Raw genomic sequence first — 102,065 nt, forward strand, 5'->3', positions numbered from 1 at the left:
CCACCAACCTCCACAATGAACCCAACAAAACTCAAGAAGCAGAGTTGAAATTAACCATCACTTTAAAAAATAATAGAAAAAAATGGAGCAAAGCTTCTTCATCATGGAGAATTCACCCATTTTCGTCTTGGGGTGTTAAAAGAAAGAGATTTGTCTATGAAAACCTTTCTCACCGCCGCGCTTCTTCATCTCTGCCTTCGTCGCCACCGCTGCCGCTTGGCTGCTTCAGTGATGGCAGAGTGTGATTTTCGGCGAAGAAATTTACATTTTGTTGGCAAACCTAGTAATGAAAGGAGAAGGCAACCTTTGCTTCAGTGATGACGGAGGAATTGCGTGGAAGGTTGCCGCTTGGCTGGTTATGTTAGAGTTTGCACAGAATGTTTCTGTTTTTAATTGAAGAACGAAAGAGAAGATCGTATTTGTCAAAAACAAAAAGCATAAAAATTTAAAACAAAAAAAAGAAAATCTAAATCTCTAAAATAAAATTTAACACCGTATTTGTCTAATTAATTTGGGTGATTCCGTTTTCCCTCTAATTGACTCGAAATCTAAATCATTTTCTTCGGTCCAAGTCCAACCATGTAGTGAGCTGTCGCATGTCTAAGCCTAATTCTTCAACCTTTTGTGTTGGGCTAATTACTGCATCAGCAGACTATATCACTATCTTCTAAACTCTGTTAGCTTATTAGCCCAATATAAGTACATAACAGTATGACCCTACCCATAATTTTTCCAAATAAATATTTTAAAATACATTTACAATTTATATTTACTAACGGTTAATTAAAGTATAAATTTACTATTAATTTATTAACGGTGTACTACTGGTTTACTTTAAAAATCAATTGAAATTAGTTTTTTTAACTATAAAATATTAAAGTAAATTATTACTTACCTTACTATTATTATTATAAAACATGTACTGAATTAATTTCAATTTTTTTATTTTACTGTAAAAATAAATTTACTATAAGTACTAAAAAATAAATTTATTGTTAGTTTACTATCAGATTTATAAAAAAATTTATTAATTCAAACCAAATTGAATAAATACCTCAAATTTCAAATCAAAATAATTATAAATTTGCTTTTTCTTATTTTTTTTGTGGAAGTTGCTTTTTTTCTCTTATTGTTAGCTATTGTGTCTCCCACGGTTGTCGAATATAGAGTTGCTTTGATCGGTGGGAATGGTGAATTTTTGGGTGTTGGGATTTGAAGATAAATGAACGAAATCGGAGGTTGAGAGCCATTGGAGTCGGTATCGGAGAAAAGATTATCGCGGCCATTAAATCAAAGAAAAAATAATAATCTGCTAAATGAGTTTTGGATAAGAAAAACAAATTCTAAGAAAAATAAAATAAAATAAAAGATCATAATTCAAAAAGTGAAATTAAATGGTAACAAGAAAAAAGAAAAAAGAAACAATTCAACACCCTTTCAACTCTTATAAGGAAAATGACCGCGTTGTATAATTGGAAATAAAATAGGTTTTTCTTGTGTCTCGACTAATTTTCTCAAATTTATATGCTATGGGAAAAAAAACATGTAGGTCGTTACATATATATACACATGGGATATAACAGTTCTTTTAAATCTAAAATCGACTATAAGAGTCTCAAATCCAGTCACGACATTAGAGCGGATAACATAAAAAAAAATATTTTGATTATCTAAAGTGCTATCCAAAACTATCAATGACATAAAATAAAATAAAAAAACTAAATCTAAAAATAGATCTACATAAATTGGTATAATTTATAGAGTAATCAAATTTTTTTTGCCATAAATAGAGTACGACTCTTAGTGTCTCAATTTGCTAGTTGTTAATTACGGAGGTAGGGATCGAACCCATGACCTCTTCATGCACTTATAGACGCCTTAAACATCCAATCTAGGCCCATACTGTCACATATTTCAAATTCATAAGATAATCTTCAAAATGAAGTGCGAGAAATTTTAAATTTGTTTATCCACCAATTTAGACGATTTCTGATAGAAGCTTCTTATTTGAAAGAGAACAAACCCATAGAAAAACCAGATTAAAAAACTGAAAAACAACACTAAAATACCATTCATTTAGTGTGGAATGAGAAAATTTGGAGGGTGAAGAGACAATTTTAATTAAAAATGACCTTAATTAAAGAAACTTTCTAGACTAATCAGGCATTAGGTTACGCTAGTCCCCAATTCATTATTGGCCATATAATTCAACAATTATTTTTAGAACAGTAAGGTTTCAACCAAAAAATAATTGGATTGGCATTATAATTTCTCTGTAAAACGAGACATGAACCAGAAAAAGAAATGCATACAAAAACTAGTACAGTACATAAAAACCATGATGTATTACTACAATAAAAATATAAAATCACCTAAATAGAAATGTAATCATTTAATATACAAATCAAGACAAACATTTTTCATTACCATTTTAATGTAAAGTCATGAAAACAGAAAAAATAAGCCAAACTAATTATACGTCAACATCTATATACCAAAAGCAACACAAATGTTAGATACGATTTGCAATAGTAAGTCTAACAAATAATAATAATGAATCTGACTTTATTTGCTGGCTTTCATATTAATTTGCTACGTACAGATGCTATAAAAAAAAGCCCTACTATAAACCAGCTTGAGTCGCATTCAGCGCCGTTCAGTTCAGGCGTAGGAGCGGACAGGTACGGTTTTATTTCTTACAGTACTCAAACAGGACAGAACTGGTTTGAATCGGATTGGTAGTGAAAATAAAGTAAATGAAGAAGAAGAAGGAACTGAATATCTACTGCTGCCAGCTCTGCTCTGGTGCTGTTTGTCTGTAGTGAAAGGTGAAAGGAAAGCTTCACTGCTGGTTTTCTTATTAACCTGCTTTTGTTTTTAATCTTTTTACTGTGGACCCTATTAATTGTACTTTTAATCTATGCATGGTTTTATTGATGGAGGAGGTGGGCATGTGAAACTAATTGTATTTCACCGAACATGGAAATTAACATCTCATAATAAAACCATCAAACATACTATTAAAATTAGGAAAATGTTAAATCTTAGTATTAAAATTAGGAATATGTCATTTGGTCATTTTTATGTACCGCAATGTTGGGACAATCCTTCATTTGATTAAATTTCCTTTAAAAAAGTAGCTCAAACAAAATATTCCTCCATTTTTTATTTTCATGCTAGGTAGCAAAATAAAAACAAATATAAAAAATGAATTAAACAACAACACTATTAAATTTAAGATATTTATTGGTATACAATAAGAAATGAAAAAAGTTAATCTCAACGTTTTTACTTGTACATACAATTAAAATAGTGTTAAAAATATATTGTTTTTATTTTAAATTTTAAATTGAAATCTAGTATAACCTTATTAGTTAATAATATTGTGCAAATTAAACTACGAAGTCATTTATTAGAATGAAATTATAGATGTAAGCGAATCGACCTGCTCACCCACAGCTTTCGGCTTGATAAGAGTTTAGTTCATGTTCGCTTGTATCATAAACGAACTTAGTTCAAATTTGATTTTTTGTTCGTTTATTTAAACAAGCCGAACATGAATATAGTGGTGTTTGACCTGTATTCAAGAACAACTCGTATATGATATTATTTGATTGTTCGTGAACAAAGTCATATATAAGCTTGATTAAGTTTTTGTGAATTGGTTTGTATATGAACTCGATAAAAAATTTCACGAACTTACTTGTATAAATGCTCAATTAAGGATTCTCAAACTAACCTATATTTAATTAATATAAAATATTCTATAAATTTATTAAAACTACCGTCTTAAATAACTACTTCATACATAATAAAAACTACGTAGTCTTAAATATAAAAATGTCTAATTGTTTGTGTTTGTTCGTATGTCCGTTAAACATACAAGCTTGCAAATGAGATCGTTTTATGCATCCGCGAATTTATTTGTTATCAATTAAATGAACGAACATGAACTAAACAAGAGTACCATACAATTTAATGAACAAACACATAAAGACTTCCTTTAAAGCTGGAACAAATATAAACTGAACATGAACCTCGTTTATGTAACTAAACGGACATGTACGTGTCTAAGCTGAGTTCGGCTCAATTCATTTACAATCATAGGAAGGAGTATATGTTAATTTTAATAAATATATTGGATGAATGAATTATAAATTTTAGAAATAATGTGGTTTCATTTGTATAGGCAAGTGAAAGATGTTTTTGTAAAATGCCATAATTGCTGCAATTATAGGGAGTGTCTTTAGTGTGGTAGGTAGGGCTGTTCTATTGTAATAGTAATATTGAACTTGCACATCAATCGATTTTCTTTATCAATAAACAAAGATTAGTACCATGCTAATCAGGTTTAAAAGAAAAATGCTACTCTACTATTATGGTAATCATTTTTTATTACCTATGGTGTTTAAAGCTCTTCAGACTATTTTATTAGTTAAATAAATGTTAGACAGTCCGTTGAAGTAGTATTGATTCACTTAAGTTATAAGTCAAACTATTAATTTCATTTTTTTGCTCCAATTTAGAGTTCAATTTTGAAAACCAATAATTTTATTTAAAAAATGATAATAATAAATACATTAATATTGAGAAATTAAAAATATGTGAAAAAATGGGATCCGTGAATTGGGTGAGATGCACGTGATAGTATTCTCTGTTGCTCCAATCTCCATTCATAACGTATCTCACCGCGCGTAACCAAACACAAGAAAGGGCCACACACCACAGGTCCACAGGTACAGTAAACTCAAACCAACTAACTAAAACTGTCCATTAATTCAAAATGACGAAACCACCCTCTAGCTAGGCTCAGTCTCCCATACACCACCCCACACCCCCCTCGCTCTGCTGCAAAAACTCTGCACCAAAAAAGAACAAGAATTTCTGAGACTATCATAATTATTTATCCCAAAACTAAAACAATGGCTCTTCATTTATTATCACCCTCTCTCATTCATCACATTTACAACATTGCCACTGCCTTCATCTTTATTACTTCTATCTATATCTCCATCACTGTAAGCTAGTACATTCTTCTTCTTCTTCTTCTTGTTCTGTTTGCTTTCGAGACGCGAGCTATTTCTTAGGTTTGCAGTTTTATTTTTTAATGTCTTCCCGCTTTCTACGCTAGCTGACATTTATTTTTCAAAATTTTCGTTAATTTCGAAGCTGCAATATTTACGTGCAGGTATTTTCTATTTTGCAGGTTTTATGGTCTTTTCTTCTTTGTCGTTTCGTTTTTATTTTTGTTCTTATTTGTGGTTTTATTTTTTTAGTATTTTTTGTGTTTGAATTAAATTCTTGGATTCCCTATCGGTTTTATTTTATTGAGGTGTTCTCTGCTTGGAGTGAGGAGAAATGCGAGTGATTTTAGGAGTCTTTGGCTCTTTGTGTTTGTTTATCCGTATTTTCTTTTAGTGTTTTTTTTTTGTTCAATTCTTGTTCCCTCAGTTTGTTGTTGAGCACATTGTAAAAATAATGTGGTGTGTATATATTAATGTGACTTAAGTCTACATGTGATGATTTATTTGTTTCCCTTACCTGCAAAGCTTGTTTGGATTGTTATTGTTTCAGGTTGGGGAATGCAGCTCTCTTATAATGGTGGATTCTGAAGTTTGATTTAGCATTGTGAAAAAGGGCAGACCTTTGGATTAAGATGACGGATGGCCGGCGGCACTCGGTTGACATTCCCATCTCAAGGGCTCTTATTGCTCTTAGGAGAGTGAGGTCTTTGCGGGACCCGTCGACAAATTCTATGAGCAAGTTCTCTACTTTACTAGAAAATGTGAATTGGGAAACTAATTCCACTAATGAGATTTCTCTGCAGTTTATGGGTGGCTGTCAACCAGAAGATTCTGATCATAATGGTCTTAAGAGGGATGAAGAAGTTGATGATTTTGATCCCCAATGTGATTTGGAAAAAACAAAGCATGAGTTCAATTTGGGCAGAGTAGAAAATGATGATGATCATTGGAAAAAGTCCATGAGTGAAAGATATTACACCAATCATAGGGACAAAGGATTGGAATTAACATGTATCACACCTTCAAGTAAATATTTAGAAGATGAGGATTTGAATAATGAAGTGATAGAAAGATCACCAAAAGCAGAATGCTTTTACCAGTCTAGGCCAAGAAGGAAATCCCAATGCAAGACTCAGGCTAAATCATCTTGTATGGTGGGTGATATTTTAAGTCGTGTAGGTAGTCCATGTTTATCTGCAAGTGATGCTTTTTCAAGCCATAGTGTGTCACTCCTTGCAAATGAAGAGACTGATTTCATGGTCCAAAGTGACCGGGGCTGTGGCATAAGCCGATGCTGGACGAGAACCCCTCGATTTCGTGAAACGAATTCGTATGCTGATGGAGAAGGTCGCCCCTTGTTGTTCAAGGATTCAGCTGAGGTAACATCTCATGGGCAGAGGAACTGGAAGCTTAGTACTAATGAAAGTCCTAAGAGTTTCAGTCAGAAGTTCCGGCCAAAATCTTTCGAGGAATTGGTTGGACAAGATGTGGTCGCAAAGTCTCTTTTGAGTGCCATTTCGATAGGGAGGATATCCTCCTTATATCTCTTTCACGGCCCCCGTGGCACAGGTAAAACCTCGGCCTCGACAATCTTTGCTGCTGCGTTAAATTGTCTCTCACTTGAGGAGTATAAACCGTGTGGTCTTTGTCGAGAATGTGTTATGTTCTTTTCTGGAAGGAGCAGAGATGTGAAAGAAGTGGATTCGGTCAGAATTAATCGAGCAGATAGGATTAGATCCCTTGTTAAGAATGCAGCAATTCCGCCAGTTTCATCACGGTTCAAGATTTTCATTGTTGATGAGTGTCACTTGTTGCACGAAGAGACGTGGGCAACTGTTCTTAACAGTCTAGAGACTCTTTCCTATCATGTGGTCTTTGTGATGATCACACCTGATTTGGATAAGTTGCCAAGAAGTGCAGTAACTCGGTCACAAAGATATCATTTTCCAAAGATAAAAAATGCTGATATAGCAACCAGATTAGGAAATATATGTAGTGAGGAGGGAATTGAATTTGATCAGGCTGCTATAGACTTCATTTCTGCTAAATCAAATGGTTCACTTCGAGACGCAGAAATTATGCTCGATCAATTGAGTTTAATTGGTAAAAAGATTACAATGTCCTTGGCTTATGAGCTTGTGAGTGCTTGGTTGTTTTTTAGAAATGTTTCTTACTGTGCTTGTCGTCTCATCTAGATGCTGATGCTTGTCTTATTAATTTGCAGATAGGAGTTGTTTCTGATGATGAATTGCTTGATTTGCTTGATCTGGCATTGTCATCTGACACTTCAAATACAGTTATAAAGGCTAGGGAGTTGATGAGATCCAGGATTGATCCTATGCAGCTTGTGTCACAGTTGGCAAATCTCATAATGGACATACTTGCTGGTAAATGCCAAGAAGACGGTTCCGAAGTTAGAAGAAAATTTTCAAGCAGGCATGGCAGTGAGTAACATTTACCCAACTTTATAGTGGTTTTTATAGTTGGAGAATGATTACCAGTGTTGTTATCTTATCATAATAACTACATTCTTTGGAATCAATTATCAAACTTGATTTGTATAATTCAGTAGAATTTTGATAAGAATAACCACAAGCACATAGTATTTATAAGTTGACTCTTTGTTTAGCTTCATTCCCAATGGAGGTTGTTTAACAATGCTAATGGATGTTTAGAGGTATAAAAAGCATCTTGCCAAATCAAATTGCTTGGCACCAGTTAATCTGACCTGTCTATCGTGCAGAAAACTTGGGCATACGTGCTATTAGAGTCTGCATTTATATGTTTGCTGCTTGATGATATAACAATTCTTTATTTAAACTTCTTGTTCTCCGAGATGTACATATTCACCTCGAGTTTCTCTTTGAATCATCACTGTGTTATGCCGGCGATTCTAAGTTTGTTCTTTGCAGCTGAGGTGGACATGCAGAGGCTGAGTCATGCATTGAAAATACTTTCTGAAACTGAGAAGCAACTTAGAATGTGCAAAAGCCAAAGCACGTGGCTTACTGTTGCTCTTCTACAGTTGAGCTCTCTTGAATCTCCTGGTTTGGATGCCAATGATCTAAAGCCTTTGAGAAATGTGCATGACAAAGGTTAGGATATTGATTGTTACAGCAAATTTTTATGCATAAATCTGCTCTTTGGACTTTGGAGTATACTTTCTTTCTTTTGTTTTTTATTTTTTATGTCAATTTTTTGTAATAAGTTCCAATTCCATGGTATGCAGATGGTGAATTTTGCAGTCCATCTTCAACAGGGGAGAGCTTAAAACTTGCTCTTCCTTGTTCATGTAAAGACTGTAAGTCACATAAACTGGGGAAGCAAGGGGATTATGAAGCCACACTGGAATCTATATGGAGCAATGCTACAAAATTATGCCAATCAACTTCGCTCAGGAAGTTTCTAAGGAAACAAGGGAAGCTGTCTTCTCTTCGTGTAAATCAAGGTACAGCCAACTTATGATTATGTTGATAATTTTTTCATTACACATTTTGTATATAAGGTAGTAGTTTTTAATTACAATAGACATAACATTGTGAATTCTTAAACAACATTTGAACAGAATAATCAGAACCCAGATTTGTATTGTGTTGATAGTGTTAAGTGTTCTCCTTTCATCACCTTAAAATTGGAAGATTTTATGTTTATGGAATATGCATCTCTGTTTTAGGAGTAATGAGTTAGCAAGAACTAAACTTTGCAGATATGGCTGTGGCTGAATTGGAATTCCACCATCCCGACTATGTTTCCAAGGCTGAGAAATCTTGGAAGATTATAGCTAGTTTGCTGCAGTATGTGTTGGGGCGAAATGTAGAAATTAGAATTAATCTTGTACTTAGTACTCCTGTCTCGAAGTGTAAGAAACTGCGGAAGCTATCTTTTAGCTTGTTTAGTTGTTCTCGCAGAGTGCCACAAAAGTCACAATTACCAGCGGAGTGTGGAAATGACTCGGACTATTCTTATCACATCTCTGAAAAGTGTATGACGAGGGACAGCAATGTTATTTTAACTTGTTCTTCTCCTAGTAAATCCCAAGTGCCGCCTAACTACTTTTCCAGCGTAGATGCGGTAAGGGCTTTGAGGAATAGTGAAGGGAATGTATTGAGCACAAGAAAAACTTCATCCCACGGGTCACTGCAAGATGATACGTCTAAAATCTCAGGATATGGAAACGATTCATCAAAAGAAGATCGAAGCAGCCTTGAATGCGAAACATTCTCTAGTCGGGAGACTGAAGACCAGCCAAACTGTTTTTCTAGAACCCTCAGACTCCAAAAGAGGCTACCTTCGTCAAACCATTCTCGAGTAATATGTATGGGTAACCAAGAAGTAAACAAGCTTGCACTTCCTTTTCCTGAGAAATCCATTGAACCATGCGATGACGCCAATGATTCTTATGTCTTCAGTAGCAACAAGGACACCAACAACTCCAGAAGTGAAGATGGGTAAAACTTCAATCCTTTTCATCTTATACATTATTTACTAGCCAAATTATTTGGGATGCATACAATAATACAATTCTTGAGCATTATTTTCATAGAGACTTGAACTCGGGATCTTCCACACACAAAATAAGAATACCAATCAGACCACTTATCAATGTGCTTGTATCCCATGTCTTTATTAGATATTTCTTGAAGTACTTTTGTTCTCGTGAACACCCTGTTTGAAATACTTGATGAAACTAAACTCTACATGCTATTTTTTGGCAGGTCGACAGAGAACTCGCCTTCTCTTTGTTGGAGGACACCAACATTTCCACAGAGCAAGGTGACACTCTAAAACTCTAAAAAAATAGTTATTCTAAAAGGCATCTCCTGTTTTTGTGCTGCTAGTTTCTTTTATCAAACTCTTTATGGAGTTATCCTTATTTCTTCATTGGTAAAATTCATTAGTAACAATTACATGATGCGTACACCATGAACAGGCTACTTAAAGTGTTTTATATGTTGCAGACTTGGCAGTTGACATGCCGCAGACGGAGGTTACCCTTGGTTAAGTGGACTCTTCCTTGTGCCTCTGCAAAATAGCTCTGCGCAGGCAGCAAGGGGATATCAGTAATTTGCTGTCTAGTTGTCTGCATGGAAATAACAAAGATACTTTTTTTTTGTATGTAAATGCATATGTTGCAGAACTTTGTTCACATTGAATGGTCCATTTGAGTCCTTAAAGAATACAATATAGTAGTTCATGAGTATAAGTTATTATTAATGGCAAATGATATATGCATTTGTTTGGTAGTTTTCTTTAGGCCTAACGCCTTAAAAAAGTCCCGACTTTTTAGCTCTTTTTCAATCCTACTTAATTTTACACTATTTTACATTTTCTTGTTTTTGTGCAAAACTAACATGTACTATTAACTGGTTCGTAGGCTGCAACTTGTTCACAATATTATTATTCGTGCAATCTTCATTTAAATCAATTAATTTAAAAGGAGAAAATTTATGCTTAGAATAAATTAGATGTTTATTAATTTACATCATACTTTAGCATAAAGATTATTTTAATTGTTAATCAAAGAATTTTATGGATTGTATAAGTAATCACATTTAATCAAGCTGTATCAACTTTTTTCTATCAAAATATATTAATTAAAGAAACATTTATAAAATAAACAATAAATTTATTTGTAATTTTAACACAATTTTCAAATTTGATAATTTAAAATAGGCCAAATTCATATAGGGCTCCCTGTACTTTATTTTTTTCCGGAGGTCCTTATACTTTAATTTTGTATTACTTGATCCCTGTACTTATCTATTTTTCGATTTTTATGTCCTTTTGTGTAACTTGAGGAAAAAAAATTATAAATAGAGGGACCGGAAAAAATTTAAAAAGAATATGAAAATTGAAAAATAGGTAAGTAGAGGGACCAAGTAATACAATCAAAGTACAAGGACCTCCGGAAAAAAAGTTTAAAGTACAAAGACCTCCAGATGGGTTTAGCCTTTAAAATACAAACTATAATTTCTTTTGTAATCATAAATAATTAATATATTTTCGTATTTTTTTTATATTTTTGATAAAACTTAATTGTGTTAACATATAATACTCAAACGCATAATTTTTTTTAAAAGATTAAATTATTGAAGTGTCATTTAGTATTTCTGTCAACCAATGACTATATAATGAACAATTGATAAATTTATTTGTTATAGTGAATATTATAATTAATAGTAATTTATTTGCTCACAATTAAGTAATAAAAATAATCTATAAAATGTCAATTATCTAAATTTTAATATTCTAACATTTTCGATTCTCATGTTAGAATAATAAAGTCAAAATTATTTATAATTTACTAAATTTTCATGGATTGATCAATGTTACAAGCTTCGCGCCAAAGACATAACACAATACTACAAGTTTATACAAATTGACATAAATTTCATAAAAAAATAAAATTGACATAAATATTTTAGTATTGTTTAGTTAAAATTTAGGGCTTTGGCGAAAAAATAATAATTAAAATTTAGGGATTTAAAACAAGAAAAACTGAACGGGGTCTTCTTTAGCACAAAAAACGAGCTGAAGAAATGATCGCCGATAACTCAACCGTAACACTTCTATGCTCTAAGTTACTCATCACAAGAACAGAGGCCGGCCTCCGATGGCTAATCGGATCGCCGTTCTTCCCCAAATTCACAGTCATCTCCACTTTCAGATGCATCCACCACACGTCCAATGCCGCTCTCTCTCCAGATTACCTCAAAGAATCAGGTAACTAACTAATTACCTAACTCTCTGCTTATTTCACCGTCCTAACCAGTAAAACTCATTTATTATTATTGTAATCGAGCAGAAGATATTCGAGCATTATTATTGAAAGGATTCCACGTGATTGGAGCGTTAATAGTTACTAAAACCTCTGATTTGGAGCAAACCGCTCGTGAAGCGATTAACAGAGCTTGTGAATTGAGGAAATTACTCTCTGATGAGACGGAAGCAGGAGTGGAGAAGGAAGCTGTGATTGGAGCGGTTGCTGATTTGGATAGTGATGATGTTAAATTTTTCGCCTCGACGAGCTCGAATTCAGCCGGCATTGAGTCTATTAATTCTGTTGTTTATGAAGATAATCCTGATAAGTTCATCTGGGAGAGAGGCTGTTTGATTCGGTGTCGGCTTCCGATTAAATTACCGTTATGTGTTCCTGTAGATAATCCGCCTGGTAAGTTACTGGTTGGTTAATTTTGATAATCGGAGATGATTGGTAATAGATTCTTAATTCATTAAACACTCTTAATGTGTAGACTGTAGTCACTTTATGGTTTAACTTTGCATTTTTTTTTTGAGTATAATGTTGATTTATTTGAACATTTATTTTCTGCCGCTTAATTTGGTAGATTTTGTTGAATTTCTCTCTTTCACGGCGGTGATATGCAGACATTTGTCAATTTTTAGAGGATGTATATATGTGTGTAACATATTGGAAAATACTATGGTATTGTGTCTCAGATGCAGAGAAGATGTTTTTGCGTGCCAATGAAGCAGTCATTGCCCAACTCAAAGATCCACGGGCTGTGTATATGGTAGAAAGTTGTAATCGAGATTCTTCAGAAGCTTCTGCACCTTCCATTCTTCGCGGTACCGAACTGGATTTTAACGTAATTCTCTCAGATATCAAGCTTGTGCATAATGACGCTCCTCAAGATTCTAGTGCAAAAACAATAACGTGCAGTGACTTTTGTTTGAAAGGAAAATCTGCATCAAAGGTGATTTCCGCTGAGGTAATAGAAATTATATCATTCATTATTTTGCTCATCTAGAAGTTTGAATTGCTCTCTTGTTTTAGTTTTCAGTTTGTCTTGCATTGCTTATATTGTCAACTCCTATACATTGCCATATTGGTTAAAAGTTTTTCTGCTTAGAATGCAGATACGATCCAAGTGAGTGTTCTGCTTAATAGGTCACAGAAATCCCTGAAGCCCGCAGCACCCGTTGCAGAATATTTTCCAGGTCCGACTTTAATGTTAAATGAATAATTATTTTGCATGTTCAGTGAACTTGGAATGATTTTTGGTATTTACAATTATCAGTGAACATCAATCTGTTTACTCATTCTTTTGTAATTTGACTTTTGATTTCAGCTTTGGATAAAGCTAAATTTGTTGTCCTGGACTTTGAGCTAGATGTGCTGTGCTACGCAGACAAGGATCTGTCACTAATATATGCTGTTTCAAAGTTAATAATCCCTGGGTTAATCAATCAGATATATACAATGAAGAAAGCAATCTCACCCTATCTCCTAGCACAACATCCACAGGTAAGGAAAACCCATTAGCATAATTGTATCCTATTGTATTGTCTTACTATCACCTGGCTTTTAACTTGAAATTTCAGAGGTGCAAAATGCAAATATAGCTATTACAGATGTTATTTATTATTATTTTTCTTCCATGACTCCAGCTTCCATGTTCTTTGCCTTAGGAACCTCTATGGTCAACCTTCAAATTTTACATTGTGAACATGAAACCCAATACTTCACATTAGAGCTTTATTGAAGCCCTTAGCCAAGCAACTTCCTTAATTTACATCTTTATTCATAATCCATGTAAATACTGGGCATTTGCATTTGATATGTAAATGTTATTTCAGTCAGTGCACCATATGCTTTTAGGGGAAGTTTGGACAAAGCGACATGTCATTCCATAGAATCAATTACATTAGAACTACCCTAGCAAAGTTAATGGTAACCCCTCTTTTCGTAGAAAAGTAGATAGGCTGGATCCAGATTGTGTAGTTCGTGTTATAGTAAATTTGAAAGCCTTGGCACTTGATAGAACAATTATACAAATAATTAAACTTAAATCTTTTATATATGTTGAGACACGGTGCCAAAAATATCAATACGATGAAATAAAAAAAATAAATAATGGTTGTATGCGTTTGCCACATCAAAATTCATATGTACATGTGCTTGTGGTTGTTACATTTCAGTTTAGTAGATATACTGCTCAAAGTAATCTCATCTATTGTGTATGTTGTACAAAGGTTTTATGCAACCCTATTCCTACAGTATTATAGTTTTTAGCATATACATATTATGCATCTTCTTTATTTTACCGATGCAAAAAAGCACTAACCTCCCTTTTTTTGCAGCTACATTCATACCATTTTAATCCACCTGGACTTTTGCATCCAATAACTGTTGTCTATGAACTCAATTATGGGGAGACAGAACTGAAGCAAGGTGAGCTCTAAGGAGTTAAAAACTTGTCTTGTCATCTGCGGCTGTGTGTGGGAGTATTCATGCAGAATGTGCTTGTTATGAATTGGAAAACTAAAGCATTTTAGCCTTGTAAGGAAAATTTACCAGTAGGATGTAGACTATTCAGTTCTTAGCTCTCTTAAAGTAGCACATCTGAATTCTGAACCACCAAAACAACTGATTATACCGCCGAGCAATTGGAGCACACTTTCCTTTTTGACCTCTTGTTTAATAATATGTCAAAACAAAGAACCTGTAATAATTTTAAATGCCAATTTTTGTCTACATATCTTTCAATGTCTACAGTTGAAGTCAGACGATCCTTACACTTAAGGCTAGGGCTCCCTTATGATCGTCCTCTTCTAAGAGTTGCTAATGCACTTGATTTCTCTATGGTGAAGGATAGCTCGGTGGTCAAATCAAGAAGAAAAGGTAAATATTCAGATTGTAACAGGGAATGATACGTTTATATAGTTTGGGGAAGAATTTAAACATATCTTTTGGACTAAATTTGCACCTTTTTTGTGGTATTTTCAGGTTCTTTTTTGCTGAAAGATGTGCATATTGGCATCCCAAGCAGTGGCGGTTAGTCGTTACTGCTTATTTCAATTTGTTTATCTTTTTTCCTTGTGCTTTGCAGTTAATTAGCACCATTCTCATTAAAACATTTTCTTCATGCAGTCTCGGGAGGAGTTGTCTCTCTAGTTCAAGGCTCTTATGACTACCATCACTATCTTCAAGACGGTTTTGATGACTCGGTAATGCAACTATTCTTCCTGTCAAAATATGTTGCGACATTGGGAAAGTGGATAGATCAGTTTCACATTTTTTTCAATCACGAGCAAATATTCTCCTAAAGAATAACAGCTTATTATAACAATTACATTTAGTTTGAAGGTCAACTTATTGCAACTGAATTACTTAGGCATCAATCTTCTTTAAATTTCTCAGTTCTGATAAAGATGTTACTATATATGTCATTTTAGGGCTGGGGTTGTGCTTACCGCTCTCTGCAAACTATCATTTCATGGTTTAGACTTCAGCACTATACTGCCATCGAAGTTCCTTCTCACAGGTATGGAAAATTCACCTCAGGGAATGTGATAGATATTGTGAGATTGTTATTATGTGCTGTCTAAAACCAGCGATATATTGATTAAGTTAGTGGAAGTCCTTGTTTTTAGCTTTAAGATTGTTTGCTTAACCTAGCGCAATCCTTAGGGAAATACAGCAATCACTTGTGGAGATTGGAGATAAAGAGCCATCATTTATTGGATCGCGGGATTGGATTGGTGCTATTGAGTTGAGCTTTGTTTTGGATAAGCTTTTGGGTGTGAGTATACCCTTTGTTTTTTTAGCATCCTTGTTGATGAATTTGCTAGTCCACATTACTCATGCAGAGCTAAATACAATCAGATGATTAAATATCAAGTTTTTGTGAATGGATTTGATAGGTAACTAGCAAAATTATGAATGTGAGATCAGGAGCTGAACTTCCTGAAAAATGTCGAGAATTGGCTTTGCACTTTGAGACTCAAGGAACACCAATTATGATTGGTAAGTATATATTTACTTCTTTTTTCCATTTGCATTCTTACTCCTTTGAATCAACTGATATTGTAGTATTCTTAGGGTGTGCATTCTATTTGATTCTAACCAAAATATTTTTTTCAACACCGAACCTAACCAAGCCAAACTATTAGGGTGTAGAGTTTTTCAAACTGAACCGGAAAAAAAATTACATTGTCAAACAAAGGAATTTGTCAGCTCGGTTATTCAATTTGGTTCGGTTTTTCAGACCCTTAGGTAGCATACCAGATCCTAGTGTCCTGGTTAGCCAACGAACAGATTGTTTTGCGTTTTACTACAACATGCCTCCGGATGTATATGATATAATCTAGCGAAAAGGACTAATGAGAAGCCGAATAGACTATAACATGTCTCTGTTTTTAATTTCGGCATGAACACAGGTGGCGGTGTTCTTGCATATACATTATTGGGAGTTGAGTACAATGAGGGCAGCGGAGATTGTGCATTTCTAATTCTAGATCCTCACTATACCGGTAACGATGAACACAAGAAAATTATTAACGGTGGATGGTGCGGATGGAAGAAAGCTGTTGATAGCAAAGGGAAGAATTTCTTCTTGCAAGACAAGTTTTATAATCTTCTCCTGCCACAAAGGCCCAACATGGTATAATACAAAGTTACGTTTCTACCGAACTGACGCACAAACAGAAGTTTTGCTTGCAGTGAGAACGATCAAAATGTAGTTACCAAGCCATGGTAACGATCTAGCTATTTCTTCTTTAAAATTGCTCCTCTAGGTAGTATGGAGAGTTCTACTGTGGATGTAGTGAGGTGCTTCAAATAGAGTATGTAGCTTTAATTTTTATAGAGTGCTTAAATAGAACTATCTCATGGCTTTGAAATCGGAATATTTTTACCTGTATTAATAAGGGATAATTACTGTTACTCATCTTGCATTAGATCTTAACTATTTGATGTTTACCCATGACATTATATGGTAATTACTAGTTTTCTATATCTTCGAAAAATGATAAATATGTTACAATTTATTATTTAAATATAAACTATTTTAAAAAAATTATTTGAGTTATTTTATGAATTTATGACTTTGTTGAAAGAAAAATAAGCTTAGAGGCCACAAGTAAATTTTTTTGAACAAAGGGTCAACGCGCCCCCTAAACTTGTAACACGGGGTCATCTAACCCAATTTACACTTTTTTGAACAACTAACCCCAAAACTCTTCAATTTTGGGTCAAATAACCCATAATTATATTTTTAAAATGTGTAAAATATAAATCGGAGGCGATGGATGCAAAAAGATAATTAGATATTTCTCTAATTGTTGCGATATAATTATTCTAAATCCATTTTTTAAAATAAAAATATAAATTATGGGTTATTTGACCCTAAAATGAAGAGTTTTGGGGTTAGTTGCTAAAAAAAGTATAAATTGGGTTAGATGACCCCGTGTCACAAGTTCAGGGAGCGCGTTGACCCTTTGTTCAAATTTTTTTTGTGACGCTTTAACTTATAAAAGGGGGGATTAGTTAATTTTGATCAAATGCCGGGCGAGAACATTTGATTTTTTAAAGTTCATGGAGACTAGTAATAATAAATTTTAGGGTGATTAAAAAAATATTATAATTAAATTATAAAATTCTTACTATTTTAAAGATTCTTATTAATAATATTTTTCTGTCAAAAAAAATTTACCACTAATTTATCATTTGAAATTGATAACTTTTCTGTCAAAAAAAATTTACAGAATAATTTTTTTTTTCTGTACAAATAAATAATAATATTTTTCTGTCAAAAAAAATTTACAAAATAAAAAATTTACCGCTAATTTATCATTTGAAGTTGAAGGGTGAAATGCAATTGACCCGAATTAGAATAAAAATTTTCAACCAAAAAAGTCAGCTAAATAAGAACCCTAAAAATTTATAAACCGGTTAACTCGGCGCCTGGTGGAAGCAAAAGACAGGCAATATCCCTAACCAGGCACGCCACGTGGAGATAAATAGCGATAAAATACCGAAAAAGCCCTCATTACGTGTACCCGAAACCGTAGCCTCCCTATAAATAGTGTTTTATAATTTCTCCCCCATTTTTCATTCTCATCCATTTCTCTCTCTCTTCTACCATAAACAGATAAAGACAGGCACCATTAAAATACAAACTTCATTCTTCTTTTATATTATCCATTTGATCTAGGGTTTTACATTCATTCCTTTTCATTTATACTCTTATTTCTCGTTTTGGATCGGAACGCCGCCGTTTTGGTGAGATCCGATTGCTTCTTTTGCCTTGGCTCGAGATCCGGGCCAAGCACTGAAGTGTCGGATTCGGAGCTTCTAATTCCATCCTCCTTCAGGTTCTTTCTCTTGTTTTCTTTTTTATTATCGGTAATGGCGGCGTTTATATAGTGTTTGTTTGGCTGCTTAGAAACGGAGGGAAAATACAATTTTAAAATTCCTAGGTTTTACTTTTTTTAATTGTTTTCTGCAAGATTCTGATTGTTTTTTTATTTTATTTTGTTTTTAAATCTTTAATTTAGATATAGCGACTGTGGAAAGAAAAGGATTAAACAATGGCGACGAGTGAAGCATTTTTAACGGAGGAGCAGAGAGAAATAATGAAACTAGCGACTCAAAATGTGGAGATATTGTCATCGTCACCGAAATCTCCGTCCTCTTTGCTGGCTGAGCATCATTTACGAGTTCCGGCTGCTTCTGGTAAAGCTCCGAATGCTGGGAATGCTGGGAGGCATGTGCGTAGGTCACACTCTGGCAAGTGTATCCGTGTCAAGAAGGGTATGTTTTTCTATTTCTTTCTTTAATATATACATTTGTTCAGATTTAATGACTGTATGTATTTGTGTTTAATATTTGGTGTATGAACGTTTTATTATTTTAGTTGTATTTTGTTTGATAATATGAATTATATTGGCATTTTTTTATTGAACAACTTTGTGATTTGATGCAATTGACTTATTCAGCGAGTGCTAGTTATGTTTCTATGTGAAAAGAAAGTGTTTATTTAGGTTAGCCTGGCTGTTTGTGTGTTGTATTTTTGTTTTGCCTTTCAACTTTGAAGCGAGTCAGAGGACAACTGTATATCAGATATGCGGAAACTGTTCACTCGATGGCGTTGAATGCAGTTTGATAATTATGCAAATAGCTGATTTACTTTGCTGATTAAAGGAATCACCCAAAGCATAAATGACAAACAAATTGCTTTGTTTTTAAATAAATGGAAAAGTAGCATTAAGTAACTCAGAGCAGTCTGTATCTATGTTATTCGTAGACTTAATGCAGGTGGCTTGTGGTTTTGCAGACTGCTGGAGTTGGTAATTCTTCTATGACTCTTCTTGTTGTAGATTTGTTTTGTGTTTGGTTATAATTGAGGTTATGTTTTCTTGGCATCAATTGATCTAGATGTCAAACTTCATTCTGAGAATTGGTTATCCTGTTTAATTTTTGGTGTCAGATGGTGGTGGCGGTAAGGGTACATGGGGCAAACTGCTTGATACTGATGGTGATTCCCATATTGATAGGAATGATCCCAACTATGACAGTGGTGAGGTAATTGCTGTTCATTGCAATTTTAGTTCTTGGTGTTACGCTGTTACATCTTAGCCATTGGAAAGCCTTCATGCTAACAGCTTACTTCTATACCGGGTGTCCCTGCCTTTTTTTACCCATTTACATCTTTGCTTTATTTTTTTGGCAGTGACACAGCCTACAATTCATTTTGTTAACTGTCATCTTCTTTTTAATAGGAGCCTTATGAGCTTGTTGAGGCTACCATCTCAAATCCTTTAGATGATTACAAGAAGGCTGTTACTTCTATAATAGAGGAATACTTCAGTACAGGTGATGTCGAAGTGGCAGCATCTGACCTCAGGGAACTTGGCTCAAGCCAATATCATCCATTTGTCATTAAGCGGCTCGTTTCCATGGCCATGGACAGACATGATAAGGAGAAGGAAATGGCTTCTGTTTTACTATCTACACTGTATGCGGATGTCATCAGTCCATCCCACATTAAGGATGGATTTGTCATACTTCTTGAGGCAGCTGATGATCTTGCTGTGGATATTCTGGATGCAGTTGATATCCTTGCTTTGTTTTTAGCTCGCGCTGTGGTAGATGATATCCTTCCTCCAGTTTTTCTCACTAGAGCGAAGAAGACCCTTGTGGATTCCTCAAAGGGATTTCAGGTTATTCAAACTGCTGAGAAGAGCTATCTCTCGGCTCCACACCATGCAGAACTTGTGGAAAGGAGGTGGGGTGGTAGCACTCATATCACTGTTGAGGAAGTAAAGAAAAAGATTGCTGATCTCTTGAGGGAATATGTGGAGAATGGGGATGCTTTTGAGGCATGCAGGTGCATAAGAGAATTGGGCGTTTCATTCTTTCATCACGAGGTCGTTAAGAGGGCTTTAATTCTTTCCATGGAGAGTCGAAGTGCTGAACCGTTTATGCTAAAGCTGCTGAAGGAAGCTTCTGAGGAAGGCCTGATAAGTTCCAGTCAAATGACTAAGGGTTTTGCTCGGTTAGCTGAAAGCCTCGATGACCTTGCTCTTGACATTCCTTCTGCAAAAAAACTGTTCCAATCACTTGTTCCGAAGGCTATATCTGAGGGTTGGCTGGATGCATCGTTCATGAAGTCATCCAGTGAAGATGGACAAGGACAAACTGAAGATATAAAGTTGAGGAAATACAAGGGAGAAATTGTCACAATAATTCATGAGTATTTTTTGTCAGATGACATTCCTGAACTAATTCGAAGTCTTGAAGATCTTGGCATGCCCGAGTATAATCCAATTTTCTTGAAAAAGCTCATAACTCTTGCTATGGATAGAAAGAACAGGGAGAAAGAAATGGCATCTGTCCTGCTTTCAGCATTGCACGTTGAGATTTTCTCGACAGATGACATAGTTAGTGGCTTTGTCATGCTCCTGGAATCCGCTGAGGATACAGCATTGGACATATTGGATGCTTCAAATGAACTTGCTCTTTTTCTGGCTAGGGCTGTGATTGATGATGTCTTGGTTCCGCTGAATCTAGAGGAAATAGGCAGCAAATTGACTCCAAATTGCAGTGGGAGCGAGACTGTCTCAATGGCTCGATCACTTGTTGCTGCCCGTCATGCAGGTGAGAGGATCCTGAGGTGCTGGGGAGGTGGAACTGGCTGGGCTGTTGAGGATGCAAAGGACAAGATAATGAAGCTACTTGAGGAATTTGAAAGTGGGGGGGTCGTGAATGAGGCTTGCCAATGCATCCGTGACCTCGGAATGCCATTCTTCAACCATGAAGTGGTGAAAAAGGCATTGGTTATGGCTATGGAAAAGAAGAACGACAGGATGCTGGATCTGTTACAAGCTTGTTTCAACGAGGGTCTGATTACTACCAATCAGATGACCAAAGGCTTGGCACGCATCAAGGAGGGGCTCGATGATCTGGCTCTCGATATTCCAAATGCGGAGGAGAAATTCAGTTTCTATGTTGAGTATGCTCAGAAGAAGGGTTGGCTCCAATCGTCTTTTGGGTCATCACTGGCTGCAACTGCTTGAGTTGAATTTACATTTGTGTGTAGTCTGGCTCATGTTTGTTGTTGCCTGTTGCTTTTAAAATGTCCCTGTGCTTCAAAGGTGGATAGCTAGATACGGAATTTGAGGTTTCTGTTTTCCTTTTGTTATCCCTTTGTGGTCATTTGATGGAGATTCTGTTGGATCCGGGTCATTGTATAAATTTGGTTCTTTGGTATTACTATTGACATAGATTTAGGAGTACGTTCTCTTATCAAGCTTTTTGGTTCTTTGCTGTTACTATTAACGTAGATTTGGGAGTATTATGCTGAGGGAATGTGAGATATTGCACTGCTAGGAGTCCCCCTACAGTGCCAACAAACCTGCCAAATTTTTAAAAGAGAGAGCTCTCTAGAATTTAGATTATTGATTTTTTTTAAATCATTTGTTCCTTTTTAGGTTATTTGCATCGAAAAGCCTTATCTTTATCTATTTAAGTGCTTTATGCCTGTGTATAAAATTTGTTAAATAATTGTATAATTTTTTTATATATTTTAACAATTTCTGAGCCAACGCTTTGTATTGGTTTTGTTTTGTTTATTATTAAATTGCCAAAACAACATCGCTTGGTGGCGGAAAATTACTTTTGGACCTGAAATTATCAAAATTAAAATAAAATAGAAGATTTGATTGTTATTTTTATCTAGCAAATATCGATTTGTGGAGTGTAAAGAAGTAAAACTGTTGAGATATTCAAAATAAAAATACAATTATAGAATTGAATCTAAAGTTTGTCAAATTTGACGAATAATCTCAAAACCAATATAAAATTATACTATGATTATTGTAGTATAAATTGTAGGAAATCAAAACAGATATAGAATTAGTATTATAAAATTGTAGAAAAATACCAAATATAGAAATAATAGAAAAAGAAAAGCAAAAATAATATAATATTTTTGCTGAAAATCAAAATAAAACTGCAATTCTGAAAGAAAAAAAACTGTAAAAATAAAAAATTATAAAAAAATAAAATTACTTCAAAATCTTAAAAATAACTCAAGACCTAACAAAAATAAATTAAATCAATAATATTATATAAGTAGAAAATTTTAAAATAATGAAAACACAAGAAAATAATGTTACGAAACTATGCAATTATTCCTAATAGAAACCTAGAAAACGAACCAAAAACCTGGTTCAAGTCATCTTCCTCCGGTTCTCTCCAGAACATCAGCAAATACCTGAACCGGAGCTCCAATTAGCAGCTACTACTACAAAATCAGAAGTCAATAACTCTGTGACTACATACATGTCAATGGAAGTGGACGCCTCAACACCGTCTCAGCCTCCAAAATTTGGGATGCTAGCTGACCTTAACGCCGATCCTCCGGAGACCGACGCTAACGATTCTTCTGTTCACCTCACTAGGTTGTATCTTCATTTCAATTGTTAATTATAATTTTTAGTAGCTCAGCTTAGCGTTTTATATTCTGTTTTGTTTTCTGTTTGCTTGTTTAGGCTATAATTTTTTATAATGAACTGTTGTTTAGGTTTACAAGTGATGAAATTGCTCAAGATAAAACATGTAATACAGCAGTGGAAATTGAAAGTAAAAGATTCAACAAATTAGGGAAATGTCGTTCCAGAAATAGTAATAATAGTAGTAAATTATTAGATGCTGGTTCTCTTGATTATGGACCTGATGCTGATGCCGATCAGTTCGGTCAGTCGTCTATCTCGTCTCGTGAAGAAAAAGTCAGCACTCTTAAAACTGTCAGTATTCGTCTTCCTATTTGTTACTTGATTGCTTTGTTTTGTTTTTCTTACAAATGGTTGTATGTTCCGTTTGATTGATGTACTTTAATATGTATCCTAGGGTTTGGTGCATGTTGCGAGGAAGATGCCGAAAAATGCTCATGCTCATTTTATTCTCGGTCTTATGTATCAACGTCTGGGCCAACCTCAGAAGGTGAATCTTTTGAATTTTATTTATTATTTGTTGAATATTTGATTGATATGCTTGTTTGATGTCTGTTAAATTTCTTTAGGCAGTGTTTGCCTATGAGAAGGCAGAAGAGATTTTGATGCGCTCTGAGGCTGAGGTTGCTAGGCCGGAGTTGCTTTCACTCGTTCAAATTCACCATGCTCAGGTGAACTAGCTCTTTGTTCTGCATTTTTACTTGGGATTTAAGGGAGTCGTTAAATGCTAACATTTTATGTGTCATTAACTGTCCAGTGCATTCTTCTTGAAAGTTCAGCTGATGGCAGTTTGGAGAAAGAACTTGGAGCTAAAGAGCTTGAAGAAATCCTCTCTCGATTAAAAGAGTCTATGCAATCAGACAGAAGACAAGCAGCTGTCTGGAACACACTGGGCTTGATACTTATGAAATCTGGGCGTGTGCAGGTATTGGAAGAACAACGCTATATATATTTATTTGTTATTATGTTTTCATAATTTTCTACTGACATAGAGTTTTCTTCTTCTACTTTTTCCTAGAGTGCCATTTCAGTTTGGTTATCATTATTGGCCATTGATGCTAACAACTATGATTGCCATGGAAACCTGGGGATCGCATACTTTCAGAGGTAAGATAGTTGTCTTTATTATGCTATCATCCATTGTAGATGCTGTCTTAATTAGAGAAATACTATGAGGGGCAGAAATATTAATGTGATTGAAAAACAAATAGATTGGAGAGGAAGAACTTGAAGTTCTTATATGGTGTCAATTAAAGCGGGAACTAGTATCCAGTATGCACTATGCAGTGTGTAATTCACATGATTAGCTGCAACATTTGGCACAATTTTAAATCTTGAAACTGCATATATCAAGAATAATAATGACTATTTCATTAACAACCTTGATGATTAACATTTGTAACATTGATATGGCTAGTCCTCTGTTTTTGCTGTATGTAAAATAGTGTTTTATGTCATTCATTATTTATATGGGATGTTTGGATCAAGTATTTCAGCTTGTACAATAATGAATTTGTATCATTGTTGTGGTTTCAAGTATATTTTCTTGGATTACCACTGCTAAAACATAAGTATTGATCTTACAGTGGAAATTTGGAGCTATCAGCAAAATGTTTTCAAGAGTTGGTCCTTAAAGATCAGAACCATCCCGCTGCCTTTGTCAACTATGCTGCCCTTATTCTTTGCAAATATGGTTCAGTTGTTGCAGGTATGATTTTGGTGAAATTTGGCACCAGGAGTCTTGAGCTCTATTGACCTCTCCTCACGTTCCAGACTTGATGAGTCACTTGTAAGTTATATTGTTGTAGGGAATTTTCACGAGACTCTTTTCTAAATTACTAGGTGCTGGGGCAAATGCGGGTGAAGGTGCTATTGCTGATCATGCTGAAGCTCTCAATGTGGCAAAAGAGTGTCTACTTGCAGCATTGAAAGTGGACCCTAAAGCAGCACATATATGGGCCAATCTTGCAAATGCATATTACTTGACCGGTGACTACAGAAGTTCCAGCAAGTGCTTGGAGAAGGTGCTCTTGACTCCTTGCTACATTCATCTATTGCTTCTTTGTTGAGGTTGTTCATTGGTTTCCTTGATATCTGCTAGGAAAGATCTCTTTGCTTTTTCGGCAATGAACAATTGGGGATGTTCTTTTACTTCCATATCTGCTATTGAAGTGTGCTTTCTTCTTTCAGCCTTTCTCTCGCATGTTTGTGTTAAAGCCGGAGTTGTCTTTTACTTATTTACTGTGTCTTTTGCTTTTCAGTCAGCGAAATTAGAGCCCAACTGTATGTCTACTAGATATGCTGTTGCATTCCATCGAATAAAGGATGCAGAAAGGTCTCAAGATCCTAGTGAACAACTTTTTTGGGCTGGAAATGAGATGGCTTCCATATTGAGAGAAGGAGAACCTGTTCCAATTGAAATTCCCATTGCATGGGCAGGACTTTCCATGGTACACAAAGCTCACCATGAGATTGCAGCAGCATTTGAAACTGAACGAAATGAGCTAGTGGATGTAGAAGAGCGTGCTCTGTATAGTTTAAAGCAGGTAACTTTTGGACAATGGGGGGAGTTAAATTTGGCCGTTGAATGTGATTTTAATTTTTCTTTAAAAAAATGATTTCAAATTATTGTGTAGTTCAAGAATCTCAAAATATATCTGTTATAGTTACAGTTCAGTTAGAATTTTGAATCTTATATCACTTTATGCAAGTGAGAAAAGCATCATGTGAAATCTAGTGTAACTATTAAATGTTGAGGAAACCTCTTATTGTATTAGGAGGAGACGAAACAAATACTTTCCAATTATTAGGTGGGTCAAATGTGCTATGTTTTTACCATGGTGCACAGTTTATTTGTTTTTAACATCCAGTTACTGAGTTATGTGATATCCAAAATATTTAATCTGCAACTTTTCTTGCTCTTTTTATTATGTATGTGCATATGAAACAGGCAATAGCTGAGGACCCCAATGATGGCATGCAGTGGCACCAGCTAGGCCTGCATTGTCTCTGTTCCCGACAATTTGAAACAGCACAAAAGTATCTTAAGGTCGCAGTCACTCGGTTTGGAGAGTGCAGCTCTGCATGGTCGAATCTTGGTAGTTTCAAGTTTTAACTGACCTTACATCTTTCTTACGCATTTTGGCTATTTATCTCTCAGGATTCTTCTTAAAGTCTGTTATACTATATAGGTATCTCAGTTCAATTATCAGAGGAACCATCACAGGCTGAAGATGTTTATAAACAGGCTTTGGCTTGGGCAACACCTGAACAGGCACATACTATGTTTTCCAATCTCGGGAATCTCTATCGGCAGCAAAAGCAATATGAACGTGCCAAGGCAATGTTTACGAAGTCTCTGGAGCTCCAACCAGGCTATGCTCCTGCATATAACAATCTTGGTCTCGTGTTTGTAGCTGAAAGTCGATGGGAGGAGGCCAGGTTCTGTTTTGACGAAGCTCTTAAGGCAGACCCATTGTTGGATGCAGCCAAATCCAACATGATCAAGGCAATGGCCATGTTGAGATTAAACACTGCTTAAGCCTGGTGTCTTTTTGAAGTTTACTATCTGCTAAAAGCTGAATTTGAGGTAGGTCACTTACTTCCTAGAAATGAGGGTCATGAATTTTGTATATAATCCTGCTAAGAAAACCGCTCGTCTTTGTCTGGTCCTTGTCCTATAATAATGTTTAATTTTTGAAATGTGCCAAAATTCTGAGAGTAGTATACTACAGGGGTCTTCTTGTAAATCTACATGATAAAACCCCAATGAGGCAAGGAGGAGCATGCAAAAACCCCAATGCCTGGCTTCACCTGCCAAGGTTTTAGAAGACTCGCTTCTATTTTCTAGCAAAGGACCTAACTGGAAGCTTCATCATATTGAAACCTTGCGAAAAGGTTGAGTCTAACGACTTTGTTGGAGAAAATGGCAATTGCTAGTTCTGCATTTTCTATGTTTACTTTTGATTCTGCTATGACTGCAACCGATGGCAGATATTGCAGAAGCATTGGTTGCTTCAAACTACTTGTTTCTCCGTGAGCCTCTGCAAGTTAGTCACGATGAATGGAGCTTCAAGATTTCGAGTGATACTAGGGCCTTGCTTTTGTTAATTATGATCTTTTTCCTTATTCTTTATGTTTACTCATTTGGCAGTTCTTGTGGTTCTTCAAACAAGAAAAATGAGTATCTATTCTGAATTAAGTGTATGGATTTATCCGCTGCTATCAATGAGGAGAATCCCTCTAGTTTCAAGAGTCCTGTCAGGGAATTTGCAAGGCAGCACCAAGAGTGCCGTTATGGTCAAGGCAGCCTAAACAATTGAGCCAATTTGAAGGGAAGTACCGAAGAACAGCGTCTTATAATGGATAAGAAAAACAAGAGAGAAGTAGTGAGTACTTTGTTAAGTGATATGTGTCTTAAGTTTTAGAAAATGTATTTACAAATTACAATTGAATCTTGAAAGAAACAAGAATATGAAAGAAGATTTGGGTTGAGAACAACACTAATTGTTATAGGGTTCTCAAATTACAGGTTGGTTAATTTTATAAAATTTTTTTGGGTGTTTTTGTAAACATTCCAACAAAATTTGGGTTGCACTAGATAAATTCTAAGGCATTAAATTGTCAAATAAAATACATTAGTTGGTTCAATTTTTTAAACTGACCATCTCAAAACCAAACCGACTGCCATTACACTTTAATTGAAATTCAACCAGCTGAAAAAAAAAAGAATCAAAATTAAATTAAAAAAGGGCAATTTTTTTGGAATATCGGTAGATTCGGTTAAAAACGACAAGAATAAACAGAGAAATTATATATATAAAAAATCAAATTTTTGGTTATCTAGTGGGTTCGGTTAATTTATTGTCCAAAGTAAAAACTGAAATTAAACCAAAATAACAAATCAAAATTAAAATTGAACCGACTTCACTTATCACCAAACCAAACCGATAAAACATTATCGGTTCAGTCGGTTAAACCAGGCGGTTGGGAATTTTGCTCAACCCTAATTACTATTCCATTACTTGTGAATAAAACTTTGGGTGACGATATTGTCAGAGCAACAATTGATAAGGTCAGAATAAAAAAGTTTATTTTGACAAAATCACCCTTCAATTGATAAGAAGAAAGTAATACAGATGATAATTTCGTCAAAATAAACTTTTTTGCTCTGACCTTATCAATTATTGCTCTGACAATAGTGCCACTCTAACACTTTTTATAGAGAGATAGTATATGCCATGCCATGGCACTATTTCCCAATTACTCCCACAATTTATCAAAAGCATTAAACATCATTTGCTTAATAAGTGGCATTAGCATGCGTGCTAAACCTTTGGGTTACAAAGCTTTTTCCATTATTTTATATGATGTTTGCATTAACGTAGCTGGTAGATCTGCCCCTTGCACTATCATTATGCTCAGGCACCACACTTTTCCTGAATGCCTTATATAGGTTTGGGCGTTTGGCTGCTATTTTTTGCGAATAAAAGCTTAGTAAGATGTGCATATAATTCATTTTTGTGCCATTTTGCTCCACTTTTTTGTACTATATAGCTTGCCAAGTATTGGTAATATCTTGTGCAAAGAGAGTTGAGACTTGAGAGATTCGTACCTTTACCGGGTGAATGAGAGAGTTCATGCATAATCTTAATTAATCAAATTTTTAAAATACATAAAAATACACAAAGATATGTAAATATTTTTATTTTTTAAATTGGTTAGATATTGCATATTTATGAATATGATCTAGATAAGGGAGTTCCGTACTTATTTTATATGCTTAGATAGAGAAATTCTTAGGTAGACTTAGTTCACCACGTCATCCGTAGAATAAACCTATCACATTATGACACGTCATTAAAATAAGGGGTATTTCTATTAAATAGCACCACCTTTAGCGTTTTTTGCGATTTAAGCCACTACTACAAATTGTCTCAATTATTAGCCCAAACTTTCCAATCTTTTTAATTATTAGCCCAGGTCCCAATTCCGGCATCTGAAATCCCACGTGGCTCGCCGGATTGCCTTGTCAGCGCCAGCGTGGCCTCTTTATGCGACGTCGTTTTGGATTATTTCTACCAAATAACACGAACTACCATTTTATCTCAAATATTAGCACAACCTTTTAAATATTTTTAAATTTTAGCCTAAAATCTGTTTTCGGCTATTGGAATCACAACTAACCCTACGTCACAGTTATAAATTTACAATCCTAAAATCACAACCATAAAGTCACAAACTCTAAATGCTATGTATGCTATGTTACTATCAACTGTTACAGAATGCTATGTATGTTATCAATTGTTATTCACAGCTACTGAATGCTATGTATGTTATCAACTGTCAAGCCATATAAGTACAATAAATTAGTAGCTGAGTTAATAGCATCTACTTCATCTTAATAATGGGTCATATAAGTGCAACAAATTAGTTTAATTGGTATAAATATATTTACGGGTTATATAAATGTCGCTCTCATGCAAACAATTACTATTTAAAAATGAATATTATATTTTGATATTTTAATTAATTTTAATTGTAAATGAAAATAATTTATTTAAAAACAAAGTATTATATTTGATATTTTGATTAATTTTAAAGTTAAATAACGGCTCATGTAAATATCTTAATTAACATTAATACATATAACGAGACATAAAAATGTCGCTCATGTGCGTAACATGTGATAATAATAAATTAATATTATATATAAGGGGTCTTATTAATTAATATCACAAACGTGGCATAGTTTATATTTAAATAAAAATAATTATAATAATTTATTTACAAATAAAATATTATATATAATATTTTAATTAATTTAAAATTTAAATAACGGATCATGTAAGTGTCGCTCACATTTGTAACACGTGGCGAAACGCTAATACTATGTATAAAACCACGGGGGAGGGGGGAGGGACAGGCACATTTACGTTATTATCTTCTTCACTTTATAAAATATAATTATTAATTAAAAATTATTGAGATAATTATTAGAAAAGTACTAATTAAATTAAACTACTATATTAAGATAATTGTTTAGAGTACTAATTAAAATAAACTATTATAAATATTTAACAATTACTATTTTAATTATATGTAAATCATATAAAATTCTAAATAAGGAAAACTACTTTCAAAAAATTAATATTTTAATTATTATTTGATTTTTTTATTTAAATTCTTTATATATGATTATAAAATTTTATTATCAATTTAAAATGTTAAACTATTAAATTAATCATCCAAAGTATTATATAAGATAAATTATTCCTAATTAACTATTATTTTAAATATTATTTAATAATTTGACGAGTCACACTGCGAGCCAAATGTGAAACACATGAAACGACATTAGTTATTCTTAAATGTGCACATTGGATTCCAATAGCCGAAAACAGATTTTAGGCTAAAATTTAAAAATATTTAAAAGATTGTGCTAATATTTGAGACAAAATGGTAGTTCGTGTTATTTGGTAGAAATAATCCAAAACGACGTCGCATAAAGAGGCCACGCTGGCGCTGACAAGGCAATCCGGCGAGCCACGTGGGATTTCAGATGCCGGAATTGGGACCTGGGCTAATAATTAAAAAGATTGGAAAGTTTGGGCTAATAATTGAGACAATTTGTAGTAGTGGCTTAAATCGCAAAAAACGCTAAAGGTGGTGCTATTTAATAGAAATACCCCTTAAAATAATGGCACTATCGTAATATTACTATCCAAAAGTGTAAATAAGTAATAAATAAAATTACGATAGTGCCACTATTTCAATGACGTGTCATAATATGATAGGTTAGTCTACAGATGACGTGGTAGACCGAGTCTACCTAAGAATCTCTCTAATTAGATGATATAATTATACTACTCTTTCTAAGGAAAATGAATTTAATTGCTGGAGAATTTTAATACAATCTATAACCTACTTTTAAAGAAATTCTTAGATAGATACCTCTTTATGAGAAATTATTTGGTAGACTCGGTCCACCACGTCATCTATGGACTAAATCTATTACTCTCTCCGTTCCAATAGAGTTGTCCACTTTGCCTTTATCACACAGTTTAAGAAAAACAATTATTGTTTATGGGTTTTGTAAAAAATTTCTTACTTTTCTTGTCATACACCTATTTAATATAGGGTCCACTTGTAATTTATTTTTAATTTACTTATTAGTGGATTTTAAATAAGGATAATATAGGAAAATTGAGTGTAACAGTTAATTATTTTTTAAAAGTGGACAAGAGTTTTGGGACAAAAAAAATTCTCAAAGTGGACAACTTTATTGGGACGGAGGGAGTACATTATAACACGTCATTAAAATAATGGTACTATAATAATATTACTATTCAAAAGTGTAAAAAAGTACTTCCTCCGTCACATTTAAGAAGTCTCACTAAGAAAATATTTATTATTTTTGTCTTTTCATGTTTGCCCCTATTAATTATAGTGGAATATATCAAATTGTTTTTTTAAAATGACTAAAAAAGGGTAAAATATGGTATTTAATGGAAAAAATTCCAAAAATAGTAATGAGACTTTTTAAATGGGACATCCGAAAATAGAATATGAGATTTCTTAAACGGGACGGAGGGAGTAATAAATAAATTACGATAGTGTCACGATTTTAATGATGTGTCATAATGTGACTGGCTAGTACATGGATAAATTTACCTAATAATCTCTCCCTATTTATTTATGAATAAAATTTTACCTATCAATCTATCATGCACTTTAAAAAAATGAGCCAAGCCGTATAATTGAATCGAACCAGATCGAACTGAAGGTGGATTGATCTAAGTATGGCCTGATTGGTTTAAATCTTATGATGAAAATTTCAGTTTTTAGTTATTTGTTTTATTCACCAAACTGACCGAAAATGATGTCATTTGATTATATGTATATTCATAAATAAATTAAAATATTAAATTTATTATCCATAGCTCCTTAATTTATTGAAATATAATATTAATTATAAATCATCACTAATAATTATTATATTTAATTAAAGAAATCTCAAAAAGACGATTAAAATATTTTTAAAATTTATAATAATAATAATGGTGGATTTATGTTATTTTTTGTTTTGTTTTCTAAAACAGTAAACCGACTAAACTATACCATAATTAACTATCAACTGAAATAGCCATAAACCAAATCAGTGAAGTTTGGTTTGATTTTTATAAAATATTTGATTCGATTTCGATCTTCCGCAAATCAAACCGAACCGTACTCATCTCCACTCGCCAGCAGTTAAATTTAAATACTTCACAAATCAAAGACCAATAGCTAAGAGTATCATTCACATTCCAAACAAAACCAAACGAAAAAACAAAACCTTCAAAAAAAAAGATCACTCTATAAAATTCTGAAACATAGTCACGAGGAGAAACACACACCACCTCTACAAAAACCTGTCAACCCACGAAACTTGTTTTTTCTTACAAAAAGCATTTGCATGTCAACTTCTATGATCATAAAAAAAATCAGATGCAGTTCAATTTAATGTAGCAATGGTGATGAACACGCCCATCTCAAAGCTCCCATTCATCCTCAAACCATTTTTACTTTCTCTAATCCTCTCCATTTCCGCCTTCATTTTCATAGCCTCATTAGCTCCCCACCACCGGAAAACCCTACCCTCCGTCGCCAACTCCACCTCCTCCGGTGGTTTACGCATCCGCCCCGGTTACTCCTCCTACAATGCATACATCCAACACCAGCTCAACAAAACCCTTAACCCTAAACTCCGTCAGCTTTGGAAAACTCGCGACTGGGACCGTAAAGTTAACGTGTTCGCCCAGTTTTTTGATTCATTAAAGCAACGTAGCCTCTTGTCCAATTCTTCTAAGGCTTTATCCATTGGCGCTCGTGTCGGCCAAGAAGTGGCGGCTCTCCGCCGTGTGGGAGTCTCCGACTCCATCGGAATAGACTTGGTGCCGTCGCCGCCACTTGTTGTTAAGGGAGACTTCCATGCACAGCCGTTTGAGAATGAGACGTTTGATTTTGAATTCTCTAACGTGTTTGATCATGCTTTGTATCCGTCGAAATTTGTTGGGGAGATCGAACGGACGTTGAAGGGTGGCGGGGTTTGTGTTATACACGTGGCGTTATCTAGACGGGCGGATAAGTATTCGGCTAATGATTTGTATAGTGTGGGGCCGTTAGTGGAGCTTTTTAAGGAATCGGAGCTGGTTGAAGTTAAAACAGTTGATGGTTTTGGGCTTGATACGGAGGTTGTCTTTAAGAAAAAGAGTAAGACTAATTTAAGGTTTTGATTGTATTTTTGTACCTATTTTTCTATTAATTTAATTATTCTATTTGATTTTATAGTGTCAATTAGCTCAGTAATTTCAATAAAAATTATTGGCTTATAAAATATAACGCATATATCATCACTGCACTATCACCTTTTTAATGATCAGGTCCATATATTTAAAAACATTCACATTGAGTCTCTACACTATCAATTACAAATATAGCGAATCCTCTTATTTTATTTTTGCCCATTTCCGTTAGAAATGAACTTAATGTGTTTACTTTAACGAAACTGGACGGAAGGGCTTCATTTGGATGAAAATTGATAATATAAAAATACAATGCATGTATTTTTTTAATACAAGGACTCGATTGTTAAAAATGTGATAATGCATATATTCACACATACGTTAAATTTAAACTGATCATGTAATTTGGGGTTAGATACATACTTATTTATGTTTATTTAAAATAAATTTATTATAAACTTATCTTATACAGATTTTATCTTTTTTTTTATAAAAAAAATAAAATTTATTTATGCTAGAAAGATTGATGTTAGCTCCGATTTAAAAACAAGTCTAGACGATTTCAACGTCACTTTCCTGATAAGTAGCCGTTGGGTAAAAACAAATCAGAAGAAAGTTGTGTAATGAGGAAGTATTATTCTACAATTTTGGCAGCATAATAGGATGCAGATAACAATTTTACGTATATGGCTACAAATAGGATAAGCAATAGTTCATCAATGGAATGCCACGAATCTTGTAAGAACTCAAATTTTACACTTCCAGAAATCACAAGTATTAAGCATTTGTAAAATGTAGCATTATTCACAAAGTTAACTCCATTTTTTCCCAGTTTTTTTTATAGAAACATGTCCTCTAAGTTGCTCTCATTTAGTCTTATAAACTCTAGTAACAGAAAAATCTCCGATTTACAGTTAGAAAGTTGGTATGTTTTAATGGGCAAAACATGTGGAAACCAAGAAAAGGACTAGTCCTGTGTTTGCTTCTAGGTAAGGGAAATTTCCTTGAATTGCATCCAAATTATGTTATCTTTATAGCTGTTTGTGCCGATTGCTTGCGTATGGACCATACCTTCATCATTTGGCTAGAGCTTTAATGGTCAAAATTACCATGCATGAGCTAGCTAGCTAGCTACCTCCTCCATATATGCTCAATCTTTAAATGCACTGCTCGTTTCTATGTTTCCTCATCTAAATTGCAAGGACCACCACCGCCAACATTTTGCATATGGTGTGCTAATTTATTCGGCTATTTCCCAACTTATTGGGGAGTTTCAGAATTTTGCATTAAGTGTGATATCAAATGAAAATTGGCGTAAAAAAATGAGATATTCATTAAGTAATACTGGTTCGGTGCAATCCAAACTTCATGCATTTGTACAAGAAATTAAGCATCGGATTATGGCATTCTAGCAGCTTCCATCGTTTACTTTCTGCTTATTTTGCATGCAACACACCGCGTTAGCTTAAGTAAGACCAACATTTTTTACTTAAAGGTGCAGTTGGTCACAAATAAAGGCAATAAAAAGAATGATATACAGAAACCTGAACAATTGAGGCATAGTTAAGATTATTGCTTTTCAAGAAGGCTACCACAGAATGCCAAGTCAAAACGCTCTTCAGGAGGATCTCCGATGCAATCAAATACTGCATCTGCATTTAAAAAGTCTTCATCCGCCGTGTAACTGTAAACCAGGATTCATTCTGATGTTAATTAAAATACCACAGAATCATACTGACAACTCAAATCATGACCAACTTACCCACTCTTTGTTACTATACACTTCATTCCGGCAGCTTTGGCGGCAGCAAGACCGATTGCGCTGTCCTCTACCACTACGCAACTACACCAATCCAGATATGCATTCCGGTTAATACACAAAATTTATTGAACTATTACTTATAAGTATATAGCATAAATGTTTTAGATTGGGACTAATGTATACTGAAAATATGTTGAGAGGCTAACTGATTTTTTTAGTTAACCTCTTCTATGAAATCAACTTTTAACTGTGAGCACTACAACTAACCTGTGCAGTATGTAAATGAAAACACTAAAATAGAAAAGGCTCAAACAGAGTTCCAAAATTGTTTTCAAAATAGGAACGAATGATGAAGCATAGAACTTAATAAGTTTCGATACATAGCAACTGAATTAGGATGATTTTGATATTTGATCATGCGGGGGACTAAACTGATGACCAAACTCTTTTATTTTGTTTCTACAATGTGATTATCATGGATCATGGGGTACCTGGAAGGATCAACACCCAGAGTGCTGGCTGCTAATGTGTAAATGGCCTGTTAGGACAAGGGAAACAGCTCTATGGTTAGCTGCATAGGAAGCCATGGTCATTCACAGAAGAGACGATCTTAGTGTATTGGTTTAAAGAAATACCGGATCAGGCTTTTTACGTGGAACAACATCTCCTGCAAATATCTTGATTTTCTCTGCTCTTTCAGGTCCTAGCAAACAAGAAACTATTGCAGACACCTGAAATCATAACATAGAGTTCAATCACCAAAGTAAAATGTATTAGTATAAGCTAGCAGTCCCCTAAATTCATAGCATCAAGATTCTTTTAGAGTTCAGAGTCTATGAATCTGGAAAGCGATCAAGCTAACGTATAGAAATGCTTTGCATGGAAAATTATCAAGTTCTACATTTCAGCATTCCCATTTTCGTGCTACACATTGATTATCTAACAATTTCAGACATTATGCCTTTGACCACTAAAAATCATTACAATAGCCGAAAACAGATTTTAGGCTAAAATTTAAAAATATTTAAAAGATTGTGCTAATATTTGAGACAAAATGGTAGTTCGTGTTATTTGGTAGAAATAATCCAAAACGACGTCGCATAAAGAGGCCACGCTGGCGCTGACAAGGCAATCCGGCGAGCCACGTGGGATTTCAGATGCCGGAATTGGGACCTGGGCTAATAATTAAAAAGATTGGAAAGTTTGGGCTAATAATTGAGACAATTTGTAGTAGTGGCTTAAATCGCAAAAAACGCTAAAGGTGGTGCTATTTAATAGAAATACCCCTTAAAATAATGGCACTATCGTAATATTACTATCCAAAAGTGTAAATAAGTAATAAATAAAATTACGATAGTGCCACTATTTCAATGACGTGTCATAATATGATAGGTTAGTCTACAGATGACGTGGTAGACCGAGTCTACCTAAGAATCTCTCTAATTAGATGATATAATTATACTACTCTTTCTAAGGAAAATGAATTTAATTGCTGGAGAATTTTAATACAATCTATAACCTACTTTTAGAGAAATTCTTAGATAGATACCTCTTTATGAGAAATTATTTGGTAGACTCGGTCCACCACGTCATCTATGGACTAAATCTATTACTCTCTCCGTTCCAATAGAGTTGTCCACTTTGCCTTTATCACACAGTTTAAGAAAAACAATTATTGTTTATGGGTTTTGTAAAAAATTTCTTACTTTTCTTGTCATACACCTATTTAATATAGGGTCCACTTGTAATTTATTTTTAATTTACTTATTAGTGGATTTTAAATAAGGATAATATAGGAAAATTGAGTGTAACAGTTAATTATTTTTTAAAAGTGGACAAGAGTTTTGGGACAAAAAAAATTCTCAAAGTGGACAACTTTATTGGGACGGAGGGAGTACATTATAACACGTCATTAAAATAATGGTACTATAATAATATTACTATTCAAAAGTGTAAAAAAGTACTTCCTCCGTCACATTTAAGAAGTCTCACTAAGAAAATATTTATTATTTTTGTCTTTTCATGTTTGCCCCTATTAATTATAGTGGAATATATCAAATTGTTTTTTTAAAATGACTAAAAAAGGGTAAAATATGGTATTTAATGGAAAAAATTCCAAAAATAGTAATGAGACTTTTTAAATGGGACATCCGAAAATAGAATATGAGATTTCTTAAACGGGACGGAGGGAGTAATAAATAAATTACGATAGTGTCACGATTTTAATGATGTGTCATAATGTGACTGGCTAGTACATGGATAAATTTACCTAATAATCTCTCCCTATTTATTTATGAATAAAATTTTACCTATCAATCTATCATGCACTTTAAAAAAATGAGCCAAGCCGTATAATTGAATCGAACCAGATCGAACTGAAGGTGGATTGATCTAAGTATGGCCTGATTGGTTTAAATCTTATGATGAAAATTTCAGTTTTTAGTTATTTGTTTTATTCACCAAACTGACCGAAAATGATGTCATTTGATTATATGTATATTCATAAATAAATTAAAATATTAAATTTATTATCCATAGCTCCTTAATTTATTGAAATATAATATTAATTATAAATCATCACTAATAATTATTATATTTAATTAAAGAAATCTCAAAAAGACGATTAAAATATTTTTAAAATTTATAATAATAATAATGGTGGATTTATGTTATTTTTTGTTTTGTTTTCTAAAACAGTAAACCGACTAAACTATACCATAATTAACTATCAACTGAAATAGCCATAAACCAAATCAGTGAAGTTTGGTTTGATTTTTATAAAATATTTGATTCGATTTCGATCTTCCGCAAATCAAACCGAACCGTACTCATCTCCACTCGCCAGCAGTTAAATTTAAATACTTCACAAATCAAAGACCAATAGCTAAGAGTATCATTCACATTCCAAACAAAACCAAACGAAAAAACAAAACCTTCAAAAAAAAAGATCACTCTATAAAATTCTGAAACATAGTCACGAGGAGAAACACACACCACCTCTACAAAAACCTGTCAACCCACGAAACTTGTTTTTTCTTACAAAAAGCATTTGCATGTCAACTTCTATGATCATAAAAAAAATCAGATGCAGTTCAATTTAATGTAGCAATGGTGATGAACACGCCCATCTCAAAGCTCCCATTCATCCTCAAACCATTTTTACTTTCTCTAATCCTCTCCATTTCCGCCTTCATTTTCATAGCCTCATTAGCTCCCCACCACCGGAAAACCCTACCCTCCGTCGCCAACTCCACCTCCTCCGGTGGTTTACGCATCCGCCCCGGTTACTCCTCCTACAATGCATACATCCAACACCAGCTCAACAAAACCCTTAACCCTAAACTCCGTCAGCTTTGGAAAACTCGCGACTGGGACCGTAAAGTTAACGTGTTCGCCCAGTTTTTTGATTCATTAAAGCAACGTAGCCTCTTGTCCAATTCTTCTAAGGCTTTATCCATTGGCGCTCGTGTCGGCCAAGAAGTGGCGGCTCTCCGCCGTGTGGGAGTCTCCGACTCCATCGGAATAGACTTGGTGCCGTCGCCGCCACTTGTTGTTAAGGGAGACTTCCATGCACAGCCGTTTGAGAATGAGACGTTTGATTTTGAATTCTCTAACGTGTTTGATCATGCTTTGTATCCGTCGAAATTTGTTGGGGAGATCGAACGGACGTTGAAGGGTGGCGGGGTTTGTGTTATACACGTGGCGTTATCTAGACGGGCGGATAAGTATTCGGCTAATGATTTGTATAGTGTGGGGCCGTTAGTGGAGCTTTTTAAGGAATCGGAGCTGGTTGAAGTTAAAACAGTTGATGGTTTTGGGCTTGATACGGAGGTTGTCTTTAAGAAAAAGAGTAAGACTAATTTAAGGTTTTGATTGTATTTTTGTACCTATTTTTCTATTAATTTAATTATTCTATTTGATTTTATAGTGTCAATTAGCTCAGTAATTTCAATAAAAATTATTGGCTTATAAAATATAACGCATATATCATCACTGCACTATCACCTTTTTAATGATCAGGTCCATATATTTAAAAACATTCACATTGAGTCTCTACACTATCAATTACAAATATAGCGAATCCTCTTATTTTATTTTTGCCCATTTCCGTTAGAAATGAACTTAATGTGTTTACTTTAACGAAACTGGACGGAAGGGCTTCATTTGGATGAAAATTGATAATATAAAAATACAATGCATGTATTTTTTTAATACAAGGACTCGATTGTTAAAAATGTGATAATGCATATATTCACACATACGTTAAATTTAAACTGATCATGTAATTTGGGGTTAGATACATACTTATTTATGTTTATTTAAAATAAATTTATTATAAACTTATCTTATACAGATTTTATCTTTTTTTTTATAAAAAAAATAAAATTTATTTATGCTAGAAAGATTGATGTTAGCTCCGATTTAAAAACAAGTCTAGACGATTTCAACGTCACTTTCCTGATAAGTAGCCGTTGGGTAAAAACAAATCAGAAGAAAGTTGTGTAATGAGGAAGTATTATTCTACAATTTTGGCAGCATAATAGGATGCAGATAACAATTTTACGTATATGGCTACAAATAGGATAAGCAATAGTTCATCAATGGAATGCCACGAATCTTGTAAGAACTCAAATTTTACACTTCCAGAAATCACAAGTATTAAGCATTTGTAAAATGTAGCATTATTCACAAAGTTAACTCCATTTTTTCCCAGTTTTTTTTATAGAAACATGTCCTCTAAGTTGCTCTCATTTAGTCTTATAAACTCTAGTAACAGAAAAATCTCCGATTTACAGTTAGAAAGTTGGTATGTTTTAATGGGCAAAACATGTGGAAACCAAGAAAAGGACTAGTCCTGTGTTTGCTTCTAGGTAAGGGAAATTTCCTTGAATTGCATCCAAATTATGTTATCTTTATAGCTGTTTGTGCCGATTGCTTGCGTATGGACCATACCTTCATCATTTGGCTAGAGCTTTAATGGTCAAAATTACCATGCATGAGCTAGCTAGCTAGCTACCTCCTCCATATATGCTCAATCTTTAAATGCACTGCTCGTTTCTATGTTTCCTCATCTAAATTGCAAGGACCACCACCGCCAACATTTTGCATATGGTGTGCTAATTTATTCGGCTATTTCCCAACTTATTGGGGAGTTTCAGAATTTTGCATTAAGTGTGATATCAAATGAAAATTGGCGTAAAAAAATGAGATATTCATTAAGTAATACTGGTTCGGTGCAATCCAAACTTCATGCATTTGTACAAGAAATTAAGCATCGGATTATGGCATTCTAGCAGCTTCCATCGTTTACTTTCTGCTTATTTTGCATGCAACACACCGCGTTAGCTTAAGTAAGACCAACATTTTTTACTTAAAGGTGCAGTTGGTCACAAATAAAGGCAATAAAAAGAATGATATACAGAAACCTGAACAATTGAGGCATAGTTAAGATTATTGCTTTTCAAGAAGGCTACCACAGAATGCCAAGTCAAAACGCTCTTCAGGAGGATCTCCGATGCAATCAAATACTGCATCTGCATTTAAAAAGTCTTCATCCGCCGTGTAACTGTAAACCAGGATTCATTCTGATGTTAATTAAAATACCACAGAATCATACTGACAACTCAAATCATGACCAACTTACCCACTCTTTGTTACTATACACTTCATTCCGGCAGCTTTGGCGGCAGCAAGACCGATTGCGCTGTCCTCTACCACTACGCAACTACACCAATCCAGATATGCATTCCGGTTAATACACAAAATTTATTGAACTATTACTTATAAGTATATAGCATAAATGTTTTAGATTGGGACTAATGTATACTGAAAATATGTTGAGAGGCTAACTGATTTTTTTAGTTAACCTCTTCTATGAAATCAACTTTTAACTGTGAGCACTACAACTAACCTGTGCAGTATGTAAATGAAAACACTAAAATAGAAAAGGCTCAAACAGAGTTCCAAAATTGTTTTCAAAATAGGAACGAATGATGAAGCATAGAACTTAATAAGTTTCGATACATAGCAACTGAATTAGGATGATTTTGATATTTGATCATGCGGGGGACTAAACTGATGACCAAACTCTTTTATTTTGTTTCTACAATGTGATTATCATGGATCATGGGGTACCTGGAAGGATCAACACCCAGAGTGCTGGCTGCTAATGTGTAAATGGCCTGTTAGGACAAGGGAAACAGCTCTATGGTTAGCTGCATAGGAAGCCATGGTCATTCACAGAAGAGACGATCTTAGTGTATTGGTTTAAAGAAATACCGGATCAGGCTTTTTACGTGGAACAACATCTCCTGCAAATATCTTGATTTTCTCTGCTCTTTCAGGTCCTAGCAAACAAGAAACTATTGCAGACACCTGAAATCATAACATAGAGTTCAATCACCAAAGTAAAATGTATTAGTATAAGCTAGCAGTCCCCTAAATTCATAGCATCAAGATTCTTTTAGAGTTCAGAGTCTATGAATCTGGAAAGCGATCAAGCTAACGTATAGAAATGCTTTGCATGGAAAATTATCAAGTTCTACATTTCAGCATTCCCATTTTCGTGCTACACATTGATTATCTAACAATTTCAGACATTATGCCTTTGACCACTAAAAATCATTACAAATCATGTTTGACAAATTGTAGAACCTGGTTGTGCATACCGCCTTCTCATTTGAAGTACTGCAGACTGCAACTTTGACGTCTTTCCCTAAAGCTTGATCAACGAGCCTGTCAAATTTAATAATCTAGTTTTAATCATGATCACTAATAGCATAATAATAGATACACTGAAAGTTAAAACATCAAAGCAAAAGATCACTTTGCAACGCCTGGCCGAAGAGGTAACAATTTCTTCTCAATAAGGACCATAAATAATTCTGTCTTTCTCTTATGAAGTGAAGCTATGAATTCTTTCCGTTCTTCTTCACTCTTCGGAGCATTTTCCGGCCATCCAGTTTTGTTAAAGTAGGCTGTCATCCTACAAAATACAACAATCAACTACTAATATAGCCAATTCACTCCGAATTCCGGCTTCAAATTTTTACATTACTAATACTAATACTAACACTACCTTTCCTTTCCACCTCCAATTTTGAGCAATTCACCATACAAATCGACATCCCATGTCACTCCCAATTCTCTCTGCAGAATCAATCACCAGCAGTAATGCTCATCAGGGCACAAACAAGACACAACTAGAGATAAATAAATGAAAAATCAAGCACCACATAATTCACCAAAACCCACTAGCGAAAAACTCAAATTTGAGGACCAATTTGAAAGTAAATCAGACAATACAAATCAAGAACAGAAATAAACAAAAAAAACACGAAAAGGGAACATAATTACTTCGTTGAAAGTGTCGTTGAAAGATATCCTATGGCCATCTTTCTCAGTGTCGACAAGAACACCGTCGCAGTCGAATAAAAGAGCTGACGGAAGAACAGAAGCTAAGCAAGTGAATCCACCGCTACCAGTTCTTGTCTTGTAACCAATAGTTCTTCTTCTTCTTGCTGTCTTATCCGGACATAGTTTTGTACCGAACAATGTAGATGAAGTTAAGTGTCTGGTTTTATGGGGTTTAAGATTGAAAATCGAAGTGTTGTTTTGACAAGAAACTGAAATTGTAGCCAAGGAAACAGAGATTGTCGTTAATGATGCCATCAGAAAGTTTTTCGGTTCCTTCTTTCCTTTCCTTTTTAACGGTTTTGAGTAACCAACTTATCCTACTGAACCATGGCCGCAGCATATCGGCACAAAAACGGTGTCGTATTCATACGGCTGGATGTAAATTGGAGAAAAGGACCAACCCGACCCTCGAAATTGTATCTCGGGATCAATTAAGTTAATTTTAATCTTTATAGTCAATTAAATTTCAAGAATTGTGTTTCGGAATCGAACAAGTCACTTTTTTAATTTTTTTGTTAGTTAATTAGATCTCAAATTTTGTGCTCGTGATCAAATAAGTTACTTATTTGAGGCTAAATAGTATAAACACCTCGCTCAATAACGTTTTCTATTTCATAAATGTGTCAGACACTTGGCGTTTCAGACACAAAATTTTAAATTTAATATAAAAAAACCTTAAACTAAGGTTGTTTTCCCGCGTTTATGTTTCGTTTTTGTGTGTCCGTATACTTGCTACTTAGATTTAAGGTATAAAAATCAAGCTTCATTTAATTTAGATTAAAAAAGTTTGAAATCTAATTATATACAAAATTTAAAGTGACTTATCTAATTTTTATAGACAAATTTTGAAATTTAATTGATTAAAAAAAGTAAATGTAAATTTATTTAATCCGGGACAGAATTGACCATTTGCTCATTTAAATAGGGTTTTAATGCGCTGAGCTGTGTAACTAATGGTAGTTTTATTGTAGGTTAATGTGCCCTAGTTCTACATTAACCATTTTAATTTACAAATTAGTAAAAATCTCAAGGAACGGTATTATTTTTCAACAAATAGCCAATAAATCATTGAAATCAGACGGGTTAACTGATTATAGTATCAGAATTACTTCACCGGTGATCAGTCATGGAGAAAAAAGTAAATTTCCTTTTCCGAATTTGCGCGACTTTAATTTTATGTAAATTTCATTAAATAATACTCTTATCATATTTGATTGTTTTTCCGATTGACCAGCGACCGATAATTACTCCGGCGGATGACATCAGCCGGTTACCGGACGACATTCTCGCGTTAATTTTATCGCAACTATCAATCAAAGAGGCGGCACTGACCAGCACTCTTTCAAAAAGATGGGAACCTATTTGGAAATTAATTAGCATCTTAAACTTTGATGAACACTCTAATAATGGAGTTAGGCATGATTTTATTAGTAAATTATTAGATATGCATTGTGGACATATATATTCTTTTAGACTTCAATATCATCATTATTATAGATTTAATCATTACATTGATAAATGGCTTGAGATAGTATTTAGGAAGAGAATTCAAGTAATTGAGTTAGATTTTCATACTATGGTTCCTCAAGTTTATAGTTTCCCTCGTTATAGCGATTATAAATGCTTAACCGTCCTTCGTTTACGACATCTGAAAGTAACTACAGATGATGTGGATCATATTATTGCTGCTAGTCCTTTACTTGAGGTGCTGTCTATTAGGAATGCTAGTGAGCTACTTAGTTTTAGAATTGCTGGTCCGTCGATCAAATTGAAGGCGTTGGAGCTTTATTATTGCTTTTATTTGCAGAGTGTTGAGATTTCGGATTGTAGCCATTTGGTTTCTTTTAAATATCAAGGACCGAGAGTCATTAAGTGTTTAAATAATGTTCCTTTGCTTAGTCGATTAGATTTGGAAGCTTATAGAGGGTCTCTTTGCTATGCTCTTAGCGCGTTTATAATCTTTTTCCCTCGGCTGAAGGATCTCACATTGAGAGAGGCCCAGAAGGTCAGTATATGCTTCTTTACTTGTTGAAATTGCGGGATGCATTTATGAGCTTTTGCATCGCAATGTTGTTATTTCTTGTTACTAGTTTCGAATTATAATGACTATATGAAAATTGTTCTTGTAGAGTGTAGAGATATTGGAGACATCTCCGTATATACCTTTTGTGCTTACTAATCTCAGGCGGCTAGTGTTAGAAGTTGGTGTACTAAGAGATCTTTGTCTTCTTAAGTACACTAGTTTGATCAAGAAATCTCCTTTTCTACGTGAATTCGTCCTTCGGGTTAGAACTTTAATCACTTGCATGTTATTAGCTAGCAATATCATACTCCTTCCGTTCCTAATTAATTGACGTTTCAGATAGTTTTTTTTGTTCCAAATTATACGACGCTTTCATTTACCAATGCATTTAACTAACTTTTTATCCATTTTACCCTTATTTATGCACACTACTTTCGGTAATATACAAAGCTAAGAAATGATTGTAGGATTTATTATAAGGGAAAATACAATACCTTGCATATGCACTAATTACATTTCTAAACTACATATGCTTAAACCTAAACGTCAATTATTAAGGAATGGAGGAAGTAGTACTTATATTAGTATATATCTACATTTTCGCTCTTCAACATCTGTTTTTGCTTTTTCTTATTATAGCAACTAAATTTTCATCTAGTTCTTCGAAACAAAAGGATCATTTTTTAGTTATGTCTCGAAACAGAATCGATCATTTTTTAGTTATATTCTGAAACAGAATGATCATATATTTGTTTTGTTATGTTGCAGTTATTTTATGAACATGAACCGGTTGATAGGAAATGCACGAAGGCTGCTAATAGTCCACATGAGCATCTGAAGAGAGTAGAAATTGTTGGATATTGTGGGTGTGCAATCGAACATGAACTTGCAAGATATCTTGTTGAGAATGCTGTTAAGCTTGAGAAAATTATTATCAGTCCTTGTTCTGAAAGGAAAGTGGAAGCCACAATCAAAGCCAAGAAGCTTGAGAAAAGATTATCTCAGGGAGCTGAGCTGGTAATTCATTAGGATTTCTTGGATTAATTCGATTTGCCATCATTCACCAATACATTATTTTTGTTTTTAGATAGATGTGTGTAATTTTGGTAAGCTATTTTTTTTTGGAAGTTTGAATTCCTATTTAGACCATCTCGCTACAAGGTAGCATTCTATAATTTACGATAACTATTAACTACAGACTACAATTAACTTGTCGTCTTGTAATTGCATCGCTTTAACGATACACGTCATTTTGACGGAATGATGTTTGCATTTGACGTGCAATCCAAAGCTTTCTCTGTTCTTTGTAGTGTTTTGTCTTCAATTTTCCAAGTGTTTAGCCTCACATCTTTGGTAATTCCTTAAATCTCCAGTTCTCCACTTCATGCCCAAGATGGGACTTGAACCCAAAACTTCAAGGATTTAGTATGTTGTTTATATAATATTTTATGAATTTTATAAACTTTAGTATATTAAGACCACAATTACTATTTTCATCTTCAACAGTGGTTTCATTATCTCATTTCAGATTAAAAATTCAATTAACTTTTCAATTTTTCGTGTTTTGGAGGTAGAAATCAAAAATTACACTACATCTATAAAAAAAAATAACAACAAAAAAGTATATAACAAATTAATATGAACATTTAAAATAATAATTTAGATTCATTTGTAAAAAAACTAAAACAAATGAGATTTATATAAAAAAAATATGTGTACAATCAAACATAATAAATAACTAAAATTCATAATTATTCAAATAGAAAATAAATATATTGTCTCTTTTTCTTTCTGAACTCTTTAATATCATCATAGTTTAGTTTATTATTCTGGAAAAAAATGTATCAAAAATATCACTATTTATAACGTTTTATTTATATATCTATAATCCAGTGAGGAAGAATATTAAAAAGAAAACCATAAAAAAAACATTTATTTTTTGGGAAAAATAAACAAAAATCAAAACGCAGCGTTTCCATTCTATAGCTGCAGTTCCGAACTGGCTGGCACTCTGCGGGCTGCGCCATATCTTCCTCTTCCCTTTTGTTTGATGGCAATGGCATAATTAAAATTGGTCATAAACTTAAAAAAAAACGATTTTGTATGCATTTGAGTTCGAGACAATGAAGCGATTTTTCAAGCCAATAGAAAAAGAAGGGTTTGCAAAGAAACCAACACTTACGCACGAAGACACTGAAAAGAGCCCAGAAGAAAAGAACGGTGAAAACAAGCAGAAGAGGGAGCCGTTAAAGTTTATTACGTGGAACGCTAACAGCTTACTTATTCGGGTCAAGAATGACTGGCCCGAGCTCACCAAGTTTGTCACTACAATTGATCCTGATGTCATTGTCATTCAGGTTCCTCTTTTACATTCACCCTTAATTCTTCACTTAAATTTGATCAGTTTGGTAAAATATGTGTGTTAAAGTGGGTGTTTTAGGATTAGGGCTTTGGATTTTGTTTTGTGATATTGTGAGGGCTTTGAAATTTGTTTGTATTAGGAAGTTTTAGTGAGAATGTAGGGCAGAATAGAGCTGACAGTGTGAGTGTATTGATGTAGGAAGTAAGGATGCCTGCTGCTGGCTCAAAGGGTGGGCCGAAAAACCCTGGAGAGTTGAAAGATGACACGAGCTCTTCCCGTGAGGAAAAGCAGGTAACATTTATATACGGGATAACTGTGAATATTATAACATTCAATGCGAACTGGATTTTAGAATTTATGCAACTGTGTAGTTTCTGAATAGTTTAATTTCTGTGAACTGTAATATGAATTGTGACTTGGATTTGTAACTAGAAAATTATGCAATTTTTGCGATTCGCATTCTTGTAGAATTTGTATCTTGTTTTAACTAGCATGAGGAGGAAGTTCTTTAGAAAATTAAAATCTCAAAGTAATCTAACTTTTATATACTATCTAATTATTCCAAAGTCACATTAGTGTTAATGAAGTTTTAGAACAAACATAGATAAAAAAGGCGATCTCTATAGTAACATTAATATTCTAGAAATTATACGTATATCATAGGTTGTTAGGAAGGTGCATGAACGTCAAATTTCTGGTGTTTTACTCATAACGTATTCTAGTTCTTGTCTAATTATGCAGATATTGATGCGTGCTCTTTCTAGTCCACCATTTGGAAATTTCAGAATTTGGTGGTCTCTAGCAGATTCAAAGTATGCAGGGACTGCATTGTTAGTTAAGAAATGTTGTCAGCCTTTAAAGGTCTCTTTCTCTCTAGACAGATCAGGTAGTTCGGTTCTAATCTGCTGTTCAAGCTCTCATTTGGGAATAAAAAACTGAGTCACAATTTGGGTCAAATTTTTTATGTGATGGAAATTATCTCTCTTTTTCTTCTATTTTTTTGCATATTAAGTAATTCTCACTTGTGCATTTTCTTTGTGATTAGCTTCAAAGCATGAACCGGATGGACGGGTTATTTTAGCTGAATTTGAGTCGTTTCGTTTATTGAATACATATTCCCCAAACAATGGGTGGAAAGAGGAGGAGAACTCATTTCAGAGGAGAAGAAAATGGGACAAAAGGATTTTGGAGTTTGTTGTGCAATCATCAGATAAACCTCTTATATGGTGTGGTGATCTAAATGTTAGGTTAGTATTTCCTTTTATCAATATTTTTGTGATGGAAGTGCCACTGTAACGTGTCTCATTCAATTTTGTGTAGGATGTTCTGTTTCCTTTTGGCCTTGTTTTAATTTAATTATGCAGAAAATCACAAGCGATTCTCGATCTATGATATCATTCAAACTCCTACTATTGAATTAGGGGACATTAGTAGATGATTTAATCCTTCACATATTTTCGAGTTCCAAAAAACTGAAGGCAGACTTTGATAACTGAAAAGAAAAGGTGTTACATTGACTTTTGCGCAAGTGATTCCTCAAAAGTGATGAATCAATAATTGGCATTTTTATGATTAGGCTACTTGACCTTTAAGAGAACTGTTCTTGGCTTCTTAAGAAAGTGTTCTTGCAATTAGATCATCTCCATGTGTCTAAATTTTGCAGGAATTAGTATTATTATCAGTGATTTTATACTTAAAAGCTGTGATTTCTAAAGTGCAGCCATGAGGAGATCGATGTGAGCCATCCTGATTTTTTCAGTGCAGCAAAGCAAAATGGTTATGTTCCTCCAAACCAAGAGGTGTTAGTATTTGTCTGAACATATTTTGATAATTTTAGTGTCAAGTCCAGTTTTGGCGTTGCATGATCAATTAAGTTGCCTCTGGCATCAGAAAGTCTATGATGAGCTACTAGACAACACAGATTTTCTTTGGGTCATGTAAAGTTTTTACATCAAGTGGAATTTATTGGGCCATGTGTATAGAATTGTTTGATATGCCGAGAAATTGTTCTGCATATAAAATTTTATTTGGCATGGATGCTTATTAATTTCACGAACAAATTTATTTAATTAATATTTTGCAGCATGCTCTGCCGTGTCTAAACAATTCCCATGGCCTTTGCTTTCTACTGTTGCAGGATTGTGGGCAGCCTGGCTTTACCTTGAACGAGAGGAAGCGCTTTGGTTCCATTCTAAGAGAGTGAGTGCCTCCACTAAATATGCACCATTGTGATTAATTTAGCTATTAGGAATCATAAACAAAACCCTTATGAGACTCTAATATAGATTGATTTAAATGTTTGAACGTGATGAAATACTTCAGGGGAAAGCTGATAGATGCATATAGAGTTTTGCACAAGGAGAAAGATATGGAGCGCGGCTTTTCATGGTCTGGAAACCCAATTGGAAAGTATGAAATTATTACTGTATGGATCAGCTATTAATCACACACCTATGATTGATTTTCTGTTGATCACTTATGTTTGAATATGATCTTCACAATGAAATTTTCTCTCGTCCGTTATCAGTTCAGTATTTAAGTTGAATGTAGAGGAAGTGATAAATGTTTTAGTTCCTAATAATTGATTTTGTCATAGATACCGAGGGAAAAGGATGCGAATTGATTATTTCATAGTTTCGGAGAAACTCAAAGATAGGATTGTATCATGTGAGATTCATGGGCAAGGAGTTGAATTGCAAGGTATTGTTTTCTTTATCCTTTTTTGTTGCTCCAAGCAATATGTTTCTATCAGTGAAGTTCCACACAAGGTGTTTGTACCAGTTCTTATGTTGGGAAGTCTATTTATTATCCACTTGAGAGATAGATATGTTTATGTGGTTCCACTGTCTTGGGGTGTTCAAGTTCAACACATATTGGGGATGTAAATCTTAATGCAGTAGCACTAATAAGTTTTCTTTCTGATTGAAACAGTTAAGCCAACTTCAATCCTTTTGTCAGTGGGTAAACAAATTTGAAATTGGCATTGTATTAGTCTTCACTCCTTTAATTTCTCTTTACTGCCCAAGTATAATCTTTTAGTATAGTCCTTGATAGAACCATGTATACTCATTTTAGGCTTTTCGCTACTAATTTTCACCTTCCAATGCAAGAAAGCTAAAGAAATGTGAATAATATCCTTCTTTCATGAATGATTGCTATTGGTTTCTCTCTCTTTAAAAAAACTCTATTTTTTTCTGCTGTAGAGAAGCTTTATTTTCTCATTCAACCTTGGCATTTTGGCAGGTTTCTACGGAAGTGACCACTCCCCAGTTTCTTTTGAACTTTCACCGCCTTCCGAGGAGAGTTAATATTCATGCATGTTCGTTTTCTGATTATGCAGGTATTCTAATTTGTAGATGTATTAGATGGAACTCTTCATTAAGCCAATTCCATGGTTTTTTTCTAGTGCTTTAAGTACCAATCACGGATCCAACCATTAACTACAACTAGTGGCATAAAAGAGCATTTTGAGCTCTGGATTGTCCAAGTTAGGCGGAATTTAATGTAAAAAAGTATATTTTGAGAATTTGTTTAAGAAAGATAAGTATATAAATTTGATGAAATATGTTCAACCACTTCCCATATGGCAGGTATCTGCCTTAAAGGTGTTTCTTCTCCCCTCTTTCTCTCATTATTTCTCTACAAGAGTATATTAACTTTTGAGATTGCTTATGTATTATGGTTTTATGATGTGACAAAATATTTTTCTAAACGGGTCCGACTTATAATGGTTTATTTGTTTTTTGTTTACAAAGTACATTTTTAGTGGGGACCAAGTTCATGGACTGGTAAAAGAAAGGGTATTTTGCTCATGATTGGGGGTTATGTGGGGTTGTAATGGAATCTAAAGATTACAATTTTTGCTTTGGAAGTTTTGGTTTGATTATGGCGCATCACATGCATATGTTGATTGTATATTTCTTATTGCCTAGTGACTGGTGTTATAGTTCATAAAGCTGTAAGCTTATCTCGAATAATGGTCGTGAAATGTGAAACACTTATCATAGGCTGATGATATCTTGTGAATTTACAAACTGAGTATTAATTCATTGTTTGAACTTTATACGATGGTTTCCAATGGCGAAAGCATTTTGCGGAGCCGACTCTGTGAGTTGAAAGCTAGGGGTCTTGTTATAATTTCATTGAAGATTAGAGCAGTCCCTCTTACTCTATGGCTTGGCTGCCCATCACCAAGTTTAATTGTAGTGGAGGTATGGAAGTAGATAGGGGTTGGGACCTCAAATTTTTAGTTTCTAGTGCAAGAATATGAATGTTACAGCAAGTTAAGTTGAGACTGTAGGAGGAGGTGGGTTTTTTTGACATACATTTCTCCTTTTTTTCTTTTCTTTCAATTAAAAAGTTACAGCCGTCTATTTAAAATATTAGAATATTAATTGTGTTTTTTTAATTGTGTGAAAATAGCCAAGGAAATAATTATCTTAAAAAACAAAGAGACTAGTAGTTATATTTTATTTTTATTTTTTATAAGCTATCTGCAAACAATGCTATATAAATAATAATATATATATTTTTAAGCATTTTGTTGTGTGTTAAATTATTAGTACATATATATTCTATTAAAGAAAAAGCTAGCAGTCTATGGATTGGAAATTGAATTTTTTTTACATAAACTCAGTTCAGTATGTTTTCATGGACTAAACCAATCACAACACGTCATTAAAATGATGATATTAATATAATTTCGTTTGTTATTTTTTTACACATTTTAATAGTAATATTATAATATTATCTTTATTTTAATGATATATTGGAATATCAATGGCTCAATTCGGATGACGTGGCAGATTGACTCTACTATGTCGGGCGGTACAGCAGTCGGGAATGTGCAATAACTAAATCAGATTAAATTATTGAATCAAACCGAAATAATTGTTCGTAGCTGTTGCTGATAGCTGTCTATGTTTTTCAATTATATGGAGCTGTGTAAAAATCAAATCGGACCGATCCCGAATTTTAGAACCGCATCAGCTCATAGCCTTTTTTCCGATTGCAGCGTTGGGTACAACACTCTTCCCCTACAATGCGCCAATTACAATGCTTAGCTAGCTTCTGTTGTTTCCCTAGACGGGCCCTGCGGCCCACCTTTGCTTAATATTACCTTCCAACCATATTATTACACGTGGACTTATCTTCCTTCCTGCGGCTGTTGACATTAAATTGACATGTCATACTTGTTGTAGACTCCGCTTGACCCATGGTCATGGTCCAAGTCAAATCCAGATAGTTAAAATTAAACAGTAAAATATAAGCAAGTTAGAGGTAAATTTTATTTGTTTACAAAATTCATTGATTAATCAATTTTATGGATAAGTAATTAATTAATTAACTCAATTATATAGTGTAGATTAGTAGTTCATTTAATAATCTTATCCTGTCATGGTTGCATGTGACATTTTGATCTAATCATCAAAGCAGAAACCTTGTTTTTTTTTTTTGACAATCGAATAATCTTTCATTAATAATGAAGAGCAGTTACAGGTGTAAGATTTCAGAAAAGGTATAACCGTTTCTAATGATCTGACATGAAACAAGATATAAACCTTGATTCGCAGATCGCCTTACAAAACAAAATCAAAATTACATAACCGCTCTAACACAATAAGATCCAATCCTTTTCTGTCTAACAGAAGACTCACAAACTCTTCATAAAAAACAACAATTTTTTCATATAGAAAGAACAACAAAACTTTCAAAAAAGAAAGACAATCGCTGTAAAATAGTTATAAAAAAACTAATATAACCTATAACGATTTCATCTTCAATCTTGAAAGGGCTTGATCCATCTCTGATTTTTTATTTGTATATCTATTAAAATTGATGCGCCTCGTCGATAGATTTACCAACCAAAATGAAAAAGATGAAAAGGAGTCGATCATTTATTTTATTCTAAAGCAATAAAAAAGAAATGGCTACCGCTAACGGTAAAAATAAACTATTGACGGCAGCCGAAGCGAAAAACAAAGAAGAAACGCTTGACGGCTAGGGTTTTCTATTTGAGAGAGAGGAAAGAGGAAAAAAAGTTTTTTTAGCAGAAACCTTGTTTATTGATAAGAGTTTGCATTTAAAAAAATGTTTTATTTCATGTCAAATTATTAAGAATTGCTTAGTCTTTTCTTCTAATTTTACCAGTGAAATATGCATAACAATATTAAACTTTGACCTTGCACCAAAGGAAAATTGTTTGTTAGTTATTCTGAAGGAAAAACACCACATTGAAAATTTTGAGGACTTTTTTGTTCGTAAATAGGGGTATGATAAAAAATAAAAATTCAAATTTCAATTTTTGTGATAAAAGTAATCAGCTACATGTAAAAAAATAATTTAATAAAAGTTTATTTTTTCATTTCAACTGGACATAAAATTAAAAAAAAATCAAATTTATAATTATAAATAAAAATAACTTATAGCTTATCAATTTTAGATCAGTTTACATTTGATATAATATTATTTCGATGATTAAAAGTGTAAGCTGGTCTAAAATCGACAATTTATAATTACTTTTGCCAGCATTAAATATTTATTCGCAGTTTAGTTTTCTGTGTCATGTTAAAGAGGTAAATATTTTTATATTACTATTAATATAAAAATATGAATAATCCATAAAACTATAAATAATATAAAAAAATGATGTCATTTTTTGAAATATAATAAAACCCCCTCACATGTTGTTTACAACTGCTCACTCTGCATCCATACTCTGCTCTCCATTTTCACCACTCTGTAATTAAAACAGAGCAAAACCCCAAAATCACACTCAATTTTCAAAAGCAAAAAACCCAACAAACAAACAAATACATATAAAAAAAACTCACAAAAATAATAAAAAATCCCATGTAGAACATATAATAATAACACCAAAAAAAGAAATAGAAAAAGAGAAGAATCTGATCATCTCTTTCTTCTTCTTCTTCTTTTCTCATTTCCTCTGTTTTTCTCTCTCTCTTTCAAGTCCAAATCAATGGACTTTGTTTGAGAAACCAAAAAACAAAAACAAACCCACAAATCCAAACACTCAAGCTAAAAAAACCCACTTGTAAATTTTAAATCTTTTAAATTTTTAATGGCAGCTTCAAGTGGGTTTGGGTTAGTGACTGAACCAACAACAATTTCACAGCAGTCACAAGAAGTTTTTCAATGGCTTAAAAACCTACCATTAGCACCAGAGTACCACCCAACTCTATCAGAGTTTCAAGATCCGATTGCTTACATTTTCAAAATTGAAAAAGAAGCTTCCAACTTTGGTATTTGCAAAATAGTCCCTCCTGTTCTTCCTGCTCCTAAAAAAACTGCAATTACCAACTTTAACAGGTCCTTAGCTGCTCGTGCTGTTTCTAGTTCTAAATCTTCACCACCAACATTCACTACCCGTCAGCAACAGATCGGGTTTTGCCCCAGAAAGTCTAGACCCGTGAAGAAACCCGTTTGGCAGAGTGGGGAGAATTATACTTTTCAAGAATTTGAAGCTAAAGCCAAATCTTTTGAAAGAATTTACTTCAAGAAATGCTCGCCCAAGAAAACTAATTTTTCTCCTTTGGAAGTTGAAACCCTTTACTGGAAAGCTACTGTGGATAAGCCTTTCTCTGTGGAGTATGCGAATGACATGCCGGGTTCGGCTTTTTCGGTGAAGAAGGAGGGTGGAGGGAAGGAGATTAATGAAGGGGTGACTGTTGGTGAGACTGAGTGGAATATGAGAGGTGTGTCGAGGGCGAAAGGGTCGTTGTTGAGGTTTATGAAGGAGGAGATACCTGGGGTTACTTCTCCTATGGTGTATGTTGCTATGATGTTTAGTTGGTTTGCTTGGCATGTTGAGGATCATGATTTGCATAGCTTGAATTACATGCATATGGGGGCTGGGAAGACTTGGTATGGTGTGCCTAGAGAGGCTGCTGTTGCTTTTGAGGAAGTTGTTAGAGATCACGGGTATGGTGGGGAGATTAATCCACTTGGTAAGTTGTTGTTGTTGTTGACCTGCATTGCTACTGAATTGTTTGTTATCCGTGTTCTTGATATACTAATGTGAATGTGGTAATATGGTAGACATTTTTTAGATGTAGCAGCTGATAACAATAGTTAGTTTGTATGGTGTTTTGACTGTTGAGAGTGTTTTGCACTTTTGACTAACCAACTTAAGTCCATAGAATGGACTACTGATGTGTAGATTTGAGAAGTGTACCACTTGATTCTTCTTACTCAAAATGTAACAGGGTTTTGTTATGTGTGTCTAATATAAGAATACTGAAGTTTCTTGTTGATTATTTATTGACTTTGAATGTAATGCCAGTGTTAAGCTATTACAATTTGTTAGTTTGGATGGGTGGATATGGATAAGAGTATTCGCTTATGCTCTTATTGTCTTCTTGAATGAGAAGCTGCTTTAGTTTGACTTTTTCTATGTGTACAAATAACACAGGCATTTCCATGGACCCTGAATCATATTTTTGATTTAGCAGAGATGAGGCTCTTGAGGTTTCTGTGGCTTCTAAATGCTTAATGAGACTATTAGTGTGTGTTTTTCTTTTTATTTATCTGAAAATGAACTTGATTTGCCATAAGGGATTGATAAATCAATATATGTTTATAGATACATCTCTATTAACTGACTACATTTTCATTTGCCTACTCTCAGTGACATTTTCAGTTCTTGGGGAAAAGACCACAGTTATGTCACCTGAAGTATTTATTAGTGCAGGAGTACCATGCTGCAGGTACCCATTTCATTTCTGCCTATTCTGAACCTTTTATTTTAATTTCTATGCTTGCTCATGTATCACTTTCTATAGGAAACTGTTTATGATTATCATTGGTGTTCTTAAACTATGTGCTTACTACCACTTTGATTCTTTACTGATAATGGTTCAAAGTCTGATTGATGATAATGCACAATGATGGGCAGAAAGAGAAAGAAGAGCCGTGTTACTTTTTTTCCCCTTTTCACCTCTCCACAAAAAGGAGATTATGAACAAAACTTTGAAATAATCTGTTAGAATGGTCAAAATTTTATACCAATGTTTTCGATCTATCCTGAGTTTCTCTGTGTATGTTGTAACTTTTCAATTACTCTGGATCAGGTTAGTGCAAAATGCTGGGGAGTTTGTTGTCACTTTTCCAAGAGCCTATCATTCGGGGTTCAGTCATGGTATGAAAGCTCCATATTTCAGTTCAAAATATATTATGAAAAAACGATTAAAGATTAAATCATGAATAATAATAAGATTATTATTTCTTCTCCTTGCTGTTTAAAGTCATAATTTTTTCACATTCAGGGTTTAATTGTGGAGAGGCAGCCAATATTGCAACTCCTGAGTGGTTGAGGGTTGCTAAAGATGCTGCTATTCGAAGAGCTTCAATTAATTATCCTCCAATGGTGTCTCATTTCCAGTTACTTTATGATCTTGCTCTAGAATTATGTACCAGGTTTGTCTTACCGACTAGTAACTTTCTTTTGACCGCTAGAACAGTGATCTCATTGTTTTTAGTAACTTAATTCTACATTCTCCGCATGTTTTTGCTTTTTCAACTTAGACTATCCCAGAGTTTAAAAAAAAATATTAGAGTTCTTAGTATATTCAGCCACTCTTGATTTGTTTGTTACAAATCAAATGTTGGAAATTTAATTGAATATTCAGTCATGAGCTGCTGGGAAGACATTCATAGATTAACTCAGTTCTAGCATTAGGGGAAAGTCTTCTGTTGGTGCAATAAGAAAATTGTCCTTTTAATGTTCCCTTTTATGAGCTTTCATTTCTAGTAATGTCCAGTTAATTCTGCTAAATGCATAACTTAACTAACAGACTTTTCTGGTAAAAACTTTCACCGACTGATTCTAGATGCTATGCTATGATGGTATGAGCACAATGTAGTTTACATACACTGTTGTATTTTTAACCTGTCTCATTTCCTATTCTACTTTCAGAATGCCTGTGAACATCAATCTTAAACCACGGAGCTCTAGACTAAAAGATAAGCAAAAGGGTGAAGGAGACACACTGGTTAAAGACCAATTTGTAAAGAATATGATTCACAACAACGAGCTGCTTCATATTCTTGGAAAAGGATCTTCAGTTGTGCTTCTTCCTCGAAGTTCTTCAGACATATCTGTTTGTTCAAATTTACGTGTTGGATCACAGTTAAGAGCGAACCTCTCTCTTGGGTCATGCAGTAACAAGGGGATTATGAATTCCTCAAAAAAAGTAGTTCCTGATGAAAATATTCTGGACAGGAACCACCGAATTAATCAATTAAAAGGCGTTCTTTCAGTGAAAGAAAAGTTTGCTTCTTTGTGCGAACAAAATAGGTTTTCCTCATTGAATGGAAAACATAATAAGAATACTACATACACAAGCATTGAACATGATATTCATGGGGAGAAGCTGTCTGATCAGAGACTGTTTTCATGCGTCACGTGTGGAATTTTGAGCTTCGATTGCATTGCTGTCATTCAACCGACAGAAAAAGCTGCTAGATACCTCATGTCTGCTGATTGTAGTTTCTTTAATGATTGGATTGTTGGGTCTGGAGTAACTAATGATGGATTGATCACTGCTGATAGAGAGACAAATTCTTCTGAGCAGGATCAGCCAACAGGTTTGTTTAAACAAATGGTGTGCTGCCTATATTACATGATATAACATAGTCAAAGTCGAATAAGCTGTAGTTTTGTATTCTGTCAACAGCCACGTTGACATGAACCATGCATACTGAATCCCATGCATACATTTTGTGGGGTGGTAATACATTTCTTCCATTAGTTGACATGGACCCTTAAAAACAGTGTGCTAAACCTTAGATAACTGATATTGAAGCTTTGTCTAGATCGGTTAGAGACTGACTTCATATTTCTTCCTTAACTTTTCACCCCTTTGTAAATAACGAAGCTGCTTCATAGGTTACAATCTTTTATACTTCTATATTATGCGCATAGTAGTAAGTGGTAGGTAAACCTGACTAAATTCAAGCAGCATACTGTATAGTCATCAAAATGGCCAAAGCTTGTTCTATTTCATATTATCAAATTTATTCTTCTTTATCTGAGTAGGCTCGTTTCATGAAATGGTTTCTTATTCAAAAACGTAGTTTGAATACTTTTTATTTTCTCAAAATCACAGGATTGGTGGAAAACAATGTTGTGGATGGTTTATATGATGTTCCTGTTCAGTCTGTGAATTGTGAGCTTGAAAACATAGATCAAAATATAGTGAGTTCCGATGCTAAAACACAAAAGGAATCGTCTGCTCTTGGCCTGTTGGCTTTGAACTATGGAAATTCATCTGACTCGGAGGAAGACCAGGATGAAATAGATGCATCACACCATGCTGATGAAATGCCAACCTGCTCATCAGAAAGTAAATTTAAGTATCAGAATTCTGCGTTGCCTTTGTTCAAGCAAGAGTCCCTTCGTGGTGAAACTATGAGTCATACTCCATCTTCATCAAGGCTTGGTTGTAAGGATAAATTTTCTCTTCAAACTCATGATTGTCCTGCAGAACATGGACATAGACCAGGCAGTTTAAAGGATGGAAATGATGGAACTCTTGATTGCTCTGTCGAGTTTGAAACTGATAATCTTGCTAATATGGAATCAAATGGTTTCGACCGTACATTTAGGGATTCAGCATCAATATCATGTGTAAGTTCAAATTGTTCTCCAGATGTCTATCATGGTGAAAAAAAGAAGTTTAGCAAAGTTGCGGCAAGAGGGGATGGGAATGCATCATTTGCCCAACGATCTGATGAAGATTCTTCTCGTATGCATGTTTTCTGTCTTGAGCATGCCATAGAAGTTGAACAGCAGTTACGTACAATCGGGGGAGTGTATATATTGCTTCTCTGTCATCCAGGTAAGTAGTGATATTCTTCCCCATGAATTTTTCATTCAAATGGCACTTTCTTTCCTTGTTTTTTCATGTTCATTTTTCAGTGACCCTTTTGAACTTCTACGGTGGAAATATTGGAATATGATCTTAGTTGACATTATTGAATATAGTTAATTTAAATGGATGAAGTGATCCCGATTGCAATAGATCTGTGTAGATCTGGTTGATTTAAATGGATGAAGTGATCCCAATGTCTGTAGATCTGTGTAGCCATGCTCGTGTTTTTTGCAGTTTTAAAATGTTATGTTTTATCTGCAAGCTCGTAATTTCTATAAAAATATTTGCAGAGTATCCCAGGCTAGAAGGCGAGGCAAAGTTAGTATCTGAAGAATTGGGAATTGATTATCTCTGGAATGAAATTGCTTTCAGGGATGCCGCCAAAAATGACGAGGAGAATATCCAGTCAGCTTTGGATAGTGAGGAAGCAATTCCAGGGAATGGTGATTGGGCTGTAAAGTTGGGGATAAACCTTTTCTACAGTGCCAATCTCAGCCGGTCTTCTCTTTATAGTAAGCAGATGCCATACAATTCCGTCGTATACAAAGCTTTTGGTCGTATATCTCCAGCTAGCTCTCCCACAAAGTTAATCAAATACGGAAGGAGGTCTGTCAGGCAGAGAAAGGTTGTAGGGAGATGGTGTGGAAAAGTTTGGATGTCAAATCAAGTTCATCCTTTCTTATCAAAGAAGGATTCCGAGGATCGAGATCAGGAACAAGAGGAAGGTGGTTTTCGCGGTTGGATAATGCCAGATGAGAAAACTGAGAGAAAGCCTCAAAGTTTGCACAAGACTGAAATTACCTCGACAGGTAGAAAATCTGCAAGGAAGAGAAAAATGACAGTAGCAAGTAGACCAATGAAGAAAGTCAAATCTCCGGACCCCAAGGATGTAGCTTCAGATGATTTAGAAGAGGATATTTCTCATAAGCGGCCTACGAAAGTTTATAGTAGGAAGCAAACTAAACATATCGAGAAAGAGTTTTCATATGATTCATTGGATTATTCTCATCAGCAGCATGAGAGATCTCGCAGAAGCAAGCAGGCTAAATCTATTGAGAGAGAAGAGGCGGATACTTACAATTCATGGGGACGTAACTCTCATCAGCAAGATAGAAGACTTCCGAGGAGTAAGCAGGTCAAATCTATCGAGGGTGAAAATGATGTCTCTGATGCTTTAGCTGGAAGCAATTCCCAAAAGCAACATAATAGAATTCATAGAACGAGAAGTAAGCAAGTCAAATGTGCTCAGAGGAAAAGTGAAATGTCAAATTATTCTGAAGAGGCTGATATTCGTGAGCAGCGTGGGAGGGTTCCTAGAAGTTCATCACAAGTCGAGTTTTATGAGAGAGAAGAAGCAGTTTCAGATGATTCGCTTGAGGATACTTCTGATCAGCCAATAGAGACACCTCACAGACATGAAGATGCAATTTCAGATGATTCCTTGGAAAATAATTATCTTCACCGTAATAGAATGATTTCTAGAGGCAGCCAAGCTAAGTATTTTGAGAAGGAAGATGAAGTTTCAGAGGATTTGCCGGAGGAAAGTTCTTACAAGCAGCACAGAGGATCTCACACAAGCAGGAAAAACGAATTTACTGACAGAGAGGATGATATTTCTGATGACCTACTGGATGACAACAGTCCGCAGGAGGGCATGAGGGATTTCAGAAGCAAGCAAGCTAGATTTGTTGAGAGGGAAGATGAAGTTTCAGATGATTCGCTGGAGGGAAATTTTCTTCAGCAGCAGCAGCAAAGGATCCCTACAAGCAAAAGGGCCAAATATGTCGTGAGTGAACATGCTGTTTCAGATGATATGGAGGATGAAACTCATCTTAAGCATTGGAGAACTCCAAGAAGCAAGAAGGCTAAACTGACGGACAGCGAAGATTTCTCAGATGATGATGCACATGAGGATGATGGCCCGTGGAAGTCAAGGAAGACTCCTAGAGGCAAGCCGGCCAAGGTCATCGAGAGGGAGGCTGTATCAGATGATATGGAAGAAACTCACTGGCAGCAAAGAAAAACATGTAGACAGAAGCAGGCGACTTCTTTTGAGAGCGAAGATGTTTCTGATGATCTACAAGAGGAAGGTACCCATTGGAAGCCAAATAGAGGCAAGCAAACTAAATTTTCCGACAAGGAATATATTTCTGATGATCTGCTAGACGATGATGATACCCACTGGCAGCCGATTAAGACTCCCCCTAGAGGCAAGCAAGCAAAATTTATTGAGCCTGAAGATGCAGTTTCTGATGAATTGGTGGATGATAATTCAACGAAGCAGAAAATGATGAATCTTAGAAGAAAGCACAAACCCGGAACGCTTCGCAAAATGAAACAAGCGATGTCTCAAGTGAGAAAGAAAGAAAATCCAAAGTCAGTTAAACAAGAGAAACAAATGAAGCTCGAGACTCCTCGTCTTCGCAATGGTAAAACTGAGTTAGAAGGTGGACCTAGCACTCGCCTTAGGACGAGGCTCTCTAAACCTCCAAAAGAATTGGAAACTAAGCTAAAAGAGAAGCTACAAACCAATAAGAAAAATACAAAAGGCGCGTCAGCAGTAAAGCCTCTGGCCTGCAAGAAAAACGGGAAAACTAAGGACGACGATGCAGAATATCAGTGTGAGATTGAGGGGTGCACCATGAGTTTTGGCTCAAAACAAGAGCTAGCATTGCACAAAAAAAACATATGTCCAGTCAAGGGATGCGGTAAGACTTTCTTCTCGCACAAATATTTGGTGCAACACCGTCGTGTTCATCTAGATGACCGCCCGCTCAAGTGCCCCTGGAAGGGCTGCAAGATGACATTCAAATGGGCATGGGCAAGAACCGAACACATTCGGGTTCACACAGGTGCTCGTCCTTATGTCTGCGGGGAAGAAGGTTGCGGGCAGACATTCAGATTTGTCTCGGATTTCAGTCGCCACAAAAGGAAGACTGGTCATTCAATAAAGAAAAGCAAGAAGTAACTTAGAGAAATGTGATTTCTTTTTTGGGAAATTGCCAATGCAATTGTTGCTCAATTGACAGGGTTAGAAGTAGGTTTGAGGATAGGTTAGATTTTGCCTGTAATTTTCATTCATATTTAACATTATTGGGGGTCTTAAATTTGCCCATTTATTAACTGCAATCTGACCAATTGCTTGAATCTTTAAACAGATTTATCTCTAATGAATCTCACTTTGTTTCAAGCTGGGATTTTGGAAGTTGATGGTAATTTCAGTTTTCTGTTTGGACTGGCATGTTTGATAGTATTTTCTTGAGTCCATAATATTTGTTGTTTTGGAGAAATATTTTTGTGAACTATAATACTTGTTGTCACTCACTTTATTAATTCCCTCTAAAAGAAACACTTGTCACAACAAAGATAATTTTTAATTTACATCTGAACTAAGTCATGAAGCACTTACATAATTACATTTGCAAAATTGTACCATCTATAAAAAAGTATATGCAACTTTTTTGTTATTTTAATCGTTGTTATATTTATATTGGTACATATAGAGAGAGAGAGAGAAAAAAATACCGTATAAATTAATAACAATTAGTTTTAACCTTTCAATTTAAAATAAAAGATAAAATATTAAGTTTGTAGTTTTAAAAATAAAACTCATCAACTTGTCAATTTTGGATTAGTTAAGATATTAGTTTGATTGAGAAAAGGGCAACCGATTCAAAGTTAATAAATTTTCTTTTTAAATTAATAAATTTATTTCTTTTAACTTTTTGTCGAAACAAACCTTAATTGTCTTATAAATACACCATTAACAGTTTCATATCTATATCTATCTATAATTTTATAAAATTTAGGAGGGGAAGAGAACATGCACACATTAACAACAATATTTTTAATAATTATTTAATATTTAATTTTAATAAAATTTAACTTCATCCTAATTCGACTAAAATATTAATTTTTCTATACTATATATAACTCTATGTAATAATCAAAAATCCAAACTTTTTTAAACTATTACTCTCTTTGTTCTGAAGTTGTAGCAATTTTATAGTACATGGACGATGGTTTCATAAGACATTTTCTATTCCAACAAAAACTCTCACTAATTTGACATTGATTATTATTTTAATATATATTTAGTATAAATATAACAAATCTAATTAATATAACATTATACTTACTACTACTTTAATTGTTACTATAGTTAATCAATATAGTTAATAGTCTTAATCCAACTAATATAGATATTTCATAACCGAACAAAAACTATAACTAATTAAATATTTATTATATATAAAAAACATTGGAAAATTATAATAAATATAATAAATTATAAATAAATATTATTAACATTAATTAATTTTAAAAATTAAGAAACGGAAGTATTATATTTATTTATAATGAAAATTCTAGCTAATTTAATATCAATTAAATGATGTATAAATTAATGAGTCAAGAGCATGAATTTATCTACACCATTTAAAAACTTTGAGATTTTAAGTGATAAAAACAAAAGTAAAGTAATTTATATGTTCTTTTTAAATAATTTAAAGAGTTTTTTAATAACTTTAACCTAAAAAGAGTAGTTTCATTATATTTCCACTACCTCTCTCCAGTTTTTCTATTTATTCGATTCCGAAAATACCATTCTATTTCTTTACCATACACCCCCACTCCAAATTTCACATCAGCTCCTGCAAAATTAGGGTTTCCGTAAATCGGAATGTGAAAGAACAGTACAATGGAACACACCGAGGAATCAAATTCAGCTACTTTAGCGTTACAATCGCCAAACACCGTCACCAATGACACCGATCACACACTACAAGAAATCGAACAACAGCTAAAAAATCAGCTCAATTTCAAACAACACCAAAATCACGACGAACAAGAAGAAAAAATAGGCGAAGTTAAAGTATCTGAAGAACAAGACGAAGAGCACAAAGCTGATAATAATTATGATCAGGTGGAAAAAAATTCGACTGCGTGGCATCAAGATGATGGCTGGGGAGAGAGCAATGGCGGCCATGAAGGGCAAAAAGGTAATTATAATTATGATGAGGAGGGGAATGGTTCGATTGGGTGGAATCAAGATGATGATGGGTGGGGAGATAGCAATGGCGGTGGCCGCGAAGAGGTTAAATATGATTATAGTGATAATAATAATAATGGTTATGAGGAGAAGTTAGGTGATGGGTATGGTGATTTGGAGAGAAAAGATGAGAGATTTAATGGTTTTGATAGAAGGAATAGTTATAATAATGGTAATCAGTATCAGTACCCAGTTAGACCTGAAGCTGAAGATTGTTCCTTTTACATGAAAACTGGCTCTTGCAAATTTGGATCTAATTGCAAGTTTAATCACCCTGCTAAACGAAAAAGCCAGGTACTTTATTAGTGGGTTTAGTTTTTCTTATACTTGAATATTTTTGTTTTTAAAGGGCTTAGTTGACTTTGGAAGTAAAATAATTATGAAAGTTTGGGCTTTTATTTGTGTTTAATTAATATGTTTACATTTTTTCAGTGCTAATTGTACTTATTTGTGTTGCTGGTTGTAATCAGCATGGTTTAACTTTTATACTGGTATGATTATTGGCAATGCATTAAGGGTTAGAAAAAAATTTTGTTTCTGTGTTATACATTGGGAAGTTTTGATTGTTCATTGCTCTAAGATCAATATATGTAGCAGTGTCGTTGAGTTATTATGCTAACTTATGGGTTTTGTTTTTGAAATTTGATAACTTTAAAGGTCCCCAGGGAGAGGGTTAAGGAAAGGGAAGAACTGACGGACAGGCCAGGGCAGACAGAATGCAAGGTTGTATTTAGATCTCTTATGTGCTTAATTTATGGACCCAAAACAATGAAAAGGAAACAAAAGGAATGGTTTTTGGAGATAAAATTGCATGAATGTTTATATCCTTTTCAGCGGTCTTTTTGAATCATTGGTGATATTTGATCTCTTTACTATTCTGCTTCATAATTGCACGAAAAGAACTCTCATTTCTTGTTGTGCTATTTATGTGATGGTGAAATACTGCCATAATTAGGTTAAGATATCATGACGTATGAGAAGTAAGATCATTAGGAGGTTTACTCATTCTATCTCGTTCAATTTCTTTTGTGCAAGCATACTTCAACTTTTTATCATCAGCCTTCATACTGTTCCTTAAAGTTGCCATCTCATTGTGTTTCCAAGCTATGATTTTGACACTGATTTCATATAACTTAATATGCAGAAATCCCAGATCTGTTGATTTTATGAATATTTTGTGCAATCCATTCAGTAGTTTTTAAGATGGTCATATTAGATCATGACTAATTTACATTTTATGAAGAGTGTACATTTAACAGGTGCTTTTAGAAGATGTTGACATACTTTGTTAGCTCAATATGACATATTTGGCTAGCAAATAACAGTTTTTGCTGTGTTTTCATTCTTTCTTGAGTTCACTGCAGTATTACTTAAGGACAGGGGGATGTAAGTATGGCAAAGCTTGTAGATATAATCACTCAAAAGCAGGATCTCCAGTGCTCCCAGCAAAAACTACGGTGGTTCCTGCTTTAGACATTAACTTCCTGGGTCTGCCAATCCGTCCGGTATACGTTCTCATATTTTGAAGTTTCTTTACAGATCTTTTCGCGTTCTTGCGAAGACGACCTAACATTTATTGGAAATTTTAACATATATCATGAAACATAGGGAGAGAGAGAGTGCCCGTATTATATGCGCAACGGCACCTGCAAGTATGGAGCTACCTGCCACTTCAATCATCCTGATCCCACTGCTGTGGTAGGAAGTGACCCTTCAGCATTAAGTAATGGTGGATCTGTTCCTTTACAAAATTCTTCTCAATCAAGTGCAGCCTCTTGGTCTTCACCAAGAGGACTAAATGGGAATCCTCCTTTTATGCCGGTTCTTTTTCCACCAACTCCAGTGGCTTCTTCGCAGAATCCTGAATGGAATAAATATCAGGTATAATGTTTTTCTCTTATGGCTCTACCTCAAGAATCTTAGTTGTTTACAACAAATAGTAAATTGTCCTTATTTCTTTGCAAATTCTAATTTCTTCTTCATGTCACCCTTATATGTGCAACATGTCTTTCCATCTATATAAAACCTTATGGCATGCAGAAGAGTTTTCTGAATGTTGGGTGAGTACTTGTTAGTTGTTAATGTTGTTTTCAGTTTGTGGCTGAATTTAATGTTAGACTCTTAGTAATGTAAAGTAGGGAAGGGAGAACATATAGGATATATTAAATTAAATGTATAGGATATGTGGAATTAAAGAATTTGACATAACCCTCTATCAGTTTTGGGTATGATTTATTTGTTTCAACTCCCTGTGGTTACGAAGGATTTAGTATATTTTACCATGCCCTATTCTCCTTCATATATGAGCTGGGTCACTATCTCTTAGTACCCATGACTTGCATGTGCTCACACATGAATGGGCACTTTATTAAGATCCTTATAATTAATGCATTAGATGTAGAATTGGATGGGCTCAATACTTGTCCGTATAAAAGCTCTATGATTAGGGGGTTCCAGTTTTGTGGGCTCAGTTGCATGTATTTCTGGCCCCAAAACTTTTCTAACAGTTGCTTGTGTTTGGAGAATTCTGGAACGAGATCAGCACTGAAGGAAATTGTGTTCCTTGTAAGCAAAATATTTTGATAAGTATCATTTTACAATTTTGGATATAGCAGTAAACTGGAGTTAATATGAATGGAAGTTGTGCTTCAAACTATTGTTTATTCACTCAAAAGCTGAGCACAAAAATTTGTTATTAAAGCCGTTTTCACCAGTTATTTGCTTTTGTTGCTTTTAAAGGTTCCTATATACCCAGTGGAAAGAGCTATACATCAACCTGCAGCATATGTCATGAGCAATCAAGCTACTGGTAGCAATGTCTATAAACATCAGCAACAGATTCTAGTTGATGAATTCCCAGAACGACCTGGTCAGCCAGAGTGCAGTTTTTATATGAAAACTGGGGACTGTAAATTTAAGTCCAACTGCAAATACCATCATCCAAGAAACCATTCCTCAAAGTCACCTCCTTGTACTCTTAGTGACAAGGGCCTGCCACTGAGACCTGTAAGTGGATTCCTTCTATTGGCATGCTCTTGTGAAGGGTAATTAAAGCTTTAGAACTAATTTTTCAAAAACTATATAATCTTCATATATGGAACAGAATGGGATAACAGCGATCAAATAGTATAAGCTTTCCCAGAATCTCATAAAATAAGCTTTTGAATATATTCATTTGATGCAAAAGTAATGTCTTAAATAACATCTGTATCATACAAGTGCTCACCTAAGTTTATATTGACCCTGTAGTGCTTCGCCTCATAATTCATGCATTGAGAAACTTGATGGGAAAATTTCCAGGATACAGTTTATGCTGTTAGAAGATTAACCTCCACTCATTTGCTATATTTGGGTAGAAATTCACATGAGCTGATGGAATTTATATATTAGGATTCTGCCTGGCAAAGTATTAATATACTGAGCAGTTGTGTTTTTCAGTGATTTCACATCTAGTTTTCATGGTCAACGTATCTTTGAAATGCAGGGTCAAAGCATATGTTCATACTACAGCCGATACGGTTTATGCAAGTTTGGGCCTGCTTGCAAATTTGACCATCCAATACAACCAGCTTCAACAGATTCTGCTGATGATCTGGATCAGCCCTTTGCCGACACTCTTGTCGTAGATGAGTCTAGATTGGGTGAAAGTGGAAATGAAAGCGATACTGCAATTCAGCAGTCAATGTAGAAATTTTTGCGTCAATTAATCTAGCTGTTAGGATCACATCATACTGAGAAATTTCAAGATTTCTCAGTGAAACGTGGATCTTTTGTTTAACTTGCACTCTTTGGTGCACTCTTTGGAGCCACACGCTTTTGAAACAGTGGCATTATATATTTATGTGATGTGTTGTTACAGACCCATAAGCGGTCTTGGATGTGTAAAGTGTCGGTTTCATGTTACTACCGTCCTTATTTATTTACTTGACATGTCAATTACCAACTCATGAGTTACAGATGGCCATGGATTGGCTCTGGTAATCAACATGGTTTACCCTTGAATGTCCCAACTTATCCTCTTCAATATATTGATTTTCTGATCTACTATATGTGTGTATATATATGTAGGCTGATGTCTTGAAGTCTGTCTGATTCGGGTTTATTTAGACTCACAAGTCGGTTTAAGTGGTTAGTGATGCTCATAGATTGGTGATAATTTTGACATGGTCCAAAGATAGAGCAACAATGAATCAAGGATCTGAAATATGAAAAAGAATATGAGAAAGAATGAGTTCAATATGTTTTGTTTGGATATAGATGACAGGAGTCGCTAAGGTTATCCTGAATTTTGACTCAAGATGATTGCTGGGAATCTATGATGCATTGAAACAAGGCTTCCTATATATATATGCCTTTTACATGAATAGTAGTAAATGTAAGGTACCTATTTTCTGAAAATTAACGGAGGAATTAAAAATTGAGAAAACAATTTTTAGCTAGCAACAAATTGTATTATTCAAGTTGCTCATAATTCTCAAACAAAAACTCTTTAAAAAAAACGATTTCTATTATCTATTTTAGTATTTAGTAGAAACTTTAATTTTGATGAATCTCAAATAATTTGTTTTATTAATTATCACAGATACAAAATAATTTATTTGCATAAACATAATTTTGATAAATAAATTTTTATATCAATGTTTTTATAATATTTAACTCCACAGTTTTGTTATTTACACCTTTATTACATGTTTTCACTTTTTATATTAAAAGAATCCATTTCCCTGTTTCTGAGCAACATAATTCGGTATTATAATATTACAACTCAGTTTCTTACTAGTTATAAGTCCCATCACTTAAAACGCCCATTTAAAATATGTGAATAATAATAGAAGTACCTGCATTTGATTTATTTAGTTCCATTTCTTGATGAGTTTGTATTAATGTTCAGCTTAGGATCACGACAAGAATGAGCAATCTGAATTCTGTATTATTGCAAGGCTTGGCACATTTTCTACTAGATATTGAAATAGTTAAAGAGACTAAAAGCAGTCGAGAGATACTTCAACAGAGCCACCCAACTCATCGCTATCATAAATCTCAGGTAAACAAAATAATACAATACATAAGCTGGCCTTGCCATACTAAATGAACTTCTAATGTACAACTACATTTATGCTTCGTACAATCTATACAGCTAAGTTATCCTATCAAAAATAATAATGAGAACGCACACACAACTACTACGTTTCAGCCAAAATCAATTAATGGTATACAGAAGCTAAGAGGTAATGATCAGACGTCAACATTAGCTTTGTTTCCCGCAAGGATAAGAGAGATCTCCAGCCCACGGCTGAATGCTTGGTTAAATAGAAGGCGAGACTGAAACGTAGAGATGAACGGGAACCATGACAAGAAAGCTATTGGGGCAAAAATAATCATACCCATCCCGGCGTCATACATTCTCGCAAATTCCCGCACTGAATCCCACAAACCTAAACTCCAAACAACCTTCTTCCAAGTGATTGCTAACTGTTGAAATTAAATTAAAAAAGATGAACTAGTCAGCACATATTATCATTAAACAATATTTAAGTCGTCGGAAAAAAGTAGGTTCTCATTGCAATACAACTCAAAAGTTAGTCCCAAGATATATTAAAATAGGTTTCTAAATTAAACACACAGTTCCTATATTTTGTATTTTCTCCCCCTTGCATGGCAGGATGTGTTTATTAAGACCCAATTTCCTCTCGCCAAAAACAGCCAAACGAAGAAGAGCCAGAAAATAATGTCCGAGCATCATGCAAGAGTGATACCACTGATATAATATTTCACTTATCATTTGATTGATCTAAGAAAGAATATCCTAATCTATAATCTATTTTTAACTCATTCTCAAACAGGCAATCTATCTATTCATTGTTGCTACTTTTCAAGTTCCTCTTAAGTAACTTCTGAAAGAAGGAATTTATTCATGCAATCAAGTCGTTGTGTTAATCAAAAAAATGTATAGAGCAATATCAACTTACGCATATTATGGCCCATCCCGTAGGGATAAATGCCAGGATGCTAGCAAATAGATCTGTGATTGACAGATCAGTGAAAGCAACAACAAGACAAAGTGCAGCAACTAGTGCTATGGACGAGACTCCTTGCACGAATCGTATGAACAGCTGCAAGTTGGTCGATTTCTTAGGGCTGTAGGTAAATATCTGCAGGATGCGAACATAGAACACAAGATAGTATCAGCAGAAAATTAAGCATGTGACGAGATGATGTTTCCCAGGATTGAAAGTGATACAAACCTTAAAAATCATGACGATAGCAATCAATACAATCCAGGAAAAGCCATAAATCTAGACACAAGAAACAAAATGTCAAGGACAAGAAGCTAGAAAGTCACACAGATTCCATAGCATACAAGCAACGAAATAAATTCTTCTGTTTTGCCCTCCTACATTTTACTTGTTAATTGCTTAATTTGAGAAAGAGGATAAGGGGCTTCACATTTCCAGTTTAAGTTCCAAGCACAGTAAGTGGATCATCACAAAGTTACAAGAATAAGAGAAGTTCTGTTTGTTAAATGAGAAACTCTCAAATTAAAATTCTCTTTATCAATTCAATAAGTTATTGACAACTAAAAGAGCAAAAGAGGATGATGAAAATATTACCGCGAGAGATGTGTCCTTTCCTGTGAGATTGAGTTTGTAAACAACGCCATACTGAAACACGAAGAATCGCAGGCTTAATATAGTTTCCAATATGCGACCTCTCAAAGTTTGGATATGCATCTGAAAAGCCAACAGATTAAGCAACCACAAAAAGCATTATCAGAAGATGAAACAAAACAGCATCATACTATAAAATTAAGGATGAAAAAAATGAAAGAATCATAAGAGAAATAACACCTGCTCTTCGTTCCACCACGATTCCCAGCTATCATCTCCTTTTATACCAACCCCACCTTTATACAGAAGCCAGCAGGTCCAATCATCAAAATCTTCGACCGTCCTGTTTACAGACCATTATACCATCACTTAGAAGGCAGTCTAATCTTACCAAAAAAAAGAACGCTTTAAAAAGATGCAATATGCTGAACTCTGCCAAGCTCGAAAAGCACAATGTAGAAAAATAAACTTACTTCTGCCATTCAAATCCTGAGGGATTGAATATGTATGGAGCAAAAAGCCATGAGATGACAAGGAACCAGCTGCTAAGTGTCAATAAAACAAAAGACACGGCACCGCCATCTGTGTACCCATAGGCAATGTAAACTATGAGAAGCAGTGCTACTTCAAGCCTGTGAGGGAAAATTGGAGCAATTCAAGAAATGTGGCATTTGATTTAAATAAATCTTTTACATTAAAAAAAACACAATTTAAGAGGCTGATATTGGGAAACCTTATTTGTTTTCTGAAAAAATAAAAACTAGACACCACTTACGCTTTAACAAAATGACTTCTAGAGTAAAGTCTGTAATTATCAGCAAATTTGATGTGACGGACCACAAATCCCCTACCAGTTGCTCTGTACTGTTGGTACGTATTTAAAAAGGTATGTTAGAGAGAGAAAGAGTAAAAGAAAAATGGGAGGGAGGGAGAGAGAGAGAGACCTTTGCACCACCATGGAGGATAGTGCGCCCAAAGTAATGAGTCCTAGTTCCCAAAGAAAATGTAAAGAACACGGAACACAACTGAAATTGCATTGTGATAAAGCTAAAAACAGCCTGCAATAACAAATTTTACCATTAAAGCAATGCATCAATAACCAAGTATGATCTGTGAGAAATTGTACAAATAAACATTGATGAAAGTGCATACGAAGCCTCAGCTATAACAGCAGAAAACACAGCTAATCTCAGAAAAACAAAGTGGCAATTTGTTGCGGGAAACAAGTTAGATGCATACTAAAAGGATAACGTTTTTGGGAAAAATACTAGAAAATAACTAAATAAACTAACCTTAAGCAATCCCATTTCAAGGATAAAACCCATTACCATCGGGACCGCAGTAAAAACTCCAATCTGGACCAAGAATTGTGTGTTCAAAACAGCATCCAAAGCTGTATTACCCGACAATTTTGCTTGGATTGCAATTGCACTATCAAGTCCGGAGAAAGCCTAGAAATGTTGACAGTATATCAATCAAATTGCATTTCCCTCGGAAAAGGTCAGTGTAGACAAGGATGAAAAGAAGCAAAAACAAATGTTTAAAGCATACCAGAACAAGTGCGAAAGAGCACAGTTTACTGAAAGAATACTTAATTTGCACTAAAGTGGAACTTATGTAATAAACTATGTGATTAACATTGAAAAACAACATAGATAAATATCCACAAGTCTTAAGGAACTCTTCGCCAGTAAGTTAACTTCAAATTTTCACTATACAAACACTCTTGCTATTGATAATACAATATACACTGCAAGTGCCAGATTTTCTATCTACTTTCAAAGAATAAATTAATTAAGGAAAAAGTAAAAGAAATGTTAAAATTAAATTTGAAATTCCACAACCAAAAGAAAATTAATCAACAAGCAGAATTCCAAATTCCTAGAATGGCCGGTGTCTGGTCTTACCACTAATTGAACATTAACTTCTCAACCTTTAGAAAAAGAAGCAGGGAAAAGAGTAGAAACTCAAACTCTAACTAAAAAAATTCACAACAAGGGGTATATGAAGCAGAGAAATAAGCCTGTTAAAATACCAGGTAAATCCTCCCGTATAGAAAAATGTAAACTGTGAGGACAGTCATCTGCATTAAAAGACAATTTCAATCAGATACTTGAAGAGATAATACCTCAATGAGATCAAAAGATTTGATGCAAGGAACAGAAAAGACCATAAATTAGCCATACCATTGTGCATACGTAAAACCCAACAGTTGTGAAGTAGAAAGAGAGCATTCTGAAGAAGTCAAAAAGTTGTCCAATCCTATATACATCCCTGCTTAGGACTTGCTCTCCATTTCCTCCAGCCACTTTCCCTTCAAAAAGAGCGATCTGGTTCAATCCAACATCTCTTCCCTTTCCAACCTGCAGGAAGCAATTTATCAAGGAACCACAGGGATACGGGTTCACCAGAAAATGCTTAACCTAGAATACAAACCTGAATGTATTCATGGTGAGTGATATTCCCGTGTCTTAAAGTGGAGTTGAACCCTACAGCATTTTACTTAGTATCATAAGTATCAGTCAAGAAAAGAAAAGAACACAAACATGTAGCAGTACATTTACCACCAACCTCCCTCTACACAACTCAGTCATCCCCCCAAGGCCCCAACCAACAGTCAACATTTACATGTTTCAATACAACAGCAAGATTTTATTTATAACAATTAGTTCTGTTATTTTCTTAACTAGTCATATTTTATTTCTAAAATGGATTGGATTGAAATGAGTCTGGACAGAGCCAAATAATTCTACTACAGAAAATGTATTTATTTTTTTATTTTTTTCAATCTAACAAGTACCTTGAAAAAGGAAATAAAAATATTAAGTTGCTCTGATGAACTCATGCTATTCATATTACTTCCTTAAGTTGAGATATCCGGTGTCAGAAAAGGTAATCAATTCTCAATCATACCCGTTAATTTTGGATGCAAATAATACAGCAAATACACTAATTTGTTCATTCACCATTGATAAATTACTGAGTGTATCAAATTTGAGAAGGTCAGAATTCGCGATAACAAAAAGAGCACTTACAAAAAGCGAGGCATGTAGTGTAGAATTAGTTAACTTGCTTTTATTTGCTGTTTTTCTTTTGGCTTTTTTTTTCACCCTTTTTGCTAATTTGACAGCAAAAAATTACCATTATTTTGAAATTACTTTTAGCATTTTCACGTTAAATAAATTTTTTAAATTTAACAAGTATTCTATTGTATTAAAACATTGTCATGTTAGATAAAATTTATATACTTAACAAGTATTCTAACAACTTAAGACAAATCTCGATATGTTTCGCATGACGCTAAGGAAAGATTCAAAACAAGGACTATAGTATCAATGAGCTATTGAAGCGCAAAACAGAATTGGAAAAGGGGACCTTAAAGCTTACCTGCAAATATATCTTCACTAATGTTAATAATACGAGACGCCTTGCTAATCCCACCACGGGTTATATGAAATATTCGATCAAAAACATCTGGATGGCCATAGTGCATTCGAACTCTGAAAGTTCATATATTATTTAAAATTAATACAAAGTAATAAATCAGTAAATGTATAAAGAGATGGTCATAGACTGCTCACTTGAGAGGACTTGCCAAGACGCGTTGACCTAAGGTTACAAAACTCGTCTCTTGATTGGACATGAACCAGGCTAAAGAAGAGACACTGTATAAACACATTGAGAAACAATCAGTAGGAAGATCAAAACAGAAAATTGCAGCAATGGATTCAACAAGATAACAGGATCCGAACCTTCCTGTAAATACATGCTCTCTCACACCGAGAATGGTGGGAGGTCGTATCCCATGTTTTGCATGAAATTCCTCAAGAAGATTTCTCATTTTCATTGCCTCTTCAAGATAGTTGTCCTATACAAAGCTATGTTCATGAGATGGGATAGTATTGCTTCCAGCCAAAACAGAGCCTAAGAACCATTTAGAGTATTAAACAATTCTTTGGAAAATAAATGAATAAAAGAAGCCAAAATAGGGAAAATTCCTATAAAAGGAACTTCCAGCAACCAACAGGAATGTAAACTACAAAACGGTAACCACGAACCTGCAAAGGGACCTTTTATTAAAAAGAAAACCATCATATTAAGTAATATTCCCTCCGTCCCATATTGATAGGCAATTTAAGACAAACACGGGTTCTAAGAAATTTAGATTCTCTAGATAAATTGAGTTAATGTATAAAAAATACCACACTAGAACTTATTTAATGCAGCAATAATATTTGTCGTTTTGTGTTTTTTGTTTTCTTTCCAAGACATTCCACTATAATTAATTAGGGTATATTTAACAACTACTTAGTAAAGTAATAATTGAGTGCCTATAATATGGGGGGAAACAACTTGAAACAGTGCCCTATCAATTGGGAACAAAGAAAGTGTTGTTTTCTGAAATGAAACAAAAATATTGTAGAGTCCTACAAAAGTACATGTACTGTTAGAAGTCATTTTTTGAAATAAAAGTCCTTGAGAGTGAAGAAATATTCACTTTTAGGCTCTATGCATCAACCTTAACATAATTATTTATACCATTTAGATCAGACAAGCATCTCATCATCATCAGAAACATAACAAGTATTACTTCTTATATTACCGTATGCCTTTGAGGGACAGCCTTAGCACAGCGGTAAAACTGCTCCTTTGGTGACTTGCAAGTCACAGATTCATATCATTAAAATAGCCTCCTCACAAAATGCTTGGAGAAGGCTGCATGCAGACACAGCAAGCATTCCCCCCCCCCTTTTCTCCCCTAATTAATTCCCCATCACATGAGCACACCTTTAATTGGCATCATATGCAAAATCCATGGGTGTATTTCCCCCAGTGATAGAATAGCAAAATAGGTGGAGATAGATAACAACAATATCCCTTACCAGATTGACAAATTGTAAAAGCAACATCTCCGGCATTCAGCAATAAAAATACTTTTCACATACATTGCACAACAAAGCATATACTGACTTCATCAATTATAAGAAGTCGCAAAATAACAACTATGGAACTAAAAACAGAAGCAAAGTGTATGACCTGATTCATGTCAATAGTTTGAATCGCTTCTCCACGTGTAAAAATGATAGAATGGTTTTGATTCTCAGGCTTCCCTTCTCCAAGCTTCGGGTCTCCAGGAAGTTTGATTGAATAAATTTCCTAAACATAAAAAGAAAAAGACAACATCAAGGCCACAAGTATAAAGTAGTGCCAAGTGAAGAAGCCATCTGTGAACTAATTTGTCATAAAGAAATAATTAAAAGGAAATGAAGCTAAAAAGTAGCAGCTGCCAGGCTTCATTAAGAGAGATGTACAAAAGTAATTGCCATATATAATAGTAGGAATAGAAGTCCATGAAAACCTCTAGTGTAATGTTTCACAAAACAAAACAGGCAAAATAATTAAATTGAATTAACTTGTGAAATCATAAGCTGCCAAAAAAAAAGAACTGTGAGCATATGGGATATAGTCATAAGACTTGCAAAACAAAAACCCACAACCATCAGAAATCCCATGATGCAATAATTGATAAGCACTTCAAAAATTTCAATGACAATCCATGTAAAAGACAGACCATGATCCGAGACCCCTAGAGCTTAATGAAAAGAAAATAAGAAGAAAAGAAAATCACATTCCATTTGCAAGAATCCATAAAGTAATTATCTGTTTTGGGCAAAAAAGACAGCCAGCCGCAGATGCATAATAAAGCTATTAAAAAAATGTTGATAATCATTAAGTTCGTTTTATATTTTTTTCTTCAGGCAGTTATCATATGCGTAAAGACCAATTTATCAGTTCAATAGAAGAAAATTTCAACCTGATCTTTTCCATGTATATCAGCTTTAACAAGCTTGGAGTAAAACTCCTTAGAAATCTTTCCATCAGCAGCACCAATCTCCTCCACATGTATGTAAGCAACTCGAAGCGCTTCATTTCTAAAAGAGCAAATAGAAGTAATTATTTAACAGAGAGCCTCAGACTATAAAAAAATAACTTAATCGAGTGTAGCAATATCAAACTATTGTAGTAAAAAGTTCCAATGCAATGATTTTTGATAAAGAGGTTTTGAATCTTATTCCAAAAGCTAAAACATAATAATTAACCAAGTTCACTGAGACAATAACAATCAATTCAAGAAAGCAAGTAATGAAACAGAAAACCATACCGTTGCAACAAAAGAGCAATATCAGCAGCCTCTTTATCTTTCCGATGCTTTTGTTGCCCATAAATTTGGCATGACACAACATAAGTGAACTTCAAGTCAGCTTGTGCCCTTGACTCACGTGATAATTCAAATCCTTGAGTGGTGAAGAAGCCTGATTCAGAACGATCATCCACTGCAAATACAGGGTGAACTAAGTGAATTAATATCTTGCCCCAGACAGAATAGAAAATTATGGGTGAGTCAAAATTTAATACCTCCTAATGATCTCCTTTCCAGAAAACTCTGCAGCATCAAAGCCCTTCTATAATACATCATACCACGAACTGCCTCGACAAGGAAAACAAAATGATAAGGGAAACCAACTAGCTAAAGGTAGTACTATTACTCTATAGTACTTGTGACAATCATATAGCATTTACATCCCAAAAAACTCACTTGTTCGGGCAAGAGTCTGTCCACGATAGGATGTCCAAAAACGAAGCTCTAATGTATCACTAGAATTTTTCTGAAAATCAGCATCCCCAGAAGACTCTCCTCTACCAATCCGTTCCAAAAAATTTTCCCATTCATCTAGAAAAAAGTCAAATAGAGCCATGAACCACAAAGACATTTCGATAAATCAAGAAAGAACAGACTCCAATCTCCACCCAATTTACTTGAGCTTGCACAACATTATAAATACCCAATATAACTCAGAGGACCCAGGGATATATACCCAATGCGAATCCATTTTCCATGACATAATGGTGCCTAAAATCTCTAACATTATTTAGAAAGGGGCAAAGTTAAACCATGCTTCCTATCTTCATCCTCTCTATAATCTAACTTGTCTAAATTTTTGATGGCTTTGGTGCTAAAACTTCATTGAATAGATTAAGGAAAGAAGAGAGATAGTACCAGGGAAAATTTTCTGAAGATAAAAAAGAGTTGATATCCCATCTTCATTTTCATCTCGCAACTCAGAGTAGCTATAAAGTACGGTCTCACTGTAGTATGGGGTAAAGACACTATAGAAAAAGTAGCAGAAAATATCAAATATCGTACAAATAATTGTGCAAACAAAGAGATGTCCAACACTAGTTTGGGAAGGTTGCTTGTTTATACACTTAATCATATGTACCTAAAAGGTATGATTTCAGAAACTGGTTTCGCTGGAGGCATATCCATGAATAGTGAATTTGTGAAAAACTGCAATCTTCTTCTAGCTTCAAGATTCTTTGGAATATTGGATGCAGTGTCTTTTACAGTAAGAAGAAGATGCAACCGTTTCACCTGCTCTTTCTGCACCAACAGATTAAAATACCTAATTATATATAAAAGTCACAAGAAGTAGAGACGGAAAACAAGATGCCTTAAAAATATTACAATTTCTGGATCCCTTGGCCATTCTATTGTAGAAAACAGTCTCCCTTCATTTCTTGCCCTAGCTAAAATATTCCATGTATCAAGCTGCTCTCTGGATAATTAAAGTTCAAAAATAACTCAGAGAACTGGCAGACTAGAACATATACCAGGAGAAAATTTTCAAGCAATATTGTAAGAACACCAATACCTTAGATCAGATGACAGAAGATCATGAGTCACAACTTCATAGAGCTGATACAAAGCATTTGCAGCACCTTTAGCTAGTTCAGGCTGGTCACGTATCTGATACAACAAATTACAGAAAAGAAAGATGTGAAATTCAGATGTTTGTGAATGAAACAACAGCTAGGCAGGGCCAGCCTATTACTAAGAGGTCCCAGTCACATCTAAACCCGTTTGAGGATACTAAAAGAACTTGGCATAGATAGGAAAAGGTACAAATGACTAGGGACATTAAGAAAGCATTAGAGTAATTTAGTGCAGTCCTGAACATATTATGAATCCCAAGACCAGACAAAAGAAATGTCAATAAAATAAGACCTTTTCTCTAGTCCTTTACTGAACTTTTGATCCATTACGAGAAAGGTAGCTGATCCTATCTTGCAGGTTCCACACATAACCAACAGTTTATATACACATAATCAAGAAGAATTTACAGTGTTTGTTGTGAATAACAGGCCACATGTTTGTTGTAAATAACGGGCCACATAACATTCTGAAAGACTTAGAAATCAGAAGGCAATAGGCAATAGGCAGAGTTGGCAAGTGAAGCTCATACTTGCGAGTTTTCCAACAACCCTAACTAGAATTTTCAAAACTGAATAAAAGTTGGAGCAATCAAATATTTGGCCAGCTAGCATAGGTGGCCAGTCCTATGTCACGAGTTGCATCAATTAAAAGGACAATAATAACTGGTTTATTAAACATATTATGATGAGATAATTCTATTAAATGCAGACATAAACAAACAGATGAAACGGTCAATGCACAGGAAAGAACTGATAGTAAATTGGCTATCTACACCAGATATAGAGATAAGGTAACATCACCAATTGGGAAGAGAGCACACAAATATCAATTGAGATAAATCATACATAAAAGTTATTGCTCTTCTTTATTTGATACATTTAATCGTAACCAATGCTCTTTATCTGATACATTTAATCGTAACCAATGCTTATCCCTTGTGTAAAGAAACACTCTATTAGCATGAAGCCATATACAACAGGTTGCATGCCCTTGAATCAGTAGGTCAATTTTCATGTAAAATTTAATTTTCCTATCATGTGATGCAATAGTTCACCCCAATTGAAAAAACACTATACCAACTATCAGTTCAAACATGGGAAAAAACCACAACAAACACAAGCAAAAAAATTTGGATCTGCATGGCCTAAAGCAATGAGTACAGCACTTTACCATGTAAGCTATCTAACAATAACTGCAAATATCATTTGTTACCAATGTAGTTATGACAATAAATTTATATTGTTATCGTAGATGATGTAGAATACAGATAATAAACCGGTAAATAAAAAAAATGACTGCCGAGGTTCAAATGTACCAAGCAAGCATAAAAGCAACATGATATTATCATATTACCCCTTAAACATTTCATTAAACGCTAGTCACATAATGAAGAAACACAGAGAAAAACATAAAACATACCAAAAGTCCAGTTAGGGCAGTAAATCTTTGCACGACAAGAGGAAGCTTCTTAAGTGACAAAGTTACAACAAGTGAACCCTCCAATACGCTGTTGTTTATCTCACGAAAGATCCTTTCAACCCTATGGTGTGGTAGAAGCGCAAGGTGAAAAAAGAAGAAAAATAATAAGCATTCATGACAGATGATCCAACAAAAATTAACTTGGAAGAACAAATAATATATGTTAAATAATGACACAGTCAATCTATGTAGACTTGTACCAGAGTCTCCCTTCACCATTGACCAAGGAGTGTAAAATTTTCTCAACACTGTAGTAGCACTCTTGAACTGCATACGCCATATATTCATCCCTGCATATTCTATTCCAAAGATCTGCTTGGGTATCCTTGCAATCCAAAGCCAAATCAACCGCTAACAAGATCTGGACAAGTTAGTAACAGAAAAACTTTATTTCCTTGGGTTCATAAACCAACAACCATTGTTTGATGACCAGAGATAAATCACACCTTACTACTCAAAAGAAACAAAGGCCACTGAACTAATTTTAGACTTCCTGTATTGCTAGGAACAGAAAGTAGGTCCATCTCCCTGCAAGCACAACAAAGATGAAGTATGACACACAGAAGAACTGGAATTATCAACACAAGTAGGATAAAGCATACATGTCTGGTCTACCTATTACTAATGAAATCTTCCTCGCGTAAGCTTTTGATTATCTCATTCCAGAAAGGAGCAAATATTGCAGCATACTCTTTATTTGTATCTTCCGATTCCTGGGAAGAAGTGAAAAATTTAGTCAGTCAAGATTTAGATCTTGAATCGTATCTGACCATGGGAACCTTCTTTTTATAGTTGCAAAAACATAAAGAAAAAAGAAAAGGAAAATTTGGAAGCAAAAATGAGAAACAAGTCCAACCAAAACACTGAAAATTCCAGGGAAGATAAAAAATTACTCCCTCCGTCCCAATAGAGTTGTCCACTTTGAGAAATTTTTTTGTCCCAAAATTCTTGTCCACTTTCAAAAAGTAACTAACTTTTACACTTAAAATCCTATATTACCCCTATTTAAAATCCACTAATGAGTCAATTGAAAGTAAATTGCAAGTGGACTCTTTATTAAATAGGGGTACAACAAGAAAAGTATGGAAAATTCTACAAAATCCATAAGCAATAATTGCTTTCCTTAAACTGTGTGATAAAGGCAAAGTGGACAACTCTATTGGGACGGAGGGAGTACAAAAAAGAATAGTGTATCTTGTGTGCTTTTAAAAATGCCAAACTTTTAGCAGTTTTTCAGCTCAAAAATCAGAAGGTTATTTCAGGTCTGAATTTCAGTAACATCCCATTACTTATTAGTTTAAGTACTCCAAAATATAGATGAAGAAAAGGAAAAAAGTTAAAGTAAAATGCTTAGTGGCTTGTGCAACGTGAAAGAATCTCTATCTCAATGTGCGGTGCAGCATTCATACAATTAGCAATTACTGTAAAAAATCCCAAAAAGTTTTACCAATTTTTACTGCAATTATAAGCTGTAATAAAAAAGGAAAACAACTGTCACTAATAAATTGAGTACCAAAATATAGAATTTTACCGCTAAAGTATTGTATTCAGCACAATACCATGTTGCAACTAGAAATTCCTAGTGTGCCTAAAACCAACAGATCTAAGTGATAAATGTGATGTTTTAGTTGTAATCTGTTTTTTTTTACCTTCAAAACAGCATCTACAAAGGAACCAAGCACTTGTAAAAGTACAACTAAAAGGAAAAATAATGACCCTGAACTTACTATATGATGTACCTTCCAGAAAACAAAAAATTATCTAGAAGAAAGGAAAGAGAAGGAAAAGAATACAATAATTAAAGTACCTGAGATGCCTGTCTGCTGAATGGCATCCTGAAAGAGTACATAGAAGGAAGTTACTAATAAGATATTATTGAAAAAACAGAAAGCACGTAATTCAAACGCATTGGAGCTGGCAGATTTAAGCTACACGATAGATGTTAATGTTATACGCGAATCAAACATTCCATGGAGTACATCATCAGACTTCTAATAGAATAAAACATGCACGTGTAAGCTCCCCAGCTTAACAACCCATGTTAAATTAATTGGAAGCCAGCTGGATAGACACGCATCATCATTAGATATAGATATAAAAGGGTACAACTATAGTTGGGTCGATATTCCAATTAATACAATATGGCAGAAATATATGTACAGCTCAAAATTGAACAGCTACGTTCATACAAAAGGATCACCTCGTCAGCCAAGTACTACCAGCCTACAAATTTTTAAGAAACACTGACACAGTAAAGTCTAAGTTTATAAGACTCGTGCTATAATGCCCATTTCAAATATAGGGAAAGAAATAAATAACCACCTTTTCACATGAGGAGAGACAAGATTTTTCACAAATGCCTCTGGAAAGCTCTCAAAACGTTTATGCACCATTTCAAGTGAGCGTATCTGTCATGAAATTGCACAAATTGCCACAATTAAAAATCATAACAACAGGCTCATGTGAAGTCAAACATTGACAGTAATATCCATAATGCTTGAAAAACAACAAAACAACATCTCTCTCAGTTCTAAATAATCACAGGCCAGATCATACCTCGCCTAAACGACCCCGTGCACCCATTATGCCACCGACAACTGCTGATAAAAGAGTGTACCAAATATGAATGTCCATAAGATAAATCTGGAAAAAAGAAAATAACAAGTTAAGATGTGAAATTACCAAGTTACCACGCTTAAAATTGGTATCACCAAGCTGTTTAAATTATGAATGCCTAGCACCAAAAACTTATAAAAAGCCGAAGTCCGACCTGATACGTTTTCTTTTATTTTAATTAATAGGCTTTGTTTTTCTTAAATATTGCATAACAAAACTCAAAAAGAGGAAGAAATATATAGCTTCCATAATTTGCAGTAAGCAACCTAATGGAAAGGTCTTTCTGTCTTCTGGGTGTACAAAGCTTAAGAAAAGAGAAATAACACTCACAGCGACAACAGGAGCCCATAGGCTGGCTATGGTCAAGAAATGATTATTATCTGCAAAAATAACAAGCAATCAATGACAGATACATACATTTTCAAGTAGCTATCGCCATGTAAAAAAGTTTAAAGGGATGGGCAAGGACACCATTCTTATAGCAATACTAAGAAGATAATCAACAAAAATAACAGTTGTAATTTATTGAAATGTTCTTATCAAGCAGAAAATAATATCTCAGATTCCTAGAGAGCTTTCGGAACCCTGAACAATCATGCTCAAAGACACTAGGTAGGTTTTCTAATGGAAGGGATCATATCATCCATCTTAATTTCCCAAGCTAAGTATGAAACAGCATAAAATACACATTCTCGAGATTGCCCTCCAAGAGATAAAATTGTCACCATCATGATAACCTCAGAAAAATGGACATTTTCTGATTGCCATCGATCCAAGTAAAAAAGTGTTGCCTTCACAATGACTTGCATATGCAAGACTATTAAGGATTCAATTTTAAACAACCTTCTTAAATTCTAAAAATCAGATCTCATACCCACTTACCGTATCTAAAGCCATCTTATACAAAAAAAATCAAACATGTTCCCACAGTTCTCAATTTTCCAGTAATGACATTCATCACCGAAGGCAAAAACAATCACAACTACAAGAAGATTTTACACATCGAGAAGACACATTGACATTTAGAAGGTAGAATAGAATTAATTTTTCAAGAAAGGAAGTATAGCAGTGATAGACAATGCTAGGAGAATAACTCAGCATAAATGTGACACACGTAAGAGTAGTACTAGCACATTTATAAAACCATTAAATTTAGCAACAACATAACAGGCTACCAAGAGTAATTATCCATCATTAAATTTTATAAGAGTTCAGCAATATTGTATTAAAATATCACATCAAACAATAATTCAGTTCTCCAAGACATCCAAGTCTCAGATAGAGAATTATTAAACGTAAATATCTAGGCTCACAATCAACAGAAGATCCTAGAAATATGACACCATCATATTATCTTCTGTTCTAGATTGGATTTTCAAGCTACCAAACACCTAAAGTCCTAAAGAGTTCCATGTGGCCATTTATTGTTGTGTATCCCGTGTTCAAAAATATAGTTCTTCACGCCACATCCGCTGTCAAATACAAGAATTTTCCACTCTCGACTTACTCCATAACAAAAAGGCAGTAATACACACAATTTATTACCTTTTTCTATAATCACACAAATCACATTCCTTTGTTCTATATTTACTTTTTTCAATCAATTTGTAAGATTTCTTGGACATTCAGGTCCTTAATGCCCCCAACATAAGCCAGCTTCCATGAAACCATTGGGTGTTTTCTGCTATCAACATGTAATTAATTTAGGTAAAATACAACATGAAAGAATACTAAGGCACCAAGAATGGATGTCATAGAAATTGACAAGGTATGGGTCTGAAAATATAGGAGGCAAATCAACCAAACAAGCCAATTCATTCCATTTCCATACAGTCTGACATTTTATCATTTATGTGATTTGAATTATAACAGGGAACACCAAATAGTATCATATGTTAAAAAAATGAGCAACTCACTTTTCGATATCAAATCATGCCATGAATATTCCACAAAGCGAAGTCCAGTGATAGTATTAGTGGGTTTCACAAGGGGTCTAATCTGCAAACAGTGGTAGCCATCATACATTAAAAAAACATTTTGCAAAATTAAAAATTCTCGCAAAAGCCAACCATTTTACAATATCACTCATTCACTCTTAATCAACCATATTACTAAATGAGATACAATAACTTGCCTGGAGAAAATATGTGAATGTGAATTTGCAGCCCAGGACCACCAACCAAAATAAGACGTACCTGCAGCAACATTAGTCTAGTCAAATTCTCAAAACAATATGTAGTAAAATAGCAACATGCTTAAAACCCACCAGAACTACTAGAATTTATAAACTGTTGTCAGCTTGAGTCAAATACATACATGAACCCACATCAGCCATACAGAATCAACTGCTTTTAAGAGGCCGAAAAAAATTTAGCATAACGAAAAAAAAGTGTAATACATCACGGCATCATCTGATTATTTACAATTTAAAGGAGCAATCTACAATGACAAAGAGCACTAACAAGAGACAAAACTATTTAGAAGACCAGAAGCATATAAAAATTATGCATGTAAATGTTCAGAACTCAAGAGAGACATGAACGTGCACCTCAAATACATCTACAGAAATTAGCAAACAAATGTTAATGAATTAGACAACTCTACAATACAAAGAAAGAGAACAGGATAAAATTAAGGTCTAATCTATGCTTGGAGAAAAGGAAAGGGAAGTTAAGTGCTTAAGCGGACATATAAAACCAACTAATGAGAGGACATAGAAAAAGAAGAAAAAAAAAGCTAAAACTCTTAAATTTCATGGGATACAAAACAAGATAATGTAATCAAAAAGTACGACTTAAAATTATGAGAGAGACCTGCAATAATCAGTCATTTTCTCATACAGACCACGGCCAACAAAATATCGTTCCTGAAAGAAAAGAAAAAACAGTTTTAGCCCACAATATTGAATCAGTGGTCCTGATCGTAGCATATATAGTCCCTATCTGTGAAAAATGTTAGGTAATCATCCTTTACCTGATAAATCCACTTGAAAAATTGAAAGAATGATTGATCAGAAATATCAGATAGAGTATGGCAAGCTGGGAATTTGAGTAACAGCGCAAAAACTAAGCGCAAGGCAGCATAAACACCCAGCACAAGTATATATATCCGAAAATAGAAGGAGTTTGAGTTCGGATCATTTCTTTCATCCAAAACCTTCCTGCAATAATTCAGCAAAGCTATAAACAATTCTATTTCCATAGGGAATTCATGTCAATACATACTAAATGCTATAGCATAAACAATTCTGAATACTTACACATAGACATATGTTACAAACCCTGAGCTCAATCCCCACCAGAAGAACCTAATAACAATCCTTGAAATAGCCATGCCTCTTGCAGTACTGTAAGCCCCAAACATAAGCAGGACATCCAAACTACCTGAAAACCAAACAATCCACCAAACAAATTAAATATGAGTCCTAGGAACCTATAAATCAAAAGTTCATCAAACATGTAATATCCATAATGCAGAGAAAGGGTACTTTCTACAAAATTCATGATGGCAAATGAAGGTCCAGTGCTAAGTACTACTTTAAAGGTATCCAAATTGATGCGGCCATCATTAAAGGCTATAATCGTCAAAGCCTGCAGTCAATAAGGAAAAGAGAAACTTACATTTAGAAATAAAAAGCTTATATTTCCAACTCCCAGAAGAGCTCACAAACTGAAATTAGAAGCAAATTATTTTACCTGAAACATCAAAGCCAAAAAGATCCATAGTCGGTGAAAACTTCGATACAGGTGGAGAAATGTACGGTGCTCAACAAAAGCGCTTTTACCGGTCTGTAAATTTTTAAAGACGAGAGAAACAATTATATATAGCTAAAGAAGAGCAGACTTATATTTGCAATAGAACTGAAGTAGATAACAGAAGACAATACTAACAAAACAGCATTGCCTACGGCACTAATCTACATATAAGGGTTGTTTATTACATTCAAATGAGCTAGCATCAGCAAAAGAAGGTTTCGTTAATAAGCATCAAGTATCAAGCATTTCATTAGCAAACTTCATGATCGCAAAGAAATATTAGCTGAAAATAGTCTAAATTCTTGACTATTGCCTCAAGCGTTAGTGTCATAATCGTACCTTAATCTCATTTTAGCATTCATTATGCATTACATATCGTGTTTAGTTATTATTAAAATGAATTTAGCGTTTTGTACGTTAGAATCATATTGTAAACAAATGTTACAATTTGTTAAATTGAATCAGTTTCTATGAACAAATAAAAAATCCTAAAGATTAAAAGGTAAGTTGATTTTCATGAACTTTAGTTTTGTGTTTATCATTTAAGTATAAAATGCCTACATGGCCCTTGTACTTGTGTTACGTGTCAAACCTAGGTTAAAAAGTAATTTCATAATGTTGGTGTATATACAAGAAGGTGTTTGCATGACGAATTTAACATTTGGAGACCTAGGTTAAACCTCTAAACCTGCAATTCTTGAAGCTCTTAAAGTATAGAAAGTGAATCAAGTCTAATTGGTAAAGGATTCCATCTAATTAGCTTTGTTTAGTTGTGGTTTACCTATTTACTACTATACTCTGTTTCTGAATTAGAAATTTCAGCCTTCATACGCGATGCATATTTTGAGTTTCATAACTCCAAATTGAATAATTCTTCTTGATGATGAAACTTAGGACTATTATTTATATTTTTCCAAGTTTAAGTTTTGCCTAATTCAGTCTCTAGGAAGGGTTAGCCATCAAGTATGCCTAGAAGGGTTTAAGCCAGTGTTGTATTCCTGTGATTACAGACTTGAGGTTTTGTGGATTATTACAGAGACGAATACCATTGTGTTTATTTGATTTTCGATATTGTTTTGGCAATGAGTTTTAAAGATGATATGTGTTGTTATCATTGAATATTTTGTATATACTTTTTGATGATTCTTTTGAATATGTTTTAAATACTTATCAAAGCTTTAACAGTTTGGTATTTGAAAGCTTTATTTTAAATAGAAAGCAATAATATTTTATGCTTGTTACATCTATTCACTGAGTTTTTGCTCACCACTTGTCAAACAAATTTCATTTGAGTTAGCAAGAGAAATTATTATAGGGAGAGGTTATAGTAAGATATGGGAATGCCAGAGTTCAAGGATAGTAAAGTTGGCCATATCGTGTCAGTTTAGTAGTTTATACTATATATTTTGTGAACAATTGATGTTTGTATATTATTCAATCTATCTATATTAAAGTAAAAATTTCAGATGTATTCATATTGCACTTACTTTGATGCTTAAAATATGAACATGAATGAACATGATGTTTAGTACATTTCACATTTACATACAGTTTCTTATATAAAAAATCCAACACAAGTTCTATCGTATAATTGATTCGTATACAAATATCAAATTTAGTTCTAAAATAACACGATCTTTATTAGAAATTTTGTTAGTTATGTGGCTTTTTCTTAACAACTCGCCATTTTTGGAGCATGAATTGCATGCTCTTAACAAAAAGACTTATAGACACGTTATTTTATAAGTTCAGAGACCAGAAAGAGACAAATTTAGTTCAGGGACAAGTTAATCAAAAGACATAGTTTAAGAAACTAGTAATGGATGTATCCAATTATTTATAAAAGTCCATCTCGTTCTTACTTAAGCTATGAGTGACGCTTAGATGGTAAATGAAAGTTCAAACTTCCAATTATTTTAGAGAAGATAAGCCAAAGGACAAAGCTGAAATCTACGATCAATAAAACCCAAAAACCCTTCCAAGGCGCACCCAAAACATTCAAAACACCTACATTAAAAACACAAGCTATTGTTGCCACCAAACAACGCAATTTATTTTGAATTTTTGGGTATCTAAGATGTTAGCAAACAAACACTCATTTAAAATATTTCAGCCCCAAGAATCTGAGATCAATTAAACCCAAACACCTTCCAAGGCATGCACCCAAAACATTCAGAACACCTACTTCAAAATCAAAAGGTATTGCTGCTACCAAAGGAGGCAATTTATTTGAATTTTTGGTATCAACATGTTAGCAAAACATACACAGGCTGCTATAAAACAAAAATTGTTATATTTACGTCCTCAATTAATATATTTTAACCGCAAGAATCTGAGATCCAGAGCAATAGTTTCACCAATAAAGATAGAAGATGCAAATTCAGTAAGTAATAGGCAAAAATGGATGGAATGTACCCTTTTCCGCTTCTTAGGCGTAAACAAAAAAGAAGAGTCCTTCTTCATAGGCCAGCTCAATTCGAAGCACGCAGGAGACCTGAAGTACACACAGCAAATAAGAAAAAATAACAAACCAAAGTGAACTTTGAAGCAGTAAAACTACCAAAAATATTCATTGAAGTCATCATAATTTCTCCATGCTGAATGTGAAGCCTTCCCATTATTGTTCCTTGCAGCTTCCTGAATGCATATTAACAGCAATTAGAATGGGGGTAGATGATGACAGCAGTCTTAACTTTGTTCCAAATGTTGTTGAAGAAACTAACAAAGTGTAACTGGCACTGTAAATATATTATAGTCATCCAACATTTTCGAGACTGACTAGATAAACAATAGTTCACCTCCTTCAACACAGCCTCAGAACTCAAAAAGGCATAATTAACATAGAATTTCTCATAAAAGCAGATAGGATCTCTACAAAGAGATGTCAGACTGCCAACTTAAGAACCTAAAAACAAACCAACCAATTCGTCCTTCATGCTAGTAACCACAAATCAATCACTCTACTCAGAGAAGACGACAAAACTAAAACATGAATTTCCTTATCGGCATAATTAAGATGCATCTAAATAACTATAAATCCCCATTAAGCATCTTAGTCAAATCAATTACTCCAAAATTTTAAATACATGATTTGAACTAATATTACAATAGGTCCAAAAAAGTAATTGTTTAAAATCCTTATATAACAAAAAGATATAGGGGGAAACATAAAATGAACAATCAACTTTAACCTTGTTTCATAATGCGTTATTCTAAAGATTTTTTTCCACATGTTATTGGTTCAATCGGACAGGTATAGTGACATATAGTATCAGCACAGCCACGGAGAGTAGCTGCTAACCGTATTCCTCTGTTCATATTTTACATATCCGGAACACTATTACGCACCTAATACTACAACTGAAACCAATATGTCCACCTAGATAAATCTGCCGAAGTTAACATCATATGTTTAAGTTCTACAAAAGTATCGAAGCAATTCCTCACTTACTTGAGCCATTGTTTCATATATAGGAGAAATAATTTGCTCAAGGAATGACACAGAACCACTATCGGCTGTGCAACTGGCAGCATGATTAGCTTCCCCATGATCCAATATTGCATCCAACTCCTTTGCCATCTGAAAATCGTGTTCCAATATATTACCATAACAACTGAAAAACATAGATGAATAGAAAAAACATATCAAATAGATGAAAGTGTTGGAAACAGCAACTCGACAAAAACAAGATAGTCCTCTCTCATAAATAATTCTATAACATTTGAATACTATTGTCATATTTGTCCACAGTTGCATGTAAATCTTGCACAATAGCAACAATACTGGGAAACCTATTTTGGTAGACGGATGACGTCATAACTGCTAATTCTGAAATTCCATTACTAGATGTCTTGATAAAAGTTACACACCATACTTTTAACAACAAATAAGACCTCATATTCTTTACTGGAATAAGCACCATTAATGCTTATAAAACTTATATATTAAAAACATCTCAAAAAAAAATGTCCATAGAAAGATTTCTTTATCACCTTAGAGAAAAAAATAAAATTTCAAATATGATGTAGAATCTAAAGTTTAGAATTAAATTTTCTTTTTTTCAATTAAAAAGTTTGCTTTGTTGAAAAAGCACTTTATTTCTAAGAGAGAGAAGCAATATCTGTCAATTTATCTGCAAAAGTAAAATAGTGACAGAAAAGACGATGCAAGTTAAACACACACAAAATAATATGTTGTACTGCATTTACAATTAATGATTCAAACTTTAATATTTGCTTCTCCAACAGTTTAAACCATAATTAAGGGTGGAAAAGAACCAGCTGAAAAACAGATAATAGAACATCAAGATAACTTTGACACTTTTTTTAAGGGTAATGTCATAAAAATTCACCAACTTTACATGTTTTCTCAATTTAATCACGCCTTTTAAAACTTATCATAAAAATACATCAACTTTCATTTTTTTTCCAAATCCATACACGATGCTGAGGTGGCACTCATTCATTGGTGTAATTTGCTTAGGTTGAGGTCATTTTTAAGTTTTAAAAAGCTTGATTAAATTGAGAAAACGTGTAAAGTTGGTGAATTTTTATGACATTAACCCTTTTTTTCACTTGATAAACATCATTATGATGTGAAACCTTTGTAACAAATATTCTTTTGATGGCTGATAAATTAACTCAGCAAACTTCTTACAGTACTTATTTTCATTTAGTAACATTTAATTCACAAGATCAAATTTAAAGCAAAGGCCAGTCTCATTATTCACCATATTCACTCTGTAAAAAATAGAGTCGTTGTTTTAAATCAATAATCAGGTGCATTTGAAAATGCAAACTAATTTTAGCAGTCTACACCTAAGTTGTCAATTGTTAAGACTTATTTTTACAACGCAGTTAACAGTGACTTGGTAGAGTAAGATGTAACTATACAGTTTCTTGAGATTGAGGGGAACATTATACCAATCAAACATGAGCATAAAGGAATGAATTAGAGCCAGCAGGTTAAGCTACATTTCTTTTTAATTTTACTTGAGCAAGAAGAATCAAATGATAAACTCAACTTACATGGTGAAATATATAGCAAATGCATTCAGGGAGAAATCGAACATTTGCAGCTTCACCCCATATAAGAAAGTACAGTGAGACCAGAAAGAGCTTCCTATCCCTATTAATTGCTTCAATGCTGAAATGATGTTAGGATCAGCAAATATCAGTGAGGGCCAACAAAAAGATGAAGAACAAGACGAAGAGGACACGAGTAAAACTATGTTTCCAGACAGTAAGCTAGAAAAGCGACCTATTCCATACAAGACGAATACGCAAATATCGGCACCATTTGATGTAGTTATCCAGCACTTTGAAGAAAACTTCATTGACTGCCTTCTCATCGATTTTCTAAGAATAGAATAACAGAAAAAATAATAAGAACAATATCAGTTAAAGCCAAGTATAGAGAATCACATCAGCCATCCCTACACCTGTGTAACAACTGCACAATCAGCTACTACCTAAATTGGGTCATGTAAAAAACTTTGACATCCAAAATAAGCAATCTCCATTAAAAGGCATCACAATAATTAAATGAAAATCTATGTCTAGAAAGCATGCTTGACAAGAGGTACAAGAATTCGCAAAAATCATCTCAAACTCCAGTCCAAGATAAGGGGTTATGTAAAAAAGGGTACACAACTCTCAATTAGAGAACAGCTACACCAGTGGTAACTAATGTCAAAGACCTTTCCAACAATGAGGATCTATCTAGAATTGCGCTAAGCTCCAATCGTAATCCTTTATGATACTACAGGTCGTTTACTCAAATACCAAATTCGACCACCGCAGTACCCTTCAAAGTTTATCAACACCTAAATACAGTAGTTGTCAAATTTACTGCCAAAACATGCACTGGAAACAGCTCAAATATAAGAAGCTGAATAAGAATTAAGTCAATATAAGAAGCTCCGGCTAGCCTACAGTTTAATGATTAAATAAGTGAAAATTCATTAGCTAGACTAGGTGAGAAGGAAAACAATCATATTAATTTTATTTAAAATATGATGATGTCAAATCAATAAGTTTTTTTATCATTAGCAAAAGGCAGGAATAAGATATCAATTCATCATTCAAACCACCCACTGGATCAGGCTGGACCGGTATGCCAAGACGTGACTGTGCATTTGATATTAAGAGAATAACATTTTCCCGCTGGTTCCTTATGTTGTCTTTCTGCAACAAAAAGAGAATCAGGATGTAATGCATTAAAATAATAAACAAACTAGGACAGTAGCTCACAGCACAAATTTAAGCATTTCATTTATTTGTTTAACTACATTCATATATACATAAGAGTGTGTACAAGTCAGCAAAGCTTAAAATATGATCACTGCATTTTTAAGTGATCACAATCAGTCTAGATAAGTAAAAATAAGCATAATCTTTACAAACATTTTCTGCAAATTCAGTGCTTACGTACTAGCAGAATGCCTCTTCTTACATTTCAAATTTTCAGTTCACAGCTCAAAATACTAGAGTGAGGAGAAGAGCAAATTCAAAAAAAAAGGTCATCTGAAACCAGATTAAAACACAACCATAAAACATCTCCACATACCTGAAACCCAAATACATATTCCAGAAGATCAAACATATCTGCTTCCCGTTCTCCAGAAATCTCAAAATCAGAAGGAAGTCTTGGAAAATGCTCTGCATATTTAATGGAAGATATTGCTCCTCTAACCTAGGAAAATCACCACGATTTAAATGATAAGATTCAAAAAGGAAAAAAGAAGAGAAAAAAACAGATATGGTGTATGGTTGATTCACTTTTAATATGAAATCAAAAATCTACTGAAATTATCAATCATCCGGAGAAAATGTCAAGCCGATAGAAGTATCAGCCGGAGACCTATAAGGGCATTGTAATTGATCAACTTACTTCAGGGAAAACACTAATAGCATTTGTTAATGATGGTGCTTCCAGAGGGACAATGTTGTACGGTGTGAGTTCCCCGACTTTTTTAATTCTTCGTAACTGGAAACACATGCCAAATAATTTCAATCAGAATATTAAACTGCAGTGTCAACAAACAAACCCTGAGCTTACTTTTACAGAAAAATGAGTCATTTTGTTCTTTTTTTTCATTTCTAAAGCAAAAGATATAACTGCTCTTCAAGCATTAAAAGATTCGAATAATAGTTCTCTAAATTGAATACATTTTGGTCATTGGTATAATCGAAATTTAAACCATAAAGTCTTGCACATAACCTGATGATACCCAACTTATAATCACGAATCACCAGCAACAGACGTATGAAAAATAAATAGGAAAGAAACTGACTCTTCCTCAATGTGCAAAGAATTTGAAAAGTACTTTACAAATTACAGCATAACCCCTCTCATATCTAATGTAGGTGAAGATAACTACCTCCTCCATAATAAGTCGTCCAACACCATGAGGATCTGCATCTTTGCTAAGAGCTTCCATGACCTCAACTAATGCCCTTAAAGTAGCAAATACCTTTTTCATCTCTAGAGATCTTAGTTCCAATCTAAGAGGTAGCATATAAAATAAAGAGTTATGTTTGTCAAGTAAACCATACATACAATTTTATATTTTCTTTAAAAACATTGAAAGGAAAATAAAACATAAAGGACACAGAATCCCTCATGCATAATTCAACAATCCAGTTCAAATAGAAAACTAAAAACTGAAAGTGGAACATAAAGGACACGAGAGCTCTCTTGCATAATTCAACAATCCAGTTTATATAGAAAACTAAAAACTAAACCAGTGAAATAGTGGTCCTTAAATAAACCAGCCCAAAGGATAGCCCATTAACACTACTAACAATTCTGAAATTCTAATTAGTTATGGTACATGCAATAATTCAGGTTTCACATGCTCATAGAAAGCTAAAGTTGCATACAAATTTTAAAGCCATGCATGTTTGGTAAAGTTGTTGAAGATATAAACAAATCTCACATGGAACAGTCAAGCAAAAACGAGTCCAGGTTAATGGTACTTGACACAAATTAATTGATTTTAGGAATTATGAGTTAGTTTTATAAATTATGAGTTCTAACCTCAATATCTTTTACTTGACCTAACATTCTTAGATTTTATAGAGTTTCTAATTCAATAAATGGTACCAAAGCATCAAATGGCTTCACAGCTGGACAATTCTGGAATGGTGTTTAAAGACCTAAAGTTCAAACTCCGTCTAGAAATGCAAGTTAAAGTTCACGAAATATTATCGTAGGTGTAGAGAAAACTTTAAAATGAATGAATCATTACTAGGTTCATACATATAAAAAAATTAACATGCTCAACCCAAAAAACATGCAATCGTCAATTCAAAATGAAATGAATATGCGACAGGGAAAAATGTATTCGAGCAAACATGTGGCTGGCCGCTGGAATGAGTGAGTGAGCCAATGAAATGAAACAGAACTAAAGGCAAGGAAATTTGGTCATACTCTCCAAGATTAGCAGTAGTAAAAGTTCCAGATTCCCTCCACTTTTGCTCCTCTCGTTGGATATCATCTACTCTATGCCGTCTCTTGTAACGTTGATAAAATTCCCAGAGGTGTTCAACATCATGACTGCGATCTATTTGAGCACCATCTCTTTTGGCAAGTTTTTGCTGCAGCAATTTTTAAAAATATCAAAACTCTAATTAAGACACTATACTGAATTCAGCAGTAGTTGAAATACGAATGCCTAGTAGACAGTCAGTTTCTCATAACTGAAAAAGTAGTTAAACAAAGTTTTCTACCAGCATGCATATAGCAGTAAAGCTCCAAAGGCTTGGGTATACCTTAATCACAGACATCAAACCAGTCTTGAATTGGAGAACACCACGACCATCACTATTTGGGTCCAAGTTTTGTGCCATGGAATATGCCTGCTCACATACTGAATTTGAAAAATTAGAGTTTATACCAAATACTTTAACCAAGTTTATAATAAAATAAACAAAGAAATGTGAATATTCACAAGCGCATATTGACCTTCACAGAAAGTCAGATGGCATTATACAAAATGCAACTTTCTGCTGGAAAACTATGCAGTGAAATCTTTTTGTAATATGTTAAATTAAAGAGACCCATAATCATAAATTGAATATAAATTTAGCTCGTCATCATGGTTCACGACCTAGTATGGTCAAGCTAAGTTAACTTCACCATTAAGTACAAATGCTAAGCAGCTAAATAATTAACCAACAAATAAAACAGAACTCACAAATTCTAGCGACGTTGGGGTCCTCCCCTTGCATCTCATCGGCGGCTTGCAAGATAGCGTCAATATTAGTGGTACGGACAAGCGAAGGCGGAACAGCACCTGCAATACCGCTAGGAGTTCTCTCATGACCTCCTTGACCAGCTGTTCTAAGCTGCTCTCTGTTCAAGGTGGCACGCACCAGCCTATCCCAGTTATCGTAAACCCTAGACATTATCCTAATACTGAATTAAGAGCAATTCGAAACCCTAGATTTAACTATCATGCGATTGAGGATGTTTTGACTCAGTCCGAGTTTGATAATTCAATTCAGTAATTTGTAAAATCAGATCACAATATAAAAATGATTCAAAAAAGGAGGTTTCGCAATAAGAAAATGAGAGGAAAATGTAACGAATGAAGAAAATGCGGAAAAAGAAGAATCGGAGACGATGACGATATAAAATTACAGTTGTACCCCCAAAAATTGATTATGTGTGGTAGTGGTACATGGTTGGGAAACTGTGATTTTGTTTAGGTAGCGTTGATGAAAAGGAGATAGATGTGTGTGTACGCTGATTGGTTTAAATAATCTTCATTGGAGTGTGGAATTTTTACGCGCGACACAGCTGATAAAATTGGTCCGCGTTTTTTTTCAAACACTACGATGTCGTATAAGTGCTGCCTAAAAAAATTAAAACGTTAGATTGTCCTATTGGAAACGCAGATGCATTTGCTTTACCTTTTCCAACTAATGTTACTTAACTTTTATTTTTCATCGAAAAGACACACTTTTATTCAAAATAAACTTGTAAGTTCTTACTATTAAATTAGGCCAAATATCGTAAAAAGACCAAATCCTTTATAAAAATTTTACAAAAATCCTGATCTTTTAATTTTGTCGATTTTGGCCAAAAACGGATTATTTAGTTTCAATTGTAGCCAACTCTCAATTTGATTTCAATTTGCCTATGTGGCGCCTAATTGGCATGCACTGATGCACATATATTGAAACGTCAGGATTTTTGTGAAACCAAATAATCTATTTTTTGCCAAAATCGATAAAATTAAAAGGTCAGGATTTTTGTGAAACCAAATAATCAGTTTTTGGCCAAAATCGACAAAATTGAAAGGTCAGAACTTTTGTAAAGCTTTTGTAAAAAGTTTGGCCTTTTTACGATATTTGGCCATTTAATTAAAAAAATTAGCAATGTTGCTGATCTTTCCATATGATATAAGCCGGTAAGAATATAGTCTAACCGTTAGGTGACTCCAAAAACTACTGTAATTGTCGATCCTTGACCTTTACAATATGTGGAAAAATACATATATTATGATTTTTATGTGTAATAATAGACACATTTCTCATCACAAAAGTTAATAACCTTGTATATTGTACAGTTTCTTCATGAGACTTATGGCTATATAAAAATTAAAATTTCTATTGAGTGTGAGGCCAGGTGTTCAAGTTGTATATACAATTTTTATACTCTTTCCGTTTCAATAGAGTTGTCCACTTTACCTTTATCACACAATTTAAGAAAAACAATTATTGTTTATGGGTTTTATAAAATTTCCCTTACTTTTCTTATCATATATTTAATATAGGGTCCACTTACAATTTACTTTCAATTTATTCATTAGTGGATTTTAAATAGGGGTAATAAAATAAAATTAAATGTAAAAATTAGTTACTTTTTGAAAGTGGACAATAGTTTTAGGATAAAAAAATTTTTCAAAGTGGGCAACTCTATTAGGACGAGGGAGTGCAATTTATTATTGTAAGACGTATAGTATATGTAATGCTTATGTGCCCAATGCACCAATCAGCATATGCATGATCCATTGTAATTTTACATATTTTTTAAACTTTTATGCCTCATCACAGACACATTTCATTACTATACTTACAAAACAGGATCCGTATTTTCTATTGATTTGTCGTAGACTTCTCCTTTTATCGAGTAACTCAACACAAGGAAAAAATTGCTTCAATAGCTTTAAACAAATACCGTGAATTATTGTCATAGTAGTTGTGCATTCAGTTCCCTACATTATTAATTTTCAAAAAAATTGTTACATTGAAAAACAAAACTAACAATTATAGTTGTCCTCTATATCTCTACGAAGGTAGACTAACCTACAAAATATATATTTCAAAAATCAACGTATACCTTTAACCATCGTAGATTAGGGTAACATTTCCTTTTATATCGTCTCTATGTGTCCTTTTTCTTTTTCATTTCCCGAGAAAAGAAAAAAATTCATTCTTTTGCAATTCAAATAACTCTGCCATTCAACTATAAATCAGTCAGCATGCAGTGTGCCTCGCACAACTCTGCGTACTGAAGTCAGTTTTTCTTTAGCTATTTTAATATCTTCACGTATTGTTTCCATTCTCACAACTATTCAATTTTTCAGATTTCCGCATCAATATACGAATATCTCATATAAGGTAATAAAAATTTAATTGCCTATCAATACACATGTGAATGATTTGTGTCTGTAAAGAAGTTTGCCAGATGCTTAGTTACAACAACTAAGCATCTACGAATACTTAGCATATTTAGTGCCCACTATTGGATAGCGTCTGTTATTTTATGATTAAAAAACCATATACTTAAATGTAAATTTATTAACTATTATAATTATGCGTATTGATTTGCTTTACGGATTTTTTTGCCATAACCTATCCAATTGGGTATTTTATTGCATCTACGAAAGAAAATATATATATATATATATGATAAGTTTCAAAACCTAATTATATATTTTAATTTTAATTTTATAGTTGACTAGACTTGTAGGTGTATTTCCCCACTTACCTCACATGCTCTAGGTAGTTTCTTCAAGTCCGGATAGCCTTCGGTGTGAACCCAAATCGCCAAAATTTAGCTCCGGCAAAAATCTACAAGTGCTAGAAAACAACCCTACTCGCAGAGTAAGGGGCTTGCTCAGCGAGTAGGATCTGTGAGACAACCTTTGATGGCTTACTCGAGGGTTACTCGACAAGTAGCCATCTTAGGAGCTCGAGTGGCACATTTTTTACTTTCTTCTTCGCTACTCGAGACCTACTCGATGAGTGGGCTCCGATTCTCACAGAGAGAATTCTTTTCAAGGCCAAAACTCATATTCCTTGGACTTTCACCAATTTTGAACCTTTGTGCTTTCAAAATGGATTCAAAAACTCCAAAATGCATACGCATGGTGCCTGAAACTCTAAACACACAAATTAGCATAATAACAATTGAAATCAAACACAAATACGACGGAAAGCATAATAAAACCACACTGAAACATATGAGTACTTTCTTTTTCAATATTATAAATGTTTATTTATAAGATATGATTTTATTTGTCCTTTAACTATGTATATTAAAGAAAAGGGGCAATGTCATAAAAATTCACCAACTTTACATGTTTTCTCAATTTAATTACGTTTTTTTAAAGTTCTCATAAAAATACATCAACTTTCATTTTTTCCAAATTCATACACGATGCTGACGTGACACTCATTCATTGGTTCAATTTGCTGAGGTGTAAGTCATTTTTAACCAATGAATGAGTGACACGTCAGCACCGTGTATGAATTTGAGAAAAAATGAAAGTTGGTGTATTGTTATGAGAAGTTTTAAAGAACGTGATTAAATTGAGAAAACGTGTAAAATTAGTGAATTTTTATGACATTAAACCTAAAAAAAACTCGGAATACATTGTTATTTAAAAAAAAATCAAATTTAGTAGTAATTTGTGTCTGAAAATAATAATAATAATATTAAATAATTATTCTGTTGCAGCAAATATTTATATTCCAAATCTTATTTTAGCATGTTAATGAAACAAGATTACCGGCACTAATACTACTATGTGGTTCTTGTGATTTCAATAGTTTCTCCCACAGATAAGCGTATTCTCTAATCTTCGGCAGCAAAAAATCACATAACCATACTGTTTTCACTTAGAGGAACACATTTAATTAAGATTTTGTTATGGTATTTTTTTGTACATTTACTAACACACTATAATCCATTATATAAACTGCACTCAAGATTTAGATTTATTAATTAAACCTTTCGAAACATGGCTGCCATTTTTACATCCTCCTGTTTCCAAATTCTGCTCATTGCTACAATCATCCTCTCCAGTTCCATATTCGCACACGCCACGGGTCCGTTTAACAAAATTTACGCCTTCGGCGATTCATTTACGGACACCGGAAACACGAGAACTCTAGCGAAAGACCTCGGCGGTTTCAGCCACGTTTCGAATCCTCCATATGGCAGCACATTTTTTCACCACCCGACGAATAGATTTTCGGACGGGCGGCTCGTAATCGACTTCATAGCTGAGAAATTTTTACTGCCTTTTCTGCCACCTTATTTGTACCTCAAAGGCAATGCAGCTATTGGGGTGAATTTTGCAGTTGGTGGCTGTACCGCTATTAGTCATGATTTTTTTGTGAAAAATAATATGACACTTAATGTTGTACCTCAATCTATTGGAACTCAGATCGGTTGGTTCAATCAGATTTTGGCCAAGCAGGGGTGTAAAGGTTCGGTTAATTCGAGCCCTGCTTGTAAAGCTGCTTTAGAAAATTCTTTAATTTGGTTTGGTGAAATTGGAGTTAATGATTATGCTTATTCAGCGTTGAGCTCAGTATCTAAAGAAACCATTCAGAAACTTGTGATCGGTGCCGTAACTAAGGCTCTTAAGGTAATAATTAAATCAAATTAAGCATTCAGAAACTTGCATAGTTCTGTTTTAAGTACAGTCAAATCTGATCATTAAATTTGATTCTACTAACCACCATTAAATAATTATATTTATTTTTATTCAACTGGATTGATTTGCCTTCAATAGGCCATCATTCATTTACCATGGTATGAACAAATCATATTTGATTTATTCAATTGGAAATATTTGACTATGATTGAAACATATTTTTTAATTAGACTATTGAAAAACGAAAAACGAAAATCTGGATTGATTTGCCTTCAATAGGCCATCATTCATTTACCATGGTATGAACAAATCATATTTGATTTATTCAATTGAAAATATTTGCCTATGATTGAAACACATTTTTTAATTAGACATGGAGAGAGCCGAAATGAATATATTGAAAAAAAAAACAAAAGAAGTCACATTTTTTTGTAAAAATAGTTATAAAATCCATAGCTTCGAATCCATTTTCAGAAACGACCACTAAAATATAGCTCGACAAGTTTACGTGTAAAATAGATGCGACACAAGTACACCGATTGGTAATTTGTATACATGTTTTTAAGGAAATGTCCAGAACAGACAACTCACATATTACCATAACAAAAAACTGCAGGAAATTCTAAGCAAAGGAGTGAAAAATGTTGTAGTCCAAGGATTACCTCCGACAGGATGCTTACCATTAGCACTAGCAATGTCTCCATCAAACGACAGAGATGAAATGGGCTGTGAGAAGAATTCAAATATTCAAATCAAAGTTCACAACACAGCTCTGCTTGCAGAATTACAACAGCTCAGAAAGCAATTTCCTACTGCTAAAATCATCTACCTCGACTACTACAATGCCTACGCGACGGTTCTGAAAAATCCCGGAGCTTTTGGATTCAGGGAACCGTTCAAGGTATGCTGCGGATCAGGAAATCCCCCGTACAATTTTAATTACTTCGCGACATGTGGCTTACCTAATGTGCAAGCTTGTCCAAACCCTGCTCAGTACATTAATTGGGATGGAGTTCACCTCACTGAAGCAATGTATAATGTGCTTGCTCACATGTTTGTTAATGGAGGCTTTGCTCAACCACCTTTTTCGGTTCTTGTTGGGAAGTAAATAGGAAGAACGGTGAATCTTTCGCCATTACAGTCGATAGTATATTATTGGCGCCAGCAGCTTTTACGAGCTGTATGAAAGTGCGGGAAAATACCGTCAAAATACAGATTATTTAGTATGTAAAAGAAAAGTATAAGTCGTTTCGTAGGTGAAATCCGTTCAAAAAACCTCATTTACCATGTAACAAAATAAAAAGTGTAAAAAGAGTAAAGAAAAAAATAAACTTTCTAACTCAAACACAGTAATTTTTTATAAACTATGCTTACATTACATAATTCAGTGACTGATCTTATCTTATACAGAATCATAATTTTGAAGTATATAAATAAATTTGATTCACATGTATAGACAGTGGAGTGCATTAATAGCTCGTGACCCCACCTATGTAGCACGGAAATACGAATACTGAAATAAAAAATAGTGAGACGGAAAATGGAAAATTAATATTGAAATATAGAACTCGAGAATTTTCGTACAGTAGAGCTCGTGACCAGTATTTTTAAATGGAACAAGTGGCCAAATCGGTGTGACCACCGATTGAACCGGTTAAGTAAAATCGACAAAAGAAAAATGGTCAACTGCCGGTTCAACCTCTTAGTGCATATTCTAAAAAAGAATTATTTTGTCCAACATCAGAAAATGTAACACAAAATTGTCCGATACAAAGACATCCAGATAAAATTGTTTAACTAGTTTATGAAACAGGCCGTTTGCTGGTCGAATCCAACTGGACTGAATTACATTCTTAAAGGTTAGTTGGACTGAACAACAAACCGGCCGGTCCAGTCCGGTTCTTTAATCACTATTATTGCTAGACCTGTTCATGAGCCGGGTTTAGGCCGGACTTCGCCGGGCTTGATTTTTTTAAAGACAAATCCAATTTTGGCCCGAGCCTAGTTTGGACTTCAAATTTACTATACCCAAACCCGACCCTAATGAGCAATTTTTACGGGTTGGGCTTGGGCGGCCTGCGTTGATTTTTTACTATATTGAAAGCTCGAGCTCGCCCATTAAAAACAGACTTTTTTCGGGTACCCAAACCCATGAACAGGTCTACTTACAGCCAAGAAAATGTCCAATTTAATGGCCAATCTGGAAGAAACATCCCTAAAATATGACAACCCATCTCTCTACATCAAGTTCTTAAATCTTGGGTGGCATGCTTTCTCATTTAAGGCCCCAACTAATTTTGCAGCCAACCGCTCACCCCCCGTTCATTTATACAACAATTTTATTATCATGTGGGTCCAATT

At 34.2% G+C, this 102,065-nt stretch overlaps 13 protein-coding genes and 1 long non-coding RNA gene across 18 annotated transcripts; 11 read left to right on the forward strand and 3 right to left on the reverse strand.

Moving 5' to 3' along the window:
• The first annotated feature begins 4,832 nt into the window (after positions 1 to 4,832).
• LOC126673799 (protein STICHEL-like 2) lies at positions 4,833 to 10,227 on the forward strand. Of its 3 annotated transcripts, none has more exons than XM_050368076.2 (8): positions 4,833 to 5,018; positions 5,575 to 7,162; positions 7,249 to 7,468; positions 7,937 to 8,119; positions 8,254 to 8,472; positions 8,731 to 9,472; positions 9,740 to 9,797; positions 9,983 to 10,227. In XM_050368076.2, the coding sequence occupies exons 2-8, from the start codon at positions 5,657 to 5,659 to the stop codon at positions 10,055 to 10,057; spliced, it is 3,003 nt and encodes a 1,000-aa protein (XP_050224033.1). In that variant the 5' UTR covers positions 4,833 to 5,018; positions 5,575 to 5,656; the 3' UTR covers positions 10,058 to 10,227. The 3 variants fall into 3 exon arrangements, with proteins under 3 accessions (XP_050224033.1, XP_050224032.1, XP_050224034.1); XM_050368075.2 differs by lacking the exon at positions 4,833 to 5,018 and adding an exon at positions 5,033 to 5,188; XM_050368077.2 differs by lacking the exon at positions 4,833 to 5,018 and adding an exon at positions 5,072 to 5,087.
• Positions 10,228 to 11,500: 1,273 nt separating this feature from the next.
• On the forward strand, positions 11,501 to 16,710 carry LOC126674298 (probable Ufm1-specific protease). Of its 2 annotated transcripts, XM_050368729.2 has the most exons (13): positions 11,504 to 11,747; positions 11,830 to 12,195; positions 12,483 to 12,754; positions 12,896 to 12,983; positions 13,115 to 13,290; positions 14,127 to 14,217; positions 14,542 to 14,667; positions 14,773 to 14,820; positions 14,917 to 14,993; positions 15,222 to 15,310; positions 15,457 to 15,568; positions 15,690 to 15,792; positions 16,206 to 16,710. In XM_050368729.2, the coding sequence occupies exons 1-13, from the start codon at positions 11,564 to 11,566 to the stop codon at positions 16,433 to 16,435; spliced, it is 1,962 nt and encodes a 653-aa protein (XP_050224686.1). In that variant the 5' UTR covers positions 11,504 to 11,563; the 3' UTR covers positions 16,436 to 16,710. The 2 variants fall into 2 exon arrangements, with proteins under 2 accessions (XP_050224687.1, XP_050224686.1); XM_050368730.2 differs by lacking the exon at positions 16,206 to 16,710 and having other exon boundaries at positions 11,501 to 11,747; positions 15,467 to 15,568; positions 15,690 to 15,794.
• Positions 16,711 to 17,880: 1,170 nt separating this feature from the next.
• LOC126673091 (MA3 DOMAIN-CONTAINING TRANSLATION REGULATORY FACTOR 3-like) lies at positions 17,881 to 21,577 on the forward strand. The gene is made up of 4 exons (XM_050367066.1): positions 17,881 to 18,140; positions 18,324 to 18,579; positions 19,256 to 19,350; positions 19,548 to 21,577. The coding sequence occupies exons 2-4, from the start codon at positions 18,357 to 18,359 to the stop codon at positions 21,342 to 21,344; spliced, it is 2,115 nt and encodes a 704-aa protein (XP_050223023.1). The 5' UTR covers positions 17,881 to 18,140; positions 18,324 to 18,356; the 3' UTR covers positions 21,345 to 21,577.
• Positions 21,578 to 22,439: 862 nt separating this feature from the next.
• On the forward strand, positions 22,440 to 27,281 carry LOC126673875 (probable UDP-N-acetylglucosamine--peptide N-acetylglucosaminyltransferase SPINDLY). 2 transcript variants are annotated; one of them, XM_050368186.2, is made up of 12 exons: positions 22,440 to 22,730; positions 22,853 to 23,075; positions 23,179 to 23,271; positions 23,351 to 23,452; positions 23,539 to 23,706; positions 23,800 to 23,888; positions 24,368 to 24,489; positions 24,624 to 24,805; positions 25,043 to 25,327; positions 25,732 to 25,879; positions 25,973 to 26,370; positions 26,516 to 27,281. In XM_050368186.2, the coding sequence occupies exons 1-11, from the start codon at positions 22,612 to 22,614 to the stop codon at positions 26,320 to 26,322; spliced, it is 1,881 nt and encodes a 626-aa protein (XP_050224143.1). In that variant the 5' UTR covers positions 22,440 to 22,611; the 3' UTR covers positions 26,323 to 26,370; positions 26,516 to 27,281. The 2 variants fall into 2 exon arrangements, with proteins under 2 accessions (XP_050224143.1, XP_050224144.1); XM_050368187.2 differs by having other exon boundaries at positions 26,935 to 27,281.
• A 4,801-nt stretch (positions 27,282 to 32,082) lies between these two features.
• On the forward strand, positions 32,083 to 33,096 carry LOC126674155 (uncharacterized). Its single transcript, XM_050368542.1, has one exon. The coding sequence runs from the start codon at positions 32,294 to 32,296 to the stop codon at positions 33,056 to 33,058; it is 765 nt and encodes a 254-aa protein (XP_050224499.1). The 5' UTR covers positions 32,083 to 32,293; the 3' UTR covers positions 33,059 to 33,096.
• Positions 33,097 to 34,376: 1,280 nt separating this feature from the next.
• Positions 34,377 to 35,602, reverse strand: LOC130015204 (uncharacterized). Its single transcript, XR_008790256.1, has 4 exons — positions 35,465 to 35,602; positions 35,321 to 35,367; positions 34,830 to 34,910; positions 34,377 to 34,751 (listed from the first exon to the last, which is right to left on the reverse strand). It is a non-coding gene; the product is annotated as an uncharacterized LOC130015204 (long non-coding RNA).
• A 2,124-nt stretch (positions 35,603 to 37,726) lies between these two features.
• LOC126674169 (uncharacterized) lies at positions 37,727 to 38,740 on the forward strand. The gene has a single exon (XM_050368573.2). It carries the CDS (start codon positions 37,938 to 37,940, stop codon positions 38,700 to 38,702), a length of 765 nt encoding a protein of 254 aa, XP_050224530.1. The 5' UTR covers positions 37,727 to 37,937; the 3' UTR covers positions 38,703 to 38,740.
• Positions 38,741 to 40,020: 1,280 nt separating this feature from the next.
• Positions 40,021 to 42,558, reverse strand: LOC126674168 (CBBY-like protein). Its single transcript, XM_050368567.2, has 8 exons — positions 42,186 to 42,558; positions 41,908 to 41,978; positions 41,656 to 41,814; positions 41,498 to 41,564; positions 41,109 to 41,204; positions 40,965 to 41,011; positions 40,474 to 40,554; positions 40,021 to 40,395 (listed from the first exon to the last, which is right to left on the reverse strand). The coding sequence occupies exons 1-8, from the start codon at positions 42,498 to 42,500 to the stop codon at positions 40,281 to 40,283; spliced, it is 951 nt and encodes a 316-aa protein (XP_050224524.1). The 5' UTR covers positions 42,501 to 42,558; the 3' UTR covers positions 40,021 to 40,280.
• Positions 42,559 to 43,202: 644 nt separating this feature from the next.
• LOC126671113 (F-box/FBD/LRR-repeat protein At5g53840-like) lies at positions 43,203 to 45,577 on the forward strand. Its single transcript, XM_050364823.2, has 4 exons — positions 43,203 to 43,383; positions 43,480 to 44,250; positions 44,375 to 44,530; positions 45,037 to 45,577. The coding sequence occupies exons 1-4, from the start codon at positions 43,372 to 43,374 to the stop codon at positions 45,295 to 45,297; spliced, it is 1,200 nt and encodes a 399-aa protein (XP_050220780.1). The 5' UTR covers positions 43,203 to 43,371; the 3' UTR covers positions 45,298 to 45,577.
• Positions 45,578 to 46,266: 689 nt separating this feature from the next.
• LOC126675528 (DNA-(apurinic or apyrimidinic site) endonuclease) lies at positions 46,267 to 50,205 on the forward strand. Its single transcript, XM_050370180.1, has 9 exons — positions 46,267 to 46,625; positions 46,829 to 46,921; positions 47,372 to 47,516; positions 47,676 to 47,877; positions 48,351 to 48,429; positions 48,768 to 48,829; positions 48,953 to 49,039; positions 49,227 to 49,330; positions 49,874 to 50,205. The coding sequence occupies exons 1-9, from the start codon at positions 46,392 to 46,394 to the stop codon at positions 49,936 to 49,938; spliced, it is 1,071 nt and encodes a 356-aa protein (XP_050226137.1). The 5' UTR covers positions 46,267 to 46,391; the 3' UTR covers positions 49,939 to 50,205.
• A 3,294-nt stretch (positions 50,206 to 53,499) lies between these two features.
• On the forward strand, positions 53,500 to 61,711 carry LOC126671474 (lysine-specific demethylase REF6). Its single transcript, XM_050365242.2, has 7 exons — positions 53,500 to 54,597; positions 55,278 to 55,356; positions 55,720 to 55,787; positions 55,915 to 56,065; positions 56,565 to 57,235; positions 57,757 to 58,488; positions 58,812 to 61,711. Exons 1-7 carry the CDS (start codon positions 53,712 to 53,714, stop codon positions 61,487 to 61,489), a joined length of 5,265 nt encoding a protein of 1,754 aa, XP_050221199.1. The 5' UTR covers positions 53,500 to 53,711; the 3' UTR covers positions 61,490 to 61,711.
• A 1,385-nt stretch (positions 61,712 to 63,096) lies between these two features.
• LOC126673361 (zinc finger CCCH domain-containing protein 43) lies at positions 63,097 to 67,615 on the forward strand. Its single transcript, XM_050367473.2, has 6 exons — positions 63,097 to 63,865; positions 64,229 to 64,294; positions 64,936 to 65,076; positions 65,180 to 65,452; positions 66,311 to 66,577; positions 67,056 to 67,615. The coding sequence occupies exons 1-6, from the start codon at positions 63,221 to 63,223 to the stop codon at positions 67,257 to 67,259; spliced, it is 1,596 nt and encodes a 531-aa protein (XP_050223430.1). The 5' UTR covers positions 63,097 to 63,220; the 3' UTR covers positions 67,260 to 67,615.
• A 956-nt stretch (positions 67,616 to 68,571) lies between these two features.
• Positions 68,572 to 95,519, reverse strand: LOC126674221 (callose synthase 10). Its single transcript, XM_050368639.2, has 51 exons — positions 95,007 to 95,519; positions 94,582 to 94,679; positions 94,241 to 94,407; positions 93,189 to 93,312; positions 92,699 to 92,794; positions 92,375 to 92,500; positions 91,903 to 91,992; positions 91,067 to 91,164; positions 90,835 to 90,952; positions 89,258 to 89,386; positions 88,367 to 88,443; positions 88,222 to 88,300; positions 85,747 to 85,839; positions 85,539 to 85,641; positions 85,311 to 85,434; positions 85,025 to 85,211; positions 84,865 to 84,917; positions 84,186 to 84,246; positions 83,968 to 84,049; positions 82,382 to 82,431; positions 81,992 to 82,078; positions 81,758 to 81,843; positions 81,243 to 81,270; positions 80,051 to 80,148; positions 79,882 to 79,963; positions 79,636 to 79,796; positions 79,376 to 79,496; positions 77,895 to 77,989; positions 77,708 to 77,798; positions 77,463 to 77,623; positions 77,240 to 77,349; positions 76,778 to 76,912; positions 76,597 to 76,665; positions 76,343 to 76,514; positions 75,995 to 76,112; positions 75,217 to 75,336; positions 73,932 to 74,047; positions 73,761 to 73,844; positions 73,567 to 73,679; positions 72,616 to 72,668; positions 72,366 to 72,542; positions 72,215 to 72,262; positions 71,472 to 71,630; positions 71,124 to 71,237; positions 70,955 to 71,043; positions 70,653 to 70,811; positions 70,420 to 70,522; positions 70,183 to 70,302; positions 69,817 to 69,867; positions 69,541 to 69,723; positions 68,572 to 69,043 (listed from the first exon to the last, which is right to left on the reverse strand). Exons 1-51 carry the CDS (start codon positions 95,215 to 95,217, stop codon positions 68,807 to 68,809), a joined length of 5,706 nt encoding a protein of 1,901 aa, XP_050224596.1. The 5' UTR covers positions 95,218 to 95,519; the 3' UTR covers positions 68,572 to 68,806.
• A 3,359-nt stretch (positions 95,520 to 98,878) lies between these two features.
• Positions 98,879 to 101,060, forward strand: LOC126673307 (GDSL esterase/lipase At3g48460-like). Its single transcript, XM_050367395.2, has 2 exons — positions 98,879 to 99,695; positions 100,321 to 101,060. The coding sequence occupies exons 1-2, from the start codon at positions 99,063 to 99,065 to the stop codon at positions 100,810 to 100,812; spliced, it is 1,125 nt and encodes a 374-aa protein (XP_050223352.1). The 5' UTR covers positions 98,879 to 99,062; the 3' UTR covers positions 100,813 to 101,060.
• The last annotated feature ends 1,005 nt before the right edge of the window (positions 101,061 to 102,065 follow it).

Source organism: Mercurialis annua, linkage group LG3, assembly GCF_937616625.2.
Source record: "Mercurialis annua linkage group LG3, ddMerAnnu1.2, whole genome shotgun sequence".
NCBI lineage: Eukaryota > Viridiplantae > Streptophyta > Magnoliopsida > Malpighiales > Euphorbiaceae > Mercurialis > Mercurialis annua.

Excerpts from the sequence above, each read along its gene's own strand:
- LOC126673799 (XM_050368076.2), top strand. The coding sequence starts at position 5,657 with ATGACGGATGGCCGGCGGCACTCGGTTGACATTCCCATCTCAAGGGCT. Across the intron at positions 7,163-7,248 it reads TGTCCTTGGCTTATGAGCTT|ATAGGAGTTGTTTCTGATGA; the intron begins GTGAGTGCTTGG and ends ATTAATTTGCAG. Across the intron at positions 9,473-9,739 it reads AACTCCAGAAGTGAAGATGG|GTCGACAGAGAACTCGCCTT; the intron begins GTAAAACTTCAA and ends ATTTTTTGGCAG.
- LOC126674298 (XM_050368729.2), top strand. The coding sequence starts at position 11,564 with ATGATCGCCGATAACTCAACCGTAACACTTCTATGCTCTAAGTTACTC. Across the intron at positions 12,984-13,114 it reads CGTTGCAGAATATTTTCCAG|CTTTGGATAAAGCTAAATTT; the intron begins GTCCGACTTTAA and ends TTTTGATTTCAG. Across the intron at positions 15,569-15,689 it reads TTTTGGATAAGCTTTTGGGT|GTAACTAGCAAAATTATGAA; the intron begins GTGAGTATACCC and ends TGGATTTGATAG.
- LOC126673091 (XM_050367066.1), top strand. The coding sequence starts at position 18,357 with ATGGCGACGAGTGAAGCATTTTTAACGGAGGAGCAGAGAGAAATAATG. Across the intron at positions 18,580-19,255 it reads GTGTATCCGTGTCAAGAAGG|ATGGTGGTGGCGGTAAGGGT; the intron begins GTATGTTTTTCT and ends TTTTGGTGTCAG. Across the intron at positions 19,351-19,547 it reads CCAACTATGACAGTGGTGAG|GAGCCTTATGAGCTTGTTGA; the intron begins GTAATTGCTGTT and ends TCTTTTTAATAG.
- LOC126673875 (XM_050368186.2), top strand. The coding sequence starts at position 22,612 with ATGTCAATGGAAGTGGACGCCTCAACACCGTCTCAGCCTCCAAAATTT. Across the intron at positions 23,272-23,350 it reads GTCTGGGCCAACCTCAGAAG|GCAGTGTTTGCCTATGAGAA; the intron begins GTGAATCTTTTG and ends AAATTTCTTTAG. Across the intron at positions 25,880-25,972 it reads CTCTGCATGGTCGAATCTTG|GTATCTCAGTTCAATTATCA; the intron begins GTAGTTTCAAGT and ends TATACTATATAG.
- LOC126674155 (XM_050368542.1), top strand. The coding sequence starts at position 32,294 with ATGGTGATGAACACGCCCATCTCAAAGCTCCCATTCATCCTCAAACCA.
- LOC126674169 (XM_050368573.2), top strand. The coding sequence starts at position 37,938 with ATGGTGATGAACACGCCCATCTCAAAGCTCCCATTCATCCTCAAACCA.
- LOC126674168 (XM_050368567.2), bottom strand. The coding sequence starts at position 42,500 with ATGGCATCATTAACGACAATCTCTGTTTCCTTGGCTACAATTTCAGTT. Across the intron at positions 41,815-41,907 it reads ATTGGAGGTGGAAAGGAAAG|GATGACAGCCTACTTTAACA; the intron begins GTAGTGTTAGTA and ends TGTATTTTGTAG. Across the intron at positions 41,012-41,108 it reads CACGTAAAAAGCCTGATCCG|GCCATTTACACATTAGCAGC; the intron begins GTATTTCTTTAA and ends TTGTCCTAACAG.
- LOC126671113 (XM_050364823.2), top strand. Across the intron at positions 44,251-44,374 it reads CATTGAGAGAGGCCCAGAAG|AGTGTAGAGATATTGGAGAC; the intron begins GTCAGTATATGC and ends TTGTTCTTGTAG. Across the intron at positions 44,531-45,036 it reads TACGTGAATTCGTCCTTCGG|TTATTTTATGAACATGAACC; the intron begins GTTAGAACTTTA and ends GTTATGTTGCAG.
- LOC126675528 (XM_050370180.1), top strand. The coding sequence starts at position 46,392 with ATGAAGCGATTTTTCAAGCCAATAGAAAAAGAAGGGTTTGCAAAGAAA. Across the intron at positions 46,922-47,371 it reads CTTCCCGTGAGGAAAAGCAG|ATATTGATGCGTGCTCTTTC; the intron begins GTAACATTTATA and ends CTAATTATGCAG. Across the intron at positions 49,331-49,873 it reads GCAAGGAGTTGAATTGCAAG|GTTTCTACGGAAGTGACCAC; the intron begins GTATTGTTTTCT and ends GCATTTTGGCAG.
- LOC126671474 (XM_050365242.2), top strand. The coding sequence starts at position 53,712 with ATGGCAGCTTCAAGTGGGTTTGGGTTAGTGACTGAACCAACAACAATT. Across the intron at positions 54,598-55,277 it reads TGGGGAGATTAATCCACTTG|TGACATTTTCAGTTCTTGGG; the intron begins GTAAGTTGTTGT and ends GCCTACTCTCAG. Across the intron at positions 56,066-56,564 it reads GCTCTAGAATTATGTACCAG|AATGCCTGTGAACATCAATC; the intron begins GTTTGTCTTACC and ends TTCTACTTTCAG.
- LOC126673361 (XM_050367473.2), top strand. The coding sequence starts at position 63,221 with ATGGAACACACCGAGGAATCAAATTCAGCTACTTTAGCGTTACAATCG. Across the intron at positions 64,295-64,935 it reads CAGGGCAGACAGAATGCAAG|TATTACTTAAGGACAGGGGG; the intron begins GTTGTATTTAGA and ends AGTTCACTGCAG. Across the intron at positions 65,077-65,179 it reads TGGGTCTGCCAATCCGTCCG|GGAGAGAGAGAGTGCCCGTA; the intron begins GTATACGTTCTC and ends CATGAAACATAG.
- LOC126674221 (XM_050368639.2), bottom strand. The coding sequence starts at position 95,217 with ATGTCTAGGGTTTACGATAACTGGGATAGGCTGGTGCGTGCCACCTTG. Across the intron at positions 88,444-89,257 it reads TATATGAAACAATGGCTCAA|GAAGCTGCAAGGAACAATAA; the intron begins GTAAGTGAGGAA and ends ATATGCATTCAG. Across the intron at positions 71,631-72,214 it reads TATACGGGAGGATTTACCTG|GCTTTCTCCGGACTTGATAG; the intron begins GTATTTTAACAG and ends CAACATTTCTAG.
- LOC126673307 (XM_050367395.2), top strand. The coding sequence starts at position 99,063 with ATGGCTGCCATTTTTACATCCTCCTGTTTCCAAATTCTGCTCATTGCT. Across the intron at positions 99,696-100,320 it reads CCGTAACTAAGGCTCTTAAG|GAAATTCTAAGCAAAGGAGT; the intron begins GTAATAATTAAA and ends AAAAAACTGCAG.